We start from the raw sequence: 144179 nt of genomic DNA on the forward strand, positions 1-144179 counted from the left end.
CATCATCTGATAGCTATTTCTGTTTCCTCTTTCTGGCTATTGTGAATAATGCTGCTTACATAGCCAATCTCTTAAAAGGATATAAAAGACCTGTTAATAACTACCCCCAGGAAGTGTGGGAGGGTACTAGGTGATTTTTTTTTTAACTGTGTGCATATATTATTTTTTAACTAAAACAAAAAACCCACTATCAGTAATAGCATGACCTTGGGTATGTAATTGTACTTCTCTGGGTTTCAGTTTTCTAATTGTAAATAAAATCAGACTAAATATTTGTCATGGTCTTTTTCAGTTCTCAAATTTTATGTAAATGAGTGATAGTATTACAGGAATTTTTTCTTCATGAATGAAAGACGTATTCTTTATAACTAAAGTGTAACTTTCTCTTTATTTTCATCATAGGACCTTGAGTGATTATTACAATGGAAGAAACCAATAATTTCAAGACACCAAGCAGATTATCTGAAAAAAAGAAATCTGGTAAGATATAAACCTTTCTTCTTTGTTATTGCTATCAGAAATATCTTTCTATTATTATAGTTTGATCCTTTAATTATTATCTATCACACATGAACAATTTTAGCATAAGTCCTCTTTATAATGTTGATCTTAAGAAATAAGACTTCTTTTATAGGCCAGAGTTTGGTCATCTATGAGTTAATTTTATTGACATTCTAACAGATTTGTAGGTTCTCCCTGGTGAAGAACCAACTTAACTTGGACCATTAAGGAACTGCTTTACCTTTCCACCTCTCACACACGGAAAGGTATTGTCCAAGGCAATTCAATGGACAAAGGGTAATCTTTTCAATAAATAAAAACAATTGGATATCCATATGCAAATCAACCCTTAGCTCACATAATATGCAAAAATGGCCAAAATTACAAAATTTCTAGAAGATAACATAGGAGAAAATGTTTTGTGCTCTTAGTATATAGATTTTTGTATATTGACTTTGTGTCCTGCAGCCATACTAAACTCACTTACTCTATTAGGTTTTTTGTAGATTGCTTAGGATATTGTACATAGTTGGTAATGTAGATGAATAAAGACAGTTTTACTTTTTTTTCCCCGTCTTTGTTACTTTATTTCTCTTTTCTTTCCTTATGGCACTGGCTCCAGTATATATTTGAATAAAGAGGTATGAGAAGACATACTTGCCTTGTTCCTAATGAAGTATTTATGTTAGATGTAGGTTTTTCCAAGATGCCCTTAATCAGGTTGAGGAATTTTCCTTTTATTCCTGGTTATTATCATGAATGGGTATTGAACTTTGTCAAGTGCTTTTTCAGTATCTGTTAAGATAAAGTTTTCCTTTTTAAACTGTTCTTGTGGTAAATTATGTTAATTTTTAAATCTCAAACCAACCTTTCATTCCTGGGGTAAAGCCAATACATTGGCCATAATGTATTGCTTGATTCAATTTGCTAATATTTTCTATGTTCATGAGAGATATTGACTGTATGGAGTGTCTGTCTAGTTTTGGTATCAGGGTATTTTGTATTCATAAAGTAAGATGGGAAGTGTTTCCTTCTTCTTCTTGAAGAGTATTTGTAGAAATGACAGTATTTCTTAACTGGTAGAATTTACCAGGAAAACCATGTGGGCCTGGAGTTTTCTTAGTTTAAAATATTAGAAAAATTTTAACTGTGACTTCACAGTTAATAGATGTAGGGCTATACAGGTTATCTATTTCTTCCTGTGTAAGCTCTGTTAGTGTTTTTTCAAGGCGTTTGTCTGTTCTAAGTTGTCAGAGTTACTGGCGTAAAGTTATTTGTGATATACTCTTATTACCCTTCTAATGTTGGTAGGATTTGTAGTGCTATCGCTTTTTTCATTTCTGGTACTGGTATTTTATATTTTCTTTCTTTCTTTCTTGATCAGTCTGACCAGAGGTTTATCTATCTTGGTGGATGTTTCATGCACTTGAAAAGATATTTTCTGCTGTTGTTGGGTGCAGTGTTCCATAAGTGTCAGTTAGGTCAAGCCGGTTGACTTGTTTATGTTGTTTTGTTCAAATCTTCTGTATCCTTACTGATTTTTCTGTTTACTTATTCTATTACTGAGAGAGGAATGTCTCCAGCTACAATTGTGGATGTGTCTTTTTTTCAATCCTATCAGTTGTTGCTTTACATATTTTGAAACTTGTTATTAGGTACCATATACATTTAGGATGGTAATTGTTGTACCCTGTTCATAGTCCACTTTATGTGGTATCAATAGAGCCACCCAGTTTTATTTTGTTTAGTGTTTTGATGGTATATGTTTTCCAACCTTTTACTTTTAACATATTTATATCTTTATATTTAAAGTGAATTTATTATAGACAGCATGTAGTTATGTGTTGTTTTGTTTTTATCCATTCTGACAACTTCTGTCTTTAATTGGAATGTTTAGGCACTAGCGACATGTGGCAATTTAAATTGAGGTTCAAATGAAATAAAATTAAATTACAAATTTAGTTCCTCAGTTTTGCTAGCCACATTTCAAGTGCTCAATAACCACATGTGACTAGTGGCTCCCTTCCTGGACAACACAGATATAGAACATTTTCATCAAGACAGAAAGTTCTATTGGACAACACTGTTCAGACCATTTACATTTAATGTAATTCTGTATGGTTGGATTTAAACCTACTATTTTGCTCTTGTCTCATAGCTCACTGATGATTTCTTTATTTTTTTTCCTAATCTTTTTCTCAGTGCTTCATTTTTGGTAGTTTCTGTTGCTTCGTCTTAAAATTTAGTTACTTTTTCTTCTGCTTCTCTAAGGTGGTGTTCTTATTCATTGTATTTTTCATTCCTTGAAGTTCCATTTGGATCTTTTTTTTACATCTTTTTCTTTCCTTGTTATGCTCACATTTTCCTTTACATTATTGAGCATATTTTGGAGATTATATCTTAAGGTTCTTATCTGCTAATTCTACATGACTGCCATTTTGTGGTATGTTTCTGTTGGTTTATTTTTCTCCTGAGATGGGCCGTAGTTTCTTGCTTCTTTCATGCCTGGTAATATTTTATGGCTGCTGGACATTTAATATTGTTGAGTGCTGGATTTTGTTATTCCTCTGAAGGGTGTGTGGTTTTGTTATGGTCCAGTTAGGTCACCTGCACATTAGCTTGTTTCTTTTGAGGCTTGCTTGTAAGCTTTGTTCTAAACTTTTTCCATGGGCTAAAATGTAGCTGTACCACTAAGAGTGACTCTTTAGAGGACTTCACTCAATACTCTGTGAGAGTTACCATGCTCTGGCTGATGGTAATTGAACTATTCCTAGACGTGTGTAATCTCTGGTAATTGTTTAACCTATTGCTTGCGTTTGGTGCTTTCCTCAGCTTTGGGGGTTTCTGTCCATTCTATGTGCAGGTAAGTACTTAGCCAAACGCTCAAAGAGAGACCTCTTGTCAGATCTCTGGAGCTTTTTCTCCCACTTTTTGGCTCCCTCTTTAGTTCTCTATTCCACAAATTATAGCTACTTAAATCTTGTTGACCTCTAATCTCCATCTCCTCAATTTGACAAGGCCTCCGCTGTGTTTCTTTGCACTGCAGCCTGGAAACTACCTTTAAGCAGTAAGTTAGGTCAATGATAGGACTCACCTCATTTGTTTCTCTTCTCTCAGAGTTTACAGTCCTGCTCTGCCAGTTGTCAAGTATCTGAAAACCATTATATCTTGTCAAACTTTCTAGTTGTTCATGGCAAGGTAGCAATTCTGGGAGCAGTTAATTGTTCATTAGCAAAAGTAGGACTCCTCTATCTCATCTTTTTTAATGACTGTATAATACTCTGTAATATAGATATACTATAATTATGACTCTAATGATGAATACTTAGGCTTTTTTGTCTTTTTGCAACCACAAAAGCACATACCGATATTCACATGTATATGCATGCATATATGATAGTAAATAGTTTAGGCTCTGTGGGCCACATAGGAACCCTATTGTTATATTCTTCTTTTTTTTATGATTTTTGCCTGAATCAGTCATTACTATGATGGCTGAAAAATGATATTAAAAAGTTTATTGTCCTCAAAATCTGCTGAACTCTGGATCCAGGCTAAGTCAGTAGGGCTGTGTGGTGCCTTTCATCTGTTGTTGCTTCCTGAAGTCCTGTTTACTGTCTCCAAAAGGCTCAGCTTCTGGAGAAGCTGGAGGTGTGTTTAGAAGGGTATGTTCCCAGGAAGAGAGAGAGATTTGGAGTCCAGACTGATGACAATCAAGTACACTGAATCTGTCTCTCTGTCTCCCCTGTTCTGGCTCCAGAAAAATAAGACAGTCACTAGTGAGATTGGTGCCATTCTGTGTAGTTACTTTCTATACTTTGAATTTTCTCAACTCAGAGATCTTGTCCCTGGTTTTGTCTTTGTTCTAAGGCCTCCTCAATTTCTCATTTTTTTCTGGACATGGAATCTAGATCTTCGATTTTGAAACCAGAATTGAACTCTTGACTCTAGAACCCTGGTTTCTTTAGCAAGTTGCTCTCTGGAATCAATCCCACGATAACGGTTGTTCATAAATGCCTTGATGAGGGTGTGTAATTGAGAGGAGTATAGCTGATATGACACTGTCTGTCTTTTCTACTTGGAATCTTCTTTCAGGATGATCTTGGTCTTGCCTTGATGCTAAGTCCTACTCAGGTTCTGATCTTTTCTGGAATCAGTTCCTAGCTCTTGGATTCTGAAACCAAATCTGTATTCTAGACTCTTCAGTGTTATTAAAGGCAAGTCTTCGTTTGGTAGCATAACCTGGGTAAGTTTTTTGGTTGAAAGCTTTGATGAGGATTTTCAGTTGATCTTCTGTGAATTTGGTGCAGCTGTGTCTACACTTCATTGCCATGGTGTTGTTTGGAGAGTTGTCTTGGGCCATGTTGGAAGAGAGTCATGAAATCTAAGGATTTGACCAAGAGACCTTCTTTATCTATTTTTTAACAAGGCTTTTAAAATGTAAAAATCGATTCTTAGCTTGTGGGCCATACAAAAACAGACCGTTTACTGACCCCTGCTTTAGTGTTACTGTCAGATCGAGCTCTAAAAGTAGACTTGGTCAAAGGGTATCCATTTAAAATTAGGATAGATAGTGTCAAATTGCTTTCCAAGACTTTGCCAGTTAATACTCTTTAAGAATAATATATTGAGAATGGTAGGATGCATCTGTAGACGTCTTTTCAAATACTAATTTTATCTTTTATTTCTCTTTCTGACGTTTAGCATTGTGTTTAACTCCATGCATAAATATTCCTGCCTCTCCATTTATGCAGAAGCTTGGCTTTGGTACTGGGGTAAATGTCTACCTCATGAAAAGGTGAGTGTAAGATTTCAGATGAGTGTTTTTACATGGAACCATAGTTCCACTGTACTTGGAGACAAAAAGGAATATGAAAATTCAAATATTTAGATTTGGGGTATGTTCATAACTTTGCCAGAGCTCTGCCTGGTATACTTTCCTCCTAGCTTCCTCCTGATGGATTATTAAAGGAGAAGTAATTTACCTTGTAATTTTTCCTTGGCTTGTTTAAGGGAAGAGGACAGAGGAGAGGGGTTCCTGTGTGTTACCAGTGTTGGGGGATATCAGTGATTATTAATCCCTTCTATCTGGAGAGTTGCCTTCTCAAGATATTCTCTTCTAAAGAAGTAAAAGTTTTTTTATTTCTTATGTCATCATTGTTAAGAAGGACAAATATGTGATTTTAAAGTAGGAAAATCGTATTAAAAGAAAAATGAAGGAGAATAGGGGCTAATAGCTAATAATATTACACATGACAACAAACGTATTTTATTAAAAGTTGTTTTATTCATTACTCTGTACCTATTTTCATGTTTATTAAGTGGCAAACAATTAAGCCATTATGTATTGCTTAATGTGTTCTCGGAATCAGCCTGACTAGTCCAACCCAGCAGGTCATTAGCTTCTCTAGGTTTTTATTGTTTCCGAATAGAAATACTGTAATAAAAAGCTAATGAGTTGAGAATAGCATAGCAGTTATATATAAGTGGGTATTCTTGAAGCATTTTTGCAGTTTAAACACCCCCTTTGTGTGTTTGTATGCTATAAGCTTTGTGAACTTTCATTTTTTAATGTCTAAAACTTGTCTAAGTTATTTTGAAAGAAAAAATTTCTCACAGGTTCATGGCTAGTCTCATTTTTCTCCCTTTTAAAAAATATTTTTAAAAAGTGAAGTGTGTTGTTAACAAAGTTATACTGTATGTGACTTAATTAGGAAGTTTCAGGTGACTGATTGAAAACAGCAGTTCCTGGGCTTCCCTGGTGGCGCAGTGGTTAAGAATCCGCCTGCCAATCTAGGAGACACGGGTTCGAGCCCTGGTCTGGGAAGATCCCATATGCTGCGGAGCAGCTGGGCCCGTGCGCAACAACTACTGAGCCTGCACTCTAGAGCCCGTGTGCCACAGCTACTGGAGCCCATGTGCCTAGAGCCCGTGCTCTGCAACAAGAGAAGCAATCGCAATGAGAAGCCCGTGCACTGCAATGAAGAGTAGCCCCTGCTCACCGCAACTAGAGAAAGCCCGTGCACAGCAACAAAAGACCCAACACAGCCTAAATAAATAAATAAATAATAAAATAAATAAATTAAAAAAAAAAAAGAAAGCAGCAGTTCCTGCCTGAGCCCCCCAGTCTTCAGGGTGGCCCTGTTAGCTTGGGATTTTCCTTTACCGGTAGCCTAGAGATTTCCTTTGCTTCTCAGGTGAACTGGATCCTCTGTTTTTCTGTATCTCATGTCTTAGTATTTCTTGGTTTACATCTCATTTTGGTTGAGGACATTTGGTAGCGCCCCATGAAAAGATGCACAGAAGATACATTTTTGAGAATTTGCATTTCTAAAAACGTTCTCATTTTACCCTCATACTTGAATGGCCTTTTTTGTTTTTCTGGGTTATGATTCTCATTCAGAAGTACTTTTCCTCCAGAATTTTGAGGACATTGTTCGGGTGTTGCTGTTGAGAATTCTGAAGCCCTTCTGACTACTGATTCTTTTTATGTATCTGTTCTATGTTATCTGTTCCTCCCACTGTAATTTCACAATGACGTGCATGGGTGTGAGCCTCTTGGAAACTGAAAATTCCTGTTCTTAAATTTTTGAGAAATTATTTCTTTAAATTACTTTGCTGATCATATTACCCTTTTTTTTTAGTTAATTAATTAATTAATGGCTGCATTGGGTCTTCATTGGCTTGCAGGCTTTCTCTAGTTGCAGCGAGCGGGGGCCTCTCATTGCGTTGGCTTCTTGTTGTGGAGCATGGGCTCTAGGCACGCGGGCTTCAGTAGTTGTGGCACGTGGGCTCAGTATGTGGTGCGCAGGCTCTAGAGCGCAGGCTCAGTAGTTGTGGCTCACAGGCTCTAAAGCGCAGGCTCAGTAGTTGTGGCCATGGGCTCAGTTGCTCCACAGCATGTGGGATCTTCCCAGACCAGGGCTCGAACCCTCATCCCCTGCACCGGCAGGTGGATTCTTAACCACTGCACCACTAGGGAAGTCCCATCACCCCTGTTTTTCTGTTCTCTGTCTTGGAACTCCTATTATGGATGTTGGATTTACTGGACTGATCGCTAATCTACCTTTATTTTATTTATTTTTTTGGTCTGTTTTTCTGTTTTCTTTCTCTTTTTGTTCTATTTTCTGGGAGATTTCCCCAACTTCATCTTCTGATACTTCCATTGAGTTTTTCATTTTTGTCTATCTTGTTTTTAATTAATTATCTGAAAGTTTTCCTGTTTAAGATGGCATCCTTAGTCTTGTGGGGATGCTAGATATGTTGTATATCTTGATCTGGATGTTGATAACACAGGTATATACACGTGTGAAAACTCATTGAGCATTTAGGGTGCATTTGGTCGTGAATTACTCTGTTCCTGTATGGTTCACAGGTTCTCAACTATGTCAGTCAACCTTAGGCTAAAGACCCTCTGCTTTTTCCTCTTTCAAAGCCAGTCTTCCATCTTCAGAAGCTGGGGGATAGAGGATGGGCAGCTGCCTGCTGATACAGAATCGAGGATCATATCTAGGAATGCACCTGCTTTTAAAACAACTTTCAAGAAGTTCATTGGGCCTGTTAAGTCAGTTACTTTCAACTGCTTTTCAAGCTTCCGAGACTTTGTTGCTGTTGTCTCCTCTTCATTATTTCCATCCTTGTCAGTCGGTGTATGTCTTAAAGTATTCATTTGTTTTTATTTTAGAGGTGCCTGAGAGGGATCAAAATTACATGTGTATGTTCAGGCTATCATTTCAATTCTGAAGTCTACATTTTTTACTGTCAAATTTGCATTGCTAGATAAAACCCAACATAGTTTTGTTCTATTATTATTTTTTAATAAATGGATAGATTGATTTTACTATTTGTTTAGAATATTTGCATCTCTGATATAAGTAAAATTAGCTTGTGATTTTTCCTTTTCCTTTCCTTTTTCCTTGTGATTTTCCTTGTCCCTGTTTGATTTTTTTATTAAGGTTATATTAGACTCATAGTCCTTTTTCATTCTATTCCCTGGAACAGTTTGTATGGGATTGAATAATGTGTTCCTTTAAAATTTAGTAAACTCACCTATTAAATTATCTAGGTTTTGTGTTTCTTGAGGGAAAATTTTAAACTCTTGATTACATTTCTTCTTTTATCAGTTTTCTTAGATTTTTTAAACAAATTTGTCCATTTGTCTTTTAAATATATTGGCTTTAAAAGTTTTAGTATTTATTCACTTATATATTTTTTAATCTCTGCTGAATATGTCCCCATTTTTGTTTGCAATATTATTTGTGTCTCCTTTTGTTGTTTTCCTCGTGAGGTCTCAACAGAAATTTGCCTGTTTTATTAGTATTTTAGTGAACCAACTTTTAACTTGGCAAAGTTTTATTCAGATTTTGTAAATACATTCTTGTCATTCTGTAGGTTAGGATATGTTATGGAAAAGGTGAAGATGGACTTGCTCACTGAATTCTAAATAATCGAGAGCTATGGGTGGGGTACCCCTTGAAACTTGAAAAATATATTTTTCATATTAAAATGAGATGGAAGAGGTATCCCTAAATGCTATTGTTATCTAAAACTGGAGGTTTAAGAATAATTTAGATAAACTTATGCATGATCGATATATATGAATTAAGAAATCTAGTGATCCTTTGAATACATGTTTTTTGATTTTAAACAGAGGTTCTGCAATCATAGAGCTGTGCTCATGAGGTAGTACAGAGCTAAATGGGCTCTTGGTTCAATCTGTTGTTTTACCTTCTTATGGTTGAACTTTTAGTCTTTAACTTTTGAGGCTCTTTGACTAGCTTTTGTGCCCATATGCTGCATATACTTTGTCCTTTGTAATTTGCCATACTCATAAACGCCTACCTTACCAGGTGAACAAACCTTTCCCTGACTTTGTTTTACCTGTTTGTTTATTTAGGCCTCGAAACATTTATACCTTAAATATTCTTAAAACACTTGAATCTTCCTAGAAAATAGAAATTTACATTTTTTCTTATTTTTATGTTTATTATTATCTCCCTAAACACATGTATATGGTGAGAGGTATATAAGATGAATTGCTGAGTCTGTTAGAGGCACAGTATTTGTTGGTGAAGAACAGTCTGTTATTCTTTGCATGGTTATATATGAGCCAAATGTGTATCTTCTTTAGATTGTTTCTTAGATATTAGTGTTTATTACTTTAACATTCTGTAACGCATATTTGGTACATATAGTTAAATGCTTTTTGAGTAGTTGGTAGTTTGACATGCTTGAATGAAAAAATTAGAAAATACTATAGTAATTTTGAAGTTTAAAATTTATAACATTTCATCTTTTTCCTTTTAGTTTTCTCTTTTTAACCCTTCCCTTCCAGTAATAGATATCAGACTTCTCTTGTAATCAATAGATTTATCAGATATAAGTACCCAATTAAAGAAGATGTATAACAGAAGTGTTGATAGTCTAAAATATTTTAACTATTCTTTTAAAAAAACCAACAAATTATTATTAAGTCCTTTTCAAAATTTGGAAGTTCTTATTAGTCATTTGAAATGTATTATGGTTATTAATCTTTCTGTACATTTTTGATTAATTATTTTTTAAGATCTCCAAGAGGTTTGTCTCATTCTCCTTGGGCTGTGAAAAAGATTAATCCTAGATGTAATGATGATTATCAGAGTATGTATCAAAAGAGACTAACTGATGAAGCTAAGATTTTGAAAAGCCTTAATCATCCAAACATTATAGGTAAGTTTAGATTTATTTGGTAACATTATCTGGTATAGTATTCTGTTTATCCAGAAATGGTTTATATGATATCTTAACTGGTTTCACTAATAAAAATGAAGAGGGTAGTGATGGAGTTTGGCAAGAATCAAATTAATGTGAACATTCTAAAATAAAAATTAGTGGGAATTTCCTGGTGGTCCAGTGGTTAGGACCCTGTGCTTCCACTGCAGGAGGCACTGGTTCAATCCCTGTTCGGGGAACTAAAATCCTGCAAGCCGTGCGGCTTGGCGAAAAAAACAAAAAAAAATTAGTATATGTTTTTAGATGCTTAAGTATATATTTAAAACTTCATGGGAGTACATATAGTCATTTATGGTGCTGGTACTATGGAGAATTCAGGAATGTAATATATTCATTTACATCATTTCCTTATTTTAATTTTTAATGTAACTAGGGCTGGTGAAACCATTATATTTAGGAAGGCATTGAGTATTAAAAAATATCTCAATTTGTGATACTATTGGCAAACACTGAAGGCATTTTAAATTAGATCTACTGAATGAGTTTTGTAAATAATAGCTATTTCATTTTATATTTGACAGTGTTAATCCAGATCTGTATTCAGTCACATTACTGTAAAAAACTTAAATACTGTTGTTCTTCCCTATTTCAGTAACAAAATGTCGTGTTTTCTTTAAGGTTACCGTGCCTTCACTAAAGCTAGCGATGGTAGTCTATGTCTTGCTATGGAATACGGAGGTGAAAAGTCTCTGAATGACTTAATAGAAGAACGAAATAGAGATAGCCGAGATCCTTTTCCAGCAGCCATAATTTTAAAAGTTGCTTTGAATATGGCAAGAGGGTTAAAGGTAACTATGCTATTATATATATATATATATTTTTTTTTTTAAGATTTATTTATTATCTATTTATTTTTGGCTGTGTCAGGTCTTAGTTGTGGCACACGAAATCTTTGTTGAGGCATGGGGGATCTTTCATTGCAGTGGGTGGCCTTCTTTCTAGTTGTGGCATGTGCGTTTTCTCTTCTCTAGTTGTGGCATGTGGGCTCCAGGGCACGTGGGCTCTGTAGGTTGTGGCATGCGGGCTTTCTAGTCGAGGTGTGAGCTCAGTAGTTGTGGCGTGCTGACCTAGTTGCCCCGCAGCATGTGAGATCTTAGTTCCCTGACCAGGGATTGAACCTGCGTCCCCTGCACTGTAAGGCGGATTCTTCACCACTGGGTGACCAGGGGAATCCCATGCTATTATATTTTAAATTACTTTTGTGGGACCTGAAGAAACTAAATACTTTATTTATTTATTATTTAAAATGTTATGTTTAATTTCTGCTGTACATCAAAGTGACTCAGTTATATATTCTTTTTCATTATGGTTTATCATAGGATATTGAATATAGTTCCCTGTGCTATACAGTAGAACCTTGTTATTTATCCATCCTATATATAATAGTTTGCATCTGCTAATCCCAAACTCCCAATCCTTCCCTCCCCTACCCAGCCTCCCCCTTGGCAACCACAAGTCTGCTGTCTATATTTGTGAGTCTGTGTCTACTTTGTAAATAAGTTCATTTGTGTAATATTTTAGATTCCACATATAAGTGATAATCATATGGTATTTGTCTTTCTCTTTCTGACTTACCTAGTATGATAATCTCTAGGTCCATCCATGTTGCTACAAATGGCATTATTTCATTCTTTTTAATGGCTGAGTAATATTCCAGTGTGTGTTTTTGTGTGTGTGTGTGTGTGTGTGTGTGTGTGTGTGTGTGTGTGTATACACACATCTTCTTTATCCATTCATCTGTCGATGAACAGATACTAATATACCTAATTACAAGGTGGAATTTTTTTCCCAAAGAGGGAGTTGCTTTAAGTTAAAGTCTTTATAGAATCTCTCACACTGAAGAGAGCACTGTTTATTTATTTTGATCAGCAAAGTATTGTTAGAGGCCTTCACACCTTCACATAGCCTTAAATAACCCAAGTTAGGAAGTTTTGCTTATAGAGATTGCGTGTTAGATTTAGTTAAATGGACTAATATATTTAAAACAAATTTAGTCATTATTCCTGGGGGTGTACTCTAGCCCTCTGTTGCTATAAATAAGCCTTTCAAAGATTTTTTTGTGGGATACTAAGTTTTGGACATGGTGAATATACATCTATAGGTCAAGTGAAAAAAGTGCTCTCAATGTTATGCAAACAAATTATTGTGCCTTTGAGTAGACATGCTGTAAGAAATAAGTAAGAGATAAAAAGAATTCTGTATCCTAAATAACTTAAGTAATTATGGCTCCAGAAAATTGTTGGATGACTCAGAAAACAGATTATGTAATGATACTGATGTCAGAGTTGCATGTTAAGAATTCAAATAAAGTTGTTTCATGAAATGTGAAACTGGAAAAAGGCAATATTTCTAAATATATATTTTAATATGTGTATAGAAAAACTGATTTTAAATAGGTAGGCTGAACTAAATTAATAATTTGAATTATTTAATAAATAATTATTTTAAATGTGTATAATGGAATTAATAAATTACATTATAAATATATTTGAGCATATTCAATTTATGGTTAGCGACATTTAAATTAAGCACAGTAAGTGTTCCAAGTTAAATACCAAGAATTGTTTCTGCATCAGTTTCAGGCCCAGCTCACAGTAGATGCCCAAACGCTGATGAATGAAAAAATAACAGTTTTGCAGGACGTTTTTGATTATGGATGAATATCATCACTTGGCAATTCTAAGAAAGAGTTAATGTGTAAAACAAAATATAGTCTTAGATTACATTACTCCTTCATCTTCTGCTTGTGAATTATTTGTAGCATTATCTCAACAATTTGAGGAAACCCTGTGTCATTGTGAAGATTACAAAATTATTTCTAAAAATTACTAGCCTCAAGTAAATTGTAGTATATTTTGAAATCTGCAGTAGCATCTTTGATGTAAAAGTATGTGAGGTGGGTTTGAAAATTAAAAGTTAGCTTATCTATAAACAGACATCAGTTTCCAAAGAATCTTTCAGATTTCTGGTCAGTGTAGCAGACCAAGACAGCTTGGGATGATCCCTTCTCTAGCTTCGAATAATTTGAAATGATGGACAGATATAAGCCTGTAGGTTAGGACGGGCATTCAAGTTGTTATTTTTGTTTGAGAGTTATCATATTTTTTAATTAGTTTGTATTTTTTGCTCAGATGTGTTAAATTTTCCACTATTTTAGTATTTGCACCAAGACAAGAAGCTGCTTCATGGAGATATAAAGTCTTCAAATGTTGTTATTAAAGGTGATTTTGAAACAATTAAAATCTGTGATGTAGGAGTCTCTCTACCACTGGATGAAAATATGACCGGTAAGTAGAATTCTAATTTTTTTTTAATAAATTTATTTATTTATTTTTATTTTTGGCTGTGTTGGGTCTTTGTTGCTGCATGTGGGCTTTCTCTAGTTGTGGCGAGCAGGGGCTACTCTTCGTTGCGGTGTGCAGGCTTCTCATTGCGATGGCTTCTCTTGTTGTGGAGCACAGGCTCTAGGTGCGGGGGCTTCAGTAGTTGCGGTGCAGGGGCTCTGTTGCTCTGCGGCATGTGGGATCTTCCCGGAGCAGAGTTCGAACCCATGTCCCCTGCGTTGGCAGGCGGATTCCTAACCACTGCGCCACCAGGGAAGTACCAAGAATTCTAATTTTTAAAATTGCTTTTATACAGTATTTAAATTTCTAATTTTTACATATTTAAAAAGGTAATAAGTTCACATTCTTCAAAAATCAAAAACTATGAATAAAAAGTGTACAATAAAAAAAAATCCCTTCTTTTATGTCTCTCTTCTACTCAGCCTCTAGCCCCCTTTCTTGCCACACACACAATATAAATTATTGGTTTCTCATTAGTATATATTTTAATTGAAGATGTGGGGAGCTATTTCTAACCTGGATTGGGATTTTTAAGTGGTAAAAGATCTGGGAATAGAAAACAAAATTTTTATAAGGTTTTGTAAAGGAATTCATTTAGCATCAGCATAGTGACAAGATTTGGGAAACTGCTAGAAGAAACTGGAGTGGGAGTAGGAAAGAAAAGTGCCAGTTAAGGCCTGTCTTCTGCTTTTTGCCTCTTGGCCCACCGCACCTCATTCTTCTCTCTTTATTGTGAATATTGACCATTCTCTTCTCAGAGAATTTAAGATATGTTCTTTTTTTTTTTTATACCTTCTTTGAATATTGTTTTCCATTATGGTTTATCATAGGATATTGAATATAGTTCCCTGTGCTATACAGGAGGACCTTGTTGTTTATCCATCCTCTATATAAAAGATTACATCTGCCAACCCCAACCTCCCACTCCATCCCTCCCCCAGGCCCCTCCCCCTTGGCAACCACAGTCTGTTCTCTATGTCCATGATTCTGTTTCATAGATAGGTTCATTTGTCTCATTTTAGATTCTACATATAAGTGATATCATATGATATTTGTCTTTCTCTTTCTGACTGACTTCACTTAGTATGATAATCTCTAGTTGCATCCATGTTGCTGCAAATGACATTATTTCATTCTTTTTCATGACTGAGTAGTATTCCATTGTATATATGTACCACATCTTCTTTATCCATTCATCTGTCGATGGACATTTAGGTTGTTTCCATGTCTTGGCTATTGTGAATAGTGCTGCTGTGAACATAGGGGTGCATGTATCTTTTTGAATTATAGTTTTGTCTGGATATATGCCCAGAAGTGGGATTACTGGATCCTAATGGTAATTCTAGTTTTAGTTTTCTGAGGAACCACCATACTGTTTTCCACAGTGGCTGCACCAACTTACATTCCCACCAACAGTGTAGGAGGATTCCATTTTCTCCACACCCTTTCCAGCATTTATTTGTACACTTTTTAATGATGGCCATTCTGACCAGCATGAGGTGGTACCTCAGTGCAGTTTTGATTTGCATTTCTCTAATAATTACTGATGTTGAGCATATTTTCATGTATCTATTGGCCATCTGTATTTCTTTGGAGTAATGTCTATTTAGGTCTTCTGCCCATTTTTCTATTGAGTTGTTTGTTTTATTGTTGTTGAGTTGTATGAGCTGTTTGTATATTTTGGAAACTAATCCCTTGTCATTCACATTGTTTGCAAATATTTTCTCCCATTCTGTAGGTTGTCTTTTTGTTTTGTTTATGGTTTCCTTTGCTGTACAAAAGCTTGTAAGTTTGATTAAGTCCCATTTATTTATTATTATTTTTTTTTTATTATTATTTTTTGCGGTACGCAGGCCTCTCACTGTTGTGGCCTCTCCCGTTGTGGAGCACAGGCTCCAGACGCACAGGCTCAGCGGCCATGGCTCATGGGCCCAGCCGCTCCGCGTCATGTGGGATCTTCCTGGACCGGGGCACGGACCTGTGTCCCCTGCATTGGCAGGCGGACTCTCAACCACTGCGCCACCAGGGGAGCCCCGGTCCCAATTTATTTTTGTTTTTATTTCTGTTGCCTTGGGAGACTGACCTAAGAAAACATTGGTGCGATTTATGTCATAGAATGTCTTGCCTATGATCTCTTCTAGGAGTTTTATGGTCTCTTGTCTTATGTTTAAGTCTTTAAGTCATTTTGAGTTTATATTTGTGAATGGTGAGTGGGTGTGACAGGGTGCAGCTGTACAGCTTCCCCAATACCACTTGCTGAAGAGACTGTAGGGAATCTAAGATATGTTCTTGTTGAGAAACAAAAACAAAAAAGCAAAAGCCTTAAAGAGAAAGCCTCTGCTTTCAACATATTATTTAATAAATAATATTTAAATTTACCTCTTTATATAAATATAAGGTAGAGGGAAGGCTAATGATACTGTTTCGAACTTATGTACATCTTAATTTCTAGTTAAAGTCTACAAGTTGAATTGAAGGGAAAAGCCAAGATAAATAGATTGACTTTATAATGATGTCTGTAATCATTAATAAAGATAGAACTGGCATGAACCCTTAGGCTAAATAACTGGTACAAGGTTGAAACTTCAGCAAATAAAAGGAGAAATTGTCAAAAAGAATAAAAATAAGATTTTTTTAGCATAATTTTCTCAATCCTTAATAGATCTAATAGACAAAACTAAGATGTAAAAGATCTGAGTAAATAATAAGTTCAATCTCTATGCATTAGAATATTTATCAAAATTGACCATATACTAGTTAAGTTACAAAAGAAAATCTCAGATTACAAAAAGTAGAAATAGACTAAAGGTTAACATTCATTATCCTCAGTGCTATAAATATAGAAATTGGTAGTACGGTTGGAAACAAAAATTCAGGAATTTAATATAATTGTATATAGTTCTTGGCCAAAAGAAGTGAAATTCCAGTTACACGCTATTTAGAAAATAATGAGAATGTAAGGACAAATCGAAACCTATTTGATATGGTCAAAAGTACTCAAAGGAAAACATTTTCATTATTTAACCTTTATGAAATTGAGTATTCAACTGAAATCAGGAAAAAAAAATGAAGCTGTAAAAGAAAGGAGAAATTAATGAATGAGAAAATCTATAAATTCTATAATATCCCAGTATGATCTATGTTATTGTAGAACATTTCAAAGAGAATGTAAAATTTATCCTTGAGGATACATGTTCAAACACAGCCAGGAAAATTCTGTGAAAGAGTGTTAGTAGGAATTTTCCTGACCAGATGTTAAGTATTATAAAGCTATAGTAATTAAAGCCATGATACTCATGCCAAACTAGGCAGAAAATTTTAACATAAGAGTCAAGAGATAGTTCCCAAATATATAAAATTTGTTATATGATAAGGGTGACATTTTTGTATTAGAAAGAGGTAGTTGAGTCAGTAAATGATGGTGTCTGGTCATTTTAGAGAAAGTTGTTTTCTATCCTCACACTCCCTGTAGATCAAAGATTAAAAAAAAAAAGTAGCAGAAAAAATTGTTGGTAAATATTTCCTTAATGTTGGGCTTAAGAAGGACACCAGAGGTAGAAACCATTTGTTTAAAAAAAGTCATGACTACTGAAAATTCTTTGAAAAATTTCTCTATGTTAGTTTGAGCAACAGTATAGATTAATATACTCTCATACACTACGTAGAAGTTGCGATTGGTGTATCATTCAGGTTAAGATAAGTTTTGCTATGGTAACATAGACCCTCAAAAACCTCAGTGCCTTAAACCAAGGCTTATTATTCAAGCTACATGTCCATTAGGGCTGTGTTCCATGTCATTCACGCGTTAGGACCTAAGCTGCTAGGACATCCACTATATGGAATACTGCCATCGTTGTGTGGAAGGTAAAAAAAACTCTAGAGCTGCACTGTCCACTACAGTAGCCACTAGCTATGTATGGCTGTTTAAATTAATTAATATTTAAAATTTTTTAAAATTCATTTTCTCAGCCACTTTAGGCACATTTCAGGTACTCAGTAGCTATGTGTGGTTAGTGGCTACCATATTGGACAATGCAGATACAGAACATTTTTATCATCACAGAAAGTTCTGTTGGACAGTGCCACCCTAGAAAGTCTTGCACTAACAATTAAATGCTCCAGCTTAGAAATGACACAAGTCACTGACTGGAACTAGTCAAATGGCTTCACCCAGCCATGACAGGCCAGAAAGTGTGGTCCTTCTGTGTGTCGAGAAGGTGGTCCTTCTGTGCGTGTAGAAAGTGGAGAGCATGAACTGCTTGACGTACAGCACTAGTAACTACCACAGTGGTGTAGCCTTTTCAGAGGGCAGTTGGAAATACGTATTTCTCTAAAAAACAAAACCCTTAAAAATGTTTATGCCCTTCGATCCTGTAATTTCATTTCCAAGAACACATTCCAAAGAAATAATTGGGCAGTGCAGGTATTTTTTTTTACAATAACCTGGTATATTAATTTCTGGAAAAGTCAAAAGCTAGAACTAGGCTTATAGAAGAAATAGAGTTGGAACAGAAGAATCAAAACCCATGCAACCTTGAGAACAAAGCAATACCCAAAATAGTAACAATCCTAGTAAAAATACTAACACCTTAGATCTTCACTAGCACCCAGTATCATTCAGTGTTGTGTAGCCACGAACCCTGGGTTTGTGCTTCCTTGAAGGTAAATATGAGGGTGTTTATTTTCAATAGATATTTTTCATTAAAATTAAAAATTTGATCTGGCTTTTTCTATAAAAATGTATCATATCACTTACATGTGGAATCTAAACAATAAACTAGTGAATATCACAAAAAAAGAAACAGACTCACAGATATAGAGAACAAACTAGTGGTTACCAGTGGGGAGAAGGAAGGGAGGAGAGGCAAGATAAGGGTAGGGAATTAAGAGGTACAGACTACTATGTATGAAATAAATAAGCTACAAGAATATGTTGTACACACAGAAAGTATAGCCAATATTTTATAGTAACTATAAATGGAATATAACCTTTAAATATTGTGAATCACTATATTGTGTACCTGAAATTTATATAATATCGTACATCAACTATACGTCAATAAAAAATTATAACAAAAAAGTATTTCTAAGCTTGGGGCAAATGTCTTGGCAGCTCTTTCACCTGCACTCTCAGCTTCACCAGATAGTTTAGTGTTAGAGTCAGCACCGCAGTGCGTAAAGCGGTGCTCTGAGGGAAGGCATTTCTTGCAGGCTAAGGCTTTTTCTTTGTGAGGAAGTTTACTCCTAATCACTTAAAAGATAACATTAACATACTGGGGAAAAAAATCACATAATTAATCTTTTTTACTAGCTGTGTATGAGCTAATTTGTGTTAGAAAAATACACATTGTACCAGAACAGATTTTGCAAGAATGTAAGAGAATGTCCATCAATAAGGAAGGGATGGTGTTATTTATTGTACCACCACACAATAGAATACCATATATCCATTAAAATTATATAGGTTTACATTCGTTGGCATGGAAATATATCTAAATATGTTAAGTGAGATGAACAGATGATAAAATAGCACCTAAAGTATGTATTTACATACACATTAAGAGAAGTTTAAAAAATACTAAATTTTTAAAAGTTTTGTGTTTTAATAGGTAACATAGTCACATATTTCACAACTATAATATACACAGGGTATTTTGTAAAAAGCCCAAATCTTAACAGTGGTAAATTCCAGGTTGATTATTTATTTAGCAAATATTTTTAATACTAAGTACAGTCAGGCGTTGTGCTAGGAACTATAAATGTAGAGGAAAAAAGGATAGACACAGTCCTTACCCTTTTGGGGCTCATAATCTAGATGGAAAGCAGTCCTTGAATAACTAATACTAAAGTATAATGACCATTATGATGTAAGGAATTTTGTAAACATGACAGTGCCACAACTCAGCCTAGATGTTGAGAAAGGCCTCCCTAAATAATTAATATTTAAGCTGAGAGTTGAAGGATGAGTAGAACCTCCAGTTTCATCAGTTTTCAGTTTGTGTCCATGAGAACTGAAAAAGGTAACGTCCGCTTAAACTCTTTGAGAGTAATAAAGGGCAATAAAATATTTAAGTTGTTTTTGTGTTGACAAGAAGGAATGACCGAACCATTGACTTATGATCTCATCAAACTTTTGTCAGAAAAATTTGTCTTCACAGAGAAGTAAACTTAATTAGTAACATATGTGGGAGAGCCACTTCTATTATGTTTAAAGTCTAAGCACAGACTTGGAGAAATGTATTAAGTGGACATACAGTAAGTACACTTGTGGTTGGCTGGAGTCTCCAATTGGAACTGATATATTAGACCCAGACTTCTAGAAAACTACTCTTTAGCATGGCAGATCCCTGTAGGAATTTGACCTATTTAGAATGGGGTATGAATCCTTCCTTATTGCCACAGTGTCACTGCCCATGTGGACCATGTCTGTAGACTCTTTACCCTGTCATGCATTCCATTAGGGCCTCTTAGATGTGAGGTGATATGGGGGAAAACTTCAAGCAGCTTATGCAGGACATGACTGCCTTCCAAACTTTATCTCCTAAAGCTGGGTTAAGTGAAAAGGCTGTCACAGACACATATTTTGTTCTGGCCACCCAGTGCTGGGTACTGTTCTAGTCTGGCATCATTGTTCTCACTTCATCTTCAGATACAGCCCACTTACTTCTTAGGCAGATTTCCTCAAAATGCTGAATGAATGAATGAGTGCTTGTTGACTGGAATCATCAGTTTCCTGACTTCTGTATCTTCATTTCTTCCTTCTTGGTCTGCCCCTTTAGTTCTCTAAACGTTAGTTTCCTTCTTTCTCCCCTTTCTTTGTAAATTTCTTGAGACTCTCAAGGCAGACTTTCCTTTAGCTCTGAAGATAAGCTTCTTTCATTAAACAGGCTTCCTGTGTTTTTTTCTACTTCCTGTCTGAAAGTGAATTATATTAATTCAGTTTGTTTTCACTCTAACCTTATTTGTGAGGAAATGGAGATTATAGCAATCAAGTACTGAAAAATTCCATTTTTAGTACAATATACTCTGAAGTGAATGTTCTGTTTGTAAGTGTTTGAGTTTATCCTAGTCATAGCAGAAGTAAAGATTTTTAAATATGAAAAGGAACATGTATAAAATTATGGAAGAAATTATAGAGTATCTTTGTTGACTACAATGGAATTAAGTTAGAAACCAGTAACAATAAGATGTCTAGGAAAACCCCAAGTATTTGGAAATTCAAATAACCTATGTGTCAAAGAAAATGACAAGGGAAATTAGAAAATATTTTGAATTGAATAAAAAGGAAAGCAGTACATATCAAAATGTGTGAGGTATAGCTAAAGCAGGGCTTAGAGGGAACTTTGTAGCTGTGTACGTGATTATAGTAGAAGAAAGAAGGGATCTCAATGAATAATTTATGTTCCATCTTAAGCTAGAAAAAGAAGAGCAGAACAGGTCCACAGTAAGTCAAAGGAAAGAAAGAATATATGAGCAGAAATCAATGAAATAAAAAATAAACACGAGAAAATATTAATAAAGCCAAAAGCTGGTTCTCTGAAAGATAATAAAATTGACAGATCATTATGTGGATTGATCAAGAAAAAAACACAAATCTCCAACATCAGAAATGAAAGAAAGGTTATCACTACAGATCCTGCACACATTTAAAGATTAATAGGCCATTACAGACAACTTTATGCCAACAAATTTGACAACTTAAATGAAGAGAACAATTTCCTTGAGAAATACAATTTACCAAAATTGGTATAGGAAGTAATAGGAAGTCCAAGTAGCCCTATATCTATTAAACATTCCCCCAGAGAAAGCCCAACACCCAGATGTTTTCACTGCTGATTTCTATCAAACATTCAAGGAAGAAATGACACCGATTTTACATAAATTTTTCAGAAAATAGAGGAGTAGGGACCACTGACCAATTTGTTCTGAGGCCAGCGTAACTCTGATATCAAAACCTGACATACTCATGAAAAAAGAAAATCACCAACTCACAAACATAGGTGCAAAAATCCTTGACAAAATATTAGCAAATTGAATCTAACAGTATATAAAAAGGATAGTACATCTGACCAACAAGAGCTTATCCCAGGAAAGAAAAGTTATTTTAATGTTCAGAAGTTTATGCTAGCCACCATATTAACAAATTTGAAAACTGTTTTGAGATTTGTAAACATCTCGATTGAAGCAGAAAAAGCATTTAACAAAATCCAACTTCCGTTCATGATAAAAATTGCTAACTAGACATAGAAGGGAACTTAGCCTTAGAAAGGGTATCTAACAGAAACACCTACGGGCAGCATCGTACTTACAGAACATGGCTTATGTGCCTGCTTTCACCAGTGTTAAACACTGTCATATAGTCCTACCATTAAAATAAGGCAAGAAAAAAGTAAAAGACATCAAGATTGAGGAGGAAATGTAATTGTTCATATTTTACAGTGATATGATTGTTTAGGTAGAAAAACTCAAGGAATCTACAGAATAACTACTACAACCAATAAATGAAGTTAGCTATTATATTTCTATATATTCAAAATAAATAATAAAAAAAAGAAAAATTTAAGATTTCTATTTACAAGTATAGCTGTCCTCCAGTATCCACAGGTTTGCTTTCCAGTTTCAGTTACCTGCAGTCTGAAAATATTAAATAGAAAATTCCAGAAATAAATCATAAGTTTTAAATTGCTCGCTGTTCTGCGTAACGTGATGAAATCCTGCCATCCCACCTGGGAAGTGAATCATCCCTTTGTCCAGCATATCCTGCCCGTTAGTCACTCTGTAGCCATCTCGGTTATCAGATGACTGTTGCCAGTATGGCAGTACTCAAGTTCAAGTGAACCTTATTTTACTTAATAATGGCCCCAAAGTGAGAGAGTAGTGATGCTGGCAATTCAGATATGCCAAAGAGAAGCCGTAAATTGCTTCTTTTAAGTGAAAAGGTGAAAGTTCTCGACTTAAGAAAGGAAAAAAAAAATCGTATGCTGAGGTTGCTGAGATCTACAGTAAGGATGAATCTTCTGTCCATGAAATTGTGAAGAAGGAAAAAGAAATTTATACTAGTTTTGCTGTTACGCCTCAAACTGCAAAATTATGGCCATAGTGTGTGATAATTGCATAGTTAAGAAGAAAAAGGCATCAAACTTGTACAATAAGATAATTTTGAGGCAGAAGCTGAGAGACCACATTCACATAACTTTTATGACAGTTTATTGTTACAATTGTTCTATTTTATTATGTTGTTAATCTCTTACAGTGCCTAATTTATGAATTAAACTTTATCATAGGTGTGTATGTACAGGAAAAAGATAGTATATATATGGTTCAGTACTATCCATAGTTTTCAGGCATCCACTGGGGATCTTGGAATGTATCCCCCAGGTATAAAGGGAGACTGCTATACCAAAAAGCATAAAATATTCAAGAATAAATTTTGCAAGAAAGTCCAGGACCTCTTTATTGAACACCGTAAAGCTTCACTGAAAGAATCAAATAAGATGTTAAGTAAATGGAGAGGTCATGATTGTGGATTGACAGACACAATACTGTTTAGATGTTAATTCTTTCCAAACTGATCTAGAGATTCAGTCCAATCCCAATCAAAATTCTAGTTGGCCTTTTCATTGAAATTGACAAGTTGACTAACATTTAAATGGAAATGTGAGTGGACCTCTGTCATTCCTGGGCAGAGAAGCTTTAAGAGCCTCTATGTGATTCCACTCTCCCTTTTCACTTCTATGATTTAGCAATCATAGAAGCAAAGAAGTGGTAATTCTCTCAGCTGAAAGACAGCATAGTTTGAAAAATGAAGAAACTGGGGCACAGAGATTGTGATCTGCTCAAGGTCACACAGCTTGCACATGTCTTTGAACCCGGGCAAGGCAATCTGGCTCCAGAGTCTGTACCTCCAGACATCCACAATCTATGTTCCTACCCCTTTCTAAGAGAATTGCTGTTTCTCTACACCCTTGCCAACTGACTAGCTTTATGAATATTTAACAATCTGATAGGGAAAGAGTCTTTTTACAAGGTTAAGTGTATTTTTCATGTTTACTGGCTATATTTATTAACCTTTAAAAACCTGTTAAATAACTTGCTCATTGTTCTTTGGGTTGTTTGCCTTTCTTAGTGCTTTCTGGTGCTTGCCCTTATGACCATCTTGCCTGTATTTTACTTCTTTCAGTGACTGACCCTGAGGCCTGTTATATTGGCACTGAGCCTTGGAAACCTAAGGAAGCTCTGGAGGAGAATGGTATTATTACTGACAAGGCAGACATATTTGCCTTTGGCCTTACGCTGTGGGAAATGATGACTTTATCTATCCCACACATCAGTCTTCCAGATGATGATGATGATGAAGGTATAACTGCATATTTTTAACATAAATCCCAATCTCTTCAGTTTGAACTAAAGAAGCTTATAAAATTATATTTTCTCTATTAAGTTAAAATTTAAAAGAGCAATTAGTTTGATTTAGTGGCACAAGATGTGGGTTATATTAATACTGATGATTAATTTGGTACCATCCTGGTTTAATCTCATACAAATGAGATGTAGAGTAAATGAGAATAAGGAGGTAAATTGAGAAAAATCCAGAGGAGCAAAACGTTACCTTAAAAACTCCCCTTGCCTGAGAAAATGATTGGAAAGCTGCAGCAGTAAGAGGGTTGGGGTCAGTAGCCTTTAAATCCCTGACAGGGACTTCCCTGGATGTCCAGTGGTTAAGACTCTGTGCTTCCACTGCAGGGGGCGCAGGTTAGATTCCTGGTCGGGGAACTAAGATCCCACATGCCACGTGTGCGGCCAAAAAAAAAAAAAAAAATTCCCTGACAGTAGCTAATCTACACCATGGCAGGACAATTGAAGAGACTGCCTGTGTAAAATGAAAAGCATATTGGATGATGAATTCTTATTTCAAGAGAGTGAATTTGAGCAGTCGCTAAGCTTTTCCATGATTTAAAGTGATTTTGTTTCAATCTCCAACTCCTTCATGAGCAGATAAAACTTTTGATGAAAGTGACTTTGATGATGAAGCATACTATGCAGCTTTGGGAACTAGGCCACCTGTTAATATGGAAGAACTGGATGAGTCGCACCAGAAAGCAGTTGAGCTCTTCTCTGTATGCACTAACGAAGACCCTAAAGATCGTCCTTCTGCTGCGCACGTAGTTGACGCTTTGGAAATGGATGTCCTGTGATCACCTCATACACGTGATTCCCGGAGCTTCAAGTATAGCTTGTGTGTATAGCTGTTCTGTTTACCATACTACATTTATATAGTTATTACGATGACCCATAATTAGTAGACTTTTCAGAAGTGACCTATTTTAGGACCATAGATAGCACCTTTTTAACATTTGAACGACTATTTCTATTATAAAAGTATTTCGTGTATGCTTATGCTAATAAGCATTTGAGATTATAGAGGGTTTTCTATAAAGTTTAAGAAACTAGCTACTCAAGTATTTGAACTTGTTTATACAGATTTAAAATAAAGTGCTGGCCTTCCTTGGTGGCGCAGTGGTTGAGAGTCCGCCTGCTGATGCAGGGCACACGGGTTCGTGCCCCGGTCCGGGAGGATCCCACATGCCGCGGAGCAGCTGGGCCGAGCCATGGCCCCTGAGGCTGCACGTCCGGAGCCTGTGCTCCGCGGTGGGAGAGGCCGCAGCAGTGAGAGGCCCGCGTACCACAAAATAAATAAATAAATAAAAAATAAAAAAATAAAGTGCTGTAAGCTCTAACATTAATTTGGATTGAGTGACTATTACTTTTATTAATGATCTTTCTCAGATATTCTCTATTTTAATATATCCATTGAAATTAGTGCTTTGTGTATTACAAAATAGGTCTATATTTGCTTATCTTTTTTTTTTTTTTTTTTTTTTGTGGTACGCGGGCCTCTCACTGTTGTGGCCTCTCCCATTGCGGAGCACAGGCTCCGGACGCACAGGCTCAGCGGCCGTGGCTCACGGGCCTAGTCGCTCCGCGGCATGTGGGATCTTCCCAGACCGGGGCACGAACCCGTGTCCCCTGCATCGGCAGGCGGACTCTCAACCACTGCGCCACCAGGGGAGCCCTGCTTATCTTTTAAAACATTAAACCTTTTACTGGTGTTTCTTGGCTGATGTGCTTATTAAATAAGGTCACTGAGACCAGACACCTGGGATATGGCTCAAAAGAGTAGCTCCTTGGATATTTCTAAACATTTTTGGTTAAGGCTTTTCTTGTTCTCTTGGCTCCAGCCATATCTTTGGGTTTTGCTTTAATTTATTAAATGTATTTTCTGTACTGATATCTTAAAATTTTTATTTACTAATCTGTACTTAAGCATATCACAATATTGGTGTAAAAATAATAAAACTCTAATAGAACAATATAGAGTAAAGGACACTTTAGTTACCAGAAGGTGTATTATCTTATTTGGTACTCCATTGATTTGAATGTTGTCATTAAACTTACTGAGTGAAAGTGAGTAGGCTTCTTTCTCTTTCTTGGCCTTATTTTGTTAATCTGTAAAATGAGGGTGATTTGAATCATTAGTTTCTATCTGTGAGCCACAGTTCCCTGAGATTTTTCAGTTATTGAATTGTGCTTGTGGATCTAGGTGGTATGCATAGACTAAAAATTACTGTCACATGGGGGATCTTAGATTAAGAACCACTGCTCTCTGAGATTTAAACAATTCTGGAATTCAATGGAGGGTTCCTTTTAGTATGAGATTGTACCAAGCAGTACTATACAGATCATTAATGGCTTATCTTCTATCGAAATAACATTAAAGTGCCAAGAAAGTAAATGGAAAACCGACTGATTTATGGAAAAATTTTACTTATGTACACTTGCATCCTGACATCAGTTATCCTGACTAACTTATATGTTGTGTTGCTTCTCACTAGGTCTGCCAAGCTGACAAAGGAGTTTCTCTCTCTTAGCCTGTTCTCATGAACTGCAACATTCTTTTTAATACATAAACAAATACTTTTCCTTGAATAATTATTTCCAGTTCCTGTAGTTGGAATATCTAAATGGAAACAAACTAACACCCAAGGACTGGGCCGGCAAATTCATAGCACCTGTCTGTGGCAGACGTTACAAAGTGATCCCAGCCTGCTTTTTCCTTTGAGTCTGGATAGGGCCTTGAGATCCTCAACACAAGGTTGCAGAGATTTTACTACCAACGGCAAGAAAACTTTTAAAATTCTTTTTCTGGAACTTGCTCTTTAAGTCTCTTCTTAAGTTACCTTCTTTTTTTGGTCATTTGCTTCATTCTTAGGAAAGATTTACGTGTGACTGGGTTGAGGATATAGCAATATTAATCTTTTTGCTGAATTAATTATAATTGGCAAATCAAAACAGGCTTCTCTGAAGTAGCTTTCTCACCTCCCAGACAAAGGCCTCCAGGAACCTGTTTGTGCCTCTATAAAGCGGAGATAATGAGCACTTGCTTAAGAAATGCAGAAGACTGTCCTTTCATGCCTCGTGGTGCCTACTTAATCTACAACTGGTTGATTGAAATCAAATTAGAACCGACTTTTAAATAACAAAAATACTGTATATAAAAACTTGTGGCATGCAGCTGAAGTTGTCCTTAGAGAGATTTATAGTCTTAAATGCTATATTAGAAAAGAAAGGCTGAAAAATCAGCTAAGAATCTAGGAAAAACAAAGTAAGTCTCCCTTCCAATAGAAAGAAAGAAATGAGCAAAAATTTTAAAACAAAACAAAACCTATCATAGAAAATAGAAAACAAACATATAATAGGATCAACGATGCCAAAAGTTGGGTCTTTGAAAATATAAATAAAATTGATAAGCCCTAGCAAGACTTATATAGAGAGCAAAAAAGACATGTCATAAATTATAAAGGAAACATCACCACAGATCCTGTAGATATCCAGCCTCATTCATGAACACATGAAAATTCCCAAACAAAATATTAGTAAACCAAAACCAGTAACATAAAAAGGAAAAACTTCATCAAGACCAAGTTGGGTCTATTGCAGGAAGGCTAGGTTGATTTAACATTTAAAGAACAATGTAATCCCCATATTAACACAAGAAAAATCAAAAGATGGAATAAAAATGTTGATAGAATCCAGTATCACTTCAAGATGTTTAAAAGCATCTTAGAAAACTGGGACTAGAGAGGAACCTCCTTAATGTAAGAAAGGGTGTCCACATCTAGCAAGGAAGCTATAGTAAACATCATTTTATAGTAGCTATGGATTGAAAGTTTGTGTTCCACTGAAAGTCATATATTGAAGCCTAATCCCCACTGTGATGGTATCTGGAACTGGGGCCTTTGGAAGGTGATTAGGCCATGAGGGTGACCCTCATGAATGGGAATCGTGCCCTTAGAGATGTGAAATAAAATTCATATTTTATGGCAAGACAAAAATTTAAACATAAAAAAAAGTCCTCTGCCCTTTGGCCTCCTCTCTTCCCTCCACTGTACACTGTGTACCTGCATTAGCATCGACCAAACCTCCCCCATCAGCAGAAATACCTGTTCAACCATAAGGAGCAATATTCTCCCAGCATCAACAAGCCAACTCCTTAAAAGATAACATTCCTTCTTAATGTTGTAAGTGGCCACGAGGACACTTAGATCTGGATTTTGTAAACTGTCAATAATATGTCATTTAATGTAGAGACCTCTGTCTGAAAAAAACTTTTATAACTGTGTTTTGACTTCTAACAGATGGAACAGTTCTTGGAGCTTCCTGAGATGCTACTCCCGGGGTTATAATCCTCAATTTGGGTCCAATAAAGTTTTCCATTTCTTTCTTAGATCGACTGATTAACTTTGTCTGCATGCCTGGCATAGCTGGCAGGATATCAGAGATACCCATCAGAGGGCACCTGGAGTCTACCCGGTACCAGCGCTCGGTACCAGCATGTGCCCATTGAGCCCCACAGACTTCTCGGTACTCCTCAGGTGTTCCAGTGAGTTCTCCTGATATCTGGATATTATTGTTTGAGTGAGGATCCTGAAAATTTTATTTGAGCTGTTTTAATTAGGCCTTGGGCCTTACGGGGCACCAGTGCATTTCCTAGGCAGGACACTGGGCAAGAGGCCCAGGGAAACATAGGTGGCTGGGTTTTTGTTAAATTTGGCTTAAATTGAAAAAAATGAGTTGATACATGGTCTGAACAAAACTTCCTAGTGAAATGAGAGACTGAATTAGTCACCTCTGAAGAATAAGGAAGACCCACTACAACCATTAAATAAATACTGCTAGTCTGGGGGACGTGACAGAGGATGATAATCTAGTGCTCTGAGCACACATGGCAGTTTTAGACTGTCACAGGGAGAAACCAAGCCACATAAAAGAAGTCAGACTGACCCAAGGGTAACTCCCTGGGGAGCTAGACTCAGAGGCACAGTGTCCTCAGAAAGTTTTTCAAATTATATCTCATATCTCATATCTGAATTAGGCTACCAAATTAATAGTGGGAATTGTGCCCCAGTGGCCAAACAGGTCCCATGCAAACAGCCACCTATGGGAATACCAGCTGGGTTTATGTATGCTTGCAAGTGCTTAAATGGGAGCTAAAGGAAATTGGGCCCTGAAATGGCCAAGTTGGGGTTCTGCTGGCACTCCAAAACAATTTTGAGTGCACAGTTAAAGCCAGCAGTCTTCTGGATCTGTGCCTGCAGGGTCTACTAGAAACAACAGTGGTAAGTGTTTTTCTCTTTTCTAAAATTAGATTAGCAGGGAAAAATTTGTTAGGCTAGCTCCTTGGATCTTTTGAATTGGAGAAGCTTCTAAATTGTTAAAATTTTAGAGAGCTCTCATCTTAAATGATTTCAATTATTTTAAACTATTTTAATTGGTATGTGGAAGTCCCCAAAGGCTTCAAAATTCTAAAACGTCCTCATTGAAAGATTCGTTGTATAAGGCTGATGAAAGATTAATGATATAAAAGGTACCTAAGGGACTTCCCTGGTGGTGCAGTGGTTAAGAATCCACCTGCCAATGCAGGGGACATGGGTTTGAGCCCTGGTCCGGGAAGATCCCACATGCCGCGGAGAAACTAAGCCCGTGCGCCACAACTACTGAGCCTGCACTCTAGAGCCCGAGAGCCACAACTACTGAGGCCCACGTGCCACAACTATTGAAGCCCACACGCCTAGAGCCCGTGCTCCGCAACAAGAGAAGCCACCGCAATGAGAAGTCTGCGCACCACAACGAAGAGTAGCCCCCGTTCACTGCAACTAGAGAAAGCCCGCGTGCAGCAATGAAGACCCAACGCAGCCAAAAATAAATTTATTAAAAAAAAAAAAGACTCCATGCTTCCACTGCAGGGGCACAGGTTCAATTCCTGGTCTGGGAACTAAGATCCCACATACTGCGCAGTGTGGTCGGAAAAAAAAAAGGTACCTAAAACTTTATTGCTCCTCTCTATCCTTCTTTGAGTACTCATTCTAGAAATCTGTCTGAATTGCCTTTCCACTCTGAAGACAGTATTAAATGGTTACCTTTAGAAATGGGACCACCTGGTAAACCATAATGGAAGAGGATAGGAAAAAGAATGTATGTATATGTAAAAAAAAAAAAAATCGGACCACCTGAGGCTGTAGGCAGTCTCTTCAGATAGAAAGCTGAACTGAGGGCCATAGTTAAAGAATTTCTTAAACCCAGGGAGGATCCTCAACTGTTTGTAAATGGATTACCAAAATAGGAGGCCACAGGTCTGACTAAACTGACCATAGCTGATGTTCAGAGCCTGACAGGAATTTTATTTTTGGGGGTGTGGGTGCTTCTTCCCTAAGCTAAATGAGAGAAAGTAAAACATCCCAACATAGGTGAATGGGTATGTCAGTCCTTTGCTATCACTGAGGTGGCCACTCAGTTCTCTGAGGAATTAAAAGCAACTGTACTTGTTTTACAAATCTAGTCTTTACAGGACCAGAGGTGTGGCTCCAGAAATAATCTAAAAGTTGTAAATCCTTTTACCACTCCCCAAATCTCCTCTATTTATTTTAAGAGGCTTGTAAGTATTGAAAAAAAATCTTTTTTCTGGCCTTAAGGGAACAGTCATCCAAGGAGGAACTTCCCTTTCTCTTCCTGTATCTTTGAGGTGCAAATATTCTACCTGGTTTTCTCCAGGAACCCTTATCTTTTCAAAATGCAAATTTCAGGAAAGGGGGATAGGTAATTTGGGACTCGAGTTGTCAAGGACAAATAGAAATCTTGTATCATCTCCATAAATATGAGTAACAGTGTTTAGGCATCTAGACAGGTGACCTTGGTTTGTTCCATCAGCCAGAAACCCACCAGTTTGAATTCAACCTCTTTTGTAACTGATGAGTTTTATATTGCTGCACCTGACTTCGGGCTGAAATTTTGGAATGGCAACTATGAGGTCTGTTTGTGTGTCTGTGCATATCTGTATATGTGTGTTGTAGATGTGTGGTATTGCCAAAATTAATTTGTAAAAGAACTCTATTTAAGTGGCTTAAAGGAAATCAAGCACTTGTATACTCAGAAATATAAAAGAAACTGGCCCGAATGAATTTCAGGGTCACGTGATCTGGGAAATAGTACTGAATCGATATCTGGTATTGAAGCTAGCTTAAGCTTGTTGGTTTTGTTGCCAAACTCACGTTTGGCTGTTTGAGCTCAAAAACCAATACTCGAGAGACAAGGGTTGGTTGGAAAAGAAAGGTTGCTTTATTCAGGAGGCAGCAACCTGGGGAGAAGGTGGACTCCTGTCCAAAAACCAACTTCTAAGACTGCTCCACCATGAAAGTTTAAAATTTAAAGGGGGAATCATTTGGGAAAGGGGTCAGAATCTTCGTTATCATCCACTGTGTGCCGACTCTTCTGATTGGTTGGTGGTGAGGTAACAGGGCAGTGTTCCAGGAATCTTGTGTTCAGCCTGAAGTTACCATCCTCTACTTGGGTGGTGCCTTAGTTCTTACAGAAGAACTCAAAGGTATATTATTATGTATATTCCTTGAGTAGGAACCAGGACCCTGCACTATTGTTTCTTGACTGCTCCTCCTTTGTTTCTGCATTCCCTCCCTTTTCTCATAAGCAACTATTTGAATCTGCCCTTTGGAACTCAAGGAAGGTCACAGAGGCTGAATGAAGCCTATTTCCTACAAACAAGAAACAGGGGACATGGAAAGGATTTGTACCTGGGAAGGCCCCACTGGATCCTGCTGGGTTTCAGTTTCATTAATATAGACATGTCTTTCAAGTCATCAACATTAAGTATAATACTTTTATTGTACCTAGCTTGACTAGAAATCAAGACTGTATTCCTGTTAGAAAGTTTGTCAACAAGAAAAATAATATAATGAAATTTTTAAGTAAATAAAATAAGGTAAATGAGATAAGAGCTTCTAGGTAAACTCTTTAGGAATAATTGTGTTTTGGGAATATCTGCTTTAAGGATAGTATATCCAGATTTTGGTTATTTGAAACTAAACTAAGTTAAACTATGATAATTCATTCACTCTCTGGGTCATTTCAAATAGGATAAAATACTGGAACATTAACTGCTGGGCAGGTCTAAGATTACCTACTTTTGTCTTCTTATGAGAGGGAAACTAAAGATGTTTGGGTTTGTTTAACACATATCTTGCGAAAGTTTTCCAATCAGGAAGTGCTGGTATGACAAACAGTACACAATTACTTACTTCTTGGTTTTCGCTATAGATTAAAGTTTTAAGGTTACGATTTATAAGGGAAATATTTCAGTATTCAAGGAAAATGGGAAGCATGTTTTCAGTAAAAGAAGGTATGAGGAATGGAGATGCATTTTGTTAAAGGAAGAAAGGATGGTTTTTGTTCTAGAGGTAGCTGTTTCTGAATGAAAAAGAAAGTGACCGTACTATGGATGCAGAAATTATGGAAGTGAAACAGGAGGGAAGAGGGCAGGGCACAACCTTTAAAAGAATGACATAGCTTGAGGACACGACATAAACTGATTAGAACCATATAGGTCCAAGATGGCAGAGTCAACTTTCACTAGACCCTGAGCCTCAGTATATGCTCATTGCAACACATCAGCAAGCTAAATGACATACCCACAGGTGCCATGACAGTTCCAAGGCTGACCATAAAGGTCAAGAAGTGCGCAGTGGTCCAATTCCTGGAAATCCCCACCCCTTCCCCCCAAATAGCTGGAATACTCCCACTCAGCCTATGAAATTACCCACCCCTATAAAAACTGACAACCCCAGACCCTGGTGCTGCTCTCGCCTTCTGAGAGGACCCACACTCTGTCTGTGGAGTGTGTTTCTCTCTAAATAAATCTACTTCTTACCTATCACTTTGTCTCTCACTGAATTCTTTCTGCGATGAGACATCAAGAACCTGAGCTTCATTAAGTCCTGAGACCAGGTGTGTGATCTCAGTTAAAAGACCGTGGGTTCAAGTCCCGATCTGGGTTTTGGCTGTGAATGGGTATTGTTTCACAGTGATGTATGATCCTATTTGACCAGGTGTTTTGAAGCTTTTTGGTATTTTTGACAAAATTCCCAAAGATAAATTCTAAATGAAGTTCGTTTGAACTCTAGCTAACTTTGAGGTTTTCCAAAGGGTCCCTGGAACACCTAAAAGTATTTTTCTCTCCATCTCAGGGAGAGGAATAAACGAATTAGGCTTATTTGGTATGTTATATTACATTAAGTGTTGTCAAATGAGTGGTGATAAAACTTCTTAGGTTGTATTGTATGGGTAAATGTTATTAATACAGATATTCTAGAAATTAATATGGCATTCCTAAACTTCTGGTATGTCCTGGTAAGTGATATCAGTCATAATTCTAGTTATCATCTTAAATTGTTGTATGTCACAGAGGTACCCCAGTTTGTCAGCTGCATTGTAATCAGGTCTTTAACCTTGACATTTCAGTGGAAGTTTTTTGTCATTTATAGAGTTATTTTACTCCGGTGTTTTTGCAAACATGCTTCATCTTCAAGAAGATTCATAGAAAGGACTTTTTGACAAGTACGGGTTTCTGATAACCTTCAGATCATACTGCTGAACGGGGTAAGAAATTAAAGAATTCTACTGGAAAACCTGATGGCTTCATAAAACTGTTAACAGAAGAGTAAGATCAAGGAAGTCACATAGGACTGAGTGAACTTATGAGTATGGTTATAATTTTTGGTTTTTATCTGAAATATTACTGGTTTTTAATCTGTGTTTTCCAGATATAAGGAAGCCTTTAAATTACACTTCTGTTGGTAGATTTGAAACTTTTACCTTTTCTCTCTACCTGATCCCTTCAGAATTTGGAAACTTAGGTTTCCAGCAGCTTTATCTGGTAGATAAGGAAGACCACCTCCTAATGGATGCAGGAATCTCAGGATATTTGGGGGGATCCCAAGAAGAGAGAAATTTGCCCAAATCTCTATCACCCAAATCTATAGATCTCACAGACAGAATGAATCTATGACACACCCTTGGTGTGGCTTTGTTGGCCTTGAGAACTTTCTTAAAAAGTTCAATCTGAGATTCCTTGTGAAAAATGTCTTATCTGGGTAGTAGTTATGAAGGTGTTTGTGATAACTCATTGAACTGTACATTTAAAAAAATAAACTTATAAAGAAGTCTTAGATTTACAGAAAAGTTGCAAAGACAATTCCTATAAACCCCACACCTAGTTTCCCCATTGTCAAAATCTTAACATTGGTATATTTATCACAATTACTAAACAATATTGATACATTACTATTAACAAGTCCTACTTTATTCAGATTTATTTTTTACAAATATTGAGTATAGTTCCCTGTGCTCTACAGTAGGTCCTTGGTTATCTATTTTATATATAGTCGTGTGTATCTGCTAATCCAAAACTCCTAATTTATCCCCATCCCCACTCCTTTCCCCTTTGGTAACCGTAAGTTTGTGTTCTATGTCTGTGAGTCTATTTCTGTTTTGTAAATAAGTTCATTTGTATCGTATTTTAGATTCCACATATAAGTGATATCATACGGTACTTGTCTTCCTCTGACTTGTTTTCCGCTGTCTTACTCCACTTAGTATGATAATCACTAGGTCCATCCATGTTGCTGAAAATGACATTCTTTCTTTCTTTTATGGCTGAGTAATATTCCATTGTATATATACACACCACATCTTTATCCATTCATCTGTCGATGGAAATTGTTGCTTCCATCTCTTGGCTATTGTAGAGCGCTGCAATGAATATTGGGGTGCACGTGTCTTTTCGAATTAGAGTTTTCTCCAGATATATGCCCAGGAATGGGATTGCAGGATTATTTGGTACCTCTGTTTTTAGTTTTTTAAGGAACCTCCATACAGCTTTCCATAGTGGCTGTACTAACTTACATTCCCACCAGCAGTGTAGGAGGGTTCCCTTTTCTCCACACCCTCTCCAGCATTTTTTTTTTTTCCCCTTGCGGTACGCGGGCCTCTCACTGCCGTGGCCTCTCCCGTCGTGGAGCACAGGCTCCGGACGCGCAGGCTCAGCGGCCATGGCTCACGGGCCCAACCGCTCCGCGGGGTGTGGGATCTTCCCGGACCAGGGCACGAACCCGTGTCCCCTGCATCGGCAGGCAGGCGGACTCCCAACCACTTGCGCCACGAGGGAAGCCCTCCAGCATTTATTGTTTGTACTTTTTGATGATGGCCACAGACCAGTGGGTGAGGCTTATCTAGCGGCTTGTACAGGCTTCCTGGTGGGAGGGGCCGGTGCCTGCCCACTGGTGGCTAAAGCTGGGTGTTGTTCCTCTGGTGAGCTGGGATCTGTCTCGTGGGGAGGTGTCTGCAGGAGGCTGTGTGCTCTTTAGTCTTTAGGCAGCCTGGGGCTGTGACTCCACCCAGTTAGTTTGGCCTGAGGCTCCCAGCACTGGAGCCCGCAGGCCGTTGTGCGGGGTCGGGTCTTGTTGCTAGTGAGTCAATATGGCAGCCACCAAGTGCGTCCCCAAGGTTGGCGGTTCCCCCATATGTCTGCCAGCAGTGTCTATGTCCCCAGCATGAGCTGCAGCACCCCCCCCAGCCCCACCCCAGGAGACTCTCCGAGACCAGCAGGTAGGTGTGGCCCAGGCTCCTATCAAATTACTGCTTTCACCCCGTCTCCCGGGTGTGCCTGAGATTTTGTTTGCACCCTTTAAGCTTGAAGCCTGTATTTCCCCCAGTCCCATGGGGCTCCTACAGTTAAGCCCTGCTGGCCTTCAAAGCCACCTGCTCTGGAGGCTTGTCTTCCCAGTGCCGGATCCCTGGGCTGGGGAGCTTGACGTGGGGCTCAAAACTGCCACGTCTGTGGGAAAACTATATTATTCTTCTCCATTTTGTACGTCGCCCACCCACGGGGTATGGGGTTTGATTGTACTGTGAGTCTGCCCCTCCTACCCAACTTGTTGTGGTTTCTTCTTTATGTCTTTAGTTTTAGATCTTTTCTGGTAGGTTCCAGTTTTTTTCATTGATGGTTTCTTCATTGATGGCCAACAGGCACGTGAAAAGATGTTCAACACTGCTGATTATCAGAGAAATGCAAATCAGAACTACAATGAGATATTACCTCATCATTCAGAATGGCCATCATCAAAAAATTTACAAATAATAAATGCTGGAGAGGGTGTGGAGAAAAGGGAACCCTCCTACACTGTAGGTGGGAATGTAAATTGGTGTGGCCACTGTGAACAGTGTGGAGCATCCTTAAAAAACTGAAAGTAGAGTTACCACATGATCCAGGAGTCACATGCCTGGGCATATATCCAGAAAAGACAAAAACTCTAATTCAAAAAGATGCATGCACCCTAATGTTCATTGCAGTACTACTTACAATAGCCAAGACATGGAAGCAACCTAAATGTCCATCAATAGATGAATGGATAAAGATGTGGTACATCTCAGCCATAAAAAAAGAATGAAATGAAATAATGCCATTTGCAGCAACATGGATGGACCTTGAGATTATCATACTAAGTGAAGTAAGTCAGACAATGACAAATATCATTTATATGTGGAATCTAAAAAATGATACGAATGAACAAATGTTACAAAACAGAAACAGGCTTACATAGCATACAAATTTATAGTTACCAAAGGGGAAAGGTGGGGGGGATAAAGTAGAAATTTGGGATTAGCAGATACATATTCCTATATATAAAATAAACAACAAGGACCTAATGTATAGCACAGGGAACTATATTCAATATCTTATAATAGTCTATAATGGAAAAGAACCTGAAAAAGAATATATGACTGAATATATATATATATATGCATAAACTGAATCACTTTGCTATATACCTGAAACATTGTAAATCAACTATACTTAAGTAAAATAAATAAAATGGAAAAAAAAGGTTTAAAAAAATGTCATGAGAAGTGGTCAACATGTAGATTATTTTAGAATTTTTTTCATATTGCAGAGACCAGCAATACTTCTGTGTGGCAAAAATAAATAGAAATTATATTTTAGAAACAGACTTCTAATCAAAATAAAATTATAAAAAAATTAAGTTGGGAGGCCAGAAGGGGGAGCTCTCTGCCCTATGAAGATAGCAGAGCACAAGAGGAAGCTGACCTTTTCTTGCCTGGCTAGAGCTCAGCCAATGAGAGACAGACTGTCACAACTCAGCCAATGATAAGTGCGGGACTCTTTGTTTACTATTGCCCTCTCAACTTCCTCTTCCTCTCTGTAAGAGTTCCCTCAATTTTTTGCTGAGGACTTGAACGTGGTCAACTTGGTTACAGACCCTGAATTACAATTCTTTGCTAATCTCGAATAAACCCATTTTTGATGGAGAAATAACTGGCAGTCTATTTGTTTTGTCAACAGCTGCTATAAATATCCGTGTGCAGGTTTTTGTGTGGATATAGTTTTCAATAATTGTTTTTCATAGAGAGCACGTACTATTTTTATAACCACAAACTGTAATTTAAAATGAAAATCAGTACATTCAACTGAATAAAATATTGAAAAGAACTTTAATTGATTCATCATAAAGGCATTGAGCAAAATAATGTTAATAAAATTTTTAAAATAAAATATTTAAGACAATTTTTAAACACAGCAGTGCAGAAAATAGCATTAAAATGTTTGTAAAATTACACACATTTTAACACTTCCACAGTCTTTGTGGAACCCAGGCTTTTAAATTTTTGAACCACTAAAGGCAAATAAAAGAATGTAGAGGAACAGATTCTACATAGAGTTACAACCTGGACACTACTTCCCTAGAGTGTTATTGCCAGAAAGAAGTTATGACATGAGTTTTGTAGAATAAAAAAAAAACCTGAATAATTCTTTGCTTTTCAAAGTAAGTATCCAAGAATTATACCAGAAAAATGTGTGCATATTTAGGTGTATTTACATAATGTCATCATGTTCTGTGGCCCATCAGCCTCGATATATTTATTTACCAACCTTGGTTCTGTTAGTATACATTTAAAATGTAATCATATGAATCATCTAATCCAACTGGGTATCCATTTTGTTAGACATCAATCACCAGCGGTAAGTTCACTAAAGAAAAGTAACACAATTAGCATTTTCAAACACCAAAAATTAATGAAATGACAATAGTGCAATTACTAAGTTTAATTAAATCTGATGACAAGTGTGTTTTGATTAATGATTTTTAAAGATAAAAATATTAAGCTCTAGAATTCTATACAAAAGGATATGGAAATCTTACTCTTTACCATCTTTCCCTGGTACAAATTAGAAACTCAAAATACTTTAAATATACTCAAACTGAGTTGCTACAGCCACGTGCCTATAAAGTGAGAATTTTGTGTACGAATTCAGGAATTACCTTTAAAAAAATGGGGATGGAAATTATTTGCCTGTCTTTAAATTCTCCTCTTTGCTTCTCATCAGGCACGAGAAAATTCTGGCCCCAAGGTGTGCTTTATAAATGATAAGTGGTCACATTTCTGTGGAAAACCACCTTGCTCTGTCAATGTTCTTACATAGAAGGAAAGTATTTTCCAGCTGTAGCTACCAAGCTTCATAACTAAGGATTCAGAGTGCTAGTCAGTATACATAATCCAAAGATTTTTCCTTTCTTTGCATCCCTAGATAATTTTCAATGAATTTACCCCTGACTTTTCAATTCATAAGGAACAAAACTGAGGCAGGTTTCTGTATATGTGTGTGTGTCTTAGTATTTTTATTTTGATATTTGTTAAATAGTTTGTATTTTATGATAATGGGCTGTCTGAACTCATCCATATAGTAACTGTTCTATAGTTGAAATTGGCTTTAAGTATTAAAATTGTATACAAGGAAATTAGGGGTGTTGCAGTACTTGGTTGCAAATAACTTGCCATCTGGTGTTGGGTCAGAAAATGCTATTTCATTCGTGCTGAGAAAACAGCCAAACATGAAGCAATTCCTAAAAGAGAGAAAAAAGATAATTTAACAATGGAAACAACTTAAAATTTTGATTAAACATAAGCACAATTATATCAATATTTTAAAGCAATCCAATTAAAAATTTTCAATCTCTTTACATATTCTTGATTAAAACCAACATTATTTTATTAAGTGGTAAAATGACTCAATGCCTTGTATTTTCCAGGTGGAAGTCTAATGATATCATTTCACAGATGAGAAAACTAAGGCCCAGAAAAAGTTCTGCCAAGAGGCAAAGGGAGCCACACAAACCATCTGGTTGACTCTAGGTGATCCGTGATAGTAAGCAACTAATATGAGACAATATTGCTAGTTAAAAGCCACAGGTAGTTATAACAACAAAAAAATAATTATTTTGGGCTTCCCTGGTGGCGCAGTGGTTGAGAGTCCGCCTGCCGATGCAGGGGACACGGGTTCGTGCCCCGGTCCGGGAGGATCCCATATGCCGTGGAGCGGCTGGGCCCGTGAGCCATGGCCGCTGAGCCTGCGCGTCCGGAGCCTGTGCTCCGCAACGGGAGAGACCACAACAGTGAGAGGCCCGCGTACCGCAAAAAAAAAAAAAAAAAAAAAAATTATTTTAACCAATAACTATATTCTTTTCAACTACATCACACACTCAGAGCTTTAAGAAGGCAAAAACTAATCTGCATTTTGACTACAACTCTCCTTGATCCAGCTTAACTAGGATTAAAAGCAATAAAATGAAATAGCTGAAAGAATTCAACAAAACTGAGGGATAGTCTATGAAATAACTGGACTGTAGTCTTCAAATTCTTCAATGTCCTGAAAGACAAAGAAAGGCTAAGAAACTGTTCCAGGTTAAGGAAGATGAAGACTAAAGAGATATTTTGACTAAATGCAATATGTAATCCTGAACAGGAAAAAAAATGCTATGAAGGGCATTTGAGACATGACAAAACTGAAATATCGACTATACATTAGATAGTATAGCATTATATTGGGATATTAAATACCCCAAATTTGATATCTGATCTGTCCTTATATAAGAGAATATCCTTGTTATTAAGAAATACATACCAGGTTATATACTGGTATTCTCCATACCAAATTTATGTATCTCAACATAAAATATAGAAAATAGAGGTATTTCACAATTAACTATGAAATAAAATCTTTACAGACACCAACTTCTCTCACTGCTCCCCTTTGTAAGGTATGGTGGGGGCCTAGGATTGAGGCCTAGGACTGCAGCCCTGCGGTGGTCTTGGTGTTGTTTCTTAAAAAGTGTATGGAACCCAAAGGCTAGAATAGTGCTACTCAAAGTGTGGTCCCTGGTTTTGTCAAAGTGGAGTCATTGGTTTGTAATCTGTTATCTTAAAGATAGAGGTTGAGAGAGTAAGTGTTGTGAAACTCATCTATCTAACCTAGATTAGGCAATTAACAAGCAATAAAGAAGCAAACTCATTTGTCCCATTATCAACTAAGTACCAACATACAGTGTTAGTACAAAGTGTGCATACTGTAGTTTTAAAAGGGAGAATTCATATACCAAAGACTCACCATTTAGAAATACACAGTTCAGTGGTTTTAGTATATTCAAAAATTGCACAAAATTCAAGAACATTTCATCACCCAAAGAAACCCTGTAGCCATTAGCAGTCACTCTCCATTCACCCTTCCCTCAGTCCCTGGGAACAGCTTGTCTACTTTCTATCTATGGATTTGCCTATTCTGGATGTTTTCTATAAACAGAATCATATAATATGGGGTATTTTGTGAGTGGCTTTTTTTAGTTAGCATAATATTTTCAAGGTTCATCCATGTAGCACGTATCAGAACTTCATTCCTTTTTGTGGTTGAATATCCTATTGTAGTGTTGTATGGATGTACCACATTGTGTTTATCCATTAATCATGAATTTGGTTGTTTACAATTTTTTTTAGCTATTATGAATAATGCTGCTATGAACCTTCATGTGTAAGTTTTTGCGTGGACAGATGCTTCCATTTCTCTTGAGTGTACTTGTAGGAGCAGAATTGCTGGGTCATATGGTAACAGTTTAATTTCTTGACAGACTGCCAGACTAGATTCCACAGCAGCTGTAGCATCTTACATTCCTCCCAGCAGCATACAAGGATTACAGTTCCCTCCACATCCTCACCAACACTTGTTATTCTCCCTTTGTTTTCGTTTAGTCATCCAAGTGGCTATGAACTGGTATCTCATGATGGTTTTGATTTGTGATTTCCTTTATAGCTAAGGATGTTGAGCATAGCTTCACATGCTTATCAGCCATTTGTATTTCTGCTTTGGAAGAATATAGAATACATTGAAATCCTTTGCCTATTTTTAAATTGGGTTGTCTTTTTGCATGTTGTAAGAGTTCTTTTATACATGTTGAATATACTAGACTCTTATTAGATAAATGATTTGCAAATATTTTCTCATTCTGTGGGCTGTCTTGCTAATTTACTTTTACATTTAGTTACACTTGTGAGTTACAGTAAGTCTTTATTAATTACCTAGTCACACATGGTCAATAAACATATACAATTTCTAAAATTCTTTTTTTTTAATATTTATTTATTTATTTAGGCTGCATTGGGTCTTAGTTGCAGCATGTGGCTCTTTGTTGAGGTGCGTGGGTTTTCTGTCTCTAGTTGCGGCGTTCGGGTTTTCTCTCTAGCTGTGGCGCGTGGGCTCCAGAGCACATGGGCTCTGTAGTTTGCAGCACACGGGCTCTCTAGTTGAGGCGCATGAGCTCAATAGTTGTGGCGCACAGGTTTAGTTGCCCCGTGGCATGTGGGATCTTAGTTCCCTGACCAGGGGTCAAACCCATGTCCCCTCCATTGGAAAGCAGATTCTTTACCACTGGACCACCAGGAAAGTCCCCAAAATTCTTTTTTTTAAACTTATGTTTTGTTTTTATAGATTTATTTAAATGTAATTTTACATCTGTTGAATCTAATAAAAATTTGGGCTTCCATTTTTCCATTTGTTTGTTTCCTAGCAATTTATCTTTATTAATGTGTTGGTCTGTAACAAAATCCAGTCTTTGACCACAGGTAGTTTGAAAAGCACTGGGCTAGAATGTTTCAGACTTGGAACGTTGTGCCCGCAATTGAGTATATCTAGTTCTCTTTTTTTTTTTTTTTTTTTTTTCAGTGCCAGCATTGCCTTAGCCTGACTTTGGTAGTATTTATATAGAAGTGTCTTACCAACATCATTCCCTTTGGCTCATGAGCCGGGAAAGGTTCTTGGAAAGCTAATCTGGGTCTAATCCATTTTATTTTATTTCTTACCTTAGAGTATCTACCAGTCGTCTTGCAATGCGCTTTCTTCTCTTCAATCTGAAAACCCAAATTCTACTTATCCCACAGATTGCAGGTTCTGGTATATCTGAACATTGCCAAGCCCTATGACATTCTTTAGAGCTTGGGGATTCTGGACCAGTTGGTTCAGACAGGACACGGAAGGCCTGCAATGATACACAGAAGCATCTAGAGCTAACAATACAGCTGAGTTCACATTTCTTTTTAAAAACCATTCTTTAAACAAAATTTAAGTACCTAAAATTAATCTTACCCTACCTTCACAAAAATGTTAAAATTCTTTGCTATTTCTTGAATTCTTGCCCATTTATAGTCACACAACGCTTAAAAATTACTAGTGGTGTTGAGATATCCCCACATCCTAGTGTATTATACCATTGTGAAACTTTCTTGTGTTGATTTAAAAAAATTATAAAAGACTCTTACTTCTAATAAACTACATAAACTTCTCCCATTCTCTCCATCCTAAAATGTACATTTGATATTCTAAAAAACTAATAACACTAAAGAAGGTTTTTGCATATAAACTATGAAATTTGGTATTTAAATTTTTCTTTAAACTTCTTATTTTGAATATAGATTCAGAGGAAGTTGACAAATAGTACAAAGAGAACATGTATCCTTCACCCAATTTCCCCCAATAGTTACATCTTCCATAACTATAGTACCACACCAAAAGCAAGAAATTAACATGGGTACAATGTGTGTGTATAGTTCCATGACAATTCATCATACCCGAATACTGATTTAACCATCACCACAATCAAAATACAGAGCTACTGCGTCATCACGAAGCTCTTCCTCTTGCTACCTCTTTATAATCACACCTATTTCCCTGCCCCCCACCATCCCTAAACCCTGGCAACCACAATCTGTTCTCTATCTCTAAAATTCTGACGTTCTGAGGATATCATACAAATGGACTCATACAGAATGTGACCCTTTGAGAATGGCTTTTTTTTTAATTTATTTTTTTATACAGCAGGTTCTTATTAGTTATCTATTTTATACATATTAGTGTATATATGTCAATCCCAATCTCCCAATTCATCCCACCACTTTCCCTGCTTGGTGTCCATACGTTTGTTCTCTACGTCTGAGTCTCTATTTCTGGAGAATGGCTCTTTTTCACTCAGCACAATGCCCTTGATACCTGTCCAAATTGTTGCATATATCAAGTCTGTTCCTTTTTATTGCTAAGTAATATTCCATTGTATGGATGTACCAGTTTGTTTAATCACTCACCTACTGAAGGACACTTTGGTTGTTTCCAGGTTTTGGCTATTACAAATAAAGCTGCTATAAACATTCAGGTGTGGGTTTTTGTGTAGACATAAGTTTTCATTTCTGGGATAAATGCCCAGGAGTATGATTGCTGGGTCATATGGTAAATGTATGATTAGTTTTTTAAGAAACTGCCAAACTTTTTCCAGAGGGGCTGTAACATTTTACATTCCCTCCAACAGTGTATGAGAAATCTAGTTTCCCTGCACCCACACCAGCATTTGCTATTGTCACTATTTTCTACTGTGGCTGTTTTGATAGGTGTATATTAAGTTTTAACTCCCACTGAGAAAACTTTGCTTCTGAAATGAGAATGAATAGAAGAGTATATGTATGAGTTAGTTGGCTATACAGATCTTCCTCAACTTATGATGGGATTACGTCCCGGTAAATGTAGATTGTGGGCTTCCCTGCTAGTGCAGTGGTTAAGAATCCGCCTGCCAATGCAGGGGACACGAGTTCAAGCCCTGGTCTGGGAAGATCCCACATGCAGCAGGGCAACTAAGCCTGTGTGCCACAACTACTGAGCCTGTGCTCTAGAGCCCGCGAGCCACAACTACTGAAGCCTGTGCGTCTAGAGCCTGTGCTCTGCAACAAGACAAGCCAACACAATGAGAGCCTGCGCACTGCAACGAATAGTAGTCCCTGCTCGCCACAACCAGAGAAAAGCCCACACACAGCAACGAAGACCCAACACAGCCAAAAATAATTAAATAAATTTATTTAAAAAAAGAAAAAGATCAAAGAAAGAAAAGGCCAAGTTAATCACTTTTACAGCCCATAGTACAAACCAACTGCTTTTCTCTCTCTACTGTCTGATAAACACACAAGAGACTATATATGTATATGTGTGTGTGTGTGTGTATAAATATATATATATGAGATGAAATGCAGAAAAAAGGAAAATAAGAAAGATGGTAGAAATGAGGGGAAAAAAGGGAAGGCGCGTATAAAAAGGAGTAAGATACAAAGCTACAGTAATGAAGACAATATGGTACTGGCACAAAAACAGAAATATAGATCAATGGAACAGGATAGATAGCCCAGAGATAAACCCACGCACCTATGGTCAACTAATCTATGACAAAGGAGGCAAGGATATACCATGGAGAAAAGACAGTCTCTTCAATAAGTGGTGCTGGGAAAACTGGACAGCTACATTAAAAGAATGAAATTAGAATGCTCCCTAACACCATACACAAAAATAAACTCAAAATGGATTAGAGACCTAAATGTAAGACCGGACACTATAAAACTCTTAGAGGAAAACATAGGAAAAACTCCCTTTGACATAAATCACAGCAAGATCTTTTTTGACCCACCTCCTAGAGAAATGGAAATTAAAACAAAAATAAACAAATGGGGCCTAATGAAACTTAAAAGCTTTTGCACAGCAAAGGAAACTATACACAAGATGAAAAGACAACCCTCAGAATGGGAGAAAAAATTTGCAAACAAATCAACAGACAAAGGATTAATCTCCAAAATATATAAACAGCTCATGCAGCTCAATATTAAAAAAACAAACAACCCAATTAAAAAATGGGCAGAAGACCTAAATAGACATTTCTCCAAAGAACACATACAGATGGCCAAGAAGCACATGAAAAGCTGCCCTACATCACTAATTATTAGAGAAATGCAAATCAAAACTACAATGAGGTATCACCTCACACCAGTAAGAATGGGCATGTATCACTTCACATTCAGAAAATGTACAAACAACAAATGCTGGAAAGGGTGTGGAGAAAAGGGAACCCTCTTGCACTGTTGGTGGGAATGTAAATTGATACAGCCACTATGGAGAACAGTATGGAGGTTCCTTAATAAACTAAAAACAGAACTACCACATGACCCAGCAATCCCACTACTGGGCATATACCCAGAGAAAACCATAATTCAAAAAGACACATGCACCCCACTGTTCACTGCAACACTATTTACAACAGCCAGGTCATGGAAGCAACCTAAATGCCCATCAACAGACAAATGGATAAAGAAGATGTGGTACATATATACAATGGAACATTACTCAGCCATAAAAGGGAACGAAATTGGGTCATTTGTAGAGACATGTCTGGACCTAGAGACTGTCATACAGAGTGAAGTAAGTCAGAAAGAGAAAAACAAATATCATATATTAACGCATATATGTGAAATCTAGAAAAATGGTACAGATGAACTGGTTTGCAAGGCAGAAACAGAGACACAGATGTAGGGAACAAACGTATGGACACCAAGGGGGGAAGCGGGGGTGGGGGGAGGTTGGTGGTGGGATGAATTGGGAGATTGGGATGGACGTATATACACTAATATGTATAAAATAGATAACTAATAAGAACCTGCTGTATAAAAAAATTAATAAAATTCAAATAATAAAAAGGACTCAGAGCATAATTTCAAGATGTACTGAGACAGATAAGTATTTTTAAAAGGAAGGAGACACAAGTGTGGTACATTATAAAGTCAGGTTCAAAGAACACATTTGAACTATAAGTCTTCCTAGCTAAAGACTACCCTGTAAGCTCCTTGAAAGGCAAAAACTATATATCTCTATTGTAGAACAAGTGTTGGCAACCTTTTTCTGTATGGGGTCAAATTGTAAATACTTTAGGCTCTTTGGGCCACATGGTCTCTTTTGCACCTACTCAACCCTACCTTTGTAGCACAAAAGCAACCACAGATTAATATGGAAATGAATGAGCATGGTTGTGTGTCAATAAAACTTTATTTACAAAAACAGGTGGAGGGCCACACTTGGCCCATGGGCTATTGTTTGCTCCTCTGCTAGAACACTGCTAATTAGTATCCAAAGTAGATTCTAATTAAGGCACAAATAAGGACTATTTTGCCAAATATATTAACCTGCACTAAGCCACATGTTCAATAACTGAGCTTATTTAAAATACTACACTTTATAGTCCAGGTATATAAAAGACAACATGAACTTAAGACTGACTTATCCTGTTTATATAAGGCAAAATACCAGACATAACAGAAAAAAATGACTTCAATTATCTATATGGTCAAGGATATTTTAGAAGGAAAAATTCATTAATGGTAGCATTCTTAAATGCTTTTCTCCCAACTACTTTATTTTGCTCACAAATTATACCAGCAACTTATTAGACATATACGATACCTGTTTGATGGGCTCTGCAATTAAACACCCAACTACTTTCTTTTCATCAGAAATAAAGAGAAAAGTTTTGGTTCTGTTTGGACATCTGGGAACAACTTGCTGGAAGCCCAATTCATAATCGACAAGTTCTTGGACATCTTCGACCTAATGATGTTAAAAACCAAAAGATGTGAATTTGTTTGAAAAAGTATAATAGAAAATACACATATTTATATACACAAAAAGTATGATTACCATCAGTTTAGCCTCTTTTATCTCTACTTCCTAAATTTACACAATCCCAAAATTATTTCACTATTGATGCATGTTTCTGCCACTTTGGAAACAGGGTTTTAAGAAACTATTTTAAAGATTGCTTTCAGCAGACAGAAATTCAGACCCTTGTGAGGGATAAGGAGTAGGACGATTTTTTTCAGCTTTATTCATTGTTCACTGGGGCTAAACATCCAGCCCAAGAAACAAAGGCAACACCAACATAAGAATTAGACTCTGGAGCCATTGATTTCTCAATATTAAAAAGTCTAGTTTCTCTCTCACAAATTGAAGTAGTAGGTAAAAGATAAGCTATAGAGCCTTATCTGTTTTCTTTAATCTCCACCTGACATTCCTTTGTCTTGTAACCGTAAGTTTAATTTTGTATGACGTACTATGAAAGTCTTCCTTACAACTGTACCAAAGTACAGCAGATTATCTATAAGCAAAGGTATTTTACAGTTCAACATAGGTTGATTTCTTGGCAGAGAATGGGGAGAGTAAGAGGAAAACAAAGATTGAGAAAGTAACACTATAAATCAACTACACTTCAGTTAAAAAAAGAAAAGAAAAACTAATGTTCCACACCTTTCTGATAGCATAACTCGGATCATGTGACAGGACCAACACAATTTTCCCATCCCAAAATTCTGCTACGACACGTTCTTTTTTCCAGCCCTGCCAAAGGAAAAAAAAAGTCACAGTTTAATCTGAAGAGGGAAAAAAATTAAATAATATGGTCTGGAGAGAACAAAAAGATGGACAATGAATGATATAAAAAAGATAAAACCCGGGCTTCCCTGGTGGCGCAGTGGTTGAGAGTCCACCTGCCGATGCAGGGGACACGGGTTCGTGCCCCGGTCCGGGAAGATCCCACATGCTGCGGAGCGGCTGAGCCCGTGAGCCATGGCTGCTGAGCCTGCGCATCCGGAGCCTGTCCTCCACAATGGGAGAGGCCACAACAGTGAGAGGCCCGCGTACTGCGCAAAAAAAAAAAAAAAAAAAAAAAAGATAAGACCCAACTACAGGAATGTGGTAAGGGAAATAAAAGATGCCTAAAACAAAGTGTCTGCTCTCCAGGGGCTGACACCCTATCAGGAGACATGTAAACAATCTATTATAAAATAAGTTGAAGTCAAATAAGAGCCCTTCATAGGAATATAGAGAAAAAACAATGAATTATTAGGGGTGTGAAGGTGGGGTATGGGTGGGATAAGCAGAGGGGTTTTTTTTTTTTTTTTGGGTCACACCAGTGGCAAGTGGGGTCTTAGTTCCCTGACCAGGGATCGAACCTGCACCCCCTGCACTGGCAGCGCAGAGTCTTAACTGCTCGACTGCCAGGGAAGTCACCAAGCAGAGTTTTCATAAATAAGGCTAAAAGTATTATGAAGGCATGAACTACAGCAATAAAAATAGGGGGAAAAGGGAGTGCATTTGAGTAGCAGGTGTAGTCATAAAGATAAGGCCAACAATAGGATGTATTTGGAGAAGGAGGGTGCTTGATGAAAAGGTGGGACCTCTCTTCTCAGTAAAGAAAAAGCCTGGATAAGTCGTAGAAAAGCCGTTTTTGTAAGGTTATCTATAAAGAAGAAACTAAAGTGAGGAAAGGAGAAACTCCTCAAGTCTTTGAGTTTTGTATCTTGACTGCTCAGCTCTGAAAGCTAGAGGTAAGGATGCAGGGTGTTCACTCGACCTAGAACAATAGCTTCTCTTATATTAGGACAGGAGGTTTGAAGTGGCACTTTTTTTTAAATTTAAGTTTTAAATACATCAGTCTCTAATATTAAGGACAACAAAATTGCAGATGATGAAATATTTTTGGACACATAGATCTTTCCATATTTAGGCAAAAGAAAGGTATCTTTCAAAGCAGCTTCACTTTTTAGAACAAATGGAAACGACTATGTTTTTTACTTACTGTATATTTGATTCCCTCCAGAAATCTGTGGTGATGCTGAACATGCTGCAGTTCATCCTCGGGGTTGGAAGCAGTGTAGATCATGCCACAAGACTTACACATGGTGGCTCCAAAATGTTTCTGACCAGCGTCCTACAATTGGAAGAGAAAAAAAAAAGCCTATCTAAACACATCACGGTTAGCTCTACATTTAGTTCATGTAAATTTGTCCATTCATTCAAATTTGTCCTCATTTTTTTTTTTTTTATGCTGGCACAGGTGAAATACTAAGTGAAAGTCTGGTTACTCTATCTTCTTCTCTCTCAGCACAAACAAGATGGAATGAGAAGAGCCCTAAACATGCAATAGTGATGAAAGAAGTGAAACTGCCTCTTTGGACAGTGGAAAAAAAATCAAGATTCTTTAGCTGGACCCATAGTTCTAAGAAGCAATAAGATTAAATCATAAATATTATAGCTAAGATGAACAATGGAACTTCCTTATTAAGCTCTTATATGAGAGGCCTAAAAAAGCCTCATTTCAAAGAGGCAGGGTAAAAATTTCAGGACTTATACATTCATTATATAGTATTTTTTCCTTAAGTGGTTAGGAGTCTGAAAGTCTTTTCCCCAAGAGTTGATAAAAAATAAGTAAAATACATAGTAAAAGTTCAGGAAAAACACAGATAAATTAATGAATATAGAGAATTCAGGGATATTCAATGTCAAGGCTTATTAATTCCCATTGTATCTCATAAGGCATTGCTTAATGCTACTGAAAAATACCAAATTTTGAATTGTCTATACAGGCGTTTGCAAACTTTCTACCAAGGGCCAGAAAGTAAACATTTTAGGCTTTGCAGGACACACATATTCTTTTTTTCCAACCCTTTAAAAATGTAAAAGCCATTTTTAGCTCATAGGACGTGGTCCAGATTTGGCCCACAGCCATAGTCCGCCAAACCCATGTCTAATGCAATGTTGCTATTCTCATTAAGTCTTTTATAGATCAACAATAATTTTCCTTATCCAGAGGCAACTCATTCATCAGCATTCTACTACGTTGCTAGGACTGTCCAACACCATCAGTTCAAAAACGTACTTGATTAGCTTTAAATGCTGCCACTACAGCAAAGGTAGCATTTACAAACTCAGAATATCTATAACCCCCGGTAACTATGCTTAGACAACACGTCAGACTTCAGATTCTATATGTGAGAGCCATGTACAGGAGGAGCTTTGTTTTAAATTTACTCACAATGACGAGCTGGTCTTTTGTTTCTTTATTTGCATCTCTAGTATTAGTATTTTTCTGTATATTGATTTGTTTCAAGAAGTTAGTAGACGTGACGGATCCCACAGAAGACTGTTCTTCAATTAGAGATCTTGAAGTAGAAAGTTGGTAAGTATTATTTAATAATTTAAAAATATTTGATAAATTATAATGAAAAGAAAAGAAATGTATATACATTTGCAGAGGACTTTGCAATTTTTAGGGCTTTCTATCGACATAACTTGATGAAGTAATAGGGCTAGAAACAATGAGAAACCTGAGGCCCACTCAGACAGGATCAGTAAACTACTCAAGGTAAAGTAACTAGTGAAGAATGGCAGAAAGACTCAAATCAAATCCCTGTCTTCTAACACCATGTCGAAGGGATTTCATCTACAGTATCAGCTGCATATATGCAGGATTTCTTTGTAAGTTGATGTCACCCTTAAAATTTAATATTTTCTTGCTTTATCAAACCTTGGGACCCACATAGGCATAAAGAAACTCCTGGAATACCATAGCAGATAAGTAGACTCTAATACTGAATCTCACAGACCCACAGGAAGTCAGTCACCAGCACATTATGATCCAACAACTTTTTACTGGGTCAGTGAGTGTGAGGCTAATACACTCGCCAGTCCGCATGCCTAAAGCAGCACCCTACTATTCTCAAATTCTTAGAGAAAAAAAAAAAAAATTGGCTGGATAGATGTTGTTGAGGCAACCTTTTCGCATTAGGAGAGAACGCTGGGACTGGCTTATAGAGATTGCAAACCGGAGCCCTTCGTCCAAAACCAGCTAGCAACTGTTTTGATCAACTCACACAGAGTTTAAAACTTTGGATTAGCTATCAATATTTTAAAATCTAGAGATTCCACTTAAAAATGTGTATTTCCAACATTGCAAGAGACACTGTAAGATCATTAGGCCTCTGTTTCATCAAAGAATCTACTAGTTAGAGCTACACAGCACATGCTCTTTTAGGTGGGGCATGCTTCTCCAGTTGGCTCCAGTCTCTGCCCAGCGTGGCTGGCTCTGTAGGCACTGAGTTTGTAACCCTTGCCTTATAATGAAATGACCTTTTTCCAAGGATGAAAGAAATAGAAATCTCTAGAGAGTAGAGGCAAGGAAAAAAACCAAGTACCCAAAGCAAGGGGTTCAAACAGAAGCTCTTGCCTTATAATGAAATGACCTTTTTCCAAGGATGAAAGAAATAGAAATCTCTAGAGAGCAGAGGCAAGGAAAAAAACCAAGTACCCAAAGCAAGGGGTTCAAACAGAAGCTGACACTGACAAATGAAAAAACACTGGAAAAAAAACCCTATCTAACACTTTATGCTAACCCAAGGTGTCTTGCTAGCATCTGACTAGAAAATGGCTTTCAAACTGACTTGACAAACCTATGGTGAGAAATATATTTCACATAATGACCAATACAGATACATATATATAACTGAAAAAAAAAGGATTCACTAAATACACTTACTACGTGAGAGATGCATTATTCCATTTTTAAAAAATGCTAGATGTGATACCCTTAAACTGATTTGATAAACTACTAATGCCTGTAATATAAAAAACACTTGTCTAGGTCGCTGACCCCCTCCACCCCTTATACAACGTTTGCTAAGTACCTCAGCTCTTCCCATCTCTGCATGCGTGACCGCAATCTCTTTACTTCTATCCTAGCAATTTTAACAGTTTATTATACGTATTTGTTTAAATGCCTGTCCTCTTCTAACCATAACTTCCTTGATAGCAGGACCATGTGTTATTTACCTTCACATCTCTAAAACTCGGTGTAGTTCAATACCACATGGTACTCTATAAATGTTTGCCAAACGTGAGACTACAAATCCAAAGAATCTGTAACCTACCTAAAGTAAAACTCATAGATTAAACCACAAGAAATTGATGATATCTGATTTTTTAGGTCTTACATAATGAGCAAATTTCAGATGATTCAACCAACAGTCTCCTAATATCTCCTTATGCTACGTTAAATTAGTTTATATGCTATTAGCTAATTGTGGTAGGTTTCAATCCTCAATAAATAGTCATGAAAGAAGACAGATGAGAAAAGGGAAGGGTGAATAAAACTAGGAATATGGCCTTTGAAGGGGAAAAGTTGCCCACCCAACCCAATCTCCAAGGCAATTTAGGGTGAGATGCCCTAAGAGTAGGAGAACTTACCTAGGAAGTACCTTGCTCAATACCTTTAATTGTTTATCATCAAATAGGGAGAAGAGAACCAAAGCTGCTTAGCGAGATGAGACGTTCAGACTATAAGAAACTTCTTTTTCAGAGCTTTTCCACTTATGCTCACATGTACCCATGCCTCCCACACTTCCAGTTTTAGTTTTGAGCAGGATAGTGGTAGCTTAAGCTGGGATTTATAACAGCATTAAGCTGCTGCAAGTTACTTACTCCTCTGGCCAGAATCTCCTCATCTATAAGATGGGGTAATGATGGTATCTACACCATGAGGTTGTAAACATCCATTAAACATGAACTATTATCAATATGCTGTCACATAATAATGTCACACAGGGAAGGCAATACAGCCTAATAGGCTTTGGTTAAAATACGGACTCTAGTCCTGGCTCTGCCAACTAATAGCTGTGCAACTGTGGCTGAATTACAAACAGTTTTCTCAGCTGAAAATGGTAATAATAGCATCAATCTTCTAGGTTGTTGTGGGGATAAGTGAAATAATGGATATAAACTACTTATTATGGGTCAGGTACTATATAAAAATGTAGCAATTATTACTATCCAAGTCCACAAAGGTCTTTTCCTTCTCTCAGCTCTTCAAGTTCTTATGAAGTTTCTATGAGGATCTGATTTCATCTCCTATTCTCAATATCTCTTTAATGGGGAAGAAAAACAGTGTTCTCCAAATTAAATAGTATAAGAAAGAAAAAGAGACCCAGTGGACTCACAATTAAACCTTGAACATTAAAATAAGAGTGACACTTACCTTTTTGTGTTGACTGAAGACACGGTGAAGATGGGATAGACAAGGGTCTCAGGAGAAACTTGTAGGGAAAAAGGTGACAATAATTTGTATCACAGAATAAACTTAAAGCTTTAAAGCATAAGAGTTTAAAGGTTAATAAGACCAAAATACATTACTTGATTTCAAGACTTAAGAGTAATCAAGACAGTATGCTATTGACAAAGGGAGAGACAAATAGATCAATGGAACAAAAGAGAGAGCCCGGAGGAAACACCCACGCAGATACAGTTAACTGATTTTTTTTTTTTTTTTTTTAGTTAACTGATTTTTAACAAAGAGACGTAAGTTAATTCAATGGAGAAAAGACAGTCATCAAATGGTGCTGGAACAATTTGACATCCACATTCAAAAAAATGACAACACTCACATAAAAATTAACTCAAAACGGATCACAGATCTAAATGCAAAATGTAGAACTATAAAACTTCTAGAAGAAAAATCCACATGAACTTGGGTTTGGTAATAATTTTTTACATACAATACATGAAAGAAAAATGAGTTAGACTTTATCAAATTTTAGTGTTTTGCGCTGCAAAAACTGTTAAGAGAATGAAAAGACAAGCCACAGACTAGGGAGTAAATACTTTCAATCATATTTCTGATCAAAGATTTATATACAGAATATAAAAAGAACTCTTAAAACTCAATAATAATAAAAAAGTCCAATTAAAAATGGGCAAAAGATCTGAACAGACCTTCCTCCAAAGACATACAGATGGCAAATAAACACATGAAAAGATGTTCTGCATCATTTGTCATTAGGGAAATGCAGATTAAAAGCACAATGAGCTATTACTACACACCTATTAGAATGGCTAACATCCAAAAAACTGACAATAACAAATGCTGGAGGGAATGGGGAGTAAAAGGAACTCCCATTCATTGCAGGTGGGAATGCAAAATGGCACAGTTGCTATGGAACATTTTGGCAGTTTTTTAATAAAGTTTAACATAGATTTGCCACATAACTCAGCAATCATGCTTGTAGGTGTTAACCCAAGTGTTATGAAATCTTATGTCCACAGAATAGCATGTACACAAATGTTTATAGCAGCTTTATTCATAATTGATAAAAACTGAAAGCAACCAAGATGTCCTTTAATGGAGGAATGGATAAACAGACTATGTATGGTAATTCCATAGTTCAGCAAAAAAAGGGAATGAACTATTAATACATGCAACAACACACATGAATCTTAAACACATTTTACTAGTGAAAGAAGTCAGACCCAAAAGTCTACCTATTGCACGACTGCATTTGTGTGACATTTTTACCGGAAAAGGTAAAACCATGGGGACAGAAAACAGATGAACGGTTGCCAGGGGGATGAAGAAGGGTAGAATAGATGACTACAAAGGATACACACAAGGGAAATTTTAGGATGAGAGAACTGTGCTGTAGGGTACTGGAGGGGTTGATTCATGCCTCTATGCACTTGCAAAATCCATAGAACTATATATAACAAAGAGTAAAATTGAATGTATGTATTAAAAAAAAAATCACCCATGATGTTGAGGGATCCCAAGATGGAATGCAGACTGTGACAAATGAATCTAACTGCATTAGAACTGCATGGAGAACTGCATTGAAGGAGACAATGGAAGAAAGGAAAGATGACCTAAGTACAAAACAACATTTTGACTAGAAATTAGAAGGCTAAAGACAAAAGGACTGTACTTAAATGGTATATGCTGGTAAATCTGTTTCTCACAGGAGAATGAGTTAATACTGAAACTGCCCTGCAGGTATACTGGGACTGTACTTAACTAAGTAGGTGCACAGTGACCCGGAGGAGCCAGGTCTCTCACTGTCTGAGAGAAGTTACAGATAAACAAAGAAGGAAGGGAGGGATAACCCCTGGGGGACTGGATTAGTCAGAGACATCAAGTTTGAACTTATGTTTCTTTAGCATATGTACACATGGAGAGATACACAAACAATTACAGATGTGTGCATATACACGGATTAGGATACATACATATATTGATATTTTCTAGCTCTGTCTGCTGAGAGGGCCTAGGAGCCACGATACTCCAGTAGCAACAAGCACACCAAGTCCAGAACTTGGTTTCTAAATTATATTCCCCAACAGAAGGAACTAGGGTTCCTTGGAGAAGTGGCCGAGGCTAGGGCTGCGTCAAGGCAAACTCAAGACGAGCGGGGAGCATCTTGTAGTGACAGAAAGTGAGCAGGAAGTGCTCAAAAAGCAAAAGAAGGGGACAGGTCAAAGAGAACTGACCTGAAAATATCTCCCAATGGTCAAAGCTGGAACAATATGAGCAACAGAATATATAAATAATGTAGTATTAAATTTTAACCCAAAATATAAAATATTCATGAGTGCATACTGATGAATATCCAGGAGTCCATTTATTTATTTAAAGATTGAATAAATAGGGACTCCCCTGGTAGTCCAATGGTAAAGAATCCACCTTCCAGTGCAGGGGATAAGGGTTCAATCCCTGGTCGAGGAGCTAAGATCCCACATGCCGCGGGGCAACTAAGCCTGCACGCCGCAACTACTGAGCCTGTGCGCCTGAACTAGAGAGCCCGCGTGCCAGAAACTACAGAGCCCACATACTCTGGAGCCTGTGCGCCACAACTACAGAGACAAAACCCACACACCACAACTGGAGATAAGCCTGCACGCCACAACGAAGAGCCCGTGCACTGCAACAAAACATTCTACATGCTGCGATGAAGATCCCGCGTGCCATAACTAAGACCCGACGCAGCCAAAAAAGTAAAATAAAGACAACTCTTCCTTACAGAAGGAATCCACATTGGGCTTCCCTGGTGGTTCAGTGGTTAAGAATCCGCCTGCCAATGCAGGGGGACACGGGTTCGAGCCCTGGTCCAGGAAGATCCCACACGCCGCAGAGCAACTAAGCCTGTGCACAACTACTGAGCCTGCACTCTAGAGCCCGCGAGCCACAACTACTGAAGCCCACACGCCTAGAGCCCATACTCTTGCAACAAGAGAAGCCGCCGCAATTAGAAGCCCATGCACCGCAATGAAGAGCAGCCCCGGCTCGCCGCAGCTAGAAAGCCCATGCACAGCAATGAAGACCCAATGCAGCCAAAAATAAATCTAGGAAAAATAAAGGATTATTTTTAAAAATAAAATAAGGGAACATTTTTTTTTTAAAAAAAAAAGAAGGAATCCAAATAATATATGAAAAATCTTCCTCTCTAGGAGATGAAACTTAATCCCCACCCCTCCCTGAAAGGGCAGGCCAGACTTAGTGACTTACTTCCAAAGAATAGAGTTTGGGAAAGGAAAAAGGGTAACTTTTACAGTGGAGAAATAGGGCAAACCTGACCTTCACCAAGTGACAGAGGTTAACATCATCTGTAATGTCATGTGGACATCAGCACCCAATACAATGTGGTGAGAAGGGCAGTTCACCTCAGTGGCATTCTTCCCCCAAACCCATAACCCCAGTCTAATGATGAGGAAGACATCAGACAAACCCAGGTTCAGGAACATCCAGATAAGATATCTGGCCAGGACTCCTTAAGAATGTCAAGGTCGTGAAAAACATGGAAACAAAGAAAAGACTGAGAAAATATCACAGACCAGAGGAGACTAGGGAGACATGACAGCTAAATGCAATATGATCCCCAGGGTGGATCCTAGAACAGACAGGGGACATTGATGGAAAAATTGATCAAATCCAAATACAGTCTAGAGCTTAGTTAATAGGAACATACCAATGATCTACTTTTGACAAAGGTACCACAGTAATTTAAGATGCTAACAAAGGGGGAAATAGGGTAATACAGGAACTCTCTGTATTATCTTTACAACTTTTCTGTAAATCTAAAATTACTACAAAATAAAAAGTTTATTAAAAAAAAAGAAAAAAGGTGTGAGTTCCCTGGTGGTTAGGACTCGGAGCTTTCACTGCCCAGGTGTAATCCCTGGTCCAGGAACTGAGATCCCACAAGCCACGTGGCATGGCCAAAAAAAAAAAAGGAAAAGAAAGAAAAAAGTTAAATAGTAGTTGATTAGAGAAAAATAGTACGTTGAAAGTATGCTATTTAGTAAAAGAGCAAACTGTTAACTTTGCACTGAAAAATAATTAGAGCTCATTCTCTAGAAACAAGGCCAAGACAGTTGAGAATCTGACCTGCTATGGATAAGTTACTTAACCTTAAGTCTGTTTCCTCATCTGTAAAATGGACATACAAACTTATTTCCTAGGGTTGTTGTAAGAATTAAATGATAAATTAGTTATTAAGTAATGAGGTTTTATCATTTGTTTGCTACCTTTGTGAACTTTGCCATATGCTTGTACCATCTGTTCTTTTGTTTGTTTGTTTGGTCATGCAGAGTGGCATGCAGAATCTTAGTTCCCCAACCAGAGACCGAACCTGTGCCCCCTGCGGTGGAAGCACAGAGTCTTAACCACTGGACCGCCAGGGAAGTCCCTTGTACCATCTGTATTATATTTTATTTATTAAATAAAAGTCCTTAAATGGACTTAGTGTACTAAAATAAATTTATTTTTAAAGAAAATTTTATAACTATTATAAATGAAAAGCCATTATTATTTTTCTGCTACATGTTCTGTCATATCAGGGATAGCACAACCCATGGAAAACAGAAAGCATACTAAACATTTAGCACTGCCTGGTACATATTCAGCAGCTGATAAGTACTAGTTATTAACAGTATATCTCAGAATAACCATTATGAATCATCATTCTATATATCCTTATGTCATTAGATCCTCTTAAGGGCTATTTTGCTTTTAGTTTTATCTTTGTTTTCTTCCTGTAAGCTACAGTTTCTCACTATAGTCTGCATATCTACTTCTAGAATTTTAATTTATTTCCAAATTTATAGATATAATGAACAAGTTAAAGTTACAAAGAATCTGGCTGGTAAGTAGAATGTTAATCAACCTCTTTATATATTCATAGTTTAGTAAATACTGTTTAAGTGAACAGTGACACCGTAAGTTAATACTAGGATTTCAGGACTAAGAGAAATTTAAAAATTAAGACTAACCCCTTACTTTAAAGCTCTCTTCTCTAGATCACACAGTTAATTAGTGGCAGACCTAGACAAAACCCCAAGGTTCCTGATGCCCAATTCAGTGCCCTTTTATGGCCTTTTAAATTCTGCTTACAACTGGGCTTTGATCACAGATATATAACAAATTGTTTTCGCTCCCTCCTATTATTTGGGGTAAAAGGTAGGTAGGGTATGTATGATAAGAACACCTGGCCCTAGGGAGCTTAAGTAACTTGGCCACATCTCACAGACCAATTAATCATCAGTATTTTGTCTTAAGTTCCAACCTAAGGTCTCTTTGTCTCCTCCATAAAATGCACTGCACTGCTTATCACAGAAAACAGTGTTACCAAGATAAACACAAAGATACAGGTCACAGATACTGAATATTTAAAAAAACCAAAATATTACTGTATATAATTTCATATTGACACATGTAATGAAGCATTATTACAAGCAAATAAACTCATGTTGAGAAGAAAACTTTTCTCTTACTTACCTGCCTTGTTCTCACTGAAAGACTCCTCTGAAGAAAAACTCTTATTTTCATCGGTTTTACATTCCCTTGAAGAAATGACTCTATCTGATGCATCCTGAAAATAATGAATAAGTAAAATTAAGGAAACCTATAATTATTAATCATTTTCTATTTAGTGAATGAATCCCAATAGATCTGCTTCTAAAACAGAGTATGTAGTTTATTATGAATTATATTTCATAATGACTTTAAATTCTCAATTTTCAGTCTATTTTAAGGAAAATTCCTTTTATATCTACTAAATGTAATATTTTAAAAGACAGAGTGCGCATATTTAAGTCTATAATTTGTCATCCTGTCAAAAATGTATTATTTCCTGACAAAGATGACAGAATGAAGATTATAGAACATCCCTTCTACAAAAATGAATTGAACAACAACAAAATCAGTGAAAACAGCAAAAATTTCCCCAGCAGCTGCAAAACTGAAAAAGAACAACCTTCTGTCACAAGCTTTAAAATCAGGGAGCCAAGGAAAGAAAAAGAACATTCTGGGGTAGCTGGAGAGGCTTCTAAACTCCCACTTTTGGGGCAGTAGCAGAGACTAACAATACTTATTTGGTGAGACTCAGAATATATAGCTTGGGGGAAAAGGAAAAAACTTTTGATTAAAGAGGAACTCATTCAACATCATAACATCTCAGAAAGGGTGAGACAACCCATCAGTTTGCCACTTCTTAGGGGTCCATAAGGAGTTGGGGAAAGGTTATGCACCCTCTAATGAAAAACAGGATTCACCCTCGTCTAGCAGAGATGAATACTAGTAGTGGGTATTTAACAAAACCTTAGGTAGAGAACAGAGCCCAGTTCCACAAATTTAAGATGCACAAATGCCCAGCTTCTCAAACTACTAAAAACTAGGCAGAACCCAAAACCTAACCCCTTAAATTGAAGCTCAGAAAAAAAAGTCAGAAGAGTACTGCAGAGAAATCATCATGTCATTGTAACAAGACTGTTTCTTCATTATCAAATGGATATGGAGAATACTAATAAGGACCCCTCCCCTACATGCACTTTGCTTCATTGGATTGAGAATTAATTTTAGCTTGAGTTGTGCCCTAGATTTTTAAAAACTGAGTTATATTTATATACAGTGACATGCACAGATATAAAGTAGAGTTTGATGAATTTTTCATAAACTTATATATCATGTAAGCCAAACCCCAAACCCCTATCAAGATAAAGGAGTGTTTTTAATTTTGTTTGTCAGAAACAAGATGAAGAATTAGTAGAATTGCTGTTATGGCTTAGGCAAGCAAGAACACGCTCCATTTAACAATATACTTGGCAGTACTTGATAGAAATGCTTACAAGGGTAGCAGCTAAATGAAATTAGCAGCAAAACTGGACTGATCTAGATATGTACCCATACGTTGATTTAGTGGAAGGAAATGAAGAGCCCATACCTGTCAAATGGTAGCCTGATACTCTGTTCCAGGAGATTACTGCCATGCAGGAATGTGGGCTTAGCTTTGCCAGAGTTCAATTTTTCATGAAACACCAGAAAGCTGTTACCTTACATTTAAAAAAAAATGCTGGCTCTAAACATTATGTAGGCCAAGCAAACATCCATGGGCTGGACCTGGTCCACCGGCCACCAATTATAATCTTCGCCATTGAGATCTGAAATGTAGGTGACTACAAGAGGTAGGAACTGGGGTTGAATTTGGGAGGAGGCGATGAGAACAATAAGAGGAGGTGAGGAGGGAAACGACTACAGAGAGAGTTTGAATTGCTCAGCAGTATATGAGCCTCAGTGTATGTGAAAGCCTACAGCTGCAAGGGTTGTGATGAACAGAAACAAGTCACCACAGACATGGAAGTAGCCAAACTGGGAGCCCTTCTTAAGGCCTGTTGCCTCAACTACTTTCTGCCCTTGGCTACATGGAAGAAAACCACCTTTCTCTCCTTACTGACAAGAGGTCAACAATAGAAGGTAGAGACCTGCATTGTCTATTATGGTAGCCACCAGCCACAAGCAGCTAATGAGAACTTGCTACATGGCTAGTCCCAATTGATACATGCTGCAAGTGGAAATAAACATGGATTTCAAGGACTTGGTACAAAAAAAGAACGCAAAATATCTCATTAATAACTTTTTATATTGATAACATAGAAACAGTAACATTTAAAACATATTGCAGTAAACTTTTTAGAAACTATCTTAATGTGGCCACTAGAAGATTTTAAATTACGTGTATTGGTGTTCTATCAGACAGCACTAGTCTAGGCCAGCTGGGACAAATAGAAGCACAATCAAAAAAGCATAGAGGGCTTCCCTGGTGGGGCAGTGGTTGGGAGTCCGCCTGCCGATGCAGGGGACACGGGTTTGTGCCCCGGTCCGGGAAGATCCCACATGCTGCGGAGCGGCTGGGCCCGTGAGCCATGGCCGCTGAGCCTGCACGTCCGGAGCCTGTGCTCCGCAACGGGAGAGGCCACAACAGTGAGAGGTCCGCGTACCGCCAAAAAAAAAAAAAAGGCATAGAATGGCACCCATGAAAACATACTATGTAAAATAAACAAAAACCCAACTATACATTCACAGTGATCATCTCCAAGTAGTGGGATTACAGAAGATACATATTTTTTTATATTCTCTGTATTCTCTAAATTTTCTAGAATAAGCTAGTACTTTAAATAATGAGCTCAAACAAACAAACAAAAATATGCTCATTCTCTGGAAATCTACTACCTGAATTTTGTTATTTCTACTTTCTAAAAACACTGACTACCAAGTAAAAGTTAAGTTTCTCTGGACCACAGTTATGAGGGAACTTAATGAGATGTAAACCTTAATGCCAAGAAAATGTTGGTAAGCTTCCGTAAGCCAAAAAAGGGAGGAAAAGCCCATCTTTCTACCCTGTCTCTAAATTCTTTATAGTGATGATTCTATTTGGCTTCATAAAAGTAGTCCTACAGACTGTAAAGAAAACAAAATTTTGGGCTTCCTTGGTGGCACAGTGGTTAAGAATCTGCCTGCCAATGTAGGGGACACGGGTTCGAGCCCTGGTCTGGGAAGATCCCACATGCTGCAGAGCAACTAAGCCCGTGCACAACTACTGTGCTCTAGAACCCGCGAGCCACAACTACTGAAGCCCGCGCACCTAGAGCCCGTGCTCCACAAGAGAAGCCACCGCAATGAGAAGCCCGCGCACAGCAACGAAGAGTAGCCCCGCTTACCACAACTAGAGAAAGCTCACGTGCAGCAAGGAAGGCCCAACGCAGCCAAAAATAAAATTTATAAAAAAAAAAAAGAAAACAAATTTTGTTCAAAGTTACATATATACAATGTATACTGAAGCTCTGTTATATGGCCAGCTTAGTTTTTAAAGTGATATATTTACATTTACCTTTATTAATTTCTCTTCATTTTTACTTCTTTCACTCAGCAGCTCAGTGTTCAGTTCTTTTTCTACTAACAAACACTTTGGCACCTGCCTTGTGTCAAAACTTCTTTCATTGACAGTTTCCACATCAGACTCTTCAATAACTTCTGATTTATTCTTTTGGGTGAGTCCCAGTAATGGCTTATCTTCCAGGGACAATTTTCTCAGAGAGGGTTTTTTCCTACTAACAAAAAAAGCCGCTCCTCCCTGGAGGGTAACTTGTGGTTTGACCTTTTGGCTTAGAACTCGAGGAGCATTCAGATTATTTTCAACTGAGTGACAATTATTCTCTTTCTCCACAATTGGCTTATAGGCCACTCGATTTTGCTTGGAATTTTTAGGATTCTTTGACACAGGCTTGATGCACGTATATCCTGGTTGACACTTAGCAGTTAAACTCTTCTGTGGTTTTTTGTTCATCATCTTGGAGCAGGCTGGTTTTCCCTGCATTTTTCCTGTCACACTGGGATATGGTCTATCTTCATTATTAGTTTTTAGACAAATAGATCTACTCTCTTTTATCAGCTTTCTCTCCAGTGGATTAAGGTACCACTTATCTTTGTTGTAAAAGGATATGGTAGACACAGCAGATTTAAATGGTGAACCTTGATTTGCAGATGGCAATCTATTTTTAGTCGTTTTGAGTGGACTTGAAATGAAATGGCCTTGTTGAGAGCAATGAATCTTTCCTTCATTTTTATCACTGCTTTGGCAAATGGGCTTTTTATTAGGTGATGGAAATATATTTTCAGTAAAGTCCGAAATTAATTTCTTTGATGGAATTTCTGATAATAGGCTATGAAAAGAAACACAGTCCATTGATAAATATAGTTATTTTGCTTCCATTTCTATGTCATTTTACTGCTAATCAATAAACAGCTCTACCTGTAAGGCATATTAAAAATGCATCTTCTCCACCAAACATCCATCCATATACATTAGTAGTTTAACAGCAGGATTCTCAAATTCTGTCTTTACCAAACAAAGCATTTGAATATTTTTCAAAACTAAGATTCCAATGTTTGTGAAAACAAACACCGTTTACAGAGAAGCTTTGAGATGCACGTATATGTATATGTGTCTGTGTGTGTGTGTGTTTTAAAACCTATTTCTAAGTTTTGGCCATATACCTGCTATAATTTCCCTAAAATGATTAATTTTATGTAATAAACTGACCACTTAGGGCTGTTCTATAATATATATCTCTGGTATGACATACATAGAGTATAGAGCTTTAGAGGATTGCTTACTGATGAGTATGCAAAACAGTATGTTAAATATTACATAAGAGAGCAGAAAGGAGCAAGGTAATAAAAGATCTGACCCACATTTCCAAGCCATAGGAAACAGTCCTTTCTCTGAGTCCCTCCAAAGGCCTTAAAGAATTAATTATGAAAGCTTACAGTATTTCCAGACTAGAATTAGAATATAAAGTATTACTGTAGCCACAAGGAGTAGGTGAATGGAAGAATGGAAATACTTAGAGATAGAAGAGAGGAGATAAAAAATGCAAGATGGTGAATTTTTCTTTTTTTAACAGTTTCTACTCATAGGATGAGACTCACTTATCACAGTTCAAAGAATGCTGCTTCCTTTTCCTTGGAGTTAAAGTTGACATCTTCTTAACTGAACTCCTAAAAGCAACAGAACAATATAATAACCAAATTAATCCAATGTGTATAAAAATCAGTAAATCAAAATTATACTTTATAAGTCTGAAAGAGTTCTCAGATGGGTAATGGCCCATAAAGATCCAAAAAAGGGGGGATGGGTTTAAAAAGCAAATCACTTTAATAAAGGTTTAAACCATGAAGATAAAAAAAAAAAAAGAAAAGAAAAACACTACATCACAGTAGTAACTAATTCAGCAGGGACGGTACAATTTAATTAACTAATTAAGCAGGAATACTACATGTTTCAAGCCGGAAAATGATCCTACCGAGGAAGGATTTTACCCCATTTCAGGACACACTTTCCCCTCAATTAGCCTGATGAACCCATACCAAGTTTAATCACTTTATATTCTGGGCAGCTGTCCTTGCCATTGCCCTCACCCCTACCCCTCCCGCTGTTAGATGCTCTTGCCCTAGGCTTCCATTCCATCCTGCACCTCCTTGGTATCCGTTTAGCACATTTTCTTGTTGTTAGTTTGACTGTCTTTCTCAACAGCCTGCATGTTCAAAGAAGGCAGAGACCGTCTCTAGCTTTTTCATCAGAAGCAAGAAAACGGGGAAGCATAATCCTCTCTCATTTTTCTAGTCGAGGAGCTGCTTGTTTCCTTATTTACAAAATACTCTGACCTCCTAAGGCTGCGGGTAAACACAATCACGCATGTTAACTCTCGGGCAGATGGTATGTTGCTCAATAGCGTTTTCCCTTCCTCTTCGAAGCTTCGGATCAAGTATATTAAAAAAAAAAAACTACCCTAGCTTGGCTTCAAACAGAAAGACCTGGGTTTCTGGGAATTCGAGTCGAGCTGCGGCTTAAGGGAAGACCCTTCCGGGGCTGAATGAGGAAAGGTAGGAGAGAAAAGCGCCTCTGTCCCCAAACGCTGTCAGCAAAAAGACGAGAAAACTCGGCGTCAGAAAGATGGAAACCCGGTGACCTGGAAGTGCGGACACCCGCTCGCTGGCTTCGGTCTCCAGCCGCGAACGCGCCAAGCACCGAGCACAAGCTCTTTTTCCTTGACATTCACCTCCACGTTCCACAGAACCTCCCGGTCTCCTAGCTCTTCCACCCCACGCCTCGACCCTCCGCAGGACTTACCCGCCCCTCGGACTGGCAACCTCTCCGCAGCAGAGCCAGGGGTCCCCACTGTATTCAAATTCTCGCGCGCCAGTCCAGGCAGAAGTAGGTGAGTTCCGATTGGCCGCTTCCCAGCGCGTCCAGGGGCTGGCTCGGTGATTGGTTGTGCACTAGCGTTTGCCCCGCCCACCCTAAAGGCGGTCTCCAAGATTCTCCCGCCCTTGCAAGGCTAAAAGCTCTCTTCTCTCCGAAACCAAGTCTTCCAGAATCCCGTGAGGCGCGCCGGGCTCCATTCCGGAGGCCTTATCTAAGATGCATTCTGGGAATTGTAGTTTTTAGCAGAATAAAACTGAGGTTTTTATATTATTTTAAACTCTGGAACTCCAGGCTCATTCTAAGGTCACTTAGTGTAAGATGTTTTTGTAAAGTAGCCTCTCTAAGATTTCGAGGCAGTTATTTTTCACATTTGAAGCTTTACTGTTAGTTTACCTTTTTTTTTTTACTAGTAATACGTTAGGTTTCCAGCTCAGTTTTTCATTTTTCAAGTTAAATTAAAAAATCATGACAGTAACATCTATGCGCCAGGCATTCTTGCACATTTGATGTGTTTTATTTCATTTACTCTTCACCACAGTCTATGAGATATGTATCATCATCCCCATTTTACAGAGAATAAAACTGAGAGCCAGAAAACAATGACTATTTATAGGACAGAGCTAGGTTCTTCCTTTGCAAAGCCCAAAGATTCCTAAAGCACTCACTGATTATTAGCTACTGCTGTTATCTTTGTGTACCAGCTCCTGGTACAGTCTCTGGCACTTTCTTAGTTCTAAATAAATTTAGTTAAGTGATGTGCTTAACTTCACAGAATGAAGTCGGTCAGATGAAGTTAAGAGAAATAGTCAGGTCAAAACTAAGTGCTGTGGGAACTTTCCTTGAGTCAGATCATTCCCACTTTACATCTGGAAGATAACTGAGGTTCAGAGGTTTGCCCAGTCTTTCCCATTAACTTATTTAACCCTGGCAAAATAGCCTGTGAATTAGCAGCTCTATTCATCTCCATCTTCCAGCTAAGGTTAAGTGCAGCACCAAATGTGCCCAGTAGGTGATGGACCTAGAATAAGAATAGTGCAGGAATTGGGGTTCACTCAAAATTTAATGAGCTCCTACTAAGTGCCAAGTACCGTAACTGGCTCAGTGAACGCCTAGCTGTGAAGAAGACAACAGGTTTCTACTTTCAGGCAGGCCAGATGCGGCTGAAAGGAGGCAGATAAGACCAAGAGCTAAGCCTCAAGATTTGACCGCTCACGGGGTGGAGGTTCTGAAAATAAAGTCAGTGAATGACATTTTTCTCTTAGAAAGACGGAGTTTCCCCGCAGTTTTCCAATCACCTATTGTCCTGGCTCCATCCTCTTTCCCCTCAATCCCCTAGTAAGCTGAGCTCTCAGCGCGCCGACGGGGTAGCCCGCCAGCAGCCGCCGTTATGACACTGCCCGACGTCCGCCGGAAGTGCGCGGAGGAGTTCCGGGGGACGCGGCCTCCGCGCTTCCGGTATCTTGATCTTCAAGGGCTGAGTGCCGCTCTTCGGCGCTGGAGACGCCGTGCCGCCGCCGGGATCATGGTGTTCTACTTCACTAGCAGCAGCGGTGAGTGGGCGCCGAGACCTCCCGGGTCCCTGCTCGACCGCGGGGCTCCGAAGCCGAAACCCCCAGGCCGCCGCTGAGCCTGGTCCTTGAGCGCCTCCTCGGCAGTGGGTGCCTCTTCCCGCGTCCTCATGGTCCCCCCACCGTGTCCGTCCCAGTCCACCCCGTGCGCCCCCTTGTCAGGGCCTGGGGGCGCGTAGAGGCACCATCCCCCTTGCTGTCTTTGCCTCCGGGAGTTGTTCTTTCCCCTCATTCAGAAAGACCTGTCGCTACCTGGAATAGGACAGTTTGTGGACTTCTTCGCACCCCTATCCTAAGTCTCCCCTTCCCCACCCACCCCCGTAACCTTTAATCTTGCTGCGCCCTGGTAATTACCCGCATAGAGAAAGAAAGGAGACATCTGTCAACAACTCTGCCTTACCGGAAGTGCGCCTTAGCCTTCTAGGAAAGTGTTATAGGGCCTGGATGTTACAGAAAGCCATAAAAAGACTCTGGAATAGCGATACAGCCACTCACTGGGCAGAGTTGATGTCCCAGATCTTGAAAAGTGACATGATAATGTTTCTGATTTGTCTTTGGCAGGCAAGGAAAGGGTGTGTTTAGTTCCCAGGAAATGCTGTCTTCATTTCTCTGCTTATGTTGTTCCCTTTGCCTACAATCAATCCTCCAGTTAGCTGCTTCTCCCCCTGAGACAGCCCTCGCCAGTCATTTCCAGATGCCTTTCCCGCCTTGTCGCCACCCCAGGATTGCTTAGATATAACTCTTCGGGGATCCCCTTAACACCCATGTATGCCTTTGGGATTGCATTTGTCATATGATATTAAACTCTGCTTGAGATAGAGTGTAAGCCCCTTGAGAGCAGGGAGAGGATCTCCTGGTTTCTCTAGTGTAGTGCCTGGCTCATAATAGTTATTCAATAAATACTTATTGAATAAATGAATGATATTTTTTGACTTCTAGCACACTCTATTCTGTTGCTACTGGCTCTGCCTACTTGTTAAAGGTGAGATTTAAGTGAAACTAGCTGCGCAGTGTTTGTGTGGGTTTGAATAGAGTGGTACTTGCTCTTTAGAGATGAGAACGTTGAAGCCCAGGGAAGTTCTAACTCACAGACCCCCTCCCCTGCTACTCCGTCATACTATCACATCTCATTTTTCTCAGTAGTTTAGGCTTCCACGGTGTGCCGTAAGCTATTCTCTGTCTCTATAGGCTTAATTTTGTCTTACCCATATTATTAAAATTACTAGAAACAAAATTCAAACTAGCCTGAAAAATCATTATAGGCCCCTAATAGCATTTTCATCCTCCCTCTGTCCTGTCCTGCCCCTCCAGATAACTGGAGTGTCTCTTCGTAGCCTCTCATGAGAGTCCCTGACAACATAGTTACCCGTACAAGTCCAGCAATGGAATAAAAACTATAGGCAGGCCATATAGGTACTAAATGTATTTTATGCTGGCTGCTTTGTACTCCTTAAAGTGATTCTAAATTCCTTGAGTGCTAGTCATACACACGCAGGTGCCCTTAATAGAACAGAGTGCTTCAGTTGATTTGTAGATCATATTTTTCTCATTGGCTTCCATTATAACATCAGAATTGCTTCCTGTCAGAAAAATATTTGGCCTCTAAGTCTAATAAATCTGCACTTGTGCAGCTTTTAAAATTGCAAAGTTAATGGAAAAATTACAACTTCCAGTAAGATAGTAGTAAAACTTTATATATCCTAGTACAGAAAACAACTTGAACATACAGAATCTGCAGGAAATGACTTCGTATAGATAGCCAAGCTTTTCAAGCAACTGATGGTTTACTGCAAAAAAACTTTTTAAAAAAATGGGTTGAAAATCTCAATAGAAAGTTTTTGCCTTCCCTTTTAAAGTTAGTATCTCTAACTAAAATCTGCTTAGTTTTATTCTTTCACACTCTCATAAGAGAATAATGAAACATTAGCCTTGTTATATTTCCAGTGTCAAATTTAAGCCCCTCTGATTTATGGACCCACAAATTACCTGCGCATGGCTCATTAACTCCACTTGCACTTTTAGTACCTTTTACTAGCATCTGTCTCAAGATAGATTGTTCTGTAAATTATGAAATTATCACAGTGCCTCTAAAGTTGGCCGGGTTGCTACACCTGTATCAGGTATCTTCAAGATAACTAGCTCCCATACTAATCAACCTTAATATTTGGGTGAGAGTAACAAAAATCCTAGAATAATTCAATTTACTTTTCCTTTATCCCTCTAACATGGATAGGGGCTTAATTCAGATTTCTTACTCAGCAGTCATGCTCCTTTTTAATTTTCTATTTTGACATAATTTTAGTATTTCAGAAAAGTTATAAGAATAGTAAAAGATTTCCTTTATAGCCTTCTCTCAGATTCCCCAAATTCTAACATTTTACCACATATACCTTATCTCCTTCTTTTCCCCTTTCTCTTTCTTTTTCCAGCTCCCCTCCCCGCCCAACTCTCTCTCTCCACACACACACAGATTTTTTTTTTTTTTCTGAACCGTTTGTTAGTAAGTTGCATTTTACCCCTAAATATTTCAGGGTGTTTTTCCTAAAATCAGGGATATTCTCCTATCAGAAGACATTCTTCATTATCAAAATCAGGAAATTAACATTGCAGCAATCAGCAGCTTTTATTCAGTTTTTATCAGTGTCCTAGTGGTGAATTTAAAACAAAGGAAAATTACAAATCGTTGCTTTCCGCTGTCATTCATTACTCTTTAGCATCTTCTGATCTGGAGCATTGCTCAGTCTTTCTCTCTCACACTGACACTGTCAGTTGAAGAATTACTTTGTAGAATGCCCCTCAGTTTGGGCTTGTAGCAGTTATGTTCTTAATCACCTCATTTTATAGGTCAACCATCCAAAGAACCATCTGTCATTCTCTTGGCTGTAATTTAGATAGCTTGTCCTGCAGAGACAGCTTTGTTTATTTTGATCATTTTAAAAAATTACGTTTGTTCTGATTACAAAAACCATCTATACATTTTGTAAGCAAGTAGACAAGGTAACTGTTGTTAACAATTAAATATATATCCTTCCACAGTATAAAGAAAACGGGTGCGTGTATTAAAAATACATATGTAAACATGTTTATGTATACACAGTTACTTATTTTTTACAAATTGAATATTACTATATATAGATACACAAAAATACTGTTCTGCTGTTTAATTTCTTCACCTATCCTTTCTTTTTAATGGGTACATGGTATTTTGTTTATGGATATTCTATAGTGTGTATAACCAGTCTTAACTAATGAGTGTTTAAGTTGTAAAAAGAACATCACTGCTTGACGGAGTATTAATTAGTAGGATTTATACTCCTAGTGGTGACATTTATAGGTTCAAAAGGGTATACCCATGTGACAATGTACAGAGAGGATCTGAAACACTTTTTAGTTGTACTCCTGCACTTGGCATTTGTTATATGCTATGCAAAGGGCTTATCAAGCTAATATAATGCTCTGTTATAGACAAGTATTTCTGTCAGCTGGTCAGTGCAAAATTCTCTTCTTTCAAGTTATTTTTCTCAACTATTTCCAAGTAATTATGGACTGTAGTCACCATAACTGCTAACTGAAGGAATTGGGAGTTTTCTGTCCCCAAGAGAGGCAGCTATGATTGATCATTTAGGAAGCTTCTCATTCTGAATGTTCAGGCGATCCTGAATTTAAGAATCTGTAAATGGAAGAGTGCTGCTTCCCAGTCTTCAGAACTCCACTCACAGGGTAGTCCTCTGGAGTGACAGCCAGCAGACTGCCTGGCCCAAGCTTGTACCTGTCTGCCAGGCTTTGTAGGCAGAGGCTCAGTGGCTATTAATTCAGGAGTCTAGGTCCAAACGGGGTCTAACAGGTTTTGGTAGACTAGCTCGGAAAACCAGGACCCAGTTAGAATTTCAATTACAAAACCTAACTGATTCCAGATGGAGGATGCCCACATCAAAACACACTAGCTCAGGAAAGCAAATGTCATTTCTAAGGTAAACCATACCCAGAATATTGTTTTTGATTTAGGGTAGTGGTTCCTAATGCTGACTCCACCTTAGAATCACTGTAAAAAGAGATATTTTGCAAAACCCCAATCCCCAGAGATCTGGATTTGGTTGGTCTTAGGTGGAGCTGGGGCAAAATTAGGTGATTCTAATGTGTAAACAGGGTTCAGAGCCACTGATTAGAAGAAGCTTGAGAGCCAGTGTTTCCCCTGAATGTGATAGGGAGCTTATTATAATTTGCAGCACACCTTGGACATAACTAAATCAAATTATGAAAAATAAAACTTGCCTAAGTATAGGAACCTATTTTTAAATGGTTGAGGTGAAGAGTTTTGGTCGTTTTTTAAAAACTATTTTGAAAAAGGCAAAAGTATAGGACTGAACTGGAATTGCATTGAACTAAATCCCTGAGAAAGTAGGAAAGTAGCCATTTTTAATGAGGGTTGGTAAACCTTCTCGAGATGGTCAGTATTTTAGAGTTTGTAAGCCACATACGGTCTCTCTAGCTTATTCTGCTTCATTTTGCTTTTTTAAACCCTTTAAAAATGTAAAAATCATTTTTAGCTCAAGGGCTGTCCAAAAACAGGGCTGGATTTGGCCTACAGGCCATGAATGTTTTGCCGACCCCTAATAAGCATTTGTCCCTTGTTTTTCCCATCAAACAGTTGTGTCGGTGTTGAAGTTATCTAACTATTGTTATTTTTGTTTTGTCTTAGTTAACTCATCTGCTTACACTATTTACATGGGAAAGGATAAATATGAAAGTAAGTTTTCAAAAGCATTTGATTTTGAAATTTCCAGCAGGTAAGTGTTAATTGCCTTTTCTCCCAATGGCTTGTTGGATATGAGTTTTCAGTTAACTACTAACTAACTCATTGTAAGGAATTCCAAAGGATTAACTTTCTTAGAATTTCATTATATCAGATAATAGTTGAGCTAATTGGACCACCTGTAAAGTAAGATTAGAATCTTACTTTACAAAGAGTTTTGTGGTATCATTTGATTTAGGGGTGACAGGAATTAGAGGTTAACTTGTGCTGGTTTTCATCAAATAAAAGTAATCTGTGGCTTGGACTTTGAAAAGATCATTTTCTGTACATTTTTACCTCGTTTAAGAAACATATCTTGGTTGTTTTGAGGCAGAAGATGGTTCTTTTTGAGTTGAAATGTTAACAGTGCTTTCTCGACCACTCAGAATAAAACACGTTATCTCATACTGTGCACATTCCTATGACTAAATGATACAAACATTCACCTAACTAAAAAAAAATTACAAAAAAATACCCATACTATTTTCTGTGCCCTCTATTTTCTGTTTTATCTCATTTAAAAAAAATTAGTCTTAACCTGCTAAATTAATTTTCTGACTCACTAATGCATTTGATCTAAAGTTTACAAGAAAAACACTGATTTAGGGATCGCCTTTTTGACTGCATGAATGGTGGGGGGTGCCGAAAGGGAACTGTAGTTTTCTTGATCAAGAGAGCAGGGAGGAGGGCTTCCCTGGTGGCGCAGTGGTTAAGAATCCGCCAGCCAGTGCAGGGAACACAGGTTCGAGCCCTGGTCCAGGAAGATCCCACATGCCGCAGAGCAACTAAGCCATGCGCCACAACTACTGAGCCTGCACTCTAGAGCCCGCGAGCCACAACTACTGAGCTTGCATGCCTAGAACCCTTGCTCGGCAACAAGAGAAGCCACCACAATGAGAAGCCCGTGCACCGCAACGAAGAGTAGCCCCCGCTGTCTGCACCTAGAGAAAGCCTGCGCACAGCAATGAAGACACAACACAGCCAAAAATAAAAATAAATTTATTTAAAAAAGAGAGAGCAGGGAGGTGACAGCACTGACCCTCAGGGTGTGGGACACTGAAGAGGGAGGAAAGAACTGCAACAAGGGAGCTTGGAGAAGGTGACAGAATTCCTCTTCTTCAAGCTTGAAAAGCACAGTTGCTCTTCTCTTGAGGGTAGCATCATGTTCTGGAAAAGACAGCTCTGAAGTCTGGCCAGTCTGGGTTAAAATCTCAGCTCTTCAGCAAACTAGCCATAGTTACTTAACTCCTTTGAACCTCTGGGTTCTTAGATGTAAGAAGAGGATCCTGGGACGGTATCGGCCTTGCAGGGCTGTGAAGGTTAAATGAAAGAGCCTGGGGGGAGTGCCTGGCCCACGGTGGGCGCTCAGTAACTGGTGGTTCTCTCTGGAGCTCCGCAAAGCCACCTCCTTTCTCCCCTGGGAATACTCCAGGCCTGGGTGACTCTGCCTCAGTCTGAGAGCTGCCTGATTCACTTCAGTTACTTTTCTTTAACCCTCAGGTATTGCTTTTTTTTTTTCCTTTTCTAAAACCATTGGTGTCTGTTCTAGGTGCAGTTTGTAACTGACAGTTTAAACTTGATCCTTTAAAAGAGACAAGTATAACATTCTTCAGTATAAGACACTTGATTAATGAAATAAGGCCCCTAATTAAAAGATGTCAAAGAACAGTGATGTTATATATAACTTAGCTATAACTATGCATATAGTTTTATAAAAACATATAGTTGTATGTATATGTATAGTTATACATGCTAAGTATATGTAGTTGGTGTATATACACATACATCACATAAAATATATATAATGTTATAAATACAATAATGTGATATATAACTATATAATTATAAATCAGATCTATATAACAGTTTCAAACCCTGCTATAACCATAAGCAGAATCAGTATAAGCAAGACTATCACATCCTAGCCAAGAGAAAAAGACAATAGCATAAAATAACTAATTTTTAAACGGTTTTTTCCTTATAATGAATTTATGCCATTGACTCTGGTTGTGACTTAATGGAGAAGCTGTCTGCAGTATATTAATACTTGAGTTTTATATTTCTCCTAGTAACCCGTGAATTGTCATGGGTAAGTTTTCTCATAGTGTCCTCCTGATGAACACAGCTGGGGAGGGGATACTGTCTCCCTATATTACATTGAACAGTAAGGCACAGTTATAGGAGTCCTGGTTATCTACAGGAGATATGGATCCAAACCTGACCAAATCTACTTTCCCTTCTACCACACGAAGGGTGTGAACCCAAGACTCAGGTTCCTGAGAGGCACCTAAAGCAAAGGTCGCGCGGGTTTTGCACTGTGCAGCCCTGGCGGGGCGAGGACAGCTTTACGTATGTCTTACAGTGAAGGGCTGCTTTGATTCCAGTGCTCACTGATGGGCTATCAGTGCTGTTGACGCAGGCAGCTGTGCCGGGGACATTCCCACCGTGTCTCTTTTCCCTTCCATTGTTGTTTCCTGTTCGCTGGGCTGATCTGTGTGAGGCCATGTGCCAGCCTCTGAGTATCCAAAGAGGAAGATTGAGTCTTTGTTTTCACAGTGTTCATTCAGGTGGAGGCACATACAAAACCAAATAGTAGTCAGTTTTGCTGTGAATATAAAACTGCTCTAAAAAATAAAGTCTATTAAACAAAAGTAGGGGCAAAATGAAGTAATATTAATAGCAAACACTGTAGAAGTAGAGGGGGCAGAGAGCAAATGTAGTTAGGGAGAGCTGAGAAGGCTTCGGGGAAGAGTGGGTTAGGATGGGCTAGAATGAATCCTTTAAACCTCCGTTGTAGGAGTTTCTCTCTACAGATAAAATCTAGATACAGAGTTTATGTCTGCAGATATAAATTTAGATTCTCTCTGGAGCCCACTGGAGTGTTGTTTTGCTGTCATTAAAGTATATGTAGAAAAAAAAAATCTATGTAGAATACTTTTCCCCAGGCACTCTTAGAGTTATCCAACCCTCTTAGTCTGCTTTGTAAGAACAGTATTACTTTTTTTTTTTTTTTTTTGCGGTACGTGGACCTCTCACTGTTGTGGTCTCTCCCGTTGCGGAGCACAGGCTCCAGACGCGCAGGCTCAGCGGCCATGGCTCACGGGCCCAGCCACTCCGCGGCACGTGGGATCTTCCCAGACCGGGGCATGAACTCGTGTCCCCTGCGTGTCCCCTGCATTGGCAGGCGGACTCTCAACCACTGCGCCACCAGGGAAGCCCGGTATTACATTTTTAAGTTGCCTGTTCTCCAGTGCTCCTAGCACATCACGTTTACTTCTAATAGCCTTGATGACTTAAGGCTAAGGGCTGGATGGAACATAAATGAATTTTAAGTTGAATGAGTCACTCTCTCTAAAAAGCTTTCAGGTGTGTTCTTTTTATTAGCCAGCAGGTGTCACCAGGGAGCCAAACATTGCAAAAATGAGGAAAAGAGGTTTTTATAATTCCCTTTTTCTGATGACTTGCCAGCTCTTTGCTCAGCTTCTTACTTAAGCTAGTAGAAAACCCTTCAGAAAACTCAAGGTGTCTGCAGTTGCTTAGAGCACCCTCATCCAAGAGGGTACTCTATCATCATTTTGCTTTTCTGGAAAATAAATACCTCATTCAAGTTAGATAGATTATACTTGAGTACATTTTAAATCATAATATGTGAATCAGTTTACCTTACAATTTTTAACTTTAGGTTTAATAATTTAAGTAATGCTTCTGTATTACTAATTATTAATATGGCTATTAGAGGTATATATTGAGATAACCTTTCTGTAGAGATATATATCATTAGCCTTAAAAATATACATATGTAGGAGTTCCCTGGTGGTCTAATGGTTAGGATTTGGCGCTTTCACTGCCATGGCCCAGGTTCAGTCCCCGGTCGGGGAACTGAGATCTTGGAAGCCGCGTAGTGTAGCTAAAAACAAAAAACAAAACAAAACAAACGTATATATGCATATGTTTTGAACGAATACTTCACCTTTTAGATATACACCTTAAGGAAATAATCAGGAGTATGGACATATTTATTTTAAAAGTATTTGCTGAAGCATTTATAATTAGAAGCAATCCAAATGTCAACAACAGAAAAGTTTATCCATATGATACAATCAAGTAGTCATTTTTTCCAAAGAACTTTTAAAATTTTTATTTTTATCTAACAAATATATAGTTTAAAAGTTCAGGGCTTCCCTGGTGGTGCAGTGGTTGAGAGTCCGCCTGCCGATGCAGGGGACACGGGTTCGTGCCCCAGTCCGGGAAGATCCCACATGCCGCGGAGCGGCTGGGCCCGTGAGCCATGGCCGCTGAGCCTGCGCGTCCGGAGCCTGTGCTCCACAACGGGAGAGGCCACAACAGTGAGAGGCCTGCGTACCGCAAAAAAAAAAAAAAAAAGTTCAAGTAATAACAGAATGCTTATAGTAAAAAACATCAGTTCTCTACCCCATCCTTTTCAATACCCACATTCTACTCTCAGACAGTTACTTTAACTTTTACCTATTTCTTCTATTTTTATTTTCATATGTGACAGAATTTTAGGTGATTTTTATTTTCTTTTTTATATTTCTGGTGTTTGTTTTGTTCCCTAATTTTCTACAATTTTATAATTGAGAAGCTTTTCTATTTTTAAGACGTAAAATGCAGTCCACTGGTTTTAAAGTTGTAGCAAAACCATTTTAACATACAAGTATTGTTATAGTGAATCAGTTTTCTAAGACATTATCTAACATCTCAGTTGCTCTGATTTGCCAGTGTTAGTTTTATCTTCAAATAGAAATATCTTTGAACTTTAGATTATAAATGTTATACAAAATTATGATTATAATCGTCCAGTTGTAAAAACTATTAAAAATTTTTTTCTGGTATTTTCAAGCATCAAAGCCTCTTTGAATTACTCTTTATTAAGGGAGAGAAAAAGTTTTGTGGAAAGGATTGGTTTTTTTTTTTTCCCTTCCCAACTTACGATAAACTTTGGCATATTTCATTTAACCTTCTCTTTAAAACATGTTTTTAGTTTTGTTTTATTTAAAAATTTAAAAATTATTTTTATTGAAGTATAGTTGATTTAAAATATTATGTTAGGGAATTCCCTGGCAGTCCAGTGGTTAGGACTTGGCGCTTTCACTGCCAGGGCCCAGGTTCAATCCCTGGTCAGGGAACTAAGATCCCTCAAGCTGTGCACCGCAGCCAAAAAATAAATAAATAAAAGAACCAAAGAATACTTTTAAAACTGAATTAAAATTAAAAATAAATAAATAAAATATTGTATTAGTTTCAGTGTACAACATACTGATTCAGTATTTTTATAGATTGTACTCCATTTAAAGTTATTACAAAATAATGGCTTTATTCCTCTGTGCTGTACAATATATCCTTGTTGCTTATTTATTTTATACATAGTAGTTTGTATCCCTTAAGACCTTCATTTCTCTTTTTTTTCCTTTTCTTTGTTCTCCTGTCTCTCTGCAGATGAAGATCTGATAAAGTATGGCTGGCCTGAAGATATTTGGTAAGTAGCAATTTTGGTTCTGCTTTTTATGGATCATTATTTACTTTCTTAGACTTGACCAACCACCTGACTCCTATGATTAAAACTAGGAACTCAGGCTTTGCGTTTTGTCTATGAATATTCAGTGGTAAATAGCTGACTGCCAGCTCCCTTCATTTATAATTACCACGTTAACTGGGAATGAGGTCTTAGGGCTAGATCTCGGGCCTCACTGCAAAGGTCTCAGGAACATAGGCTTGCTTTTACCTCCTGTGTGTCTCCTCATAGTAGGTTACTGAGACCACTGCACTTAACACACTCAGACCGCTCTTCTTGAGTGGATGGATGCAGGCTTCACAAGAAGCAGTGAAGAAAATAGATGCAAGCTTCCACGTTGGTGGAATAGGTGGAGCATCTGACCAGGTCCAGCTTTAAAGAAAACACAGACTGACTTCCCTTTTGTCTTCTCAACAAAGAGTTTAACCCTGGCTTGATCCAGCCCCTACCCCTTCTTTCTAAAAGAATTTATGGAAATTTCAAAAATGATAATATATTCTTTCTTAGCCTCCTTCCAAGATAATTTTATGTTGCTGCTCACCAAACCCAGTCTAAAAAAACAACAAAACAAATGCAGGAAAAAAAACCCTTCATTTTAGTTGAATTCTTTTCTTTTTCTAACTGCCTTGGGATGCTATATGGGCTTTTCTACAGCTCAAACCCAAAACCTGTGAGGAGTTCATGGATTCCTGCTACTTTCTTTTTCTTTCATGTAATGCTCTCATACTCAGTTTGCTTTCTTTTTCTAGCTGCAGCTTCTACCACTCCCTCTGACCCTTGTGATGTCTCTCTCCTAGAGCCTAATTCTACCTACTATAGAGCGGGATATGGTCTCTACAACTCCTAACACCCCCCTACCAAATGCCGTCCCTGAGGAGAAACACTCGGATCCTGTTGGCTTTAGTGATAGTAGTAATGGACACTGACCAAACACTTAAACTGTAGGCCAGATCCTGTTGAGTGTTTACCTCCACCAATTTCATTTCACTACAACCCTGTGAAATAGTTACCAATATCATGCCCATTTTTCAGATGAGGAAACTCAGGCTAAGGGAAACTGAACAGATCCACTTGGGTCGTTGCTGGCCCCCAGCCAGCTCGAGTTCTAGATCCCTGTTTCTGTCTTCCCTCATGCTGTTTGGGCCCAGATTCTTCACTTAATTCCCTATAGTGACAGAGCTTAGGCTGCCACTTTTTAGAAGAGTTGACTGATTTTCAGTAAGGTATGCAGCATTGGACATCTGGTAGGAAATATATTGCCCAGAGACTAACTTAAGCTACTCCCTATATGTAGCCATTCTCGGAACCCCCGGGCCTACCTGCAGGAGCCCACTGAAGGGCGCCTCTCTGGCTCCAGCCTATCTCATTGTGAAGGAGCCACCTCCTAACCCCGTGGAAGTGTTTCCCTGGCTGTCTGCACTCTCTGAAGTCCACACTCCAGGAACCAAGAGGCACTAGAAACCTGAGGAAGTTTAAAGGCTTTTTTTATCAGCCCCCTGTTCCAGCACAGCGGCCCATCTTCTGAACTCAAATATGTCATCAAGGTAGACACTACTTGGTGCCCCCATACCTCAGGTGGGCAGGTTGCACTGCTCAGGGCTTCTGCATTGGGTGCTGCTTACCTTCCTAGGACCCTTGACTATAAGCTCTGCTCCCCTGCCTCCCCCGCCCAGCCCAGGACAGTGATCCACCCGGTTTGTTTACTACTCTGTCCCACTACCTAGCGTAGGACCTGGCACATAGTAAGTGTTCAATAGATGTGGACTTTCTAATTGACTAGCTCTCTGCCTGTCTGGAAGTGATCTCTGCTGGACATTTCTTCACAGTAACTGCATTCTGGTCATCTCCATTTTGAGTACCTGTCACCCTTGGCTGGATTATTTCAATTGTCCTTAGGGCCCCAAAGATCTCCAGATCTGTCACACAAGAGATAAGGATGATCACACCTGTTACGCAGTTACCTGCTGTAAGGTTTGGGGCAGAAATACCTGCATAGGAAAGGTTACATACTTCAGATGCGCCATGAAAGTCAGTTCACTACAGCCTTTTACTTGACATTTAAAAAAAAATTAAGTGGAAGAGAAATTTACACTACACCTCATGTATTATGACTTGGGTTTTTCGTTTTGTTAAGGTCGACTTCTGGAAGGCACTTACCAGACTGGTGTCTATAGCTGCCCGATAGCCATTTCGACACTCTTTAATCTTGAGATTTAATGTCTGTTGTCAGAAGTCATTGACTTCTACTTCCAGAAGCTATCCTAGGTCAGATGTGAGCTGGCATAGCCCTAAATTTCAAGACCTGTTACAGTTAATAAACTGTCAATCCTGGAACATTCCTGGGCGTGCAGAGAATGTATTCCAGGGCAGATTTTCAACCTGGAACTTAACCTCTGGGAATGTCAACATCTAAGTTTATACCAGGAAACCTCCTAAGGTGCTTTTAAGCAAAGAATTTTTCTAGGATTAAATGAGAATGGAACTAAATTCATTTTAAACAAAGGAAAATACAAAGAGTGTGCGTTCACTGCTTCCAAACCCCCTAATGAGTAGTATTTCCAGAGTCCCCACTTTAAGGAGTTAAACGACCCTCTTGGGGTCCCGTGCATCTCTACGTTCTCAGGTCAGGGATGCTCATGTTTCTAGTCTCTGCCTTCAATAAAGAGTAATAGTGATTAAGCAGGGAGAGGAAGGTAACAAGGAAGAGAGGGAACTAGGGAACTGGTGGGCATAATTTAAACTTGGAGTGAGCATTTTGGGAGGTTTGGAAGGTTTTTTAAGGAAACTCGCTCAAAATAGTTTGTTTACAGAACTGAGTTTTTTGTTCGTTTTACATTTCAACCAAAGCACCGCTGGGACATGCATTCCCCTTGCGCTTTGTAGAGGTGTACCTACAAGCCTGAAGTTGGTGTAAATCAGCAGTGATATTCCCGGGTGTGTTTGACTTTGACTGCCTATGTATGAACCCAGTGTGTATATACATTAACCTACTTGTGTATGTCTTTTGATAAAATTCCACATCAGAGACCTTTAAGGAAAATCAGAATACAATCAAGCTACTATGGGTATGTAGGAAAGAGTTGTTGTAAATAGAGAACTTAAAACAAATTGGAATGGGAGAAGATTTCTCAATTGAGCCTGCTTACTAATGGGGTATTTTCCTAAGATTCTGAAACAGAGCAGTGAGGCATAATTTCCAGATATTCAAAAAAACACATTTTCTGGCTGGAAAACGCCAAGCTAAAGATGATAATCAGTAGGAATCTCTTACGTGGGAATGCAAATAAGTAAATGAACCAGCAGAAGAAAAATAAATCAAACTAAGATGTTGTATTCATTTTTGGCTATCACTAATGGTTAGGCATAAGACCTAGAGTCATCATAGACTGCCAAAAATGTGTAAACGTTTTCTTTATCCAAAGTGACTAGCAAGATGCTTAACCTTTTTAAAGAGGGCATGAGAAACAGCAAATCTTGACCTTTATATAGAATCACACTGCCTACATCTTGGACCAGGTATGAGTGTGTAACCATTTTCAGCTCTAAAAAAATCCATTAATGCTAAGAAAATGTCTAAAGAAATACATAATGGGACGTGATGTTGCCTCCTTAGGATTTTACTGAACATTCCTCAGTCTGGAAAGGAAAGGACTAAGGAAGAGAAGAGTAAAGTTAACAGAAATCACGAAGTGACAGTTGTGTGTTACCATTGTTGGCTAGCATTCTGGAGGCCTCTCTGGGTGTTGGAAAGAGCGGGTCAGCTTCATTTGGTGAATTGTAAATATGAAAAACTTAAAATCCCCAAATGTTGAACTAGGTGAAAAAAGAAGTAAGTTTTAAAAGATAAATTGGTGAATGATAGAGCCTTAATGAAAGGTATATTTAGGATACTGGAGTGAGAGGGCATTCTGAATATTTTTAGGACAGCGTCATAAAGGGCAATCACCATGCTTTCCCAGGAGACGCGTATTAGTATCATTGTCAGAGGTAAGGCTGGATGAATTGTTGGTCTGACCCATTTGGTGATGTGGTCTGCTTACTGCTTCAGTCCTCACCTGACTCTTCCATCTCCGTGATTGACATTCTCTTTGGATTGTTTTGCCATCGCTTGAAACTCAACATTTCCCAAACCAAACCTGTCATCTTTTTGCCAAACTGGCTCCCTCTCCAACTGTAAGATGTTACTGTCAGTGGTCCTGTGAGTCTCCCAGGCTTGCAACCCTGGAGTCTTGCTGACTTCTTTCATTCCCTTCTCTTCTCACCTAAAATTCCTTCCCCGTGTTTGCTCTAAGTCCCGTGGTTCAGCTTGGGACCCACCAAGTCTCAGTTCATCATTGAAGCCTGGGGTCACCGGTAGCTCTTTCTCACTTGAAAAATCACCCTTCCCTGGGCTTTTAACATTCATTGCCTCCTGTACTCGTCTTGGTACTTAGTCTCACACAGCTGCAGATCTTTCCATGTTTTTCTCACCTCTCCCAGTTGATGGTGAGCTCTTTGGAGGTGGTGACTGTTTTCTGCCCCCCATCGTGCTCAGTGTGCAGTAGGCACTGAATTAATATTTTTGGATTGGGATGCTTTAAATGCAGGTGGCCTGAGGAGATGGTTATCTTGTACCTCATGCTAAAAGTGGTTTTCATTCTTTGTAGGTTTCATGTGGACAAACTCTCTTCGGCTCATGTATACCTTCGATTACATAAGGTAACTGGATTTAAACATGGATTCGTGACTTTTTCTGTAGTGATGAGCATCCTGTCTTGTCCTCTGTCCTTTTTGGGGGGCAAAAAAATTGTTTAGAATAATAAATATGTACAAAAGTCTACAAATTAGCAAACGAAGAGATGTCTTCCCCCAACCCAGGAAATCACTAAGGGCAATTCTGATGATTTTTGAGGCTTGGAAGGGGACACAGCACATATTTCCCAGATAGAAGCACTGCCTTGTCCTGCCAGCTGAGGTGTGCTGTGTGTCACCTCTGCTCTCTCCCCCCTGTCATTTCAGTTGACACTACTGGACTTTGTCTTCTTCTAGGAAGATCATGTTGTAGTTCCTTTTTTTCAGACTCATGTGATTCTCCTGCCTCACCAAGGGCATATATGTTCCTAGTTATCAGGGGCTGCTTTGGGAGGTTTAAAACAGCATTATCGTAGTAAAGGGAAAAGATTTAATGTTCCCTCGTCACATAAAGCCACTGTTTTTCCAATCTGTCTTTATATCCATCTATTGTTTTTTGTGTAGTTGAATCATAGGAATGGATAATTGTTATGTGTATTTTTAAAAATATTTATTTTTGAATGATTTTAGATTTACAGAAAAGTTGCAAAGGTAGTACAAGTCCCTATATACCCCATGTCCAGTTTTCCCCATTGCTAACATCTTAACAATACCGTGGTAGATTTGTCTGAACTGAGAAACCAGAACTGATGCATCACTATTAACTAACATCTGCACTCTATTTGGATTTCTCCAGTTTTTCCATTAATGTCCTTTTCCTGTTCCAGGATCTGGTCCAGCGTCACACATTGCATTTTAGTTGTCATGTCTGCCTAGTCTCTGGTCTGTGACAGTTTGTCACTCTTTCCCTGTTTGTCATGACCTTGACAGTTTGAGAAGTACTGATCAGGTCATGATTAGACTGGAGTTACGGGTTTGGGGGAACAATAGCACAGAGGTGAAGTGCTCTTATCCCATCATGTCGGGGTATATGCATTAATAGGACTTACCACTGATGGTGTTAACCTTGATCTCCTGGCCAGGGTAATGTTTGTCAGGTTTTTTCACTAAAGAGCTGCTCTTCTCCCCATATACTTTATTATTTGGAAGCAAGTCACTAAGTCCAGCCTGTACTCCAGGGGGAGAGCTCCACGTCCTGGTGTGGGGAGTACCTGCATATATTGTTTGGAATTCTTCTGTAAGGAAGATTCATCTCTTCTCTCCCATGTATTTAATTCAGTCATTTACTTATATCAGTATGGACTCACACATTTACTTTTTACTTTGGGTTATAATCCAGTACTGTGTCATTTTGTTGCTAAAATTGTCCCTGCTTTGACTCTTTCAGCTTGACTCTTGTGTTCCTTTTTTTTTTTTTTTTGGTGGTACGCGGGCCTCTCACTGTTGTGGCCTCTCCCGTTGTGGAGCACAGGCTCCGGACGCGCAGGCTCAGCGGCCATGGCTCACGGGCCCAGACGCTCCGCGGCATGTGGGATCTTCCCGGACTGGGGCACGAACCCATGTCCCCTGCATTGGCAGGCAGACTCTCAACCACTGCGCCGCCAGGGAAGCCCTCTTGTGTTCCTTTGACATGCTCCTGTCATTTTACTTTTTGAGCACTTCCTTACTTTCTGAGACTCAAGATGCTCCAGGCTCATCTTGTATTTTCCCTGCTCCAGCTCTAGGATCAGCCATTTCTCTGAGGAACTTTGGTTTCTTTTATTGGGAAATGGTATTTAGAAATCAAGATCTGGACTCTGGGTGTGCTTATTGCTACTAGAGTATCATTGCTTCTAGGCCCTCTCATGTGACAGAGCTAGGAAATAGGTGTATGTATACTAACCCATGTTAGTAATTCGTATGCATAATTTTTTCTGTATCTACAGTAAGCGAAACATGACTGGTGTCTCTGATGAACCCATTACTACAGGGGCATTTCTCACATTCCTTCCTTGCTTACCTATTACTTCCTTCTCAGACAGTGGGAAGCCTGGCTCCCACCATCCACCATCATTTGCTTATTTGAATCCAGTATATATGAAAGTGGCTTCAGGTTTGTTAGCCTGTATCCGCATAAGAAACAACTTCACCAGCTAAAGTACAGTGCAATTACAGTTTCCATTCAAAATGCTGTTTTTCAAAGTTACTTGTCAGCTGCTCCCTGCCCTCCCCACCTCATGCCTTCCAGTGATGTCTGTCACACACTTAGGTTCTTTTATCTCAGTCTGCATTCCACCTTGGCTTCCCCTGGTTGACTGTATTACTCTTTTTTAAATACATTTTTATTGGAGTATAACTGCTTCACAATGCTGTGTTAGTTTCTGTTGTACAACAAAATGAATCAGCCATATGCACACACATATCCCCATATCCCCTCATCCCCTCCCTCTTGAGCCTCCATCCCGCCCTCCCTATCCCACCCCTCTAGGTGGTCACAAAGCACCGAGCTGATCTCCCTGTGCTATGCGGCTGCTTCCCACCAGCTATCTGTTTTACATTTGGTAGTGTATATATGTCCATGCCACTCTCTCACTTCGTCCCAGCTTACCCTTCCCCCTCCCCGTGTCCTCAAGTCCATTTTCTACGTCTGTGTCTTTATTCCTGTCCTGCCCCTAGGTTCTTCAGAACCTTTTTTGTTTTTTTTTAGATTCCATATATATGTGTTCACATACGGTATTTATTTTTCTCTTTCTGACTTACTTCACTCTGTATGACAGACTCTAGGTCCATCCACCTCACTACAATTAAGTCAATTTCGTTTCTTCTTATGGCTGAGTAATATTCCATTCTATATATGTGCCACATCTTCATCCATTCATCTGTCGATGGACATTTAGGTTTCTTCCATGTCCTGGCTATTGTAAATAGTGCTACACTGAACACTGGTACATGTCTCTTTTTGAATTGTGGTTTTCTCAAAATGGATTAAAGACCTAAATGTAAGACCAGACACTGTAAAACTCTTAGAGGAAAACATAGGAAAAACACTTGTTGGCATAAACCACAGCAAGATCTTCTTTGACCCATCTCCTAGAGTAATGAAAATTAAAACAAAAGTAGACAAATGGGACCTAATTAAACTTAAAAGCTTTTAAGCAAAGGAAACCATAAACAAGACAAAAAGACAACCCTCAGAATGGGAGAAAATATTTACAAATGAAACAACGGACAAAGGATTAATCACCAAAATACACGCACAGCTCATGGAGCTCGATATCAAAAAGATTGTATTACTTTTTTTTTTTTTTTTTGATACGCGGGCCTCTCACTGTTGTGGCCTCTCCCGTTGCGGAGCACAGGCTGCGGACGCGCAGGCTCAGTGGCCACGGCCCACAGGCCCAACCGCTCCGCGGCATATGGGATCCTCCCGGACCGGGGCACGAACCCGTGTCCCCTGCATCGGCAGGCGGACTCTCAACCACTGCGCCACCAGGGAAGCCCCGTATTACTTTTAAAGTGACAGTTCACAAACTTTTTCACGTTACTGCATTCTTTTCATATTTATTGTTTTGACTGGCTGCTTTGAGTTGATAATATACCACAGTTAATTTGAAAGCTCCGTTGTCAGAATGTAAGTTGTTTACAGTTTTCAGCATTATGAATCCCCAACAAGAAATATTTTTTTAATGAACTACTTTCTATTTTTCTTTTCTTTTCTTTTTTTTTTTTTTTAGAGTAGTTCTCAGAAATGAAATTACTGGGTCAAAAGATAAAAACATTTTGATAACTCCTTTTACGCCAGATTGCCCTTTGAAAATATTATGCTGGTTTAAAATGCTACCTGATATATATAGGTTTTTGAAAAACTTTTTGGGTTTTTATAACTTCAGAAAAATAGCAACCTTTTCACCATTTTAATAAATACAAGATGCTACTTCATTATGCTTATAATATTTACTCCTTAATTTACTAACAAGGTAAAACATTCTACCACATCTTTACTTATTCTATTTATATTTTTGAGAACTGTGTTGTAAAAAAAAAAAGGAAGATTGTGAACTCTTTGCTGGAACAAAACTCTGAATTTTCCTAGGCAACTTCTTGCCATTTTGGAACTATTTTAAGTCTAGAGAAGATAAAGTATGGTGTTCCCAACTTTCCTTTTGGTTCAGATTAAATTTTTTCCTTTGGGTTCTGCTGCATCAGAAAATGGAAATAACGGTGGGTAGTCCCAAGTTCACATTACCACCAGTTAGACCTTGTTTGAACAGGAGTTTGATTTCATTTTCTTTTGGAAGCACATAATGTGCTAGATAAAAATATGTGCTCCTTAAGGAACTTTTCCCTGGTTGATCTCCTGCAGTAAACAACATAGCCCTTTGCACTTAGTAGGAACCAAGTAAGTGTTGGAGATGCAGTGAGACTAAGTATAAGTAGTTCAGAACCCAAACTCTGGAGCCGAACTGCCAGCTTTGTATCCTGGCCTTGCTGCTTACCAGCTGTGCGACTCTGAGCAAGTTATTCAGCTGTGCCCGTTTCCTCGCCTGTAAAAGGGAGCTAACAGTCCCTGTCTTACTGGGTTGTTGTGAGAATTAAATGAGCTAGCATAACTGAAGCGTTTAGAATAATGCTTAGCACATGCTGAGCACTATGTGTGTTCATTCTTTCTTTGTCAAATTCAGGTGAATTCAACCCAAGCCTTGAAGATCGTGGATATTCAACAAGTGTTTTTTTCCTAGGCTTATTTGATTTTTGAAAACCTATAGAAGAATCTCACTTATCAAGAGGTTGCTTATCTCATTAACACAGATGGCACAAAGGCCACAGTCAAAATTCTGGCCTTTACATATGGAGAGTACCTTACATTCTCCATGCAGAGTTTGTTTACTCTGACCTTATGCATAATGCTAAGCTGAATTATTTTATTTTATTTTATTTGGTCTGCTCATATTATATTACAAGTAGCAAAACAAGAAGAGGCTATTGCTTCAGGAATGGCAATAGGTACAGGTAGCAAGAAGGGATGTTGTGACATAGCCTGATATCAAGGACCAAGAAGCTGTACGTTTCCACAGAAACTCCATAAGCACCACACTCTGGGGCCAATTGTTAGAGCATGGCTTTAGTTAGCCCTGGGTTCATCTCTCAGCTCTGTCACTTACTAGATATTGGGGAGCTTGGCCTAGTGGCTTCACCTCGCTAAGCTTCATTTTCTTCATTGGCAAAGTGAGCGTAGTACTTTCCATTTCATATGGCCATTTATTTAGTGTACCTAACACTCAAAAAGCAGATATTCAAAAAGTGGTAGCTATTGTTTTGTTTTTTAATTATTTATTTGATTTATTTAGTATAGGGTCAGTCAGCTTCTGTGTATTTTAGATGCCCCTGAAGGTATCACTATCACTATATTAGAGCCTAGTGTAGAGGTTGATATTCATTCATGATGATGACATGGTGTTATCAAGATGGTAAATTCAGAATCCTCTGTTTAAGCGGTCAGGGAATCTCACAGGATGAGATGTGGCGTTAAAGTAGTGACAAACTTAAATCACGTATTTTTTGGTGAAAATTTAGGTAATTGAGATTTCCATTTTGAAACATTTAAAATAAGGAAAAAAAACAGAAACCTAATGGAATAAACTTAATTTATCTCAAATATTTAGGTAGATAAAACATTTCATTCCCAGACAGAAGTGCTTCAGTAATCCCATGCCTAACAGCCAAGTGCTGAGTTGATTTCCACTAGCTCTTGCCTCAGATATTTTTGTTCTTTTGGAATGGCTTTGCTTATTCAGCTTTGACTTTGATACGGTATCTGTAAAGAGAATGAAGCAGTATTTTTTCTCTTTTACGGTAGAAGGTTATATCTAACACACCAAGAGCTTAGTTCCTGACTAATGCCAAGGGTAGATGACCTACCAGATCATGGAGACCCAAAACTATAAGATGTCTCTTGAGAGCGAGTTTGTAGGGACCTCAGCTAAGAAGACTTCCCATTGCCAAAAATAGGCACCATTTCTCCACAAGGTTTCTAAAAGTAAGAAAGAGAAGAGGGAAAAATTACTCAGACATAAATACAGTTAATATTTTAGTAGTTTTCTTTCATACCCTGTTTTCTTCCCCACTTATTAAGTCAGGATTTTCCATATTACTGCCTTCTCTTAAACATTTCCACAATGGACTTCGTTTTTCAATGTTTTGAAATACAGTTGAAGAGCCTCTGCTTTTAATAAAATGGTGCCTAGTAAGGTAGCAAAGCCCTATAAAAGTGCTCCAGTATTGATCAGTGACAAGGTAGTGGACCATTTGGTTTATTCTTGTGTTTCAGGGGGAGAAAATAGAAGACATTCCAAAGGAAGTACTGATGGACTGTGCCCATCTTGTGAAGGCCAATAGCATTCAAGGTCAGTTTTCCTAGAGGTGTTTTCAGAATTAGCACCACTTTCTCTGTGTCTGAAATGGATTACATCTTAGAGAACATATGACTGACTTTAGCTTGAGTCAAGGGAGTGACATGTAATATGCCTTTCCCCTGTTTTGTTCTTTAAGATGGCAGTTGCACTACCTGTCAGAGAACTGAAAGCCAACCTCCCTGCCCCTCTAATTTTCATGGCCCTATCTCAAGCCTTTTTTACCCTGTTTTCTTTACCTTGAATAGAAAGTTGTCTAGGGCTTCCCTGGTGGCGCAGTGGTTAAGAACCGGCCTGCCAATGCAGGGGACACGGGTTTGAGCCCTGGTCTGGGAAGATCCCACATACCGCAGAGCAACTAAGCCCGTTCGCCACAACTACTGAGGCTGCGCTCTAGAGTCCACGTGCCACAACTACTGAAGCCCGTGCACCTAGAGCCCATGCTCCACAACAAGAGAAGCCACTACAGTGAGAAGCCCGCACACAGCAACAGACCCAATGCAACCAAAAATAAATAATAAATTAATTAATTAATAAAAAAAAGGAAATTGTCTAGACCTGCCTACCCCTAAGGTTACTTGTAGAAAGACTTTTGGAAATTACATTATGTTAATTGCCAAGCAAGAGATGTGTCTCATGGCTTTATTTGTAATGTTGGTTGATGTCTTTGTTTCCATTGTTTGTTACTAGATTCTAGAACCCAAGTCTCCCAATTACTCCTTCCTACTTTTTCTTTCTTTCCTTCTCTCCTTCCATACTTTCTTCTCTCTGTAAATTGTGAAGGTGTCAAGTCCGTTCATCTTGTTATCTCCCAGAGAATCTTAAATAATATGTCTGGGGTGATGCATTAGAATCAGTGTTTTTACAGTGCTCTCCAGGTGATTCTAATGTGCAGGGAGTGTTGAGACAATTGGCCTCCATGTTTTAAGTAGGACCTGCAGTATTGGCCTTGGTGCTGGTTTAGTTCTACTGTACAAGATTTAATTTGTCAAGTCAGTATAGGTCAAGAAGAACAATTAATGGAGTGGAGGAGGCAGTTATAAAGGGGAGCTGGGTGATGGTATTCTGCTAGGGATGAGCTAGTAGACTGGATTTTAGTTGTAGGACATGGACCTAGATAAGGTAGAGGTAAGTTTGGTTTGATATGAATTTGAGGGGTGATCCAGAGGGTTCGGAAAAAATATGGTTTGCATAGAAGATAAGCATGGGGCAGACACAGAGACGACGGCAGGTACCGGGAGCTGGTGATTATAGAAGAGCTGGGCAGTGTGCTCCCTCCCCCGTCACTTAGGCCGCGTTTCCTGCATCTCACTCGGCAGCTTTACTGAATCAGGTGCCTAGCCAAAGAAACTGGAAGTCTTGTCTTACAGAGCCATTCATTTTCAACTCCATAAATCATTAAATTGCAGTTAGTTTTAGGACATTGCATTTTATGAGTAGAAGAAGAGCTCCTCAGATTTCCAGTTAAAATCTTTGGTTATGGAAAGGAAAATAATAAAAATTGAAACTACGTCATTATCCTCCTTCCTTGTGTGTTGCAACCTCTTTAATGTGTTTTCGTGCCCCTGGCTAGCAGATGTGAATTTATTAAAAGAGCTTTGGACTCTTGCTCTTATTCTTGGCCCGGCCTCTTTCTTCTTAATCCCTTTATAGTTTACTAGTTCTAAAGAAAACAGAAAAGAGGAAGAGTCATTGAATTACTGAATCACTCTTCTCTCCTCTTCAGCCTTCCACAGGGATAGCTCACTCATAAGGAGCTAAGCCCAAGCGTCTCACTCTCAGGAGTCAATAGCAGAGGATGCTGAGGAGTGAAGAAGATTGTCTTTGCTGTGAGATTTGCTAAGTACACTACATTTGCGTCATTGTGTTATTAAAATATTTCCCTCCCTGGTTGACCACCTTCAGCGCTGTTTGTCGTCATAGAATCTGGTCAGCCTCTTCTTTATTCATTTTATAATCTCTTGCCAGATTAAACTTTCTAAAAGCTTAGACACTTTCTGTGACACCCTTCACCTTGCCTCTACAGTTAAACCCAAACTTCCTAAGCTGGCATTTAAGCATCTCTGATCTGACCACAGACTTTGTTTCCCTTCATGTATTTCATACTCCAGCCAAAGCAGATATTTGCTGGTTTCCTGCTTTGTGCCTTTGCTTATATTGTTCCCTCTGCCCTCAGTGATACACTCCTGCTCAGTCATCACATGTCTAGATTCCAGCTACGGTTCAAGGGCTACGCTGTAGTTATAGTAATAACAGCTAGCATTGAATGTTAATTACATGCCTGGCACTGTGCCAGGAACATTACAAGTTGTTCATTTATCAACTCTACTGAAGTAAGATATTACTTTCATTTTATAGATGAGGAAGCTGAATTTAAGAATTAAGGAACTTAACCTCTCCCACAGAGCCTTTTCCTTCCTCCAGCTTTTGAGTGACCACTGCCCTCTCTGAACTCCCTTAACTCTTTACCTGTATCTTTCCAATATCACTTGATAACTTCTAATTTTCATTGAAATTATTTATGTACTTATCTGCCTTCCTTTAATCTTCAAAGGCAGGATCCATCATCCGATCCATGTTTGTGTCTCCCACAGTGCCTTGCACAGGGAGATTTTTTTTTTTTTACTTAATTTTGAAAAAAATTTCAAACCTACAGAAAAGTTGCAAGAAAATTTAGAATCAACAGTTTTTCCGTATTTGTTTGCCTTCTCCCTGTAATTCACGCAATATCTTTTTAGCTGAACCATTTGAAAGAAAATCACAGGCGTCATGACCGTTCAGCATGTCCTAAGAAGTACATTGTCGTAAGCAACTGCATTACAGTGATCAAATTCAGGAAATTTAACATCGGTAGAATACTGTTATACAGAGTCCATATGTAAGTTTTGTCGGTTGTCCCACTACCGTCACTTTATAGCATTTTTTTTTTTTGATCCAGGATCATACGTTCCATTCACTTGTCATGTATCACTGGTCTCCTTTAATCTGGACACTTCTTTGTCTTTCAAGACGTTGACACTTTTAGAGTGGAGACCACTTTGGCTTGGTCTGATGCTTCCTGTTCAGTAGGACCACATTGTGCATCTTGTGGCAGGAATACTATGTAAGTGAAGTCTTGTGCATCACAGTCAGGAGGCACGTGCTGCCAGTTTGCCTCAGTCTTGGCGATGTTAACTGATCGCTTAGGTAAGGTCGTGTTCACCAGATTTCCCCAGTGTACATGGTCACTTAATAACCATTGAAATGTATTGCCATCTAATTTAGAAGGGCCTTAGAGAGCACTGGACCGGTGATTAAACCGTAATTCTCAGAGCCGCCTGGGAGGCTGTCAGGGGTGGAGGGGAAACACGAAGTGGGGGTGGTGAGGGGAGAGGAGGAGGGGTGAGCAGGATACCTGGCACCCCTTTCCTCCAGAGCATCTCTGCTTTGATTACTTTGTTATGTTTTCTTTGGTAAAAGAGGTTCCACAGCTAAAGAAACAAAAACCAAAAAGCTCTACTAAACTAGTCCAGTTTCCTCATGTTTCAGATGAGACGCCAGGAGCCATGGGGATTTTCCCAAAGTGACACAGCTGGTTTGTGGTAGTGCAGGGTAGAAGCCGGTGTCTTGAATCACTTTATCTTGCTGCTTACCCTTTGTTACATCAAGGGCTCCTTTGAGAATCTGAGGAAACCTGTTTGGTCCTTTTCTGTTTAAAAACACATACAATGAAATATGCATTCAATTTTAGAGAGTCTCAAAGATCCCTGAAGCTGATCTCTTGACCCTGCTTTTCATCAGAATACTTTAGCTTGAATTGCTGGTCGGCTTTCCCATTTGCCTTTGTGGGTGGCTTCTTTTTTTAAAAAAAAGTATTTTGTGGTTTCAAACACTTGGTGGCTTGTTCATTCTCAGCCTTTTCCTTTGTTGGGTTATGGTGACAGTTGTGGGTGAGGGGACGCATTGCTCAGCATCCTCCTCCCCACATGTTGAAGACAGTCTCTCTTGGCAGGCTGCAAGATGAACAACGTCAATGTGGTTTATACCCCGTGGTCTAACCTGAAGAAAACGGCCGACATGGATGTGGGACAGATAGGCTTTCACAGGCAGAAGGACGTAAGTGTGAACATCACCGGAGGTGGCAGTGCCCTGGCGCTGAGTGGGTGTCTGTCTCTGCTGTCCAGGACTCAGCACGATGTCTCTTTCCTAAAGGGAGTCAAGCTGGGTTGCTAAGCTGCTGGAAAGCCCTACCCTATTCTGGGGGGAAGAATATAAACATAAAGATTCAGTATTTTTTTTTTCCCTCCATCTCCCTCAAGGTGAAAATTGTGACAGTTGAGAAGAAAGTGAATGAGATCCTGAACCGATTGGAAAAGACCAAAATGGAGCGGTTCCCAGACCTAGAGGCAGAGAAAGAATGCAGAGACCGCGAAGAGAGGAATGAGAAGAAAGCCCAGATTCAGGAAATGAAAAGGAAAGAAAAGGAAGAGATGAAAAAGAAGAGGGAGATGGACGAACTTAGGTATGTTGGAGTTAAGGCACTGACGTTGACCTTGGAGAGTCTTCACTGCTGATTTAATTAGGGATTAACCCTTAAGAATGGTACAGTTGGCCCGGTGTATCCACGGATCCAGTCAACCATGGTTCAAAAATGTTTGGGGGTGGAAAAAATTCCAGGAAGTTCCAAAAAGCAACACTTGAATTTCCCTTGTGCTGGCAACTGTTGACATAGCATTTACCTTTATGACTATTTACACAGCATTTACAGTGTGTCAGATATTATAAGTAATCTACAGAGGATTTAAAGTATTTGGGAGGATGTATGTAGGTTATATGCAAATACTATGCCATTTTTATAAGGGACTTAAGCATCCGCAGGTTTTGGTATCTGAGGGGGGTCCTGGAACCAATCGCCCATGGATTCCGAGGGACAGGTGTATTCTGGTATTCTGGTAAATGAAGGGACATATAACGAGCTCCAAGCCTTAAATGAGTTAGAATAAGGCATTTATGCTAATATGTTGGTCAAATGAATTGCCCTTTTATAGGGGCAGGATATGAGAGTGCACAAAATAAAATAGCTAATTTTAATCTTAGTTTGGTTTGTAAACGTCTTCAGGTAAAGAAGAGATACTATATTGAGTGTTTTACATTAGCTATGGTATTTGAATGAAAATGTCTCAGCTCTAAAGGCCAGTGTTAGTAACTCTTAAAAGCTGTTTTTAAAACCTCTCTTTTATAGATTTCGAAAGTTTAAAGTAATTAATGTGGAGAGGCCTGCTCCAAAACACAGCATTTTTAAACAATAAATAGTAGTTAAAACACATCTTGGATCCTGAAATTCTAGTGTATAAGGCCATGAAAATACTGATTGTATTAGTTTTCTATTGTTACTATAACAAATTACCACAAATTTAGTGGCTTAAAATGACATAGATTTATCATCTTACAGTTCTTCATGTTAGAAGTTCAAAATAGTTCTCACTGAGCTAGAATCAAGGTGTCTGCGGGGCTGTGTTTCTTTCTGGAGCTCTGGGAGAGAATCTGCTTACCTTCCAGCTCCTTGAGGCCGCCCACACTCCTGGGCTTGTGACTCCTTCCTCATCTTCAAGGCCAGCAACAGTGCATCTCTCTGCCCCTTCATAGTCACGGCCCCCTCTCTGACCACAGCCTTCTCTGCTTCTAAGGACCAATGTGGTGACATTGGGCCCACCCAGATACTGCGTGATAATCTCCCCATCTAAGATCTTTTTTAATTTTAATTTTATTTTAAAATGATAAAAATTTATTCAGTTTTGTAAATTGAACATCAAACCTCTTTTAAATTAAATTTAAATAAGTGAATCGGACACAAATGGAGAGAAATCACAGGAACTCTATTAACAGAAAGGGAATGAGTTCTGGAATCTGTTGGTTTTTAGAAAAATAGTGCTGAGTAGTAGCTGGACAGCATTCCGGGTACTTTCATTTCAGCATCTTCCCAGAAGTCCTTGCAAATGGCATTTATCTCAATGCTCTCAGGTTCACAAGAACTTCTAGAGATGAACTACTTTTCACTTCCTGCTTGTATTACACAATGAACCACTGTACTTTCATCATCTTACCTTATCCACTCTCTTTTTCCATTCCTCATTATTATTCACCAAGTCAGGTTCCATGCCTTTTCAGAGTGCCAAGTTATCAGCTCCATTCTCACTGTGTCAAGCAGTCTTCATGACAATTTATAGTCTTCTCCTCTTTATTACAACTCTAAATTTCCATAGGGTGAAGTCTAAAGAAGATATGTATGAGCTTTGTTTTTGTATAGTTTTATGTTTTTTGGTTTTTTTTTTTAACATCTTTATTGGAGTATAATTGCTTTACAGTGGTGTGTTACTTTCTGCTTTATAACAAAGTGAATCAGCTATACATATACATATATCCCCATATCTCTTCCCTCTTGCGTCTCCCTCCCTCCCACCCTCCCTATCCCACCCCTTCCCATCTAAGATCTTTAATTAAAGTCCCTTCTGCCATGTGAGGTAACATATTTGCAGGTTCTGGAGATTAGGATGTAGTCATTTGAGTAAGATCATTATTCTGCCTACTATACTGACTCTCTATAGATGCATAGTACTATACCTGAAGGGGCCTCAGTTTTTCTTTGAGAAAGAAGGAAATTAATCCTGCCACTTCTAGTCACAGAATTCCTAGATTTTTTCCCACTATTTTCCATAGATTTCATTTGTGATAAGTATACCAAAAAAAACAAAAGTTATTGCTTCCTTTGGGAAGGGTATAGGATCACTATGAGCTGTCTTGCCCTGTCCTGACCTAGTTTCCTTGGAATACCCTGGATTATTAGAAAGATCATTGGGCCAGAGTGGAGGTTTTATGATCAAGCACTGGTATTTATTCGTTATCCACATGCACACGTCCCTGTTGCGGGTTCTGCTAAAACAGGGTGAGTGACTGCATTTACAATACAATATTCAAATGGAGAACTCTGGAAGTGTTACCCCAAGTTATAAGCTGCCAGCATGAGACAGACTGATGCAGAGATTTAAACGTTCAATTTGACGTAGAATTGTGAGTCCATTTTGTGTCGTGAGTGAAAGACAAATTACCAACACCATTTGTTTCGAAAAATGTGTGGAATTTTGAGTGATACAGGATTTAGACTAGTTTATTCTTTTTGCTTTTAGTGCGGAGTGGAGAAAAAATTGAAAACATGCCTTTTTGTGCCTCTTAAAACTCTACCGTAATGTTGTTTAGAGACATAATATTATATGTTAGAAATATAATGTCACTATAATGTCACTTAATTTATTTACAACATTTTTTTTTAGACTTGTAGGGTCTTTATATTTTTATTTTTTTAATATTTATTTATTTGGCTGCGTCGGATCTTAGTTGTGGCCCTCGGGATCTTTGTTGCAGCGTGTGGGCTCTTAGCTGTGGCATGCATGTGGGATCTAGTTCCCAGACCAGGGATCCAACCCAGGCCCCCTGCACTGGGAGTGCAGCGTCTTCCCCACTGGACCGCCAGGGAAGTCCCTACTTATAACATTCAATAAGAAAGATTAGCTAACATTTTTGGACACTTGTCATCTGCCCAACACTGTATTGTGCTTTACTGCATTATCTCATTTAATCCTAACAGTAGCCATGTGAGGCAAATGTTTTGATCATCTGCATTTTGTAGAAGAGGAAACAGACTGAGGAGCAGTTAAGTAACTCGCTCAGAGGCACATAGCTTGTCTCGGTCTGATTCTAAAGCTCACACACACTGTTACCACTCTCTTCTGCCCTCTGTTCAGTCCATTCCGCAGCTTCTGTGAAACTCCAGCAAAAAGCTCTAAGCTTCGGACTTGTTCTATAACCTGTTTTTATACACTTGCAGCGCTAACATCACTTTAATTTCTGTTTTTGACTCTTCCACCTGAGAGATCAAAGGCTATGCCTACAAAATCTTCTCATTCTGAAGTCTTTCACTTGCCTTTCTGACAAGGAAAATACCATTAAATTTCACCAACAGTTGATTCTTTTGTTTGGACCATCTGGTAAGGAATGTCCAATTTAATTGCTGTGATAGCTGAAGAAAATTGACTTTTGAGTCTTCAGGGGATTCTACAGATAAACTGAGAAGATAGTCTCATCCTGGACAGTATCCCCAGTGCTTCCAGGTGATTTCAGGGAAGAAGTCCTTAACAGCCTCACACCCAGAAGATATCCAACTTCTTTCCAATTCTAAAGCCATTATTTAGACTCTAGACTCCTTTTTTCAACTTTCTGAACAGGAATGGCAGTAAGCTTTTCATTTCTAATTTCTACCAGGAGAAAAAAAATGGATGGAATTGTCATTATAATAGTCTAGGTTCTCTGACAAGAGTATATCCATTAGCCTCGGGATCAGAACAGAACAAAGCCCACAACACAGAAGGCACCAACTTCCTTCTCAGATGAAAAGAGCAGCAGCCCCTGGAGACAGAACTCCATCTTGTTCTTGCAAATGAGCGCTTTACCCTTGTCCTCGGTGTGCAGAAATTCCAGTGATCTGATAACGTAGATAGGTCTACATAAAGATCATCCTTTTAGGTAGTTTTTTAAAGAAATATTTAGATTGGGAGGACACAAAGTGTGGAGGCTAAATGATAGCAGTATATTAACATCTTCTATTAACCATTTTATGCATTCACACAGTAATGAAAAGTTCCCCGTATTTAGGCTTCACATATTAATTCTCACTTACCCATCTTGTTCGTTAGCTCTTTAGACAGCTTTTTAGCTCACACTTGCCCTGTCAGCCTAGGATCTCGTGGGATTTTAGTTCAGAGAATCTTGGTGTAGGGTTAGGTGTAGGGAGGCAGCCTCACATGGCATGTTCTTTCCCTACCTGCTGCGCTGTAAGCCACACATAGAGTAAGAGGATGTAGCAAAAGAGAGTCTGCGTAGGTTTGAAAGTAGTCAGAGCCTTACAAGTGACCTTGCCTGGAAAGTTAGAGAAGCAGAACAGCTTCTACTCAGTCTCCATGTAGTTTTTGGAGAGGTCCTTCATGCAGGTACCTGTGAGTCTCCCAGGGGACACCCCAGGTGCTGTGGAAGAGTGTCCGTGGCTCCCTCCAGTGTGTCGTAGTCAGTCATCTCAGGAGTTGGATTCATGCTTACAGACTGCTTACCTGCTGTGTTTTGTTTTTTTTTTAATACATCTTTATTGGAGTAAAATTGCTTCACAATGCTGGGCTAGTTTCTGTTGTACAACAAAGTGAGTCAGCTATATGTATACATATATCCCCATATCCCCTCCCTCTTGCGCCTCACTCCCACCCTCCCTATCCCACCCCTCTAAGTCATTGCAAAGCACCGAGCTGATCTCCCTGTGCTGTGCGGCTGCTTCCCACTAGCTATCTGTTTTACATTTGGTAGTGTATATACGTCCATGCCACTCTCTCACTTTGTGCCAGCTTCCCCTTCCCCCCGCCCCCATATCCTCAAGTCCATTCTCTGCGTCTGCATCTTTATTCCTGCCCTGCCACTAGGTTCATCAGTACCATTTTTTTTTAATATTCCGTATATATGTGCTAGCATACAGTATTTGTTTTTCTTTTTCTGACTTAATTCACTCTATATGACCAACTCTGGGCCCGTCCACCTCACTACAAATAACTCAGTTTCGTTTCTTTTTATGGCTGAGTAATATTCCATTGTATATATGTGCCACATCTTCTTTATCCATTCATCTGTTGATGGACACTTAGGTTGCTTCCATGTCCTGGCTATTGTAAATAGTGCTGCAGTGAACATTGTGGTACATGTCTCTTTTCAAATTATGGTTTTCTCAGGGTATAATCTTGGATTCACTTACTTGGCTTTTGTCATACTGTAACAAACATCTATTAACATCAAAGTGAAGCTCACCATCTGAACATTGAAACCGGAAGAAACAAGCAAGTCAATAACAGATCAGAAAAGACCAAGGGTAGGGCCTAAGTTTACCTGAGATGGGGATATTTAAATTTGGGAGTCTCAGATCAGAATTGGAACCTGAGGTTCAGGTGATTGAAGTCAGGAAAGTACAAGACCCGGGTAAGATGGCAAGTCACAGGTAAGCATGTCGTCAGTCTGAGAATTGGCATGAACTTGATTTGGGGGCAGAGATTACTTTAGCAAGGAGGTTAATGTGTGAAAGGTTATAGCTGATCAGTGGCAAAGCAGGAATTCAAACTCAAGTCTGTAATTCTGAAGTCCACACTTCTACTGTAGCTTGCTGCCTGTGAGGCAAAAAATGCCCAGGTTGGCAAGACCTGAGTCAAGGTGATTCAAAGGCAAATAAAAGAATGAAAAATTAGGTACATTGGAGAGTGACTTAAAAGGTTTTGTTTAGTCCAGAATTTCATGCTGTAAGTGCTAAGGAACGACTGTAGGTTTCCTGGGGTATTAGGAAGAAAACTTGTCAGAAGGGTTTATTGGCGACGTGTCAAGGAGGTAATGGTGAGACCAGTGGTTGAAAGGATGGTATGGTCAGGTGTAGAAGTGGCTGCTTTCACTGTACCTCCTGTTGTTTCTCTCTCACACACTACTGCTGCTGCCCTCCATAAATAATGCTGTGTTGTGCCATAGGTCTTTGTTTTAATGATAAGCTCCCTCAAAGCAGCACTTCTGCATTCCTGTATCTCCTTGAATGTGACCCTGTGCTTTGCACATGCAGTGAGTGACTCGTCAGTACATTACAGACGAATAAGTAGCTGAAATTAGCTTCCCTTGATACAGTGATGCTTGAGCTAAGATCCAAACTATTTTGCTAGTTAAAAGGGCAGGGGCAGTGGAAAGAGTACCGGAAGCAGAAGGAACTGTGTGTGCAAAGACCACATCACAGGACTAAAAGCCAACCCAAACGTCTGGAGCAGCAGGGGTGAGGGAGCCCAGGGAACAAGGGCTAGTCCAGCAGGGCCTTGTTGGTCATGTTTGTCTTCAGGCTGAGGGTTTTGTGAGGTCATTGGAGAGTGTTAAGTCAGGGGTAGTGTGATGAGATTTGTGTTTTGGAAAAGTCATGTGACTGACCTGATTGGAAAGGGTGCCACGTAGGGGTGTGGCTAGGCCAGTAGCTGTCCACATGACAGAGTTAGTCACTTGGGCTGTAGTGGTGATGTGGAGGCGGAGAGAACTGGACCAATGAGAAATAGTTTTCAAAACTGGACCAGGATTTGAAAATAGATTGGATTCAGAGGAGGGGCAGGGAAAAGAATGACTGCGGGGATTCTGGCTTGTGAAATGGAATGGGTAGTGATGCTATTCTTTGAGCTAGGAAATGCTGGAAAGGAACCAAACTGTTTTTGGTTGGGGGGAAGACCATGAGTTGGGTATGGACATAGGAATCTGAAAGTGTCTTTGAGGCATCCCCCGAAAAAGTCAGACAGGCAGTTGGATTAATGGGATGGAGCGCAGAGGAGGTGTGTGGCCTAAAGAAGGGTAATTTGTGTGTTGCTTTCATATGAGTGGGAATTCGGGCCCTGTGGTTCCCGAACCTGGCTCATAGATGCCCATAGCTGGGTGCTTGAAGATATTTTAATCTTCACAGGTGATTTTAAAATAAAGTTGGAAGTGAGGTTCTCTGCTCTTAACTACTTTTTTATCAACATGGCTTTCTCTTTCTGCTCATGCAACTTATTGATCTTATCTGTCCATTTATATCTTACTGATACCACTGACTCTTACAAGCATCATTACTATCTCTCTCTGGGTGTCTCCCAGCTCATTGTCTCTGTCCGTGACGAGTCTCCTTCCCTCTGGTCCTCAGTTTCCAGTTTCTACAGTTCATATTTACTTGGTTGTCCCACCATCACTTCAGGTGTGACATTGTCCTAAACCAAGTACATCTTCTTTGCAACATTTTCCCATTTCTCTCAGTTGTAACATTATTTCCTTCAGATCACTCATGCTAGAAACCTTGGTGTCATCTTTGACTCCTCTCAGATTTATCCCTTCTTACCGGCACAGCCGTTAACCCCTTGCGTTCATGCCCTCAAGGTGGGATATTGCGGTGGACTGGAGCACGATGGCCTGGCTATAAGCTTGGGAGTCAGATCTGGGTTCAAAGCCTCCCTCCCCACTTGTTCGCTGTGACACCTTGGACAGCTTCCGTAACTCCTGTGTGTACAGTGGGCCTGCTGCTATCCCTTGCCTTAGGAGGTGGTTGTGGGGATGAGCAGTAATTTATGAAGCACATAATACAGGTCCTAGCACGTAAAGGGTCCTTGGTAAATGGTAAGTACCGTTGTCATTAACTGGTCTCCTTGCCTTAATTGACCTTCTCCCCCTCTTGTCTCTGCTACAGATTATGTTTTTAAATTTATTTTTTAAAAATATATTTATTTGGTTGCACTGGGTCTTAGTTGTGGCAGGTAGACTACTTAGTTGTGGCAGGTGGGCTCCTTAGTTGTGGCTCACAGGCTCCTTGGTTGTGGCTCGCCGGCTCCTTAGTTGTGGCATGCAAACTCTTAGCTGCGGCATGCATGTGGGATCTAGTTCCTTAACCAGGGGTCGAACCCAGGCCCCCTTCCTTGGGAGCATGGAGTCTTTTTTTTTTTTTTTTCGGCACGCGGGCCTCTCCCCGCTGTGGCCTCTCCCGTTGCAGAGCACAGGCTCAGCGGCCATGGCTCACGGGCCCAGCCGCTCCGCGGCATGTGGGATCCTCCCGGACCGGGGCACGAACCTGCGTCCCCCGCATCGGCAGGCGGACCCTCAACCACTGCACCACCAGGGAAGTCCCAAGGGAGCACGGAGTCTTAACCACTGCACCACCAGGGAAGTCCCCGGATTACACTTTTTAAAACACTAGTATTATGTGGTCTTACTTTCCTTTGTCTCTTTATGTATTTTTACTAGAACTTTTTATGTAGCCACTACTGAATAGGTCTTATTTCCTTTCCTGATAAGCTTTTTGGGGTTAGGCTTTGTCTTATTCATCATTTTCTCGTTTCTTCCCATTCCATTTTCTGCCCAGGCTTAGCGCAGGGTCTTACACATCATGGATATTTAATAAATACTTGTCGAATCTCATCTGTCTACTCCATCGTGTACTGTGGCTTCCTGCTGATCGCACTGCTCTGACTCACATAGTTAGGACAAGGTGATTTAGCCCCACACATCCAGCCTGATTTCCCGCCACTTGGCTTTCAGACTCCACTTGAGTTGGTTTGAAATGTCATCGTAAGTACCATCTCTTTGCCTTTGCTCATGCCGATCTCTGCATCTGCCCTCCTCAGTCGTCCTCCCTACTTGTCAGGCTCAGTTTGGGTTACACGTCACCTGAGAAGAGTACCCCAACAGCCCTTTGCACACTAATGTGTTTCTTCTTTTGAATTCCTTTAGATCTATAGTCTGGACAGTGTACTTCAGGTCTGAATCATGTGTGCTCTTGGCTATAGATGAAGTTCCTCATCTGAATAATGCCACCACCTACCGTTATTGTGGAAGTGACATGATACGAGTGAGCAAGCGTGTTTGTAAACTATAAAGTGTAGTGCACATGTTATTTATTGTCATAGATATTTATCCTTTATATGTTGCAATCTCCTTGAGCTCAGCAGGGATTATATTTTCTTCGAAAGGCCCTCAGCATTGCTAGATACCTGGTAGAGGTTCATGAGATACTTGGCAGCCAAATAACCTTACTTTAAATGTGTTTTTTCTTCTAGGAGCTATTCATCACTAATGAAAGCTGAGAATATGTCTTCAAATCAGGTATGTGCAAGTTCTTTGCTCTAATGTTGTGCCTTGAAATAATTCACTTAGTGTTTAATGACCGAGTTTCTGGCCAGTGTTGGTTCACGTGTTGCAGATGGTTTGACGTGGTTTGGCAACAATCATACACTCAGGTGGATTCTATTAGACATTGACCGCCCCCCCCCCCCCCCCCCCCCCCCCCCCCCCCCCCCGCTTCCCTGTGGACTTTGCCTTGTGTTTGTTTTTAAGTAGGTCACCTCGTGGCAAGAGATTGTTACACCTTGTCTGTTGTGAAGTGCAGGTCTGTTAGTATTTATAGGACTTTCCCATTCCCCATTCCCCTCTTTTCTAGTTGCAGGCATGCAAAAGTGCCTTTAGCTATTACTGTTCTATGTTAATGTGACCGTAGATTCTATATTGTAATTGAGCGAGGACAAAATTATCACCTTCAGTTAAATGAAACAAAAGATCTTATTTGTAGTCTAAACAGCAGTATTGGTTGTCTTCATGTTCCTCAGGACCTACGATAAAGGGAAATGGTGATCCACGTGTCTTTCCCAAAATTTATTTTGAAGTGTCTAGAGATAGTACAATTTAGCTATTATTAAACAGTCTTTGTGGAAAATTTAAATTAGGTGGATATATTTGCTATGTTGAATGTTTATAGTATAATGTATGATGCTTTAGATCTTTGTTGTCCAGTGCACTGGGCACTCATTGCATGTGGCTGTTTAAATTACATTTAATTTAATTTAATTTAAAAATTCAGTTTCTCAGTCACACTAGCCATGTGTGGCTAGTGGTTATGATATTGGACAGTGTAGAAATAGAACATTTCCGTCACAGCAAAAAATACTGTTAAACAGAACTGCTCTAGATGCTTGGAAATAACAGAATTTAAGGTCCCTTAAGGGTTACCTAGCCAAACCCCATATTCAGTGCATGAATTATAATTGTTAATAGGATTTTACACCTTGTTCATAGCTATATATCCTTCTAAAAATGGATAAGAACAATATTTTTATTCCTGTCTCTTTGAAAAACTAAATTTATGAGTCTCCTTTCTGAGTCAGAGATGTATCTTCATAATTTATTCCTGAAAAATTCCAGAGTAGCATTATGTAATTAAATAGAACCTTGAATTTGAAGTTTAGACACTTAAACTGTCATTTACTAATTGGATAAGACCAATAAAGTTATTTAACCTCTCAGAAGGCGTATTCATCAGCAACAAAAGGAGACATATTACTTCCTGAGGCTGTTCTGAAATTTAAACAAGGTCATGTGTGTGAAAGTTCTTTGACTTAGACAATATAAACGGTCATTACTATTTCTTATCCTTGTAGTCCTTAGTTGTTACTTACACACAGAGTATCAGTATCAAAAGATGAGACGTATTTAATCCCTTCTGGAAACTATTCTTAGAAAACAGTTTAACAGTTGAGCAGAAGTCTTTAACATAACCCAAATCTAATGTCTTTGTTGTGATTGTTGTTGCTATTGAAGTTTCCTGTTATTTAGAGACAACTTTTCAGCAGAAACCTGACACGTATATTATGTTGTAACCTTAGGCATTTTCATCATGGATTTTGAAAGTTTGAATGTTGTTTTGGAATTAAGAAATAAACACACACACACACACACACACACACACGCGCGCGCGCAAATATACATACGTATACAAACACCACCATAATATAGCTACGGATGTTAAAAGTTCCAAAATTAGGAAGTCAGATTTGTAGACCAAAGGATTATTAACCCTTCTGCCTTTCCTCTCTCCCCCGTTGCTGCTACCTCTGTTCCTGAGGCCCAGGTTGGAATCGGGTTCAAATTTCTGAGAAGTTTTGCATTGGGTGTTTCCATTCTCTCTCTCTCACAGTGGTAGGACTCACACAGCTTTTCCGCATACTTCAAAAGAATGGGCTTTCATTCCCTTTGTAACTGTCTTCTGTTAAGGGGACGCAGACCTTTTTTTGATCCACTTTCGCAGCATGATCAGTTGATTTTCAGTCAAAGGCTGGTGTTTACATAAGATATGACTTAATTTTTAATTTAGCTTATATAAGTTCATCAGGAAAAATATTAGTCTTCCACTCTGAGGTTGGTTTTAATTTTGAGTTTTTGCTCTCCTATGTAGAATAATTCTCTTCAATCTATAATTTCTTTCTAATCTTCCTAAATTAGGCATCAGGAACCATCAGCAGTTACTTTTTTTTTTTTTTTTTTTTTTTTCAGCAGTTACTTTTGACATTTTATTTGCATATCACTTTTTAAGTGGATGACAAGAAACCTATTTTGCTACGCTAAAAAACATATTGACTCTTAAAGGGAATCTAAAATACAAAAATTGTCCAAATCAAGTCTTGGATCGCAGCTATATATTTAAACGTTACTTTAATCCCAAACACAGATCCCCAGACACATGGCAACTCTGCAGATCTAACTCACAGCCTTTATAGGGAGTAATTTACTTGGATTGGCCCCAAGCCACATTATCTTAGTGAGTTTTGGGGACACAAACATCCTCAGTGTTTGGCATCTAAAGCTGACCTTCAAAGTTGCAGGCTGACTCTTTCAACATCCCTAATGCTGTTATTTCAGTTTAGAACTTTCGGGCAGTCAGAGTTCTGGTGCGTGGATAGACTACAAACATTAGTTTTCTTTTTGTACAGTTATCCAAGGCATTTTTACTGTGGCCTCAGTTCGTTGTGCTAATTGAAGAGAAGCACAGAGAAGCCTGCTGAATGAAACTAGAGATCAAACCAGACTTCACAGAAATCACTGTTTTCCACCTGTTCCTCCTATTTCCCTGCCCATCTTTAATACGAGTTATTAAGGAGAAAAGCATATAGCATACCTATAAGCGTAAGTCCTCTCCCTCTCTAACAAGTCAGGTATAAAGCAGCGGGAAAGAGAGAGAAGTCAAAACAGTGTTGTGTTCAAGTTATGACATTTTCAAGCAAATATCCCGGAAGTCACATTATTAGTGAATGTTGGCATCCAGAGCAGTTTTCTTAGGGTGTGCAGTAGCCCAGAAAGGTGTTTGGGGCTCTACTTTTGTACTTGATCTTCAGGACTTGTTTACACTATATACCACCATCATGTAAGATGTTTTTCATCAAAAGCTTGGCAAGCCAGCTAATTTGATAACTAGCCTGTAGTTTCCTGGTGACTTTTTCAGTTAAAAAAAAAGGGCTTCCCTGGTAGCGCAGTGGTTGAGAGTCCGCCTGCCGATGCAGGGGACACGGGTTCGTGCCCCGGTCCGGGAAGATCCCACGTGCCGTGGAGCGGCTGGGACCATGAGCCATGGCCGCTGAGCCTGCGCGTCCGGAGCCTGTGCTCCGCAACTGGAGAGGCCACAACAGTGAGAGGCCTGCGTACCGCAAAAAAAAAAGAAAAGAAGCCATCTTGTGAAATAACAGATACGTGATAACCCTGAGGCTCAAAGTAATGGAATTTAGGTCAAAAATATTTTTGCATATTTGCAGCTTTGTTGGCATTAAAACATTGAGGCAGTATTTGTTTGGTTTCATTTTATGGTATATTTGTTGAAGGAAGAGTTACATTTCCTTTCGGTCACTCTTGCTACATCCTATACTAAGTCATTGGGCCTTACTTCATAATTTGGGAATCATTGGTCTCTTATTGCTGGGCAATCCAGACCATGTGATGACACCTTAGAGAATATAGCTGCTAATCTAGCTATTCTAAACAACTAGCAATTAAAGATAGAGAAGAAATGAGTGAATATAATTATTTTACTTTTTACTCTGAATTCTGCAGTTCGACATAAGGAGGCTTGTTACCTAATACTAATTGTAAATTTTTTTAATCAAGTTATTTATTTCGAAGGCTTTTATGGTTTCACTGTTTTGTTTCCTACAGGACGGCAATGATTCAGATGAATTCATGTGAATGGAGAAAAGGACCTTTTAAAGATGTGAATTTAGGGACAGTTGCAGAAGTTTTGATTTCATCTGTGTTCTGAGTCATAAACAACAACCAACCAAAATAATATTCTACAAATATTACCAACTTCGGAGTTAAAAAAAATTGTTCCCTTTTCTGCTTTCAGAAAAGGAGCAAATACACACACACACACACACACACACACACACGCACACGCACACACATGTATACAATATAGTTGGACTTGAAGACAGCATATAACTTTAGGAAAGTGAAAATATTTTTGCCAGAGCATGTCCTGGTACCTCATGAAGGTTGGCTGCCCTTGTTCTTGGAATGTTCCCCTCACCCCCGATTTCCTGATTAGAAAAAAAAAAAAAAAAAAGCATGGGTTTTGAAGGTGATAGTGATATTTTCAGAAGGTTGCTGGCTTCAATGGTCATGTCCCATTGTGCCATCTGAGTCTGTTAGCAGAGCTGCCCTCAGCTCGTCCAAGCTTCCACGTGCTATACATCCTTCCTTTTCCCATTGAGAGCCTCCATCCAGGTACCATCAGGCTTAAATAAATAGTTGGTATTAATCAAGGTTGGGCCTTTTGGCGATTTTTACCTGAGCACCAAGTAACCCCAGCTGCGTATATTAAACTTCAGGCTCCAGAGTCATTTCTCAGCAGTGAGGGGAGAAATAGGAAGGGATGCTCTGTGGATCATTTTGAAGATGTAGGTGACCTGATGTTTGTCTTGGGATGTAGCATAAAGCACAAGTCTACTTGGCAGTTATGGTTTTAGAAAGAATTAAGCATTTCACTAGCCAGCCAAGTAGTTTATTTACCTTGAAATAGTATTTATTTTGAGTTAGAACCCCAGAGTGCAGATTTCTCAATTGTAGACTCAGTAACTTAATATGTAGCCGTCCTACCCATCTGCACCACCTGCCCTCCAGGATGATTCTGAATAGAAGATATATTTTTATTCAACCCGTGTGGCAAGAGATAGGACAAGACAATGAAAGGGGAAGGCACAAAGGCTGCAGGTCCGAAGGCATGCACATGCACATTTTAACCACACGCAGAGTCTGCAGCTGTATTCTAACCCAGCAAAAATACCTCCTCCAACAGATATTCCACCTGTAACAGCACTTTGGAGTGGCGGGTAAAACCACAAGACTTCAGGGTTTCTGTTTATCCCAAGTTGGTGTATGGGGTGGAACTGGAAGATTTCCTGAGACATAACTCGGCCAAATTGTGAGAAGGGGTGTGGGAGATGACTCCAGAAATTTGTGATTGTGTGTGTATATATGTCCAGTCATATTCAGCCTGGAGTTCTATGAGTTGGAAATGTAATAATAAAGACTCGTTTTTTTATTTGGGAGGATACTGATATATAAATTCTTAGCTTGTTATTTCCTTCCCCAAACTAGTTTCGAGGGTGATCGGGCTGTGAAAACCTCATCTATTATATAGGCTTAAAACCTTAAACTGGTAGGTTTAAAACCTTAAACTGGTAGGTTCTACGGGGTAATCTTCCTGCCTCACTGATAAATGTGTCTCTCCCCCAGATGCCCACTGGGTCAGAGTGGATGACCTTTCTCAGACACACTCTGGATTGAGTGTAAATTAGTAACTGTGCTTCTTCAATTAGGTGGCCCTCCTGCCTGGTTACTGTAGGCAAACTGCTGCAAATGTCTAGAATGGGGAGGCTTTACTTCTAACATCGCCGTTGTCACCTCAGCTCTCTCTGCTGCTTAAGAAGGACTCCTCTCTACCGCACATTATAACATATACAGGGAGAGCTTTTGAAGAATATATCTGTTTTTACTCTAGTGTGAGAGATCCTGGGGTCCACGTCGTACACATGTCCTAACTCTCAGCTGACACTGGTTTCAAATGTCAAGGGCTCTCTTCTGAATCCCTGGCACTCAAACCTTTCTAGCTGCTCTGTGGTGGTCTCCTCCTACCTCTGCCTGTGCGATGGGTAGGTTTCTTTCCCCAGCTCCCGTGGTCCCAGAGGAAGCATCGTCCTTTTCTTTTGAGGACACTGGTTCAGTGCCAACAGGTCAAACTGTTGGCACTGAAGTCACCTCATTTCTTGCTATTGGCATGTTTCCTCAACTTCCTGTAGGAAAATTCCAGATTGTTGGCAATTTTATGAGCTGTGTCCTTGATCAAATCATGCATAAAGAGGATTTCTCTTTCCAGCTCTGCCTTCAGTTTCCCCACTCTGATCTGCGTGCAGGTGAGGTTCACATTATCATTTAATTTACTTCACAAACTCTGTTGTATTCCTGTAGCTTGAGAATTTATTTCTTATCCACCCTTGTTGACCTAGGGTCATGATCTTTGGGCAAGGGAAAGTTTGTCACAGTGCTTGTGGTGGAACAGACTAGGATGTTTACCAAAATATAGGAGGTTTTGACCTTAGCAAAGTAGGCACTGAGCTGTAGTTGAACCCCTTCAGCATCTCTTTGTTGTGCTGGGTTTTTTGTTTTTTGGGTTGTTTATTTTTGCGGTACGCGGGCCTCTCACTGTTGTGGCCTCTCCCGTTGTGGAGCACAGGCTCCGGACGCGCAGGCTCAGCGGCCATGGCTCACGGGCCCAGCTGCTCCGGGGCGTGTGGGATCTTCCCGGACCGGGGCACGAACCCGTGTCCCCTGCATAGGCAGGCGGACTCTCAACCACTGCGCCACCAGGGAAGCCCTGTTGTGCTGTTTTTAACACTTTCTGAAGCCCAGATTTTGGTGAACCTTTTAACTCTTCAGTGCCAGTGGTTTCCCCCACTTGGGAAGGAAGGTATGAGCCACACATACAGCAAGATTAGAGAAGGAGAGTTCAGCTCTAGCCTCTTGTTTAGGAGCAAAGCTCCTCTTCCCACATTTGCGTCCGTCAGAGACGGGAAACTCGTTTTCCAAGCTGGAACAGATTATGGGAAAAACTGAGCAGGATGGAGAAATGGAACATTTTGCAGTTTTTCCCGAGCTGTGGTATCGAAGCTGCTTTTCTCTCATTTGAAGTACAGTATTGTGAATAATAAATCCCATACTCAGAATGATCATAGTAAAGCTGAGTGGGCAGCCTTTGGATTTTAAAGTAGACTGTGAAAATATCCAGCTGTACTCAAAAGTGTAAAATTAGAAACTTAAATTCCAAGCTAAATGTCCATCTTGACCCATCTAACTCCAGCAAGTATGTGACAGCTGGGAAATGAGGACCGCACGGCTGGTGCTTCAGCAGGCTCACGTTCAAGTTGGGCTTCGTGAGAGCTCTTCTCTGCCACGTGCACGTGGGCCCAGCACAGGGCAAGAGACTCGTGTGCATTATATCATTTCACAAACGAAATGCATGATGCCACCCACGTATTCATCATGTTCTGGATGAATGATATGTAAAATAGAATAAAAGCTGATAGTTTGAGAAGAACCAAGTGTGTGTGGGGGATGTCACTTTTACTTTTCTCCTCCATGATGCAGTCTCACTGATGGGATGTGTAACTATTTTAGGCAAGTAGGAAGAAGGAGGTTCTCGGCTACCTGAGATGATGCCCTTTGAGCAGTCAGCTTTGCCCTTTAGCAGGAAGAAGAGAGCAAATTACAGTAAAGGGAAGATGGCCCAAGAATTCCAGGAAGAGAACTGAAGAACTCAGAGCCTGAGAGCCGTGATCTTTGAGCCCTAGAATTTGAAGTCTCTGACTCATTCCCCGCCCCCCTAGAGTTCCTAGGGGTCTGCCTGAGACCCTGACCCTGGAATGAGGTGCAAAACATGTAGACTTGCTGGAATGGTATCACTGATGAATGTCGTATCTCTGGGCCAGCGTTCTGTTTATAGAGTCACCCCTTCTGTGACAGTGCTTATTCTAACGTTACCCAGTATGTTGGCAGGAGGTATCAGGATAGAAGGAGCCACAGAAACAGTCAGGCTTTGCTCCCAGCTATAAAAAGCATGTTTGACTTCTTAAATGTTTATTAGAGGATGCTGAGTTCTGTTTGTCACTAGTCAAGGCAATACCTGCGCCCTTTTGGTTTTAACTGCCTTAGCTACTAGAATCCTGGGGTTTAAGGTTTTGAGTAAATCAACCTATCTGGGGAATGTAGGTTGAAACCAGACTTTTCATATAGAAAAATGTAGAGATCCGTGTATATTCTTGGTGGACTCAGGAGTACACTGAAAATACAAATAGCTATCTACCGCCATGTGTTAACCATGGCTTACCATTAGAATATACATACCTCCATTTTCTCACAACTGATTGCTTTGTTTTGTCTTGCTGATTTCATGGTGTCAATTACTGGAGGAACTCCAAGCTCTCCACCTTAGTGGTTATGACTGCAGTTCTGTACTGTGCCAGATGAAATAAGAAACAGGTCTCTGTGTTGGCACGCGCCTGTGGGCTCTGACTAGGCATTTTCTGCTTTTGTTGACGACAGCCAAGGAACAGAGGCCAGGGGAAGGGAACGCTCACCCTAGAATCCCATGTAGCTTTTGCTAGTACCCAACCCTGGTGAGTGGGTGTCAGTGTTTAAGGCTAAAAAAAAAAAAAGGAATTCTCCAAAGTCAGTATTGTTTTTCAATCCCACATCAACCCCATCCTGTAACCACTGCATTAAAAATATAAGATTAATGGCCTGACGTTTCACATCCTGCCTAGGTGAAGGCTTAGCGGCCTGTGTTCTTGCTGGCATTTTGGTTTCTGCCTCAGCACTTTGCCTTGTAGAGAGAAGGTCAACATTTGCTTGTGATTTCTGGGATATGCTTATGAGAATGGGATTTTCCAGGTGTTGAGGGCTCTTCTGTGGATCTTGAACCGTTTTAGCTCTTAGTCAGATTCAGGGTTAACAGGTTAAAATTGCAGACTGAGAAATGTCAAGAGAAAAATACAGTTCGAGGCAATGGCCTTTTATCCGTCTCAGCCTTGCCCAGAATTATCTTCAGTTGTGAAGCCCCTCTCTTCGTTATATTAATCCCTTCAAAACTCTGAAATTTTTGTTCTTTGGTTAACGTACTCTGCACCCAGTGAGGCTTACATAACTTATTTCCAAACTAGAATTGCTTTAAGAAGAGTCTTAGGAAAAGGATGGAAGGTCTGAAATAGTCAAGGCTTAAATTTAGTCACAGGAAAAGCTGTACTAGTACCTATGGTTGGAAAATGTTTCCTTTTTCAATAAGAAGGGAGAGGGCAACCTGTGTTCCTGCCCGCCTCCCGCCCTTCGGCAAGGCCCTTCGAGGTCCTGCTCCTGCCGTGGCGGAAAGCGTTCCGCTGCCATGTTTAAGTCCAGTGATCGATTAGGGCTTTATTGTCGTTAAGACCTTCGTGAACAGGACAATACGCTGATTACCAGGACTCTTTCTCCCTCACATCTGTCCAGACAGCTGCTCGTATATCAGGGATTCAAGAGGATAAAGGAAACACACAAACCTTCCCTCACTTCAGCATGTCGACTCCTCCCTCCAGGCACCACTGAACTCTGCTGGATCTCCGGGGATTCTGAGTTGGGAAGAATGTTTAAAATATTTCCCTTTATGTGATTAGAAATTCAGAATTTAAAAGGTAGAAAAGGGCACAGGTATTTTAGGGCAGTGAAACTACTCTGGATGATACTGTGATGGTATACGTTTGTCCAAACTCACAGAATGTCCAACACCTAGTGAACCCAACTGCGAACTGTGGACTCTGGGTGATAATGACGCGTCATGTAGGTTCATCAGCTGTAATGGACATACCGTTTGTGAGGGATGTCGATGGTGGGGAGGCTGTGTGCATGTGAGGGGGGCAGGGGGTACGTGGGAACTCTGTACCTTCCACTCAATTTTGCAGTGAACCTAAAACTGCTCTAAAAAATAAAGTGTACTTAAAAGAAAAATATGGGTAGAGTGATAAATGTTTGCAGTTCCCCTTCTTGGAGGCTACCAGTAGTACCAGTTTTTTATTAAAGGCAAAATGTCTAGATCTGGACTCAGCTGAGCTCAGGGATTCGGCCTGCTTCTCAGCCCGGATGTACCAGCGGCTCAGCGAAGGGGGAGTATGGGGGGACTGCTCTATGCTTCTGCCTCGTGGGGCATTTAATCCAAGAGAAAATGCCCAGCCCCTTCCCAGAGTCACCCCTCGCTGGGGCTTAGGGGAAGTTCAGGAGTTCAGAAGTGGAGAGGAACGAGAGGACAAGAGGTGTCTTGGTGTCCCCATCCACGAAACAACCTCTGTCTGGACACAGAGGTGCAGGACGGGTTCTCTCTCAGTAAACTCCCGAGTTCCAGTTAAAATCTGAGTGCAGTGGAGAAGGAACAAAGGAAAAGAAAACTGCTTACTTTCATCTCAGTTTGTGCTTGGGGGTGGAGAGGGGGTGGGAACAGGACTGGTCTCAGGCAACTCGGGATGTCAGCACCCCAGCCCCCCTTCGGTTCTGTCTCCCCACCCCAGCTTGCTACCTTAGCTACCCTGCATCCCAGCGCCTCTTCTTACTATGGCAGAAAGGGCGGGAGAGAAGATCTAGCGTGGGTGAGGATATGCCTGTAGCATGAAGGAACTGGAGCCGTACACCATTTTCACCCTAGATTTTACCTTTAGGAGTGTGCATTTTAGGATGTAACTCAGCTCCTTTACTATGTGACTTAACGACAAGTCACTTGACCCCTCTGGGCCTCCTCTTGCCCACTGGAGAAAGGAATAGGACTAGAGGAAGGATTATAAATCCCAATGCTACGGGGGGGGCAGGCTGGTGATGGGAATGAGGGCCCGTGAGGCGAGGTGGGCAAGCGTGTGCGCACCACGTGTGGGTAGCTCTTCTAAAGGGGGCAGCTGCCGCTGAGCTCCAGCTGCGAATTGCTCCAGGGAAATCAAGTTCCATAGGACAAGCCAATGAATAACATTCTTCGAAGGAGCTGAACTTGACAGGACGGGAAAAAGAAGAGCGTTTTAATTTCACCTTCCTTCCCTACCCTTGGATGACATGTTGGATGAATAGGTCAGATTCCATGAGTTTCTGACCGCTTCCCAGGATAGGAACAGTTACATTTTTAGATTACAGTTTCCTTTTATGTATTAAAAATTCCAGTCATATAGAATGGATAAACAACAAGGTCCTACTGTATATAGCACAGGGAACTATGTTCAATATCCTGTGATAAATCATAATGGAAAAGAATAGGAAAAAGAAAATATGTATGTATAACTGAGTCACTTTGCTAAACAGCAGTAATTAACACAACATTGTAACTCAACTATATTTCAATAAAAAATAAATTAAAAAAAAATTCCAGTATCATTTAAATCCAAACTTTAACCACAAATAGGATTCCAAACTTCAACCCACCTTCTGGTTCAGGTCTGATTCTTCACTCTGCCTCTTCCAGCTCTCCCTGGGCTCCCCTTGCCCCCCAGCAGCTGGCTCCTCTAGGGGTGGGGCAGAGGCTAGAAAGGTAGGTTTAAGGAGGGTTACCACTTGGTCCTCCTTTACAAGAGCCAATGGGAGGGGTCCGTTGGGATAAGCACTGTTGATCTGGCTGTTGGTGTGTCTTGCAGGTAGAATGTGGATATACTCAACTACTTACTGCTCTCAGTTTTGAGACTTCACGAATATCTGATAGCAAATTACATTACAAATCTGGCTTTTAAGTCAAATTTCCAAATGTGTATATGGTAGCTCAAAATTATTCAGCACTGCTAGATCCAATCAGACCTGTCCATGGGCTGTCCATCGCCCATGGGCTATCAGTTTGAGGGCTCTGGGTCAGAAGAGTTCTGAGGTCTCTTCCAGTCATTGTCATCTGTGAATTTATGCTTTTCCTAGATTTAGTAAGAACCACTGAAGTCCTCCAAGCTTTTCCCCTTATAGGAAGGGTCCCTCCCGTCTAGGAATTCTGGGTGGCAGAGGCCTCCTGGAAATGTTTTATCCTGAGTAGACACCTCCAGCATTCTGAAGAAGCAGGAGATGAAGGGAAGGGCCAGAAGGTGGCAGGAGAGAACAGCATGAGTCAGCTTCCGTTCGGTTGTAGTTCCAGGTGTCCCTCTGAGCCCATATTGCATTCCTGCAGTTGGATGGGAGGTTGACACAGGACCCCAGGGACCCCTCCAGCGCCAAGAATCTTGAAGCACGTCAGGAAAAGAGATGCTTCTGTTGGTGGGGGTGGGGTCCCAAAGCTCTTGGCCATTGAATTCTCAGAAATGCGGGGTAGAAGGTGCCCGAACCTTCTAAACCAATGCCATGTATCGATCTAAAAAGAAGCTGGGGGAATTCCCTGGTGGTCCAATAGTTAAAACTCCACATTTCCACAGCAGGGGACGCGGGTTCGATCCCTGTTTGAGATGCCGCATGCCACGTGGTGCAGCCAAAAAAAAAAAGTTGTCAAAACATAAGGCTTATATTTGAAAACAAATCTCTCTTGTTTCAGAATCAGCCTCTCGCTTTCCTTCCCAGGCATAATGCACAGGTTGCACTGAATCGTGGAATTTCATAGAACCGTAGCCCGTGGAGGTTGCAAGGGACCTGAAAGATTATTTAAACCAATCGTACTCTTCTTTGTCCTTTCCAACCACCCATAACAGAGCTCCTCCATTCTCGGCGTGAATGCATCCAGAGACGGGAAGCTCATGAATTTTTAAAGCCATTTGACTATTAGAAAATTACTTGATCGCGTCCCCCGCACCGGTAGGTGGACTCTCAACCACTGCGCCACCAGGGAAGCCCCTAAAGGGAATCTTATTGTGATTTTTTTTCTATGAGTTGCCTCTTTCACTCAATATTATGTGTTTAATTAATTTTCCCTGTTAAAGATACCTTGTTAGAGTTGAGTTAATTCTGGCTTTAATTATCTCCTCTAACCCTTTATAAATATTATCTACATATTTCTAAGTATTCCTTCTATATTATCATCCAAAAAATTTTGGGCAATGTTGAATGGGTAAATCTCAGGGTAGTACCTTCAGCAAACTTCTAGAAACATCCCTTCTGACTGAGATTAATGGATTATTTAGCACTCTTTGGGCACAGTCACCCAGTAACTAGTTCTCCTAGTTTTACTTTAATTCAGACGGTATTTTCCTACTTGCTCACATGATTATCAAAAAACACCTTGCTACTATATATAAAATAGATAAACAACAAGGACCTACTATATAGCACAGGGAACTATATTCTGGAAAAGAATCTAAAAAGGAATATATATATATATATGTATAGCTGAATCACTTTGCTGTATACCTGAAACTAACACAACATTGTAAATCAACTATATTTTAGTATTAAAACCCCCCACACAAAACCTTGCTTGAAATCCAGATAAACTATATTTATGGCATTTTCCTGATCTACCAGTCCAGCAGACTTGTCAAAATGAGGCTTAGAGAACGTGTATTGGCTCCAAGTAATTGCTCTACTGTTTTTTAAAGAGCATAAAGCAGCCTTTTGGTTTCCATGATTTTGTCGGAGATTGAGGGCAAGCTCACCAAGCCTATAGTTGTGGGAAATCGCCTCCGACCTTTGAAAAATCAGAACTATGTTTTCTGACCTGTTGCTTTCCATGATTTCTCATAGTTATCAAACAGCATTGAGAGACCCCCCCCCCCTTCGCAAGTTTTCAATACCTGGAGTGTCCTTGATCTGGACCAGGAAGGTAGGACTTGGAGGAGGACAAAGCTCTTAAAGATTGGCTTCCAGAAAGTGGTAGGTGAAGTAATTTTAAGAAATTGGCAATAGGCGCGGTATTAAGAATTTGAGAGCGGAAGGCCAAGGTTGAGATAGTCCCTGGAGTAATGAAAAGCGTGCTATTACGGGAAAAGGGATCAGATTGCCGAAGAAGTGGCAGAGTTAGAATGATTTCGTAGTCGGTCCATTTAGCATGGAATGATAACTTTCTCCACCAGCCAACTCCCAGCCAAGGAACAGGAGAGGAGAGAGAAGACAGGACAGTCTGGGGCAGAGGGGTAAATTGAGAAGAGTTGAGGCCATTGGCAAGGGCAGCATCTAAAGGGCTGAGGGGCTCCAGCCCTCAGGGGAAGGAAATCAGATGGCATGAAAGTGGAGTGGGCGGGGGAGACGGGACAGGTGATGTGACTGGGGGTCTGCGGAGAGCTGAGTGGGTTATGGTTATGGTAGGAAAGGGAAGCCACCGAGCATGAGGCCGGGAGGATGGACACAGAGTAGGGTGATGACGTGGCCTGGGGAAGGGGTGCTGTGTGCTGCTGAAGACGGACCCAGGGGTGATGTCAGGGTGGGAGCAGGCTCAGGGGGGGCATCCCCAGGCAGGCGAGCACCACGGACCACGTCAGGGCGCCAGGCCCACATTAGGTGCCCGAGCCACTGGAGTTGAAGAGGAAAGTGCCAGAAACAGATGAACTTCAAAGGAGGAGCGGGGGATGGTGATGCGTTCGTGGCCTGGAGGTCTCAGCAGGGAACGAGGCAGAGTTCCCTGCATGGCCATAGAGTGTGATGGCAGTGGGAGATGACCCCATGGGACAGGGGAGAGCCACTTTGGCTAAGGAGGAGGGTGAAGGAGGGAAAGGGTTTGAGAGTGAACGAAAATTCGCTTTGACCAAGCTGGAAGGTCGGGGCTTCGTGACAGCAGTTCCAGGAGTCAGCCTTTCAGGAGGGGGGCGGAGGCCGGTTGGTGAGTCGCAGGATGTAGCAGGGGAGCTGATGGATGGTTTTTCAAAGAGAGCTTTGTGGATAATAGAGCTGAAGGCACCAAGAGTTGGGAGGCCTGAGACTTCCCTGGTGGTCCAGTGGTTAACACTTCGCCTTCCAATACAGGGTGTGTGTGTTCGATCCCTGGTCGGGGAGCTAAGATCCCTCATGGCCGAAAAACCAAAACATAAGACATAATAAATTCAATAAAGACTTTAAAAATGGTCCACATCAAAAAAAAAAAATCTTTAAAAAAGAGTTGGCAGGCCTCTGTGAGGGCCAGGAATGACCTTGCTGAAACCTCAAACTACTCTATGGGGTAGTTCATGAATACAATCTCCCTTTTAGAGATGTGAAGCCCAGGGTAGATGTGAACAAAAACAATGGGCGCCCTGCACCCAGGGCCTGCCTGTGTCTTTATTCAATTTTACGACCAAAGAGCACCTGCCCCAATGGGAGGAGGTCATTACCAGGGCAGGTCACCCATTCAGCACAGTTCCTGCCAGCTTTCCCAGGGCAGACGAAATGTCTAAGACCTTTAAAAGCATGGATGGGCTACCAAATTCAAATAGAAACCAGCGCACAAATACATGTTCAACTACTGTCTACAAATGTAATAGTAGTGTGCCATCCTTATGCTTAGATTTAGCATAGAAACATTTCACTTCAAACTTCTAAGTTAGCAATGCGCATTGATTATTGAGAAATTGTACTCATTTGTAAACTATTTGAGTTAATCAAAGCCAAAGAACCGCTGAATCATCCCTGAATTAAGGTTGAGCTCCAGAGTCCTGAGTATTCCTGGCAAGACACCCAGTCTCAGTGACTTTTGTCTCATCAGAGGCCACCACTAATCCCAATTGTCTTTCATCAGTCATTGCCAAAGGTCAGAACTGACCACCAAACTCCAGGGCCTTTATGAGCAATAGGCCAGCCCTATCCCCATCCGTGCTTTATTTTTTAATTTATTTTTTGCTTTTTTTTTTTTTTAATCTCTTGCTTTATTTTTCTCCACAGCACTTATCACCATCTGCCACACTATCTATTTTTTGTATCTGTTTCTTGGGCCCCAGCCCACATAGGCTCCATAAGGGCCAATATCTAGAACAGGACCTGACTCAGAGTGGGCATGCAATGCATATTTGCTGAATGAATGACACTTCCCAAAGTGAAGTTTAAAAACAGCTTCCAAATTTTACAGCAAATCCAAATATATATTTAATGGGTTTATGTTTAATTAAATACATTTTACTGCATTTAGGAAATTTCCTGGACGTCCAGTGGTTAGGGCTCTGCGTTTCCACTGCAGGGGTCATGAGTTCACTCCTTGGTTGGGGAACTAAGATCCCATAAGCCACGTGGCATGGCCAAAAAAAAAATTTATTGCATTTAATGTAAGATGGGCTGGAGCTTCCAAAAAAGGTAACAGGGACTTGGATGGTTTTTAAGTGGCCTTGTTTATGAAGCTGGGAAGTACCTTAGAGGTCAGCCAGAACAGAGATATGCCCTGATTTGATTATCCAGGGCAGAGGCTGGACTGAATCAGGGTCCTAGGCCTGTACTCTTTCTGCAGCCCACCCCCACTCCCAAAGCGGGTGGAGGATGTGGTGAGTGTCTTAGAGGGCTTGCCATGAAACCAATGATGCTTAATGTGTAGGGTCACCTCACTTGCACAGACCCCCTTCCAAGGTCTGTGTCTAATTTTGCATTTGTAATGTTATGCACCTTTTCCTAAAGAGGGCCTCCTGGTAAATGGTATCAGCTTCAGGCTGCCCCAAACTGGGAGCTACCCAGTCGTAGGCACAAACAGAATGGCCTACCCTCACCCCCCCTGCCACACACATCCATACATGACTGACCTGCCTCCCAAGCCCACCAGGCCCCAAACTTGGAGAACAAGACAAGATTCCCAACCAGGGCTTAGGAAGGACCTGCAACGACCTGATTGGAGAGGTTGAAAATGGGCCTGTCTTGGGGGAGAAATCCCTCCTCTTCCCAGAGGTTTGGCGCGGCGGGCGGGGGCGGGCGGTGACGACCTTTGGCCTTGCTGGAGAGATCCAGGAAGGGGCAGGACCTGACTAGGGCTGGGATTGAGACAGGAGGGAAGTGGGCAGGGCACAACCTTTAAAAGAATGACATATGAATAAACTGTTGAGAACCGAATAGGCGCAAGGTGGCGGAAGATTCGACTTCCAGTAGACCTTGAGCCTCATTATACGCTATCGTAATACATTAGCATATGCTAAGTGACACACCCAAGGGCGCTGTGACAATTCCAAGGCCTACCATTAAAGGCCAAAAAGTGGGCGGTGGCCCAATTCCTGGAAATTCCTATCCCTTCTTCAAGGTAGTTGGAATAATCCTCCCACTCATTAGCCTATGAAATTACCCAGCCCATAAAAACTAACCACCCTGGGCTTCCCTGGTGGCGCAGTGGTTGAGAGTCTGCCTGCCGATGCAAGGGACACGGGTTCGTGCCCCGGTCCGGGAAGATCCCACATGCCGCGGAGCGGCTGGGCCCGTGAGCCATGGCTGCTGAGCCTGCGCGTCTGGAGCCTGTGCTCTGCAACGGGAGAGGCCACAACAGTGAGAGGCTCGCATACCGCAAAATAAAACTAACCATCCCATATTTCAGGGCCTCTCTCACCTTCTAAGATGACCCACACTCTGTCTATGGGGCATATATATCTCTCGATAAATCTACTTCTTATCACTTTACCTCTCAGTGAACTGAGCTTCATTAAGTCCTGAGACCAGGTGTGCAGTTTCAGCTGGGAGATTGTGAGTTTGAGTCCCAGTCTGGGGTGTGCAGTTTCAGGATGGTGGGGAGAGAACAGGGTCCTGCCCAGGGTGCCTATTCCCTCCATACACACCCCAAAAAAGGGTCTGGGAAGACCTGGGCCTGGAGAGCGTGTGCACGGCTCTGGCTCCACCCAGTTCCTGCTACTTCTCATCCTTCAACCTCACTGGACTCTTCTGCTGCCTTGGGCAAGGCTGGAGCCTGGGCCTCCAACATCAGGACCGTCTGACCCTTCTTGATTCTCAATTGACAGAGAGGGTTAGGTGTCCTTCCTTACCCAGCTGAAGCTCAGCCTTTGAGCACCAAGTGTCTCCTGTCACCTCCATAACCTCCCCAGCTGCTGCTCTCTCCTGGGGAAGAGCCCTGGCCCCTCCCTTCCTTTGACCTGGCTGACTCCTGCTTATCCTTGAAGACTTAGCTCAAATAGCTCCAGGAAGCCATCTTTAGGCTGAGTCATCTGCTTTTCCTCTCTATTCCCTGGTTCTTTGCAATGACCTGTATGTTTCCACTTCTCAAAGTAAATTGTAAGCAATTACTGTTCCCAGAGAGTAAGGACTGTGTCTTTTATCTTTTATCTCCCAAGATGTTTTGATGGCAGAAATCCTAAATAAGTGAGGAGGGTTGGCTATTTAAAGGCAGCTGGGAATGGAGACAATTAGTTTGTAATTGACTACATTTGCTTCTCCAATTGCAAAGAGAAGCTACTTCACCTGCAAGAAGAAATGCACATTGCTCCATTCTGGGAGATTTTTAGGACATGGAGTTTTTGAAGACAGAAAGGGGAATAAACAACAGACATTTACTAAGCACCTCCTATATATAGTGCCAGATATAGTGTTGTTTAATCCTTAAGGCCCCTTTGCTATTATGCACATTAAACAGATGAGCAAACTGAGACCTTCAGAAGTAAAGTGGTTTGCTCAGCATCACCCAGCCTAGGCCTCATCTCTGTTCTGAGAAGTATCATCATTACCCCTCCCGTCTCTCCCTGTGTGGATAGGATCAAGCTTGCTGCTGTCTCTGTCTTTAAAAACTCCATGTCCTGAAAACCTCCCAGATTTTCAAATTCCCAAAAAGTATTTGAGGGTTATGGGACAGAAGTGTTTTATACTTCTTAAATTTGGTTTAGTTCTCGAGTAGTTAATACTATCGCATGGTTTGAAATAAAAATTACGTTAAAAGATCTACATTGAAAAGTCTTATCCTCTTGCCTGACTGCATCTATTCTTTCTCCCATGCCCAGCTGCCCTAGGTTACCCCTTTTATTAGTTGTTTTTTTATGGGGGACGGTATCATTCTAGTGTTTATCTATATATCCATCTACATCTCTGTACCTGTATCTGTGTCTACATCTCTATGGAGCTCTGTAATTTTATCTTGGACCACTTTCAACCTTGCAGAAAGGTTGCAACAGTACTACAGAGAACGCACATGTACCTCTTCATCTCCGTTTATTTTTTTTATCTATTTATCTTCCATCTATCTATCTGTCTGTCTGTCTATCTACCTATCTTTCTGTCTACCCACCTACCTATCTATCTATCAAACCATGAATTCACACTGATACTTCAATTTCAATCCGTACTACAGGATTTATTCTTGCATTTCCCATTTTCATATTTACACCTACTTTCTCTGTCAGTGAGAAACCTGACTCCCATTACCATCGATTTATTTACTTATTTGCTCAGTCTTATGCATATAAGCAGCCACTGGGTTTTCCCTGCCATCTGCTCTAAATACCATTTTTGTGCGACTCACCATTACTGGCCATCTCAGCCAGTGTACACACACACACACGTAAATATTTTTATATTTCTTTTTAAGGAATTGGCTCATACAATTGTGAGGGTTGGTTGGCAAGTTTGAAGTCTGCAGGGCAGTCCGGCAGGCTGGAGATCCAGGCAAGAGTTGAAGTTGCAATCTTGAGTGGAAGTTGCAATCTTGAGTCAGAAGGAGACAAGTTGGTAGAGGGGGTGGGGTGAGGGAGACGGTGAGACTAACTGGCCAGATGGTGTTGCTAGGAATGTAATACGTTTCCTATTTTTTGTGAGGTTTGGGCTAATTTGGGGAAAGTGTGTGTACGGAGTGGAGGTGAGGGAGCGGAACCCTAGAATGGAATTGGTTGGGAAGCTGCGTTACTTACCATTCACCTTATCGTGCCTGTCTACTATTATCTTTTGAACTATAAAAACCAAATTATGTCATAAAGTAAATAAGACGGGCTTATCTTGTTCCCAAAGGCGATATGGAGCTCCCCCAAATCAGGATGTCAAGAAGGACATTAAGGGGACAGAAAACAAAAAATACAAGTGACCATGAAACATATAAAGAGCTGATCAACTTTACTCATAATAGAAGAAATGAACATTTAAGCTGCAATCATTTCTGTTCCACAGAAAAAAAGCCAGAAGTTTGACCACATTTTTTTTTTTTTCTTTTGCGGTACGCGGGCCTCTCACTGTTGTGGCGTCTCCCGTTGCGGAGCACAGGCTCCGTATGCGCAGGCTCAGCGGCCATGGCTCACGGGCCCAGCCGCTCCGCGGCATGTGGGATCCTCCCGGACCGGGGCACGAACCCGCGTCCCCTGCATCGGCAGGCGGACCCTCAACCACTGCGCCACCAGGGAAGCCCTGACCACATTTTTTAATTCTAATAATTCTAGAAGACAAAGCGTAGAATATACAAAAAGGCAGATCTTATCTCAACCCCTGAGTTAGATTTTGGATCCCAGGAGACTTTGCATCAAGCACACTAGAACGTGGTGGGCTGGCTGGGAGAGGAAAACCTGCTCACTTAGTGTCCTTTCTGTGCCCTGCATGGTTTTCTGTTCCTGCGTCTCTCTGTCAGTGCTACTCTTTCTCCCCCACCTTGCTACCTTATTCATTTATCAGTATATTGATAAATATTTATTGATCACCTACTGTGTGCCAAGCACCATTTTAAGTGTTTGAGATACTCCAGCAACTAAAACTGAGAACGATTCCTGCCTGGCCTCATGAAGCTTCTAGTCAAATTGATTCTTTTCTCCTCCCTCTCTCTCTTTCTCCCTCGTAAATTCTGTTTCCTCATGGTTTCTGCTTCCTCAAACTCTGGTTTATCAGGCCCCTTCACGGCCCTATGTCCTCATGAGTCTCTCAACATCCTGATGGATGTTAGTGTTATCCCTAATCTTCTACTGTTACAAATAGTGCTGCATTGAACAGCCTTGAACACGTTATCTTTTCATATTTATGCCAGTGTGTCTTTGGGATAGATCCCTAGAAATGGGGCTGCTGAGTCAAATGTTTTTACATACAGACTTACATGCTAAGTCTACAGTAAGTGATAAATATTACATGGTAGTAAAGTATCAAACGTATGTTGGTAGATATTGCCGAGTTGCTCTCCAAAGAGGTTATATGGTTTTTGTGGCTTTTCGGTCCTCTTCTATGACCCTCTCATAACTTTTTGGACCTCTCCCCTCTATCCTCCACCCATCCTGAACTAGTCTCCTTCAGAGTGTTCTTTCTGCCAAAACTTATTACCAACTCGAATCTCTTTTCTCTCTCTAGTTATCCTGAAAATACAAAAGCAAAATGAAACCTAATATACAACTGCATTTTGAGTTGGAGGCTTAACCACACTGAGAGTAATTATTTTAAATGACCTAAACATAGTAATTTGACTGTACACCCTTAGTGGGGAATACCTTAGGATAAAAAGAACTCTAAAAGATCTTAAACTCTTTTCACCAATCATATTGTTTGCAATAGTATTGGTTTTGTTAGTCTGAAGCTATTAAACATATAGTAAGGTAGAGTAAATAATCATTTTGATGTGGTTAGGAATCAAGATCTTTAGCTTAAGAGAAAAAGGATAAAGATATGAAATCAAAGAAATTGAGTAAAATTGTATACTTCTAAATTTGGATTGGAAGTATATATACTCCAGAAGTTTTTCCTCTCTGTTAAAAACAAACAAAACGTAACTGTTCTTTCTTTCTTGTCCTCTCTTTCCTTTGTCTTCTTTCCTCTTGTTCAACAATTCATCAAGTGCAGCTGAGGAAGAGGTGCACGCTTGGGGGGATCAGGATAGGGGAGCCCTGGGGTGCAGGGGGTGTCCCTGCGGAAGAGTGAGCTGCCAGTGTGTGGTCAGAGCCAACTGGCACGAGGATGGTGCCTGTGTGGAGGAGCAGCCTGGCGCTGGGTGTTGGAGCGTGGGCAGATGAAGAGGGTGCCCACGGGGACAGTCAGTGGCTGCAGCCTGGAACGGGTGTCAGAGCCCCAGTAGGGTGGGGAGAGGGCTTGCCATAGGAGAGGAGGTGGCAGCAGCCATGGGACGCTGTGGGGAATTGGCCAAATGAGTAAACATATTATGGATAATGGGAGTGATTGCCTAACGCCCCGGAGAAAGATGTTACAAATACAGAAGGAGAGAAAGCAGAATGGACCCGGTAGTGTTGGACTGGAATTGAACTCATTATTTCCCACAAATAGATATAGATATAGAGACAAATATAGATGTGTGTGTATGTGTACAAGTTTAATCTCCCCGAGCTATGTCCACTGATAGAAGTCCTGAGAATGAAGATGCCCCATAAAGCAATAAGCTGTTTTAGCATCCTGATCTTGGTTTCTAAGTATTATTCTACAATAAAGGAAACTGTGTTCTTTGGAGAAATGACTTATTTCACAGCTGGGACAGGCAAAGTACAAGATGAGCCTGGAATACAATAGGTACAAGTCAGAGAGACACAGAAGCTAGTCTGAAGGGGCACGTACTGGCCATATCTGGGACAATTTGAGCATCCAAGTCAACAGTGATCACAATGGATAATAACCCATGGAATAAAATAGGAAATCTAGAGTCCATATTGATATAACTATGTAAATGAAAGAACTGAAAGTTTGGCAAAGAATAGGGTATTTACATAGTTTCAAAGTACTTTTCCAAGAAATACTTAGTAATTACAAAGACGGAAAGAATTATTTTACAATGGAGAAGCCTAGCAGCTACCACCTTAATCAAGCGATCAAGATGAACATCATTTGTAATGCAACAAACTGAAGTTGTGTGTCACCTAATAAGATGCAATGGGAACCCAGCCTCACTTCCATGATGTTTTTGCCCTGGATGCACAACCTGAATCTAATCATAAGGAAGCATTAGACAAACACAAACTGTAGGACATTCCACAAAGCAGCTGCCCTATAGTTTTCAAAAATTCCAGAGGCCTGAATTTTGCGGAAAGATGGGGAACTGCTCTAGACGGAAGGAGACTAAAGAAACATGAGAGCTAAATGCAACGCGTAATTCTAACCTGGATCTTTTTGTTTAACCCTGGTAAAACAACTTGAATGTGGTATGAACACGGCATGGTAGTAAAGATCAACGTGCATTTCCTCATTTTGATGGTTGTACTGTGCATATGGAGGAAAATGTTTTTGTTTGTTGGAAATACCAACAAAAAGTATTTGAGGGTTATGGGACATTCGTGGTAACAATTTACTCTCAAAAGGTTTTTGCTGGGGGGTGGGGAGTTCTTTCTACTTCACTTGCAACTTTTTCATAAGTTTGATTTGTTTTCAAAAACTAAAACAAGATAGCACATATATAATAAATGCATAATATGTATATGTGTGTGCATATATATATAAATATATATATATACATATACATATATATATTTCCTAGTTCTACCCATTAAAGAGACTCAGAAGCAAAGCTCCACCAGTAGCAGTGAGTGCCTCCTGTGTGCAGATTATGAATTCTAAATACCATTTTCCACCAACAGGAATCAGAGTTCCTAAAAGAGTGCTGGATTACAGATCCAAGACAGGAAATATACAAGATAAGCCAAGAACATTTTATCATTCCTGAAAGCAAGGAAACTATCAAAGATTACTGAAGTTGGAAAAAAAAAAAAAAGATTACTGAAGTTGGGGCAGAAGAATTCAGGAACTAAGCTGGGGAGGCCCAAAATGGGACCATTTGAGCACAAGTAAGAGTAAAAAGTGCAATAGATTGAAACACATCAAAATTGTTACAACCCATGAGTTCATGATAATAATAGGAATAATAAAAAGAACTCACAGATCATTTTTGGGGGATATAGTGGGGGAACCAATTCATTCTGAAAACATAAAAGGAAGGAGATCAAGAATTCCATCTGCCTTTCCTATAGGAACTATACCTCCAGGTAATCATTATTTGAGGAGAAAAAAATTCTCTCTGAAAGAATCCAGCTGGTAAGTGAAGATGCAGTATTAGAATCATGACTCTGCAAAGCCCTTATGAGCCGATGGACCTACTCATCAGTGTTCAGTCACATCACAGCAAGAGAGGCCGGGAGACATTACATATCTCCTAATGGCACAACATCACCTCCGAAGTATTCTTGCTTAAAAATCGCACCTTGTGGGCTTCCCTGGTGGCACAGTGGTTGGGAGTCCGCCTGCCAATGCAGGGGACACGGGTTCGTGCCCCAGTCCGGAAAGATCCCACATGCCGCGGAGCGGCTGAGCCCATGAGCCATGGCCGCTGAGCCTGCGCGTCCAGAGCCTGTGCTCCGCAACGGGAGAGGCCACAACAGTGAGAGGCCCGCGTACCGAAAAAAAAAAAAAAAAAATCGCACCTTGCATCTATAGGTCTATCAATTTACAAGAAATAACTGGAGCAGAGGAATGATTTTTAAAAATATGACCAGCATAATCCATAATGTGGGAAACCCTATAGGAAAAATGACCTGGCTTCTTCAACAAAGAACGTTTACAAGGAAAAAGAAGGAGCAGGAACCTATAGATTCAAAGAGACTTAGGAGACATGTCAATCAAACGCTACAGGCACATTTGGGGGAAATTTGAACACTGACTGAATATTTGGTGATACTATGGATTTGCTTCAAAACGATCCATTTGTGGGGATGAAAGAAGTGTGGCCATGAGTCAAGTTTTTTAAAAGGTCTGGATGATCAGGTCTGAGTAGTAGTTCATTGCTCTCTACTTTTGTTATGGTTTAAATTTTCACTGTAAATATTTCTAAATGTCACTAAACTCCATAGTTTCTGCCTAGGTTGTTCTGGCTCTGGTCCCTCCCCTAGCCTGCCGCCTACCATATCCAAGGAGAGCAGGAGGTCCTCTGTGTCAGTAGTGTCTCCTTTAACAGAAAACCTTCCTCTCCCTCCGTCCAATGATAAATGAGCAGAAACAAGAGAAGAAGTGGATGAGGTGGGTAGTGTAGGGTCTTGAACTTAGAGCCTCCAATAGCAAACATGGGGTGGGGGATAAATTGGGAATTTGGGATTAACAGATACACGCTACTACATATAAAATAGATAGGCAACAAGGACCTACTGTACAGCACAGGGAACTATATTCAGTACCTTGTAATAACCTATAACGGAAAACAATCTGAAAAAGAATAGATATATGCAACTGAATATATATATATATGTATAACGGAATCACTTTGCTATATACCTGAAACACTGTAAATCAACTATACTTCAATAAAAACAATTTAAAATAAATAAATATAGCGTTAACTGCTCCCCCCTCCCCCTGCCAAAAAAAAAGTAAAGAGTGCTTGTGAGGCTCAAATGTCTAAAAAATTACATACGAAAGAGCCTGTATGTAGAAAATGATATGCAAATGTAAGGCGAGATTGTTTTTATTTTCAATTCCTTCTCCTAAACAGAATTTTTCTTGGCCCCATGCTATAGAAATATAGGAACAGGAGGATGGGGGAGTTGTTCAGGCCTAAGAAAAGGCTCTCTTCGATTTTCTGCAATCACATACCACTGAATTTGCTGACCTGGGGATCCTGGCATCTGTGTCCTAGGGTGGAGCTGCCTGGACCAGCCCATCAACCACGGGCAGGGAGAGAGACCTGGAAGGAGGAGAGGAAGTGGGGGCAGGGGGTGGGATCTTGTCCGAGTGATGAAGTATGTGAATCAGAGTTGGCTGGAACCAGGCGTCAGCACTAGGTTGGCCACGCCATTGACGCCGCTGGACTGTGTGGCTCTAGCCCTGCGCCAGCACCCCACGCCTCTAGGCACATTTTGGAGGGCATTTTGGGAAGCCGAGCGGCTGCCCACCTGACAAAAGTGCTCCACTGCTCCTCTGGGTCCGGGGGAATCCGAGGTCAGGCAGGTGAGTCTGAGCTGGCCTCCGTGGGACTCGAAGCACCCCCTGCCCCAGCACTGAATCTCAGCACTGTCCAAAGAGGTACATGGTTGGAGCTTCTTGGACCCAATGGGGTACCTTGAAGAGAAAACCGGGGTGGCATGCAGCCCAAGTGGGTGTGTGGAGGCCACAGCACCTGGGCAGGAGGCCAGGCCCTTGTCCAGTCCTGCTTCTTCCTGACCTGGTCACTTATTCCGCTTCCCTGGGCCCCAGTTACTCTAGGTCTTGAATAGGGTCCAGAAACCTTTTGTAAAATCTTCTCAGGTGACTCTGACGATCACACAGGTTAGAAACCACGAACTCATCCAAATGGTCAATAATCTTCTGACTTTGGTTTTTGGAATCTGTTCCTGATCTTTTGCTTTTCTCTGAACTGTGTTCATTAAAAAAAAAAAAAGTGTGTATATATGGATATATATATCCACCTATATATATGTAGATGGATAGGAAGTGTTCATTCAAGGGGGGAAGAAAGGAAAACTGACATCTCTTGAGGAGAGAGTCTGTTCTGTGCTGGGTACTTTACCAACGTCATCTCTGTGTTGCCTGCCCAGAAGACAACTGTAGACTATAGACGTACTTTCAAGCAACTTGCCTTTCTCCCTTCTCCTGACTCTGAAATTCAAGGGCTACTCCGCTAGGGATCTCCTCGCATTCTAAGAGGGGGAAATGAGAATGGGAACTCACATCTAGTTTTTAGTCTTTTATTAACATTTAATTTTTTTATGCTAAAACAATGTATAAAATGAATATCTGTATGTGTTTTTTTAAGTCCGTAATGAAAAATAGTGAGAGTTTATCTCTCGCCACATTCCAAAAATTGTCCCCCTACCCATTGCCCAGACAACCGCTTTCACCCACTTCTTTTGGTAGTTATCCTTATAATATAAAACGTATATGCTAACACTGCATTTTTCTCAATGTATCAGTTTTAGGCATAGTGTATCTACTGACTTTTCTGTTATGATAGTATGTGAAGTATTACCTTTCTCATTGCCACCTCCACCTGTTGTCTCCCCGTCCTCTCCATATGGTTGAATCACTATTTCTTTTTAATTTTTAAAAATTAATTAATTTTATTTTTGGCTGCGTTGAGTCTTCATTGCTGCGTGCAGGCTTCTCATTGCGGTGGCTTCTCTTGTTGCAGAGCACGGGCTCTAGGCACTCGGGCTTCAGTAGTTGTGATGCATGGCTTATTTGCTCAGTGGCATGTGGGGTCTGCCTGGACTAGGGCTCAAACCCATGTCCCCCGCATTGGCAGGAGGATTCTTAACCACTGTGCCACCAGGAAAGCCCTGCCATTTTTAAACTTTATATCTGTAATCAGGGTTTACATCATTAAGACTTATATAAATATTGTTTATGACAAAAGTCAGGTGGCACACTATGAATGCATTCTCTTTCCTGTATAGTTTTTCATTTTTCCTGGAGTTATTAATTGCTCTTCTTTTTATTTCCCTTCAACTGTATGTTTTATTGTATCTGTTAATTTCCAAGGACTCTTTCTTGTTAAATGATTGTTCCTTTTTCATAGCACCTTGTTCTTGTTCCATGGCCTCTCATGTTTCTGTGAACATATGAGAATGAGGAACTACAAGAGTTGATTGGAAGCTCTGTGTTGTTTATCACTTTAAAGTGACTGGGATGAGACTTTGCCATTTCTTTGGAAGACCACTCGCCCTGAATATTAGTATCTGGAAGATTTTTCCTTGGGAACTATTCAGTTTCTCTAAAGAATCCTATTTTCCTGTTGGAGAAAAGATGTGCAGCAGCAGGTAAGGCAAGAGGAAGGGGCTCCCTGCCTGCTCCATAGTCAGACTTTCAACTGATACTTCCTTTTTAGCCCTGAATCTCACCCCCACTATTTGGTGCCTGGAGCCCCCACGTCCATCACCTCTTCTGTTCTCTTTCTCCTAAGAATAAACCCTGCCTCCTGCCTAAGGAGTAAGAATCTGGTGCTAGTATTCTGAAGGTAGATAGGTTTCCTACTTATGTCCTCATTTTCCTCCCATGCCTCACCCTACCCTCCTCCCTTCCTGGTGCCTTCACATTCTGAGCCTCTTCAGGGTCTACAGCATGGATCGGCTCTTTTCTCATAGATACCATTCTCAACTCGCACATTTCTCCTTGGTGCTAAAATCGTTACCACTCCTCCCAGCATCGACGCCTCGTCTTCTCCTGCGAGACCCGTTGAATCTCCACGTTCCACTGCTTCTTCGTCTCATCACCTCTCACACTCACCTGCTCTCCCCTTCTCTGCCTTCACTTCACCTCCACAGTCAGACCCCTGTTGTCTCGTGCCTGACTCATGGCAACATCCTTCATCTCACAGTCTCTTTAAGCTCCTTCAGTCAGTTCTGCATCCCGTGGCCACACAAGGCTGATCATCTCTCTCCCCTCCATTGAAGTGCAGACTTAGGATAAAATCTCAACTTGAGCATGAATACTCAGCCTCCACTGCTCTCTTCAACCTCTCCCTCCTGGATCTTCTTCCCACTGCACACGCCCTCTCCAGCCATACTGAATCCCTCTGCTAAGCCATGCTCCCGCTTAATGCCAAGCCCACGCCCATGTTGCTTTTTTGCTTTTGTTTTTCTTTTCAAGAACTCCTACTTAGACCCTGCCAGTCTCAGCTTAGATGTCATTTCCTCTGGATAGGTTTTCCTGGCCCCAAGACTAGTAGCTTCTCCTCTATACATCCCTAGGGTAATGCCACTTGTCTTCATTAAGCTACCAGCTCCTCCTCCTGAGTCGTCAAGCATAGTTTGATGAATATTGCTTCCCCAGTGCCTAGCACAGTGCCTGACACATAGTAGATACTCAATAAATACTTGTCAAACAAATGAATATATGAATAAATGGTTGGATTCCCACGTTCAGATGCAGAAGGTGAGGTGGGAGAGGCCAAACGAATTACTGAAGGTCATCCAGCAGGGATCTGCACAGAGGTCCCTCTGGCTTCAAAGCCTATTGAATGATGGGCACCTCGTCCTTCAAGTGCCCTTGCTTTCCTAGTCCCAGGCCTCTGACTCAGAGATGTCAGCCTTGGCGCCCCTGGGGATTAAATTTCCAGGGCCCTCTGGGGTGGTTTACTGTCGGCTGATCTCCAGCATCTCCTGCCTGGGTCTACCAAGGTCCTGCAGAGGTCCCTGCCTGCCAAGTGCCTGTGATAAAAGACAGCAGCCCCAGAGGGAGGCGGGTGGGGACCTCCGGTTCAGCTCCAGGCTCCTTGGACCTGCCCTCCTTCCCCCTCCTCTCCTTATCCCCCTCAACGCTCGTTTTCTCTGGCCCTGGTACCCGGAGAAACTCAGACTGCGAGGATTTTCATGGGGGATGCGGTGGCGCCCTCACTAACTGCTCCCTTAACGAGCAGAGGAGTGAGTTCCATTTTGGCCCAATTCAGAGGACACTGCCCTCCGGGGACCAGTCCGGGCTGAAAGTTCAGACTGTTTTGCAGCTTTTGAAGCAAACATCCACTCCAAAAACATGATGTCACCAGAGAAGGCTTGACTACCCTGTGGGGTGCTGGCAGCAAAGACCCCTCTCCCATCTCCAGCACGTCCTCCCTCAGGGGAGAGACAAGAACACTCATTTCAAAGCAGGACTGGTGCTTCTGAGGGGAGTTGGCCCGGTGTCGTGTGTGTGTGTGTGTGTGTGTGTGTGTGTGTGTGTGAGAGAGAGAGAGAGAGAGAGAGAGAGAGAGAGAGAGAGAGAGACCCAGAAACCAGAGATGGGAAACAAAGCCTATGCAGGAGTTCTGAAAGGCTTTGATGAACTGTCTCTGCAGCTCTAAGCACAGCTAGTTCCGGAAGTTTCCCTCTAGTCCAGCTCAGGCTAGGGTCTTTACTATTGACCTGGAAAGTGAAGGGGGCTCCAGCTAATATTTCTTCTGCTCCCCTAATGCCTTCCTCTTTGAGAGGCCAGCACTGAGCCCCAGGAATCTGCAAGGTGAACATGAACCCCTCATGTCCACACGTTTTCCCTTCCTCCCTTCCTTCGTTCACTCCTTTTCGTTTTGCTTCTATTCTTTCCTCATTCTGCATGTTCCTCCTTTTCCTTTTTCCTTTCCTCTGCTTTCTCTTCTCATCTTCTTTTCACGTTAAGCTAATAACATCTAACCTTTATATATCCATGATGAGAGGCCAGCCCCTCATTTATCTAAACATCTTATGGGTAGTGTGTCATTTCATAAAAATTTTTTCCTTTAAGTGTTTTACAAGAGTAATCTTGCTTGTTGTAAAAAAAAAAAAAAAAAAATTAGAAAGTACAGGTGAGCTGAAACCGAACAAAAAACAACAAAAAGTTAAAAGTCCCACCATAATCACATCTTTGACATTGTGGTGTACGTTCTCCCAGATTTCGCTCTAAGAATGGACCCTTCCAAATCTACTAGGAGATTCTTTAGAAGTCAGGAGTCCTGGGTCTGCAGTTGAAGCTCGGCCTTGAGCAAATCACAGCCCCTCGGCGTGTCCCTGGGCGGCACCTGCATTGCAGGAAGAGGCCTGCCCCTGCCAGCTGGTAGCACGCCCAGGTCAAGAGACCAGATTATTTTGCTCTCAAGAAAGCCCCAGCCCGTTGCCTTTTGCCACCATCCCGAGAATCAGAGCCGGATTCCGGGCATGGCCACACACCTCTTCACATCCCCTTGGGCCCACCCCGACTTCTCAGCTTTCACTGTTTCTGCCAATGCGTTGGAAATGGCAGGGCTCCTGTGTTCCCTCCACCTGCACTAACAGAGGAAAAGTGCTGCCCCAGCACCCCTTCCATGTGCTCAGCATCCTCTGCCAGGCCCAGGTGCCCCACAGATGCAGGTGCCCCCCGGAGGCTCCTCTCCTGGATGGCTTGGGGCTGTTTCTTCCCTGGAGCGTCATGGCCAAGTTTCCGTGGCCCTGCATGCGGGGACCCTGGGCCAGGGCTGTGGGTGTGGGCAGCTTTGGGTTCCATGTGGGTTCTGAACAGGAAGGGCTTTCATGTGGGTGCCATCTGGACTCCTGGGCCTGGCCCCGGCCCTGGCAGTGCCCAACGAGGGGGAGCTGCAGTGAGAAAAACATTTTGTGTTTGGGAGCCTGTTGGTGGGATGGGAGGACGGCAGGGCAAAGCGTTCGTGCAGGATGAGAGGACAAAGACCAGTGTGACCCTGTGGAAATGAGACGAGAAAGCCTCTTCCACCTAAGAAGCAGCCTCGGCAGAGACACCGGGAAGAAGAGTCCATCGGGTGGTGATGGAAAACAATTTTTCGAGCCTGCCTTTGCTCTCTCCCTCTCTACAGGCTCACTGAGCCTAATCAGGTCAAGCGTCCAGCTCCCGCTGCCAGACATGGTGGCATTGTTTCAATCCCCCGCCATCCCCTCCACCCCTGAGAACCGAGTTCTGACAAAGGAAGCCCTGAGGGACGGGCCTGGGAGGACAGAGGCCAAGGGCTGGGGAGGCAGGGTCACTCCTTCTCTACTCCCTCCTGCTGGCTATTTTTCTCCCTGGGACTTGAGGGAGAAAACAAGGCTGCCTCTGGAAGACCCGAAGGCTGTTTTTGTTTACATAAAGGCATTTTCTGAGCAAACTGCTCCCTGAAAGGTCAGCACTCATCCCAAGCAGCGCTGGGACCCAGGCGGGTTTGGGAGATGTGGGGAGAAAGGAAACCGCAGGCCACTTGAGGTCAGATGACTTCACCGGAGAGGGGAGGGGAGCTTCCTGGAAACGGGACTCTGGGAGACTCTTGCTGCTCCATAGAACTCGAATAGGGCTTGTTTATCTGTCTTCCAGAACACCCCACAGCGTGGCAGAAAGGCCAGAGCCATGGGCAGGACACAAGGGAGCTTGGCATCTGGGCCCGTATCCCACAGCCTCTGCCTTCACCTCCCTAGGCCTGAGTTTGCATGAGGGCACCAAGTAGAAGAACCTTGAGAACCCCCCAACCCATATATTCTAGGTGTTCAGCAAACATTTTCTGAGCAAACACCCTGCACCTGGTATGATACTAAACCCAGGGGCCCGGGTAAGGTGACCGATAGCCCTGGTTTGCCTGGGATTCTCCCACTTTTAGTACTGAGCACCTGGATGTTAGGTCAGGCCAGCCCCAGACCTCAAGCAGCTCAGGATCTGGAAACAATAGCAGCTGTATAATAGCATGTGATGAGCGGCCTAATAGAGGGTATACAAAGGCATGGAACGTGAGAGACGCAGAGACTAGCTCTTGGGAGGAGAGCTGGGAAATTGCACTACGGTGACACCTGTTAGCAATGAGGAGCTATGGCTGGATTTCTTTTTTTTTTTTTTTTTTTTTGCGCTACGCGGGCCTCTCACTGTTGTGGCCTCTCCCGTTGCGGAGCACAGGCTCCGGACGCGCAGGCTCAGTGGCCATGGCTCACAGGCCCAGCCGCTCCGCGGCATGTGGGATCCTCCCGGACCGGGGCACGAACCCGTGTCCCCTGCATCGGCAGGCGGACTCTCAACCACTGCACCACCAGGGAAGCCTTACCACAATTTTTTTATCCATTTACTTATTGATGAACATCTGAGTCCTTTCCAGTTTTTTTGCTATGATGAATAATGCTGTATGAATATTACATACAGATCTTTGTGTCTCTTGGGTAAATGCCTAGATGTAGAATTGCTGGATCATTTGTTAAGTAAATGTTCAAATTTATAGAAAATTCCCTGACTTTTCCAAAGTGGTTGTGCCATTTTACAGTCACACTGTCAACGTCTAAGAGTTCCAGTTGCTCCACATCCTCCCCAACATTTAGTTTTGTAAGTTTAAACAATTTTAGCCATTCTAGCAATATCTCATCATAGTTTAAATTGCATTTCCCTGGTGATTAATGAAGGTGAATACTTTTCATGTACTTACATATCATTCATATATATCTTTTTGCAAAATGTCTGTTCAAGTCTCTTACCCATTTTTAAGTCGGGCTATATGTCTTTTTAAAATTGAATTGTAGGAGTTCTTTATATATCCTGAATACATATCCTTCGTCTGATACATACATTGCAAATATTTTCTCCCAGTCTGTGGTTTGCCTTTTTATTTTTTTAAAGGTATAGTTTGAAGAAGAGAGGGTTTTAACTTTAATAACATCCAACTTATCAAGAATTTTTCTTTTATGGCTGTGACTTTCATATACTAAGAAATCTTTGCCTACCACAAGGTTGTGAAAATTATCTCTTATATTTCCTTCTAGAAGTTTTATAGATTTAGTTCTTACATTTAGGTCTGTGGTCAATATCAGATAAATATTTTGTGGAAAAAAATCATTTCTGTTGAAAAGATTTTCAGAATTCCCTGTCTGTCCAGTGGTTAGGACTTAGCAGTTTTATTGCCAGGGACCCAGATTCTGCAAGCCCACACAGCCAAAAAAAAAAGACTTTTCTTTACTTATTGAAATTCTTTGGTGCCTTTGAGGAAATTCAGTTGATAGTATATGAGTGGCTCTATTTGTGCATTCCCTGTTTGGTTCACTTGATCTATATATTTATCTTTACACCATTATCACACTGTCTTGATTACTGTTACTTTAAAGTAAGTCTTTTTAAAAAAAAATCTTTTTTCGATTCTATACATTTTTTAAGTAATAGAAACGTCTTTATTTTATTTATAAAATTTATTTATTTTTGGCTACATTGGGTCTTCCTTGCTGCATGCAGGCTTTCCCTAGTTATGGTGAGCGGGGGCCAGCGCGCAGGCTTCTCATCACGGTGGCTTCTCTTGTTGTGGGGCATGGGCTCAGTAGTTGTGGCTCACGGGCTCTGGAGCGCAGTCTCAGTAGTTGTGCTGCAATGGCTTAGGTGCTCCGCAGCATGTGGGATCTTCCCTGACCAGGGCTTGAACCCAGGCCCCCTGCATTGGCAGGTGGATTCTTAACCACTGCACCACCAGGGAAGTCCCTAGAGTAAGTCTTGAAATCAAGTAGTATAAGCCCTCCAACTTCACTCTTCTTCAAAATTCTGTTGGCTTTTTAGGTCCTTTGCATTTGAACACACATTTTTGTCATCAGTTTATCAATTTCTACCAAAACAATCCTCTGCAATTGTGTTGGGAATGTATAGAATCTACAGATAAATATAAGGAGAATGGACATCTTAATAATATTGTCTTCTTATACATGAAAATAATATATATTTCCCTTTGTAAAGATTCTATAAAATTTCTCTCAGCAATGTTTTGTAGTTTTTCAGCATAGAAGTCATGCACATGTTTTATTCAATTCTTCCTATGTATTCTATGTTTTTATACTATTACTGGATTTTTTTTTTTTTTTTTTTTTGCGGTACACGGGCCTCTCACTGTTGTGGCCTCTCCCATTGCGGAGCGCAGGCTCAGCGGCCACGGCTCACGGGCCCAGCCGCTCCGCGGCATGTGGGATCTTCCTGGACCAGGGCACGAACCCGTGTCCCCTGCATCGGCAGGCGGACTCTCAACCACTGCGCCACCAGGGAAGCCCCTCTTTATTCTTTAGTTTGGATAATTTCTATTGATTTGTCATCAGGCAAATCATTGCTAATGTGCTGTTAATTCCATCCAGTGAATACTTTATTTCAGTTATTGAAATTTTCAGTTTTAAAATTTCCATTTGTTCTTTTTTTTATAGCTTCCACTTCTCTGTTGAGATTCTCTGTGTTGTCATTCATCATGACCATATTTTCCTTTAGTTATTTGAACATGTTTATTATCATATTTTTAGTCTTTGATCTGCTAACATTTGGGTAACCTCTGAGTCAGTTTCTATTGCCTAATTTTTTTCTTGACAATTGTCACATTTTTCTGGGTTTTGCTGGGCTTTTTTTTTTTTTTGCAGGGGTGGGACACATCTAGTAATTTTAAATTCTCTATTGGACATTGTTGATGACATATTTTAGAGACTATGGAATCTGTTATTTTCCTTAGAAGAGTGTTGAGAGACTGGATTTTTGTTCTAGCAAACAGTTTGATCACTGGTTGATACCCTTAAACTTGGCTTGACTTGATTTTATGCTTTGTTATGGTAAGTCTGTAAAGAGCCCAAGTTATTTTCTAAGCCCTCTAACTTCATAGGACTCAACCTCCAAACTCTGTCTCTTAGACATTTTTTAGAGTTTGGCTTTAGTTTTTTTAGGGTGTGCCTATGAGAGGCCTTCCCCTAGGGTATAGTCCTTACTCCTAAAACACAGATTTTCTTATATCTCAGCCTGATGTCCAAGATGTTAACAGGGTGTTAATGACATCTCTCCACTCTGGCTGGTATGGATTTCTAATACCTCTAAGACTTTTTGACCTCTTATATCTCTGTTCTATTTTTAAGCCCCTATCAACCTCACAGGTAATTCTTTGTAGTCTTGATCTGTGCAGGTACAGTCCTCATCCAAGGACTCATGGGTGACCCAAGCACAATTTTGGGGTCTCTTATATGCACGTGTCTCTCTTATTCAATGCCTGGCTCTGCAGATTCCAGTTGCTTCAGCTGCTGCAAACTCTGAACCCTGACTCCTCAGCTCAGCAAAACTTCTATGCTTAGGTTAGACTTCAGCCCTCTGCCTTCAGTTACAAAACTGTCTCCAGGGTGATCATGGTGTCTACCTCGTGGGTTTTCTTTCTCTCGGAAACCATAGTCTGAGATTTCCTGTTATCCACTATCTGAACACAGTTGTGTCATATAATTTTTCTAGTTTTATGGTTGTTTATAATGGAAAGACTATACCTGTTATCCTGTGATATCCAGAAGTGGAAGTCACCCAGTGGATTTCAGACAGGCAAGTCTCAAAATCACTTCAATTTGTATCATATGGTAAGGTGTTGAGGGAGACCACTTAGGAAACTCTACCTCATTTTCTACTCCCTTTACATTCCTTCCTTTCTCTGTATCTTTTTTTTCCAGTTATAGCCCTGCCCTCTGATGATTTGATCCTGCTGGGACCTGAAGTGATAAACAGATGTGTTTAATTCCTTTGGGTCAGTATTAATGTCCTGGCAGTTCATAAATCGGCACAAGTCTCTCTCTTTTGTGGATAGCTTGCATTCCTCCTCCATGTCACGTTCACAAATTAGATCATGAATAACCTGTACTGACCAAACTATCAGGGAGGTAAGCTTCTTATTGATCAGAGCCCCATTTACTTCTTCCCACACATCCCTCCCCTTCTCCTTCTGAGAGGATCATTTCCTCAATTATCTGCTCATTCGTTTCTTATTCTATATGTGTTTTTCCTCTCTCTACTTTATTTCTTATTAAAAAAGTTTTTTCTGGGGTCATATGAATATGTATATATCTTTGTATAAACTCATATACATATATGTGATTTACACAACCTGATGGGGGATGTTCATGCATATGTTAGTGAGAATGTGTGTGGCATAATTTCTGTGGAATGAAGTTCACAAAGTGAGGCTGGAGAACATCCAGAGGAAGAGAACTATTTATTTACTAAGCATTAGCTCTGAGTCAAGGCACTAAAATATACCCTAAGCTGGGGTTCAATGAGGTAAATGTAACTTGCCTCAGACACAGCTGGTAAACAACAGAGCAAGGAGCTAAATCAGTGTTTCTCTGGCTCACATCTGGGCTCTTTTCACTATACAGTACTTTCTCCCTAGAAAGATGTCTGTTAAAAAAAGGGATCAAAGGGCGTGTAGTTCCCTGACTTGTGAGGGTGGAATGAAGGGAAGAAGATGTACGGGGAAGTAGACCTGTGGTGCAGTATTGCCTTGATGGAAATGGTCAGATCTTAGGGATCCTCTCTAATAATCTCCCACCTGGAATCAGAGTGATCTGCGAGGGTTTGTGATCAGGCACTGGCGAATGAAGAGGGTGGGAGAACTTAGCCGAGGGGATCAGAGATTTAAGTATTTGAAAACTGCAGAAAAGGAATCATAGGATTCACAAGGAAATGGGTCCAAAATCTAGGAGGAGAAGGGATTGAGGATGAGGTCAGAAGGAGAACGGAACCCTCAGGTGACAAAAAGGTCATTCTGCCTTGAAACTTACAGGAATCCACGGGGGCAGGATTAATGAAGCCGACAGACAGCCTTCCCAGAAGTCACTCACACATGAAGAGACAGGAACTGGGTGAGTGCAACCAGCCTCCCCTGGTCTCAGCAAGGGGTGCCAACATCATTTATTAGATAATCAGGATGAAACGGGTGGTCTAGTTAGAAACCTTAGCATGTTATGAAAGTATATTGAAATGAAGCATAATGTCATGACAAATGCAAGAAGAAGGGAAGGAGTCAGAGAGTTTGAAAAAGAGAAGAAAGTAAAGGAATGTAAGGATTGCTCAGAGATTCTGCCACCCTGGCCAAGGGAGACAGACTGAACTGGGTGGCGTTCAAAAACGGGGTGGCTAGAAAGCTGTGCTCTGATGAATCCTGATGATTTGCTAAGTTCTCCCCAGTCTCAATTAGATGTAAACACTCCTTGCTTTGGAAAGGCAGCGTGACATCTTTACTTTTCCATATTTTAAAATAAAAATAATTGATTAACACATTCACAAAATCCAAAAGGTGCAAAAGAATATACAGGGAAATGTAGGTCTCCCCTGACCTCTGTCTCCCACTTCCCCAGCCCTCCTTTCCAGAGGAACTCCTACTATCAGGCTTACGTGGTTCCTTCCAAAGAGATTTGCAGCATTTAAAACCAGCTGTGAGTATATTGATAGCTTTCACAAAACGATAGCACACTGTACATGTTCTTTTGCACTTTGCTTTTTATAAATTTTAACTTTTTGAATATTTTTTGGAAATTATTCCTTATCAGTAACCTAGACGACTGCCTTATTACTTTTTAAGAGCCACGTACTTTTTCATTGTAGAAGCTGTATCATAATTTAACTAGTTTCCTACTGATGGGAATTCAGGTTAACTTCCAATCTTTCGCTATTACATACTGCATACTCGGCAATAAACATCCTTGAACATACATCCCGGTGCGTGCGTGTGTGTGCGTGTGCGTGTGTGTGTGTGTGCGTGTGTGGTATGAGGGAGCAGGGAGGACCTAGGAGTGGAGGTGCAGTGTCAGAGGATACGTGCATTTTGAACAATGGAGAATGGTTGTCTCCCTTTTTAAAATGAGTGTTGGCTGCTCATTTGTGAGACCACCTGCCTGATGGGAGGAAATCGATCAGATGTACCACTACATATGCTCTTTGTTTCAGTTCTTCCAACAATGCTGTGAAGTACAGAGGCAAGTCATTCCTATATTTTGTCCAAGAAAGTCAAGCTCAGCAAGGTGCTGGCAATCCCAATGTAACCTGGCAACTTCCGATCAGTCTCTTGGGTACCCTAACACTGGGAAAGGTTGCAACTCTCTGGATAAAGGATAGAGATGCTAGGTCTCTAGAACTATGTGTCCTTCATGATAAATAACTGAAATCAGCTTTCTGGTCCAAACCAGTCTTAGCTGTGGGCCTGGGGTCTTCTGCTGCATCCAGCTTAGCTTGAGCAGAACTAAGAGAGCACAACTGGGCCTGCTCCCAACCCACCAGGTTCTGTGATGTCTTGGGGTCCTGAGACAACGTGGCCGGGCCACCCCCAGACACAGGATTCCCCAGATCCTAGAGCATTTAGATGCCGTTTTAGTGTCCGCATACCCACATCCAAACACAAGAGGACTTTTGTTCTGAAATGGGGCCTTGGGGAGCCTGCCCTAGCCACCCGAACCCCTCCTCTGCGACGTGGGAAGAAGATGAGCTATAAACAAGATGCGGCGCAGTGCGTTACTAGCATCGCTTTGGGTCACTTGGTTTAGCTTGGAACCACCACAGAAAAATCACACTTTTGATGGGCAGCCCCATTTCACTTCCTTGTTCCTAGGGAGTTTCTACCCCCAGCCTGGCCTATAGCCCTTTCCCTCTTAGCTTTCCAGGTTTTGAGGAAACAAAAGCTCTTCCCAGTGTCCCCCCAAGTCAACCCCTTGGTTGGAACTGGGGTGTCTACAAGACGCCCCACCCCGCCAAGCCCAGAGAATGTCTCCCCTGGGCACTGCCAGAACTGGTTTATGAAATTTCTCTCTTGGACCTTTCGAGTTGCCTGGGCGCACACTCCTCTCAGATGCTGTTTCTGATTTCAGGTCTTTTCTGACTGACTGGTTCTGTCCTAACGTTTTCAGAGTATTTCCCAAGGAATTCCAAGTTCTAAGGAAGGGCCTTGGGGCTGCTCAGGAAAGCCTCTTTAACAAAAGAGTTCCCCACCCCCTTTTAAAAAATTGTGAACTATATCATACTTTCAGAAAAGTACAAAAACATATATGTACAGTTTAAAAATAAAATGAAAGCCAACACCCATGGAACCATCACCAGGTACAGACATGGAATATTGCCAGTACTCTAGAAGCCCCCTTTGTGGCCCTCCCTAATCTATTTGATAGTTGAAATTCAGGTGAGAGTTCTCCTTCTAAGCAAGTCTGAAAAACAATGAGTTACTGTCCTGGAATGCCCCTCCAGCTATACTCACAGCATCCACTCACACACAGTGCTGTCTTCTCCCGGGCCTATGAAGCTCTAGAACTTTGCTCACACCCAGCCCTGCCTCCCAGCCCACCAATGGGTTAGGAAGAAATATTAGTAGGTAAAAAACTTCACAGATGAATGTATTCGTGAGGGAGAAGTGGCTTTTTACGGTCAATCTTCCTTTGCCTTTTCTTTGTTTTGAAAGTCTTTTTGGGAGGTTGGTTTGTTTTAGGACGCTATCAAGGACTTTGGTGGTTCTTTCCCCTTCACCCTGTGTCTTTTCTATCACTTTCCTTCCTTCCTCGTCATTAGTCATCACTGACCATCAGTCATCGTGGGCACAACAAAACATTCCCTCCTGTAGATGGAGAGTACAAACCACGCATAGGTCACTAATTACAGGTACAATAACTGGTCACAGAATCAAGTTCTGTCCATCATTTTTAGTTAGAATCCCTGAAGGACAGGAATTCAATAAATATTTTTAAACCAATGAAAGTTTCCTGGGTTGCTGTATCATTCGGGATCCACTCAGAAGTAGAAATCACACCAGTTATTCAGATAGAGAGTATTTAATACAAAGAAGTGTGGACTGGGGTAAAGTGGTCCATCAGAGAAAAGGCAAGGAGGGAACCCTAAGGGATCACAGAGGCAGGAAGCAGTCACCACCCCCAGGGCCGGTAGAACAAAGGGTCAAGACTGAATTATTGAAACTCAGAAACTTGGAAGAGGGGCCCATAAGGCTGAAACTCAGAGGTCTGAGGAGGGGCCTCGGCTCGGCTGACCCTGGTATCTCCGAGCTCGGAGAGGGGGATCGAGCCCTGTGATGAGAGGCATCAGCCATCTGGTATCAGTGTTTCCAACGGGGCGGGGGCGGGGGCGGGGGGCGTGCAGTCAGGCTGCTTCTGTGTTTGACGAACTTCGAACTGGATTCAGCTGCTGTTATAGGTGAAGAAGGGAGGTTGGGGTGATGCTCACAAGAAACAAAAGCCCATAGGAAGCAGATGGGAAGGAGTGAGTCTCTCCTCCTCCTCCTGGCTTCAATCTCTGTCTACTAACCTGTCTGGGCAGAGCGTAACCGGAAGGCAGGTGAGTGAGAGAGTCCTGGCATCACGAAGCAGTCATTGAGCAGAGTGCAGAGTTTGGGACAGAGAGACAGTAGCTTAATAACTGACCCAGTAGGTCTGACAGGTAACCCAGGACTGGCTCCCCTGAGACCACGAGCCAGGGGCTGTATTTAGTCCGTTTCTGCTCACAGGGTTGGAGCACTTGATTCTGGAGAAGCAAAGATGAGCGTATGAAACACAGCACCTGCCATCAGGAACTCACAGACTGGTGGGAGAGCACGTATGCCTACAGGTTATTACAGGGTGAACAGTGTGTGTGAAATGCTTCCTATTTACAGTTCCCCCACCATCATCCTATTTATTTATCCTCCTACTTGCAAAGAGATGATCAGGGAAGGCCCCCCTGGGGAGGTGACATTGAGTGGAGTTCTGAAGGATGAGGCAGCAGCCATATGAAGGTCATGGGGAAGAGAGTTCCAGGCGGTGATATCTATGGTGTTCACACCCTGAGGCTGGCACCTGTCTGTTCTGTTTGAGGAAAATCAAGGCCACCATGCCTGGAGGCAGGTGGGGGGCAGAGGGACAGTTAGAGGAGCCAGCAGGGAGCAGAGCAGGGGAACCTCCTGAACCTTGTTAAAGAGTTGGGATTTCATTCTAAGTGCAGTGAGAAACTATTGGAAGGATTTTAGGCAGGGAATAGATGAGATCTGATTTATGCTGAAACAAAACGAAAAACTGGTTTCTTTAAGGAGAACAGCATCAAGGATGGAAGCAATCTACAGATTCGGGGCAATCCCTGTGGAAACACCAATGGCATTTTTCACAGAACTGGAACAAATAGTTCTAAAAGTTATGTGGCAAGTGAAATAAGTCAGAGAAAGACAAATACTGTATGATTTCACTTATACGGGGAATCTAAAAAACAAGACAAATGAACAAATGGAACCAAACAGAGACAGAGTCCATATAGAGGCCAAACGGGTGGTTGCCAGGGGGTGGGGGTCAGGGGGAGGAGAGGAAAAGGTGAGGGAGCTTCAGAGGTACTAACTTTCAGTCACAAAATAAATGAGGGCCAGGTATGGAATGTACAGCATGGGGAATAAGTCGATAATTATGTAATATCTTTGTATGGTGACACATGGTAACTAGACTTATGGTGGTGATAATTTTGAAATGTACAGAAATAATCGAATCACTGTACTGTGTACCAGGAACTAACATGGCATTTTAGGTCAATTATACTTATATTAAACCATCAAACTCATAGAAAAAGAGATCAGATTTGTGGTAACCAGTGGTGGAGGTGGGGGAGGGTGGATTGTATGGAGGTGGTGGAAAGGTACAAACTTCCAGTTATAAGGTAAGTAAGTACCAGGAATGTGATGTACACCATGATAAGTATAATTAACACGGCTGCATGTTATATGTGAAACTTAAGAGAGTAAATCCTAAGAGTTCTCATCACAAGGAACAAATATTTTTTTCTATTTCTCCAATGTTGTATCTGTATGGCATGATGGATATTCACTAAGTTTATTGCGATAATCACTTCACTGGTGTACGTAAGACGAATCGTTATACTGTACACCTTCAACACACACAGTGCTGCGCGTCAGTTATATCGCAATAAAACTGGGGTGGGGGGGAGGATGGAAGCAGAAAGACCAGAGTGTGCTGGAAAGTGTGCTGTGGACCTTCACACACGGTATCTCATTTAGATGGCTCAACAACCCCATGGAGAGCTATTATTATCGTCACTTGATAGATGAGGAAAGTGAGGCTTAGAAAGTCACATGGCTTATTGGAGCTGAGATTCAGATCTGAACAGCAGGCACGTGCTTTTTCCACACCCCTGCCACGCTGCAGCCTGCTTCTGCTGCTGCCCGTTCAGTAGGGAAGAGAAGGGGTAAAGAACACCTCCTCCAAGTTATTGTGGAGGTGAGGCGTCCGTGGGAGGAGGGCTAATAATCCTCTGACTGAAGGGCATATAATCACGGGGAAGCCAGATTATTAAACTGAGGGCGAAAATAAAGGATGCTGATGGAATTAGCACATCGTTATAGAAAGTAAGAGGAGAAAAAAATCTCAGACACCATATGCCTTTTACCATTTATTACCATATGTCAGCGCCTTATGCCTTTTACCATTTATTTCTATGTCTCACTTCATTGAAATTTACAGGATCACCAATTCCTTGTTGAATACAAGTAATGACAGCAGTATCATCTCTCGCTCTTGATCCTAAAGCGAATGCACTCTCTCGCCCTCTCCCCACCCCCTTCTCTCTCCTCCCTCTTTCTCTCCCACTTCTCAGCAAAAGGGTATTTGGCTCATTAATGCGCAGGAGGAGTGCAGGGGGTGGGAGGAGAGACTGCTTTGACGGCAGGGAGTGTGGCTCTGTTCAGGGATTTTGACGTTGTCGCCAGGCTCTGAGTCTCTGCTGTCTTACGGTGGCTTCTTTCCTAGGCAGAGTCTTCTCTCAGTGTTAGGCAAACGCCCAGCCATTCCAGGCATTTCAGTCTTCTGACCTTGCTACCCCATAAAGAGGAAGTGTCTCTTTTCTCATATTTCCAGCACAAATCTGGGCGCTGATGTTCTTTGGTGAATGAGTCCCGCCTGGGTAACACGTCCATTCCGGCAGAGGGTGTGGCCAGAGCAGTGGTAT

At 40.4% G+C, this 144179-nt stretch overlaps 3 protein-coding genes and 1 pseudogene across 4 annotated transcripts; 2 read left to right on the plus strand and 2 right to left on the minus strand.

The window, feature by feature from the left end:
• The first annotated feature begins 422 nt into the window (after positions 1-422).
• Positions 423-24811, plus strand: PBK (PDZ binding kinase). Its single transcript, XM_065879405.1, has 7 exons — positions 423-480; positions 5206-5299; positions 10067-10209; positions 10891-11060; positions 13430-13559; positions 23797-23973; positions 24612-24811. The coding sequence occupies exons 1-7, from the start codon at positions 423-425 to the stop codon at positions 24809-24811; spliced, it is 972 nt and encodes a 323-aa protein (XP_065735477.1).
• LOC136124913 (double homeobox protein A-like) lies at positions 4335-4834 on the minus strand (annotated as a pseudogene).
• A 14000-nt stretch (positions 24812-38811) lies between the features above and the next one.
• ESCO2 (establishment of sister chromatid cohesion N-acetyltransferase 2) lies at positions 38812-63687 on the minus strand. Its single transcript, XM_065879557.1, has 10 exons — positions 63635-63687; positions 62034-62865; positions 58646-58739; positions 53084-53141; positions 50090-50216; positions 48854-48985; positions 47524-47613; positions 46684-46827; positions 42228-42403; positions 38812-38944 (listed from the first exon to the last, which is right to left on the minus strand). The coding sequence occupies exons 1-10, from the start codon at positions 63685-63687 to the stop codon at positions 38812-38814; spliced, it is 1839 nt and encodes a 612-aa protein (XP_065735629.1).
• Positions 63688-66391: 2704 nt separating this feature from the next.
• Positions 66392-105560, plus strand: CCDC25 (coiled-coil domain containing 25). Of its 2 annotated transcripts, XM_065879237.1 has the most exons (9): positions 66392-66460; positions 71178-71225; positions 76728-76767; positions 81450-81501; positions 87782-87857; positions 91855-91958; positions 92162-92364; positions 101519-101564; positions 105435-105560. In XM_065879237.1, the coding sequence occupies exons 1-9, from the start codon at positions 66433-66435 to the stop codon at positions 105462-105464; spliced, it is 627 nt and encodes a 208-aa protein (XP_065735309.1). In that variant the 5' UTR covers positions 66392-66432; the 3' UTR covers positions 105465-105560. The 2 variants fall into 2 exon arrangements, with proteins under 2 accessions (XP_065735309.1, XP_065735310.1); XM_065879238.1 differs by lacking the exons at positions 91855-91958; positions 101519-101564; positions 105435-105560 and having other exon boundaries at positions 66433-66460; positions 92162-92181.
• The last annotated feature ends 38619 nt before the right edge of the window (positions 105561-144179 follow it).

Source organism: Phocoena phocoena, chromosome 6 (assembly GCF_963924675.1).
Source record: "Phocoena phocoena chromosome 6, mPhoPho1.1, whole genome shotgun sequence".
Classification (NCBI taxonomy): domain Eukaryota; kingdom Metazoa; phylum Chordata; class Mammalia; order Artiodactyla; family Phocoenidae; genus Phocoena; species Phocoena phocoena.

What these genes read in the sequence shown, in the direction of transcription:
- CCDC25 (XM_065879237.1), top strand. Translation starts at nt 66,433, where the DNA reads ATGGTGTTCTACTTCACTAGCAGCAGCG. An exon ending in AGGGAGATGGACGAACTTAG is followed by an intron (nt 92,365 to 101,518) that starts GTATGTTGGAGT and finishes TTTTTCTTCTAG; the next exon opens with GAGCTATTCATCACTAATGA. An exon ending in AGAATATGTCTTCAAATCAG is followed by an intron (nt 101,565 to 105,434) that starts GTATGTGCAAGT and finishes TGTTTCCTACAG; the next exon opens with GACGGCAATGATTCAGATGA.
- ESCO2 (XM_065879557.1), bottom strand. Translation starts at nt 63,687, where the DNA reads ATGTCAACTTTAACTCCAAGGAAAAGGAAGCAGCATTCTTTGAACTGT. An exon ending in ATGAAGAGAAATTAATAAAG is followed by an intron (nt 58,740 to 62,033) that starts GTAAATGTAAAT and finishes CATTATTTTCAG; the next exon opens with GATGCATCAGATAGAGTCAT. An exon ending in CGAGTTATGCTATCAGAAAG is followed by an intron (nt 46,828 to 47,523) that starts GTGTGGAACATT and finishes TAACATCATTAG; the next exon opens with GTCGAAGATGTCCAAGAACT.
- PBK (XM_065879405.1), top strand. Translation starts at nt 423, where the DNA reads ATGGAAGAAACCAATAATTTCAAGACACCAAGCAGATTATCTGAAAAA. An exon ending in ATCTGAAAAAAAGAAATCTG is followed by an intron (nt 481 to 5,205) that starts GTAAGATATAAA and finishes TCTGACGTTTAG; the next exon opens with CATTGTGTTTAACTCCATGC. An exon ending in TAATCATCCAAACATTATAG is followed by an intron (nt 10,210 to 10,890) that starts GTAAGTTTAGAT and finishes GTTTTCTTTAAG; the next exon opens with GTTACCGTGCCTTCACTAAA.